We start from the raw sequence: 144,179 nt of genomic DNA on the forward strand, positions 1-144,179 counted from the left end.
GGACTGTTTATTATTCACCTTTCTTTTTATTCCCATACCTCATAGTACACAGTAGGCACTTAGTAAATTCTAGTTGACTGATTTTTCCATGAACAAAAATTCATAATGTTCTTATGCTCATATTGATGAATTACTATTGCATTTTTACCACAAAATATCTACTTGCATGTATTATATGTCCCCTTCTACTTTATGAATTCAAGGGCATGCAGGAGACATGATTTATCTTTGTATTTTTCCTGAAGTATCAGTACCCAACTGATACTTCGCAATAGCTGCAGAATTAATGAAAATAATACGCTCAAATTTGCAGATACTAATATCCCTGAGAAATGTTTTAAGTCACCTTGAAATTTGAAAAAATGGGACAAAATTCAGGAAAAATAAAAAGATGTCAGGCACAGATATAGCAGTAAACAACATAGCAGAAAGATGATACTGACCACTCTTCTCATTTTCACAAAAGAAAAAAATTAGGAAATAAAATAAGAAGAGGGAATGATTTTGCCAGATACAAAAACCCAAACCACTGATAAACACAGGAATATGTGTGGCGCTTTCATCCTTTGAAATAAAAAGTGACATATATTTGATGTCCCTTAGATCAACATTTTACAAAGCAATATGGCTATGGAATATTTGGGGGCTAATCTTTAGGAAAGATAATTAATACTCCTAGTTTGATAAAAGTGAAGGTGGAGAAATTGTGGAACAAAACAGAATAAAATATATTTCCATATCCTAAAAATGCCATATACTGACTTAATATACCATTTTAACCCCTTCTCACTCCATATTATGCTCTGGACCTCTTAGTTTTCAAGGTTCATTTTGTGGAAGATTTTTTGTTTTTTAATCATATACTTAAAAGGAGCATCTTCTAGCAAATACTCTTCACAGAAGTTCCACAGTGGACTTGGGACAATGTTTTATAAAAGTACTTTAAGTGTATAGTCTCTGCATACCTTTCAATCCCTTGCATTCTGGTCTGCTTTCTCATAGATCCTCTTAAGATTCATAATGCTCCTATGCCTATATTGATGTATTACTATGACATTTTTACCACAAAGTATATACTTGCATGTATCACGTGCCTCCTTCTACTTTATGAGTCCGAGGGCATGGAGGAGACATGGTTTATCTTTATATTTTTCAATGTATCAGAGAATTTTCTTTTGTCCTTTCACCATTTTAGGGGAACAACTCAGTTTGTCTATCACTTAGTTGTCTTTACTCTTTTTTCCTGACCATCATATATCTTTTTCTGGTTATGCACATACTTAATATCTTTTATATAATTTTTTGGTAATGGAATTATTGGTTAACACAATGAAGCCTGTTTATGCCCATTCATTAATTTTTCTATTGCTTTGAATTGGATAATTCCATGTCTATAGTCCTTCCCAAAACACAGATATTGATGACTAATATGATGATCTGTTATCTAACTTCATGTCAATCTGAATAATATGCTTATTCGCTACCTTGTGTTCTTTACATAGATGATTAAAATTGTATCTATTTCTCCTAAAAGTATTGTAGTGTAAGTTCAATGGCATTATTCATTTATCAACAGGAACAACTAGTGACCCTCACCACTGATGGAAATGTTTTTCTTTGGACTTCCCTTTCACAGAATGTGTTCTATGATATTGGTTGTATAAGAACTTGATCGAAAAACTAAATCATTTTATCTCTTTTTAAAGGCCTTACAGACTGAGCAATACTTCTCTAATGAAACAACCATAGATTACATCATTCACAACGTATTCATTTTAAATCACAGGATAATGGAGTGAGTTGGAAGGGACCTGAAGAAGCTATTAAATCCATCCCAGCACCCCAGCAAATGGGGAAAACTAAGGTATAGAGAAATTTCAACTACTAGAGGGATTCATAGTATCTAAGGTATGATGTGAATGTAGGTTTTCTGGACTGGAAGGGACAGGCAAAACACTCAAAACATATAAGGAGAGAGGGATAGAGAGAAGGAGTTAATTTTTTTTTTAAAGACCCACTAAAGAATGTAGTGGGTATAATGAATTGGTAGAATAAAGACAGGGAAGCTAATTATAACTAGGTATGAAGTGGTAAAAACTTTGATCAGGTTGCTTGGTACTGGAAAAAGCTTTGCTGAACTGAATGTGATGCCAGTAAACAGTTAAAGATATAGGACTCAAGTTCCATAATGAGACAAAGGCTCACTTTGTAGATTTGGAAGTCTCTCATGTACAGATGTTATCTAAAGCCATAAGAATATATAAAATCTGTTGAGGGTACAAAGAACAGAAGAGAATCAAGGATCCTGCCTTGGATTATGCCTGAATATAAAGAATTGAGAGGAACTGAGGATAGAATTTAATAAAAAGAATTTAGAATCAAGACAGTGTAATGTCAAAATAACGGAGGAAAAAGGGGACTAATGTAAATGCAGTTAGATGGGCAAGCAGACAAGAATTCTGGGTTTGAAGTCAGGAAAATATGAGTTCAAAATCTGTATCAGATACTAATTAGTTCTGTGCCTCTAGAAAACCACATTACCTCTTTGAGCCTGCTTCTTCTTCTATTAAAAAAATAGGAGATTGGACTCAATGACTTTTAAGATTCCTTCTATCTCTAAACATAATTCTATGAAGTTTTAAAAAATTAGTCCAGGAATATGAAGGTAGGTCAGATCATTGAATAACTGAGAGACCACAACTGGGAGGGAGATCTTTCAGAAGAGATTTTTAGAGTGGATGATGGTATCTAAGAATAGAATTTAGATTTCTAGATGATGGCTTAAAAGCTCTCAGCTACAAGGTAGTGTGTAAAGACTGGCAGCATTTATTGTATTAAAAATTGAACAAAAAGGCTTTTAAAATAAAAAAGTAGTAAAGGATAAAATTGCCCATTTAGGTTCATAGTGAATAGCTACAATAAAAATGAATAGCAATAGATAAAATGAATTCATAAGATGAAAAAGTCCAAGAAAGGAACCAATAGTAAAACCTATTACCTCAAATGCTTGTAACAAAATCAAATTTTAGACCACAAACAAGAATCTAACACAAGGAGGCACATTTGATCACATGTAAAATTGCTGAATTGAAACCCTTATTTGGAATAAGACCCATTTCAGAAAAAAATAGGAAAGGTAAAAGTGAAAACAGGATTGGAAAATAAAAGTGAAAAGGCATACTCTTGGGAGGAAAGCCAGGAACCATACTAGGGAGGGGGGTGGAGGGGTGTGTGTGTGTACCCATGCATGAATAAAACTGGTGAGCAGAAATAAAAAGAAATGTAACTAACTTCCTTCATTTTGACCACTTGATTTAGAGTTCAAGAAATAGGTCATTTTTATGGATAGCAGTGTTTGGGTCCTGCTTTCTAGGGCCCCCAAGTTGGAGTGACAAAACATACTGTTGCTTTCTAGATCTCCCACGCTGGGGTGATTAAAATATACCATCTTAGTGATGTGGTGGGACTCCTGAGGATGGTGAAAATATGGAGTCCATTTATTCCCAATCTTTCGCCCTTGTATACCCTAATATCAAACAATACTGGGCAAAGTATGTACTGCCCATGTGGGATCACATAAACAACTTGCTGTTGCGTGTACATGACTCTTTTCTACTTGTTATCACTCTGCTTTATTCACAACACAGGTCGTCACCACCCCCTGACTTCTCAGGAAGGCCAAAAACCTTTAGGGGAGATGGGGAGCTGAACCAGACATTGTTAGCAGGTTCCCTCTGAACTGAAAGGTCTTATACCTCACCCAGAGTTCCCCCACTATCTGTGGCCCTCTACATAGTCGCATAATACAGTATTTACTAAGGTTAAATGGTACCAGACCTGGGAAATTAATACAGGGAATTTCCAATTGAGAAATTTCCTCTTCTTCAATTTAAGGAATTGCCTAGAGTACTGAGATTATGTGACTTAGTTGGTGTAAAATAGCTATTATGTGAAAAGACCCACTTCTTGGCTTTAAGGCCATTTAGTTCTCCTTCATACCAAGCTAACTTTCAGATTGTAGTAGTAATAAGAGACTTAAGTTCTCCAGAAATAAAGCTTTCTGTTAGAAGTGCAGCCAATGATTTCTCTATTTGTCCTAATGTTAATTTTATCCATCAAAAAGTACAGGCACTGCTAAAAGAGAAATCTAATCTGGACCTGTCCTCTATGAACTCAAATGACATTGATGAACTATATCTTCAAGTACTGAGAAAAGTGAGAATCATACTTGGTGATACTTAAAAAGGTCACTGAAAATGAAAATTGCTACCAGGCTGAAAAAGAGCAAATGTTTAGATTTTTTAAAAGCGGGGAAGAGAACAGAGTCTGAGCTTCATAGGCCAATAAGCTTATTCTAACTTGGATAAATTCTAGGATGACTAAAGGTGACTACAAAATAACTAGAAAAGGACACTGCCAACTACAAACATCTAGTGCGGCTTTATTAGAGGTCAAACTTGAGTAACCTTTTTTTTTTTTTTTTTTTGGGCCATTATTAAGCAGAACATTGTACATATATTTTAGCAAAACACTTAATAAATTCATACTATCGTTGTCTAAAAGGTAAAAAAGATATAGCATTGGTGATAATTGGACTAACTGAAAAGATTTAAAGAAGTCATCAATGGTTCAAAGATAACTTGGTTCCCTGATAGAGTTTAAAAAAACCTTAAAAGCAGCAATTTTCACTTTTTTTTTTCCCTTGGGAAGAGTTCTCAATGCCTAGACATATTTCATGTTTAACAAATTATTGAATTCTTTCAAGGATTTGCACTTAATTCTGTGACTTATTTTCATTTAGTGACTTGGATAAAGTTTGGATGAACTGTTGAACAAATTTGCAGATAATAGAAAATTGACAACAAAAAAATACCATGGATGAGTTAGAAGAGCCAAAGATCTTCTCAGGCCATCCATCTATATCTATATCTATATCTATATATGCACTGTATTGACACTTAAGACAAAGTGGCTGCTAAATTATAAGGATTCCTATGGGTTGCATACTGATATAATATTGTGGTTTTTTATGCTTTTATTTTATTAAAGTATAAACAATTATATTTTAATCTGGTTCATCACTGGAGTGTTACAGGACTCATGGAATGCTGGACACCTCTAATTGAAGAGGATGAAAATTAAATCATCATATGTTGGACTTTAAAAAATTAAAAGTACATGAAGGGGAGGTATACTTAGATATTTTTCTCTGAATAAAACTCAGGCATTGTAGTGTTTTGCCAGATATATATGAATTAGTGATGTAACATGGCAGTGGGGAAAGAAACCCCCAACACACTAATGTGACTTGGACGTCATAATCTGTGCTGTGTCTTAATCAGACCATGTCTAGATTATGATATTTAGTTCTGGGTGCCAATTAAGGAAAGATAATATGGTGGAAGATATATTTAAGGTTGGCAACTAGGATAGTGAAGGGTTTTGGATCCATGCAGTTAAAACTGATTGAAGCAAGTAAGAGATGTCTGGCCTACTCAGAGAAAAATGAGCTATATTTAAATATCTGAAAGGCAAAAGCACAGTTCTGATTAGTTCCAGAGGGCTGAAACTAGGAGTAAAAGGAGAGTTACAAAAAAATTAAATGTAGACTTAAAGCCAGGAAAGACATCCTGAGGAATCCAAGAGAATGAGTTGCCTTAAAATGCAGTCAGTCCTCCTTCATAAGAAATCTTTAAGCAGAAACCAGACAACTTACTGTTTAATATATCATAGTGGAAATCCTTTTTTGAGACAGGCAGGATTAGACAGTCATCAAATTCCTTTCTAACACATTAGTTTGTATCTTCTAATTTTGCTGGAGAAATCAAGGAATTTAAAATTCTAATACTTAAATGAACCTCTGTGTGTGGACTAGATTTTCTCTAAGGGGTATATGGTTTTGTAGTTCAGAATATTGCAAATAATTTAACAAATAGGAAGAGTAATTAAACAGTGGCTCAAAGGAAGGATTAGATGGTTTGTGTATCTACAAATTTTTCAGGTGATGTATGTTTGCTGACTGTACCATGGAGATATGTGTAAAACCTTTTTGGACTGCATGTTATAACAGTTTTGTTGCATAGATGATGTGGGAAAGCAATACTCTCTCAGAAGGAAAATGAGAATGTATAAAAAGGTGTGAATTTTTGAAGGCCAACAGACTAAAGTTTATCTGCTGGGTCAGTTTTAAGTATGAGACAAATATGCAGAGCTGACAAACACTGAAGCAATTCCTTTGAAGAAAGTATTTATTTTCCTGGAGAAGGTGTAATTTGCCTGTTATGCTTCACCATAAAATACATTTTTTTCCTTAAGATAGCTGGACATTTAACAAAAACATAAAAACACTTTCATCCTTTGTTAACCTTCAATAACTTTATAATCTTTTCCATTAGCAACTAACCTTGGAATTAAATGGGGGAAAAGGACTAAATTACAGAAACTGCAAACCTGATCCTACTAAAGAGATGCCCCATAGATTAACTTCAGAGATAAATGGCATAAAACTTACCTTTGTAATTAGTACCGTTAATTAAGAATTTTAAGGTTTTTTTTTTTAAAGTTCACCAAATGGCAAAGCCCCACACAAAATTCATGAATTCACTGTTTGAAAATAGTACTTTTCTTTTTCTTCTGAGAACTTTAGAAATCCCATTCATCTCTACAACCTCTCTGTGAGCTGGGTAGAATACTAGGATGTTTATTTCTACTTTAAAAGACAAGAATTTGAAGTCTACAAAAAAAAGACAAAGTAACTTTTCTATGGTTACACAGTATAAATAAAGTTACAATTTTTCTGGCTCTCAGAGTCCAGTAGTATGTAGACTAAGCTGCCTTTAATGTTTATTTACGTACATTTATATCTATAAAAAATAGCAGTTTTAAGGGAATTGTTACTAGTCTTATGATTTGTCTAAATAGTTACATTCCTTCTATGTAATAGCAATTCATTCCTTCTATGTAACTATTACTCTGATTATAAGCCAGAAAGCTTATACTAAAATGAAATATTATTTGACATTGAATATAATTGTAACCATTTAAAATTGTCCTTTAATGTCAGATTCCTAAAGATATTACACAGATAAAAAAAAACCACAATTTAACAAATACAAAGCTGTTAAATTGTAGTCCCTCAGAAGAGGTATTTCATTTTCTCCAGGTAGCCCAATTACATTTACCCATGTATAAGTAACTTGACTTAATAGGTAGTCTTGAGCCATTTAATCTTCAAGTAAAATGGATATTAATAATGTAATTTTATATCTTTAAATTAAAAATTTTCTGATTCCATTTGATATATAAAGAGATGATTTAGAAGAATTGTTATTCTAGAGTAGTAGAAATATGAGATCATGAAAAATGAATTAACATATCAATCAACTGTTTAACTGTTTAACTCTTAAATTACTGGTTTAATACAATTGAGACAAATAGCAAAATCCAATTTAATTGAGGTATGAATAGGTTCTCTAGTTTACTTTTTAGCTGTTAGTATTTCTGTTGCTAACAGGGATGGGAAAAAGGGACGAATTCACTGTCAATTTTCCCACTTTTTTTAGTGCAGCATTGTTCTTTTAAAAAAAAAAGCAGGTTAAAACAAGTTCCTTTTTGGTCGATGTGTTTTGTGAAACTGCTCAATTCCTACTTTCCAATATTAAAATAACCAAGAGTAGGATATAGCTCAGATTGGTCATTCATGTAATAAAAGCAATTGGAATTTCCAAGGAAATGTATAATCAATTCTCTCAAAATTGGGAAAAAAAAAACACCATAGATATTGACACAGAAACATGAAATGCAACTTAGTAATACGTGCTAGCTGTTGGTAAATAAGAGCAAAACTGACAAATCTCACAGACATATTTCCCTGAGTTTAAACAGTTTACACCAACTGCCTAGAAATACATTTTTAAATGCAAAGAACACCAAAACCAAGGAATAATTAGTGATCAGAAACAAAAAGGCTCCAATCTTTCCATCTCAGGTTTAGACTATTACATTCCACTTCAATAATTTGCAAGTACTCTAAAGACTGTAACATGTGCTGGCATCACCTTCTCTCAGGGCAGGACGTGTTTCTTTCCTTTGTATTGCATTTCAAGACAGATTTACCCGTGTTTTTTCTAGTCCCTTTTAATATCATGCCTTACTTTTATCACCATCTTAAGAGAAATGCTTATTTTGTTTCTGTTCTCAAGGTCAAAGTCTAAATTTGAAAGTTATCTGAAACCACTAAGTGGATTTTAAGATTTTATTAGTGGCTTATCCTAATCCCTCCTTTCTAAGAAAACAAAGACCCAGAGGGGCAAAGTAATTTTCCTAGGGTCACAAAAAGACAGAAACAACTGTCTAAGTCAGGCTGTGAGTCTAAGCCTCCTTCGGCTGCCACACCTAATTGCTCCTTCTACTATACCACACTGTTTTTTTCACTTACTTTCATCACAGGGGTGAGTCTCTAAAATGGGGGACAAATACAAGGAAAAGTTGTATAAATTAAGACTCCCACCATAAACCATTAAAAAAGGACTTACTGTTTACTGTCCTGGCTCATTTGAAAGATAAACAACAGATAATTTTACAGCCTTTTTTTTTTTTTAAACCTATTGTGGAGAAAACTGGGCAATGGTCTTATGAGAAACAATCTAAGAGAACCAGTCTAAAACCATAATATGTAATTTGTGCATTTTAACTTCTTTTCCTGGTTCAAATGGTTATTTAATGTTCCATTGGAGTACACTTACCCACTGTTCTACAAGGTTAAAAACAAGTCACAAAATTCAACATTAGAATATAACTTTTTTTAATTTTTATAAATAACTTATCTGTTACAAAGACAGTTTGCCCATCTAAATCACAACCATCAACTCAAGATATCCAAATTAGGTTTTATTAATAAAACAGGTAAAAACTGATTTATCAATCTTCACATAGAACTGCAGATGAAGCTGAAAAAACAAGGCCCCATTTTAGAAACAAAATGCATCAAATGCAAGTGCTTTGGTTCTTCTGCCTAATTACTTGGGATTGTCATATTTCTTCCCATTTACAAAATGCAAAACCCTCAAAGCCAAGGCTTTTGCATTCACTTAGACTGCTTGTAATTATCCTGTTCCATTTTAAAATGTCCACTTGCAAATGTTTACTGTGGATGACAGTCTACTTTGTCTCTTGCCTTTTGCTACATTTTTGTACTTCCTTTAGCCTCATCCTAAGTGCTGCTACAGAAATCCTTTCATGTTGTCCTTTATAAATGCATACTGTCATTCCTTTTGCTTGATTTCATTCAATTACATACATTCCTGATCATCTGAGTAGTTTTCCTTATTAAAAAAAATAATCAAAATAAAGAGATGCTTGAGGTTTGCTTCAGTGTTCAAGTCTGCTTGTTGGCTTTTCCTTTTCCAGCTTTTCTTCTGTTTTTCCTAAATATGGCTAGCCTCATTTTATAAATATGTGACACTGCCACCAAGTCAGGTTTAGAAACTGATTGCCCAAATGGTAAAGTATTTAAAGTTCTCTCAAAAAAGGAGGTGGGGAAGGGAAGAGGGGAGTTTATGTGATTCAGTTGCTGGTTTTGATATTGTGTGTACTTCACTTCCTCAATAAATATCTCTTGAAAGTTCTGCAACACCCCAGGCGGATGAAGCAAGCTTATTCTCGTTGTTCTCTTGGTAGGTTGAAGATAATCTGTTGTTTTAAGTTGCCTTGTGAAGGACAGAACACTGTTGAGTCACCCACCATAAAATTCATTATTCAGAGTGAACTAAATGCATAAATCTTCCCATATTTCCTGCATTTTTAACCATGCTGAATCTGCAGGTCTTCACAGTACAGCATTTGCAAGGGCAAGGCACAGAATGAGTAAAGTTATTTTGTGCATAGTTTCATTTCATTAATGCTCTTTTTTATTTTTAGGCATTGCTTCTCTCAGATAAAAGCTTTTAAAAAAGGACATGATCGTGCTTAATCACTAAAGGGGAAAAAAAAGAAAGTTAACAAAAGACTATTACACTATACATAGAGAAATACGAGAAAATAATAAAGAAAAGAAGTCACTTAGAGCAGGCTCCAGAGCTATGTACAGTAAGAAAAGCAAGGGTATTTCACCATTTGTCCTCTACAGACAATGCACACCGTTTCCCTTCTCATCTTTAGACATGACTGGACTGATGCTAACTTCACAGAGTAGAGATGTTTTCAGGGAAGACAAAGACAAGGCCAAAAGTACCACAGAATCGTCAAGTTCTTCCCCTATCCATTGGCACTAAGTGGCAGCAAACAGTTTAAATAGTTAAATCTTGTTCCTTTTAAATTTTTACCACCTATGTAGTGTTTCACTGAAAGCTTTAAAAAAACAACAAAAAAGCTACCATTCTATTCCTTTCCCCTGTCAAAATTCAGTAGTGACAAAGGGGAAAACGTTGTTTTGGGAACACCCACGTATTGAACACCAAGAATTATCCTTAATGGGATATCGGTAATACTGTCCATGGTTTAGGCAGCCGGCTACCAAGTCTTTCAGTAGATTACCTTTCATCTGATGAATTTCAACTGCCTGCAATGCAACACTGAGGTATTATTATCTCTGTGGGCTGCCATTTAACATAAGCAAAACACCATCTTGTCACACCTTCAATTTTGCAAAATCCTATGTAATAATGAAACATTTATTCCCCAATGACAAAATAGTTCCTTGAAAATCTGTTATGGTTTTCTAGAGAAGATTTTGGGCCTTGTGGCTCAGAAATGCCTTGGCATCTCACACTGTTCACAACGGATTAAGGCTGGATGATTCAAAAAGGTACAGGCAGTACAATTCCACTGAGCTCCCTCATCTTCTTCTGTGTCTTGAGATTTTGGTGTTTTGGCAGTGGGCCTTTGATCTGCAAGCAACCAAAACATTTTTAATTAGAAATCAAAGCTGGGGGGGGAAATTAAAAGGTCTGTTAAAATATCAGATAATTTGCGTATAATGTTGGTATTGTTATATAGCATCAAGTAATAGCTTAACCATCATATCACATTATGATATCTCCCCTCCCTTTTTCTTCCCCTTGCTTTTTTTCCTGGGGAACATTACCACTTATATATGTTATTTAAATGTCACAATATTCCCATGTGTGTATGGGGGTTGAGCACCATCTTTCCTTCCCCCCCTCCAATTTATAATAGGAGAAAAGAGATATAGATACAGAGAAGCTAATTTGATCTGAAGCAACCCTGTGCTTTAAGCTTTAGTTTTATTTTGCTTATATTAAGTGGTAGTGAAAAAAATTCTTAAATGTGCCACAATAGCTTCTGAAGTGGTATTCTGGAAATACCAAGTAAAAATACCAAGTATGAATGTCACTGAAGTCCAGTTTTATTTCCTACTAGAGTAGCATAAAAGCTTTTTCTTCTTATATCATCTGTTTCTATATTGTGAACATTTTGTTTCCTCTCTATATTATCTTAAAAATGTGACTCAATCCACTGCCTCTGAGAGAAGTGGGAAACTTAAGGGGAAGACTGAGGCACACACAGTCCAACATGGTTAATGAATTGATTTATTTTGCTTGGTTATACTTATTTGTTACAAAATAAGTATTTTTTACATTAGAGAAAAAAGACTAGAAATAATTATACCAAAAGAAAGAAAAGATCATTAAAACTTTTTTTTTTTTAAGCAGAACAATAAGGTTCAAAAAGAGAAAGCCAAAGAAACTGGTATATTAGATTTATCTTCTTTTAAAAATACAAGCTATACATAATAGAGATATGTAATTTCACATATGGGCCTCTTCAGTCATCTTTTGCCTTAGTTTGTTGTTGATTGTCAGGTTCAAAATAAAAAATAAAATGTAAACCTTAAGTGATACATTTTCTACCAGTTTTCTTTGAAAACAAATGAGTCAATTTTGAAATGGTTTTAAATTGAATGAAATGCAAAAATTATATCTGGAACAAATTAAGTGGTACAAAAATTCTTTTGATTATTTTGTTTTGTTTCATTCAAAGATCCATTTGGGACTGCTGTGCATTGGGAAGAGCCACTACCACAAGAGGTGCCTCATTCCACTTTCCTTCCCCCACCATGTGGTAGGTCAGACATATCACAAGACCTGAAGTAGATAGAAATCAACAACTCTATTCCATCTATTGAGATGGAAAACTACCAGTCATTACCACCTGCCTTACAGCTGAACTATCCTTTATAGGTTTTCTCTTTCAATTAGAATGAGCTTCCGGAGAGCCAGACAGTCTTTTGTGTCATTCCCCTCTCCCACCCTCCCCGGCCAAAATTCAGTGACAGGTTAGTGAAAATAAAGATGTAATTTTTTCCCTCTGTGTAGGTTCATGGACTCTTGAAATTTATACACTTTGGGGGTTGAAAGGACTTCTTATGAGCCCCAAGTATGAGCCCCTGATATCAAGAGTTGGTAATCTGTATTGGTGGATTACATTAAAATGTAAATAAAAGGGCAATTATAGAATGATGCTTTCAAGTATGCTCAATATATAGAAAATAAAGAATTTTCTTCTATCAGGTGAATATAGACTTTTTTCAGCACATTGGAAGATGATAGGATAATGAGAAATACATTGATTCCTGGAATAACTCTGAGGTTGGTAAAGGAAAAAGGTAACCTATTTTTAAAAATCCTCCAGTGGTAATTCTATCTTGCATTATTATCAACATATATGTAATTGATTTAGCTGATATTTCATTTCAGAATAAAAGGGAAAATGCAAGGTAGATTTCAGATTAGGTTGCTCTGTAAAATCTAAGCTGATAACCAATTTTAATAAACAGATTTAAGAAGCAAAACCAATTTCATGAGTTAAAATAAAACCAACTTTTTACAAAAACAAACAAAAACCCCAACTAATATTGCCTTCTGAGAGCAATGATACTTATAAATGTATCTGAGGGCAAAGGCTTCATTTTTATTTTTAATTTTTATTCAAGAAAATAAATTATTCAATTTCTAATGAAAATATATGATAATGTTTATTTTTGTAATAGAGTTTTATGTAGTAAAGATCTTTCTACAGTGAAGAATTATGTCATGTTCAAGAACAGAAAATACTTATTAGGATAGGCATGATTACTTAAAAAAAAATTCTACCAAAAGGGGCAGCTAGATTGCAAAGTGAATAGAGCATTGGCCCTAGCATCAGGAAAGCTAGCGTTCAAATCCAGCCTCAGACACTAGGTGTGCTGATTCTGGGCAACATCGACTGTCTCACTAAAAAAAAAAAAAAAAACTAAGGAATTTAAATTTTATTCATAAACAAACAACAAATACTTTAATCATAATAATAATCAATACCCATATTCAGTCTTGTATTGCCAACATAACAAGATTTTGATGATACCTAAGATAATTTCCTAAAGTTGCTTCTCTTCATATTTCAGCTCTATTGAACAATGAAAAAGATTAGGTGTGTTTGCATTCTTGGTTATTCACCAATGTACATTTGAACCAAACATCTCCTCTATGGTTCTAAGGTGGTTATGTGTATGAAAATTTACAAATTCTCAATGTCCTTAGTCTCAACTACACTGGACTATTGGGGGTTATATTGAAGCATTCTAAAAAGCATTCAAATACTATTAAAATTGGCCTAGGAAGATAGCTTAAAAACTATAAATTTTGTTGCTATGCTAAGTAGGTAATGAATAATGAAAAGTTGACTAAAGTTTGTATAGATGATCATATGCTACAATAAGAAATTTGTTAAATGAGATATAATTTTCTCTTATCAAGTAGGCTATTCTATCAATGAAGATGTTCTATTTCTTAAGGTTTAAATTTAAGGAACAAAAGACATGAAAATAAAAAACAGTATTTAGGGTAAAGCTCTCTGGGACAAAAAAGATATTTATCTTATTTTATTAAATACCCACAAGGCTCAGTTTAATAATCAGGAAGCTCTCATAGATGGTTTATTTGTGCATAGGACAATCAAGAATTTTTTTCATTAAGAGGAAACTATCAATACTTTGCTCAAATACAAACATCAATTTTCAATATGGTAACAATCAAAAGCTATATTTGTGTTGCATTACTCTGAAAGCAAAAAATATATTTTTCTAGAATATGAACCCTAATGACTTATGCTAGGCAGTCTAAGGTATCTTGACAAAGAAATAATGGTATTATTTATAGAATGTAACAGAAAACGTGTAAAGAAAAATTAATTTTAGAAATGTACTAGCCAAAAGGAGTATATATTAAGAAAAACTTACAGTGTAATTAAAAATGTAGTAAAATGCAAACTTCTGAATTCTCATTAACATAATACAAAAAATTAAAATTTCAGAAAATGAGCTGTCTCTCTCCTGACTCCCCTCCCTGCTCCCCCAACTCCCAGTACTTGTAAAAAGCACTTTGTATTCTCTTTCACAATACAAAATCTTCCACTTAAGGCAGAACAGATGATGCTATGTTAATTCATAGATGAACCAATATAGGCAGAAATAATTTAGTATATTTCAGTACTTCTGATTCACTATTAGAAACTCACAAGGTTTTTAGTTTCTGTGCATGACACTTAATAGGTTTTAGCTTCGGTGGAATAAAATACTTAAAAGATGATTCTAAAACCATTATAACACAGCCTCCTTCCCTCTAGGATAAGTTTTGAAGCCAATTTTGCTGCCTCAATTTCACCTGCATATAAAAGCAAGGACATGTTTTTTAATGGATGAGTTCAAGTAAAGAAGTTTACTGTCCCAACTAGTCATATTTTCAGACTGAATTTGGAAAATGTCAATCTACTTCTAATTGCTACTGAATTTGTTTCTACTATTTCCATTCTTTATTACTTTTATTCTCCTTGATGGGAAAATAAGATTTATTTTGGCCACTCTCATACTTGTTTCTTTTCCTTTGTTCTCCTTTTCCTTTCATTTTATTATCACTGGAATTAGTATCATGTCACTACTCTTATCTAAACTACATGAATTCTTTCAGGATACATATATAATTGAGCTTTTAAAAAATACCTTTTCTGGCTTTAACCATTTATTGTTTTTTTTTTCCTGTAATTCAAACTAAAACTTTTCACTCATTTACGTTTATAATCCCTGCTATATAAAAAAAACCACAAATTCTTAACATTCCTATTGTTTTTAGAGAAAATTTTCACTGCAGATTATTACTTTTTTGTGTGCATACATATGCCCTGAATTTTCAGAACCGACTATTAATTGTGGCAACCAGTATTTATAAAGCATTAATATGGTATCACAGGATTTATAGCTGTAAGATCATTTAGAAATCAACCAACTTCCTCATTTTATGGCTAAGAAATACTGAAGATGATTGGACAAAAGGAACTTTCTTGACCATCATCACATAAATAGCAAGAAGTTGAGCCAGAATTTAAACTTGGGGCCCCTGATTCTAGATTCAGGATTCCTGCTGCTAGATCACAGATTAACTAAATGTTTTTTTTTTCATTTGAAATTTTCCTAAAAAGGCTGATCTATTTTTCATGTCAATAAAATCCCAATATTACAACTTTTTGATACTAATGAATACACCAATAGCCTGCTTCACTTTATTCAATATTTATATTCCTTGAAAAAAGTGTGTATAAGTCAAGTCACACTGTAAATATATTTCAGGTGCTCAATTAATCCTTTAAAACACAAATAAGGCATCCCTAGTAATTTAAAATAATCTCATTTTCATATATGAAATCTTCTAAATGCAAAAAATTCTTGTATCTTCCCTCTTGAAAAAGAATTTCTCTAGGATGTAGTCTCCCTTATCAAGAATCTAAAAACTCACCCAAAATTGATAGATGAGGGCAGTCATAATATGACATTTCAGAACCCAAAATTTTGCATTTGGTGAATATCTTGTAAGACTCAATATTTGGGTAACAGATAATAAAAACTAATGCATGCAAAAATTAAAAAAAAAAAAAGGATAATTGTATTAACACAACTATGAAAATTTTTCCCTCAAATCCAAAGTAGGAAAAAATTATTTTTATGAATTCACTAGTAATGGAAATAGATTAAATTATATGGTGCTCAAATGATGTGATCCTAAAGTAGAAGTTGTTAAAAATAACATGGGATTTAAAAATTGTTGTTTTTCAAGATGATATTTTTTCACATACCTTTGGGCTTTGGTGGCATGGGACCTACAAATCCAATATTGTCATAAAAGTTATGAATTGCGCTGGGATTAAAATGTGGTCCTAAAACAAAAGATAGTTTTTTTTTTAATCTCAAAAAATATTCTTTTTGTAATAATCATCAACAACATATGAATATCAGAAATTTTTTTTCACTGATTTCAAATTATAGTTAATTCTCAGGGAAGTGTGAGTTTACTCTTAATTTTGAATCAAGGGTATATTAGGAAAGACATTCTAAGAAATGAGGTAAGAGTAGCACAATTGAAAGTAATTTGGAGATCAATCTCTAGAATTCTCTTTAAAGAATACATTTTAACCTACAATTGTGTTGACTTCCCTCATCTCCCTGAGCTTTTTCTACTTCTCTAACTCTTAAGTTTAAGTTTACATATGGCTAAATGAAATTATAAACAAAGTTATTATACATAATATCTGTTGGTTATTTCTACTGTGTGTAGAAAACACAAAGTAAATAGAGGGAAAAGTATGCACCATAGAAACTTATAAATTTACAAGTTACTTTATCTTCCCTCTTTTAATGTCAAAGAAAATTTTGACTACTTTTTTACTGAAATAGAGACCTTTTTCTTTGTGTTCAATAGCAAGGGCTTTGAATGGTAAATGAAAAAAAAGAGAGGAGAGGCAAAAAATAAATCAATGATTCACTATTTAGTAAAAAAATCTACTTGAAAATATATTTCTTTTTACTAATTCTTCAAATACTAAAAAATGATGTACCAGAATAATCCTTCCTCTTTATATAAGAAAAATAAAAAGCTAGCTTAGACTAACCAGAGATATTTTCTAGCAAATTGAGAATACAGTGGAAATCTTAATTTTCTTAATGAAGTATGCTAGTAGATAATCAAATATTCAAATAGGATTATTAATTGTAAATGATTATTTCTAAGTAACAGAAAAAGTAAATTAATTGAGAAATATTTTCAGATGATTACACACTGAGTCAATACTTTACCTCTGGCTTGAAAAAGATCAATTTCTTTGGTTAGACAGTCAATGTCAATCTGCAGCTGTCTATTACAACTTCTTAATTGCTGCATTTCTTCAAGCTGAAAAATAATTCCAATTAAGATGGATCTCTGTTTAACCCTCAAATATTATTCAAGTTAAGTTAGTCTGGGGAAAGGAAGTCTAATACAGGGAAAGAAACAGGAAAAAAAAGGTTTTAATTGCAATTTTGTAGAAATAAGTTAGATTTTTAATGAAAGGGCACCCTGGCTTTATGATAAGAAATATAGTAACAATAGCAGCTTTTATTTAAACTTACTGAAGGAATTTGGGATATAGAATTCGATCTTTTTAGACGCCTCCGAGTTAAATTATTCTCCATTTCATTGACCTCAGATTTTAGTTTATCCAGCTTTTTCTTTTGAATCTCAAGTTCTCGTTGAAGCCGGTCCATTCTGGCCTTCTGATGTACCAGTAAAGCTGCAATACATTATTAGTAAACATAAGATCCTATCCAGATCATTTAAGTATTCATTAAAGCAATACTTAAAATTTCCTTAATGATTCCAAATCTTTTTTTTTTTTTTATTCCAACAGGGACATTTTAAATGCTAACAATATTTTAGTAATCTAAAGTAAAAAGTGTTTCAATTTATTAAAACAAAACAAATATTGATCACTTTTACCAACAGTTTTATTACCTGCATGTTACAATACCAATTCCTGTTCTTCAAACCTAAGGATGAATATGATCATTTAGATAAGTCAAGTATTCCCAATGGACTTCTAAAAGACAGACTTATGTAAATTTTCCACATTCAAATAAATTTAATTGGCATTTAAATAAGCACCTATACTATGTGTCAAGTGCTAAAGACAAATAATTTGCCTTTAACGCTTGATTCTACAACAAATTATTAGGTCAGGTCTGTTTTTTAAAGGTTCTGAGACACCAACACTTCCTGACTAAGTCACTTATCTATGTACTTAAATTTTTTCTTTCTTAAAGGGGGTGAGTACAGGAGGAAGATTTTGATTAAGTTTTACAGCTCTCTTTTGCCCTACAATTTAGTGATTCAATGAATAATTGAATAATTATTATTCAATAATGAATAATTGAATAATTTCTTTTTGGGAATATTTTTCCAATTACATGTGCAAACAATTTTTAAGATGTATTTTTAAAAATTTTGAATTTCAGATTCTCTTTCCTTTCAGTTTCATGTATAGTCATGCAAAACTTTTTTCCATAAAATTAATAATGTCTTAAGATAATGACTAACTATGATGCTGGTCATACCAAAAATTACCATAGTATAGATTATTAAGTGGGATTTGACTTAGAATGGTACAAAGGCAACTAAAAAAAAGGCTCAATGGACCCCAAAACTCAGCTAGGTGAGTTTAGGTAGAGAAGTAGTCCAGGGACTATAATGATGGGCTTGGAATCACTAAAACTTAAGTTCAAATACAGCCTTAGATACTTACTACCTGGGTGACTCAGGATAAGTTATTTAATGTTTATTTACCCCAGTTTTCTCAATTATAAATGGGGACAATAACAGTACTTATGCTGCAGGGTTGTTATGGGGATCAAATAAGATGATATTTGCACAGGCCCTGGCACATAGTAGGAACATACATACCCTTCCCTCTCCCCCTTATTGACCAAAAGACCAGACACTTAACTATAAAATTTACAGGTTTAAATTCCCTTTGGCTTTTTCTTTTCTTATTCCAAGGAAGAACTGACCACATTAAGACTATTTGTTTATTACCTTAAAACAAAAGTGTGGATTCTATTACCTATTAGATTATTAATGAAGGAAAAAGACAGGAAATAGAGCAAGAAAGAATACATAGAAGAAATACTCACCTTTCATTCTCACCTCCAAATTCTTCATCCTCAAAATACAAACTTAGCTAGGTATGCTATCCCTTTTTAAGTTATAAAGACCATTTAAATCAAATTATGTCTATTAAATATCATGCACAGAACAAGTGAATAAGGTATTATCTTTGATTATGGTGGGACTGATCTTCCAAACAGATTTTTAAACTTTCCACCTCAGATATCCTTGATGGAGAGGGAATGTGGCAAAAAGATATTAAAAATTAATGTTTGGGCATTATTCTAGTTAAAAGGCAGTGGTTCTTGAGCCCCTTAGTCAAATACTTTAAAAACTGTCTTTTGGAGTATGGTAGCTGGGAGAAACACAAACTGCTTATATGTAGGAGGGAGAGTAATATTCCAGATGGGCATGTTTGATTCCGAGAATCTCGGAAAAGCTGTGGAACCAAAGTTGCAAAAGGCACATTTTTTGGTTGGAATTAATGTGGAAGGACTAGAAAGAACACTTCAAAACATCTTTAAAGTTAAAACTTTAGAATAAGCACTTATACAGAAGCATTTCTCAAAATGGGTTTTACAAAGATTAGCTATATAAACCTTCTAAGAGTTATTTGGAGGTGAAAAATGCTCAGAGGACTCTCATGCTATTATCATTCCTTCATCACCATTTTTTCTTCACTTTGGAACAAAAATGTTAACCTTTCATTACTAGCCAGTGAATTAGCAAATAAATAAGCGGGGGAAAATTCTCTGAACATGGGTAGAAACATATTTAATGAGGTGGAAATGTAAAGGCTAATAAAGGGAAGTAAAAAAGATAGGGAGAAGGGTAAGATGGAGTAGGGAAAAAAGAAGTAAATTGTAAGGATATAGACTCTAACTTCTCTCTATTCTACTACTTCCAAAGTAGAGTAGTATGTGTTTGGTTAAGTATAGGCATTCTTGGGACATTGCACTTTTTAAGAACTGATGTAAGAAGAGGAAGAACACATATCAGGCTAGACTATGGAGTGGTAAAAAATTATCATTTTTTTGCTTGAGAAAGGATATATAATTTGAAAGTGAAGTAACAAACAGTGCTATTTTTTCTAGAAATAACATTAATATATAGAAAAAAATTCTTACTGTAGCCACTATTTAGACATAGCAATAGAGTACAACCTTACTAAAAAAAGCAAAATATTGATATTCTTTTCCATGGAGAAAGTTGAGAGTAGAAGGATAACTGATAAAGATAATTATGAAAAGTTTGCTACAGCATAACATCATCATCTAACAAACAGATGCAGTGGTTTAAGAACAATATAGTAGTTAGGAGGTGGATAAATAAGATAATTGGGCTGGTATAAATACAACTTTGGTAGAATAGTATTTTGTCCACATGGTAAAATCTCATAAATCTGGCATCAATTAATCTAGACTTCATGATGGTCAGCAGATAATATATTTTCTATAAAAAAGTGCATGTGATGCAAATTAACAGTTTAAAGAGAGATCTTCTGAGGACTATCAAGTCAGACAGAGGAATCATTATAATGAAAATTAAGGACTTAAAGTCTTGGCATTGAATAATGGTATTGAGGAAACGGTGCTGGATTTGGAGTAAGAAGATCTAGATTCCAAAAGGCTTTGATACTACCTTGTAACCCTGGGGTAATCAATCGAGCATTTAAATATCTTTTATTTCCCGAGTAATAACACAAAATATATATAGGGAAAGAGAAAATTATTTGGCAATTGATTGGATGTGGAGGTGGACAACTCTTCAGTTTTGTCAAAACTGAAGAATTAAGGCTCTAAAGTAGTGATCCTGAGTGACTAAAAGGATGGTATATCCTTGACTGAAATGGGGAAGTTGGGAAAAGGGGGCAAGTTGTTTCATGGGGGGAAATTTTGTAATTTGTAATATACCATTTTGTAATGCATATAGGACTATCCAATGGATGGTTGGTAATATGGGGTTTGGAGGTCAAAAGAAACACTAGGGCTCAATATATAGATTCCAAAATCATCTGCATAGAGATGATAACCTTGGAATTGATGAGATTAGGAAGAAATGGGATGAGACCCCTAGGTACCAGAGTACACAGGAGTAGTCAGGGAGGTTGAAAGAAATAAAAGTAATGTCACTAAAACTCAGAGTGGCCACTGGATTTGGTGTGATCAGAGTTGAGAAGTAAGAGGAGAGTTAAGTGGAGTCAAGAAATAGACAGTTTTAGGAGCTGCTAGATGGTGCAGTGGACAGAGCACCTGTCCTGGAATCAGGAGTTATTGAGTTCAAATCTGGCCTCAGACATTTAACACTTCCCTTGGGCAAGTCACTTAATTCCAATTGCCTTACAACAAATAAATAAATAATAGGCAGTTCCCTTCTCCTTCAATGCCCCATCCCATCTAGGATTATAGGTGTAAAAGGAAGAAAAGTTAGGGAATGATAGCTTACAGGCTTTTGTAGGGTCATATGAAAGGGTTAGAAGAGATGTTGGAGAGAGAAAAAAGATTTAAGAAAGAGGGGAGAAGTCAATCTAGGTCTTAGATGCACCTGTAAAACCAGAGGGTTAGTCCAGATGAGAGATATCAAATAAATGAACTTTACCAAACAAAAGAATCCCAATAGGTTATATACTGACTTAGAAAACTTCATTTTGTTAAACATTCCCCAATTACATTTGGGAGTAAGCCTGCAATTTTCACTGGCAGCATGCTCAGCCTGTGTATGACACCTCTGATCCAAATGCTCTCAAGTCACTTCCAATGCTAAATCCATGTTCTTAACTTTTCACTCAATAAGAATTAAGATTTTACTAAGCTTTCATTTCTCTCAATAGCACTGGAACTCTGTATCATTTTCTTGGCTGATTCTGGGGAACGAAAGTTGTTATAAAAAATTTTATGGACTATAAGCTACTTTTTAAAAGGCATTGAGACTGTCATTAAATTTCATACAGCACCTACGTTGCTCAAGGTACTTGGTCAATACTTACTGAATAAAGATGAATAAAAATAAGAATTTTTAATCCCCTTTATGTTATAAAAATGCTGATTTAAAAAGCACCTAAGTATTGGTCATTTGTTGAACATTAATATATTTTATAACATAATTTATGGGGGTATTTACATGTATTTTAAAATGTGATAAGGTCACAAGTCATCCTGTGACTTGTCATCTGATAAGATTTTTAAGTCATTTGTACCACAAAAATACCCCAAGATGCATATTAACATTCATACAACATAATAAAATCTTTTAGCCAAGAAAGCTTGGATTACACTAAGTGGGATAACAAAAAGAAAAATAATTCGATTATGACATTTATAATATGTATCCCAAATTGAATTTTAGTATGATTTACTGATAAATCCATTTTCTGGCTATTAAAGTTACCCACCTTTTGATCAATTTAAACAGTTTTAAAAGGCATTAGTAGAAACAATTATAAATGTTTCCTAAAGAGAACACTTTTCTGAGCAATTTAGAAAACATTTTAGTCATCTAAATCATGGATCTAAGGACTTAAGAGAATACAGGATTCATCAAGTCCAATCCCCTCATTTTACAACTGAGGAAACCTAAGGACCTTACATGATGCATCCAATATTGACCCATTTCCATCCTCTGTTTCCCTCATACTCCCTTAATCATCAGAGGTGAGATTTGTAGTTAGAGCCTCTGATTCCAAAGTCAATGTCGTTCATTCTACTCTATCTATTCAGGCAGGTTTTCTAATTTACCTTTATTTAGACATGGAGAAGCTTAATTAAAATGTCAATAATGCAAGAGAAATACTAGAGAAAGACGGTATAAAAACATCCTAGAAATATTTTGAAGTACATTGCAAGGAGGGAGGGAATGTTGTGTTCAATAGAGGTGAATTTTCTATTACAACTGCTTGAGAGGGATATGAAGCTTAGAAGTCAACAATGATATTTTTTTTTCCTAAAGGAAATCAGTAAATTCTTCTTTCCCATCTAAAACTGGTAATCAGTTTCAAACAACAAAAGAATAACCCCAAACAGAAAAAAAAAATCAAAACAAAAAAACCTTGTCATAATTTCCTGCATTTTCTTATAAAGTGACAACTTTGGGCACTGGTGATACCGATGAATAAAGTTTATGATTTGGATAGTAGATGGAGTGCTTATTTTATGTTAAGTACATAGTAAGCACTTAAAACATTTGTTGACCTTAACGGAATTGTTTATATATAATGTTACCAATGGATGTCTATTTTTACTGAACAGTACAAACAGAACCTCAGGTCAGAATTTATAATGTATAATGTACTACAAAATATTTATAACATACTGCATATGTATACTATATATGTCTATTATAATATACAACATGTATTTAAAGAGTTAAAAACTGAATTTCTCTAAAACAAATGAACACTGTCTGGGGCAGCTAGATGGCGCAATGGATAGCTCTGAGTCAAGAGGACTGGAGTTCAAATTTGGCCTCAGACACTTAACACTTCATAGCTGTGACCCTGGGCAAGTCATTTAACCCCAATTGCCTTTTTTTTTTGGGGGGGGGAGAGAAATGAACACTATCATTCACAATAGTGACCTGCAATTATACTTTACTATATGGATTTAATTCTTCAAAAATGTATGATTTCAACTGTATTTTAATGGCAACATACCAAGGTAAGAATCTATAAAAGATACTTTTAATAAATTAATGCATAAAACAATATGGCAATGAAGACATGTTTCAAAGAACAGATAGAAAATGTAATTTGGGGATTTCATTTTATATCTTTTTGGAAAAGGTTTTTTTTTTTTTTTTTTTTTTTTTTTTTTTTTTTTTTTTTTTTTTTTTTTTTGTATTTTGTTATTGCTAATACTTTTAGCCAAGTTAAGTAGAAAATAAGAATTGGGATTTTTCATAGATAAGTTAATGACGACAAAGGATCAAACTTATTAACCAAAGTTTGTGGGTCACTTCTTTCATAAGTCATAAACATTATACTGTGGTAGTTCAAAGATATAGCAATTTCCTGCTAAACTAACCATCAATTTTTACTTGAATACCACAAGGAAAGTGTTTTTTGCACCAAAAAGGTCAAAGGGTTACAGGCCATGAGACATTCCAAATCTAGTTGTCTCTTAAAAGTGATTTTTTTTCCTTATTCCCACAGAAAAGAATTGCATTGATACCTGAATTTGGTCAGCAGTGACAAAGCAGCAGAGTCAGGAGATAAGATGAGTTTATATCCGAAATACTAATACACCTCTAGAACCACAGTAGGAACAGCTGGCAAGGATTACATCACCTGTCAGCTCTCTTCTCTTTTTCCCATTAGAGATGGACAAACACACTCTTTCCTTCCCTCCCCACTGCTTATGGCCTGAAACTTGAAATTCTTAGAAAGTACTAAATATTAGTAAATATTGCCTCAATTATTTTGCTCTCCTCTTCGTGCCCATCTCTTAAGTACATTTTGGTATGTGTGGACATGTACACATATCTTTACTAATAAATTCAATTAATTAAATCAATTTTATTTTAAAGAGTACTTTTCAACCAAGAAAGAACTGCTTGACTTGATAGAAAAAAAAGTCTGAAGAATTGTTATATCTAGATTCTAATTAAAATGGTCACTAATTGATGTATAATTACTGATTAGGTCATAATTCTTTTGTAAATGAGTTAGCAAAGAAAAGTAGAAATAGCTCCAGAAATTTGGTTTTTGTACTAATAATAACTAAACAACTAAGTGACTAAGTAACTCAAACAATCTGGGTATCAGTTTCCATGTCTATACATGGGGGTTGGCTTGAGTGATTTAATAACTTTCCCCCATTCTAAAATTCTATTTCTATGACAACAAAAGTGTTAAAAGAACAACAAAAGTTGAGAATAATAGTCAAATAAGACCAAGATAATCAATCATGTTGTTATTGTCCAGCTGTTTTCAGTCATATGCAACTTCTTAATCTCATTTGGAGTTTTCTTGGCACAGATACTGGAAATGGTTTGCTATTTCAAAATCTTTTCCACTTTATTTCACAGATGAAGAAACTGAGGCAAACAGGGTTTAAGTGACTTGTCCAAGGTCATAAAAATAAGTGTCTGAGGCCAGATTTGAACTTCGGAAGACTCCATGCCTAGCTGTCCCAACATAATCATGTAGTTTCCCTAATTCATATGTTTTGGAGTTTATTAAAACACACACACGCACACACACACGCACACACACACACACATACAATAGCTAGCATTTATAGCATTTCAAGGTTTGCAAAGTATATTACAAATTTCTTATTTGAATCCTCTTAGCAACCTTGGGAGGTAGGTGCTATTATCACCCCCACTGAAGAATTGAGGAAACCGAGGCAGGGAGAGGTTAAATGACTGGCCTAGGGGTTCCTAGCCAGTAAAAATGTGAGAACAGACTTGAGCTCAAAATCTCTGATATTAGATCCAGCACTCTGTCCATTCATTACTACCTCTTGCCTCTAAATAATATGGCATGTCTAACAACAATGTAATTTCAAATTTTGTTTATAATTTAACTATGTACACACACACCCCTACCTCTCCCCCCCCCACATTAGTGTCTATTTAGAAATCTTTTGCCAAAACAAACAAAAAATCTGACACACATATGGGGTAAAGCAGAGATAAAGAGTATTTCTGATGTGACTATCAGTTATAAAGTACATGGGGAATGAGTAATTAGGTCTTACTCAGCACAATCCCTACTATAAAACTCACAAAATGTAATCATAATCAGACTTTCCAACAAATTTACCAGAGAATCACAACTTACAAAGCAAGTCAAGTTATGAATCAGGATAATCAGATAATTCTCCAACTACAATTTGCCTTTATGGAAATGAAAATTTTTATTGCATTGTGCTGCCAAATTTGTACCTTTCATGAAATGAAAGCAAACATACTTTTCTTCTTTCTTCATCTCTTAAAGTGATAGTTTCTAATTCCTACAGCTTTAATTTCTTAAACACCCTAGTTGAGGAAAAAACTCTATGATAAAATATAAATACACCCATTCCTTGGTAACTTCTCTAAACATACTGGTAATAGAAATTAAGATAAAACTAGTTTCCTTCCATTTCTAAGTTTTAGTCACAAATAAAGAATTTTGAATTTCACAACAATTTACACAAAAGGTTGAAACTACAGGTAATCAAGAAACAGTAAAACTTCTCTTGGAAAAAGTTTAACTGAACATATGTCAAGTTATGAACAGAATTTAAAAAAAAACATTTTTTCCTCATCATATGCTGTTGTAATATCTGATCTTCATGATAGAGCTTGTTATATAAAAATTCAAATGACTGGTCTCATAGGTCAAGGGGTAGGACATGTTTGTTGCTTTACCATTACTATAGAAAAACAACATCATTGACAAGTTTTTAAAAGAAAATTCAGGTCCATTGGAAAATAATTTGCTTTCAGTATTAGTATTACCTTGTGTGTAGGCAGCATCATCAGATCCCATACTCAGTTTCCGGGCCTCACTGATCCTATCCACATGTGCTAAAACAGGGTCAGTGAGGTGCTGAATACCCTCTGTTTCTACATAATGATCAGGGTGGTTTAGAAGATTTGTAAGTTCAAAGGTTGGGGACACCACCCCTGGTGAAACGGCAGGGGGCTTATTTGGAGAAACTGTTATTTTAAAAGTATATTTTGTATTAGGTTGAGTGACTACCACTCGAGGAGAAGTTGCAGTGGTGTTGTTGCCTACTGCCCGACTCTTGGGTGGGTGATGATGAATAAAGGTAGGGCCCATGCTTACTTGCCCAGACATATTCCTGGAAGCAGCAGATGCTCCAGAATTCGTTGATATGAAGAGTGTGGGCTGATTCCGTATAACCTGTTCATCTCCTGTGGTGGCATTAGCAGAAATATAGACCTTGGGCTGACTGCGGGATATCACCTCATCTGTACTTGGGGGGCTGGCAGCTATGTAAACAGTGGGTTGACTTCGAGTTAATGTATGGCTATTGACAGAGGAGGGATTATTAGAGTTTCGAGGTCCAGAGGAACGCAGTTTTGAAGAATTGTTTCTTTGTGGGGGTTCAAGTTTGATTTCAATTTGGTTTTTGCGAGGTCCTGTTGAAATATTCTGAATGTTAAATTGGCTATGGGCAGAAGACTGTGAGCTACCAGATGAATGAATTGTTGGTGGTTGAGGCGTAGTAGGTGAACTGATAGGCATATAGACATGAGAGGTCTGATGGCCTTGCTGGTTTGTCTGTTGGTTTGAGGTATGTGACACTGGATTAGATGCAGGATAAGTAGTCCAGGGACTAGGTTGTGAAGGCTGGTAGACTTGTTGAGGGTGCATAGGATTAAACTGAGACACCCATCCAGGATGCTGAGGTGTCTGCCGAGTTGTACCACTAGGAGTTGTGATGTAAGGCCTAATATAGATAGAATTTCCCTGTGAACTGTTAAGTCCAGGTGGAGGTACACCATGTATGTGCAAAGATGTAGGAGTATTACGACCAGTCTGAATATTTGGGGCTAAAGTTACCATTATGGGATTGAATCTGGGAGTTTGTTGAGAAAGGTTAGATACTCCTTTGCTGCCTAAGTGAAATCCAAGGTGTGGTGTTGAATTTGAAGCACTAGAAATGTTGGGCACTCCAAAAACATTAAAGCCCTGTGGAACTTGAGCTGGTGCTGTTTGTGGCTCCTGTTGAAATAATTCACTGTTGGACTGACCACCTTGGAGGTGTCCATCACTGATACTATGAGTCAAAGTCCTACTTCCATTCATTCTATTTCCTTCCCTTCCATGATGATATACATGTTGTGACTGCAAGTCCAGGTTGAGAGAAGTCATGTGATTTCGTAGACCAGCAATCCCAGAATCATCCGAAAAATTCAAATCTCCTTCACCATAAAGATACTTTGTACTCTCTTGTGAAAGAACAGCGCAGCAGGCATCCAGGTTATTATTATTCTAGAAAACAAACAAAATAGTTTGATATCAGCAACCCAAAACTTATAAACCTTATCATCATTACTAAAATATTAATAGAATGAAAAAAGTTTGAGATGAACTCTAAGGTCTCATTCTTCTCTAAAACTATAAACTACTATGTGGTTGTTAAGCATAGTTATCTTATGAGCCTGAAAGGTTTCCAAGTTTGTCTCTATATCCAAAAGCTTGGCAAATAATGTGTCCTTAAAAATATCTGCCTATTGATTAAATACAGCAATATAATAACTGTCATAAAGAGCCAAGTTCTCCATTAAGTAAGAAAGCCTTCAGACTGACAAAGTGACAATCTAATTCTAAATACAGTATCTTCAACACTGGTCAAAAGAAAAAGGGAGTAAAATAGCTGGTATCATAAATTTATGCAAACTATTAATAACTAAAAGAAACTTTTTCTTATATTTTTTAGGAGAAACAATATAAATGAAATAAAAAGTGAATCTGGAGTATATGGAAACACAAGTTAACATGACTGAATTCACTCAATATGTATTTAGTCATCATCTACTTGCTAAAAAGCACAGTGCTTACATCAATGAGCAAACATTTATTTATTTATTTTTTTAATATACATTTTTAAAAAATTATTATTATAGTAACTTTTTATTGACAGAATCCATGCCAGGGTAAATTTTTTTTTACAACATTATCCCTTGCACTCACTTCTGTTCCGATTTTTCCCTCCCACCCTCCACCCCCTCCCCTAGATGGCAAGCAGTCCTATATATGTTGAATATGTCCTAGTATATCCTAGATACAATGTATGTGTGCAGATCCAAACAGTTTTCTTGTTGCACAGGGAGAATTGGATTCAGAAGGTAGAAATAACCCGGGAAGAAAAACAAAAATGCAAACAGTTTTGAGTAAACATTTATTAAGGGCTTATTCTATGGCAATATAAAAACAAGCTCTTGCTCTCAAGGAGCTTACAGTCTACGAGGATAGACAACACATACATATAATGGTAGATTCAAAATGTATATAAAATAGGTAAAAGGTAACTTGGGAGGGAGAAACACTAGCAGCTGGAAAGACTGGTAAAGATTCATTATGGAAGGGAAGAATGAGTTGACCATCAAAGTAAATTATGGATATTAAAGGGGTAAAAAGAGGGAGTATAACCTGTCAGATTGGCTAAGATGACAGGAAAAAATAATGATGATTGTTGGGGGATGTGGGAAAACTGGGACACTGATTCATTGGTTGGTGGAGTTGTGAACGAATCCAACCATTTTGGAGAAGTAGTTTGGAACTATGCTCAAAAAGTTATCAAACTGTGCAACCCTTTGATCCACAGTGTTACTACTGGGATTATATCCCAAAGAGATTATAAAGAAGGGAAAGGGACCTGTATGTGCACGAATGTTTGTGGCAGCCCTTTTGTAGTGGTTAGAAACTGAAACTGAATGGATGTCCATCAGTTGGAGAATGGCTGAATAAATTGTGGTATATGAAAATTATAAATATTACCTGTTCTGTAAGAAATGACCAACAGGATGATTTCAGAAAGGCCTGGAGAGAACTTACATCAACTGATGCTAAGTGAAATGAGCAGGACCAGGAGATCATTATATACTTCAACAACAATACTAGATGATGACCAGTCCTGATGGATCAGGCCATCCTCAGCAAACAGATCAACCAAATCATTTCTAATGGAGCAGTAATGAACTGAACTAGCTATACCCAGAAAAGAACTCTGGGAGATGACTAAAAACCATTACATTGAATTCAGTCCCTATATTTATGCACACCTGCATCTTTGATTTCCTTCACAAGCTAATTGTACAATAATTCAGAGTCTGATTTTTTTGTACAGCAAAATAATGTTTTGGTCATGATACTTATTGTGTATCTAAGTTATATTTAATATATTTAACATCTACTGGTCATCCTGCCATTTAGGGAGGGGGTGGGGTGGGGGTAAGAGGTGAAAAATTGAACAAGAGGTTTGGCAATTTTAATGCTGTAAAGTTACCCATGTTATATATCCTGTAAATTAAAGGCTATTAAATAAAAAAAAAGAGGGAGTATATTTTATACATGGGAGAACAGACACAGGACACAGAGAAAAGGACACAGCATGTTTCGTCTGACAGCAAAAAGGCCAATTTGCTTGGAGTTTGGAATGTGTAAAAGTGGGTAAAGAATTCTAAGTCTAGGAAAAGTAGTTTAGAGCCAAGTTGTGAAGTACTCTTCATGTCTAACAGACGAATTTGCATTTGATACTAAAAGTTACAGGGAATGACTGCAGTATATTGAGCAAAGGAATGACATTGTAAGACCTATGTTTTGGAGATTTATTTTAGCATTAAAGCCATTTTGAAAACTGTTATTATCTTTTCCAATTAAATATTTGTGGAACAAGAGTTTACTTGCTTTTTGATGTAAAACATAAAAAAGTATATGTTTAAGTGGTAATAGCTATTTATTAGAATAAGAGCAAAAATAGCTCCACAAAATTCAGTGAGAAAGGAAAAGAAAAAAAAAGTTTATGAAAAGCACCCACCTATGAAGGATGTTGTGAGGATTATATGAAATGATATATGTAAAAAGTGCTTAATATAATGCTTGGCATATAGAAGGTGCTACATAAATGCTTATTCTCTTCTCTTAAATACAAAAAAAAGTTTAAAAAATTTAAAACATTCAAAATTCAATGTACAATTTACATAGTATTAATAGCTACGGAGGTACTTCAAAATCTGCCACATAATTCTATGGCTATGTCAAAGGGCTTTGTTTTCCAGATTCTTTTAAATTTTTGATAGTTTATTTCAAGTATCTCTGAAGTAAGTCTTTATAGGGCAACTATATCAATATATTCATTCACATTAAAGTATAAACTCAAGTTAAATATGAATTATTTTACTTTTAATTAATTTTTATCTTTTATCCTCTATAAAAGTTATATGCAAACCAAATTTCAACACAAATAATTTCCCCACTAATTCAAAATTTTGCTATTATAATATAATAAAAGTTGCATTTTAATAAAATTTTTTTATCAATTTAAAGGAAAAATGACTTGCAAACAAGTAATAAAAATGAATAAAAATGATCAAAATTTAAAGTTAAAACGCAAATTCCAATATCCTTGAAGAAAGGGGTATAAATACAAAATAGCTATATCATTTCTGCTCTGTATTTATCCCAAGCATTTTCTTTTCAAAATTCTAAATTTACAAATAAGTACAGGGACCTTAACCCTAACAAAAAGTATTGAAGCATATGTTCTTGGCTTAGCTTTTCATACTCCACTAGGTCTGATGTCAAAAATACATGTATTTGCAATGTGCTATTTGGGATAAAAACAAGCATTTTGAGAAGTCGGGTTTATAAGAATCATTCATATAGTTTATTATTTTTAAAACTCTTGATTTCTTTCATAGTAAGTTTTCTTTAAATATGGGCATTAATTCATTATAACAATAAATGGTAAAAAATTAATTTAATTATTTGGTAATTAAGTTAAGTATGAGTAAATGTATTATAGAGGTCATCCATTTTGTAAAAAAAAAAAAATGCCTAAGTTCTTACAAGATTGGGAAAAAATGGTTTGAATATGCTTTGAAGCATGGTGATAATCAGAAATTAACTTATATATGATATGCCTATTAACTTTAAATAGTTTGAAAATGCAAAGAAATTTTTTAGGATTACAAGTAATTGATAACTAAAAGACAATTTATTTTTTAGGAATTTTATTCAAAATTTGAATCTCCCAATAACAAGGTCTGGATACTTAACTGCCTGGACACTTTTAAATCCAAATACAGGTCCCAGTATTGACATGCCCAATGTGGATTTCTCAGAATTATCTTACACTGGCTCATCCCAGGCCACACACAAACTTAAGGATCCCTCAGCCAATAGCAGCTAATGTTCACATTGGACATTCACCGTAGTATCTCTCCCAAACTTTTTTATCCTTCCTCAAATCTCCCATGACTCCTCCCTTCCATTCTCAGTGGAGAACTTTGCCCCATATTTTACTGAAAAAATTGAGACCAGCTTCCAAAAATTCCCTTTTCTCCCCTGCTCCTCATCTCCCATGACCCAGATGCCTTCAGATATTATCTCTTCTTTCACCTGTCTCATGTAATGAGGTATCACTTCTCCTTGCCAATTCCGAAGGAATTTCATTCCATGCATCTTTTCTAGCAGGCTGCTCTATCATCCTCATTCTCATTTATCTTTAAATCTTTCTGTTCACTGGCTGTTTCCCTAGGACATACAAGAATGACTATGTTTTCCTATCCTCAAACTGAAACTGCTCTCTTTACAATTAATAATGATCTTTTAACTGTTAAAGATTTACTCATTCCTACGGACCTCTTTGTATTCTTTGAAACTAATGATCACCCTCTTCTCTTTTGAATTCTCTTGTATGTTTTCATGATCTAGACAAATCCAATAAAATCCAATGATTCCCTATGATCTCTGGAATCAAATACAAAATCCTCTGGTGTTCAAAGCCATTCATAACTGAGTACCCCATCTCTCCCAACTCTTCTAGTCTTCTTATACTCTCTCCCTCAAAGCTAACTGGACAAATATTCTGATTCAGTGACATTAATCTTCTTGCTGTTCTTTGAACAAGGTACTCAATCCATTTGTTGATTCTGGGCATTTTCACTGGCTGTCCTCTAACTTGGAATGCTATCTGTTATTTGGCTTCCTTCAAGTTCCAGTTCCTTTTAGTTCTAATGCTTTCCTTCAAAACATTGTGATGAAACTTTTTTTTTTTTTTTTTAAAAGAATAGATCTCTGTTTCCATAGAGGAAGAAATGAGTGAGGAAAGTCTCTCCTTCAAAAAACATTGTATCCTTCTCCACAATTTATACTATTTGAGTTTTACCTGTGGCACTGAGAAACTGTTCTAGATTGCAAAAAGAACAAGAATCAGAATGGAACTTCTAGATCTTCTTGACTTAAGGCCAACTCTCTCTCTATAAAGTTCAAATATGTCTAGGTATTAAAGAAGCTGAGATATTTTTTTTTGACATATTGGCAACAAAACTGAATATGTACAAGTAATTAAATGATATATATATATATATATATATATATATATATATATATATATATATATATATATATATATATATATGTATATGCCATCAAAGGAAACACAAACAATAATATAGATTGTGATCCATTTTGGATCACATTTTGTTTTGTCCATGTTTTCCTTGACACCACTGGGGCATGTAGGCTGGCTACAAGTTAATTAACCCTCTGCTCAGACAATCATACCTGAAGATTTGAGAGTAGGGAAACAACTATGAAATCAGCTGGAAAAGATGGGGGGAGGGGGAGCTTTAATTGGGTGAGCCTCGGCAAAGAAACACCTTTTTGTCAAAGCCTGGGGGAAAGGACAATAAAATTAGAGAATGTGTCAAAGAATTTGGAGGTGAAAAGAAAAGGACAAGAAGGAGCTCATGTAGAATGGCCTCAAATAGGGTTCAGTTTAGAGAAGAAGAGTGGGAAGTTTAAGAAGGCCTGTGGAAGAATAAAGGTTAGAACAGCTTCAGTGGGAAGGGAATCAATTAAGGATAAATAAAAAGCCTGTCTGGATATAGTGAAAGCTCAGTTCAAGTTATATAACTTGTAAGACTTCCTTCAGCAGTATTCAAGAGTACTTGACTAGTGAAAATGGTATGGGGATAAAAGGTTATGGTCAGATGGAGGGAAAGTCACAGATTCTAATTAAGGAAGTAGAACTCTTATGAACAATAATGAGAACAAATGGGTAACCACCCTTAAGAGTGGCTAAAATAGAGTGGAAAAATAGTAAATAGTATTTTAGGAGGCTAAGGAATTGGGAGATTTGGGGAATAACAAAGTGGATATTGATGTCCTCAGTATAGGAGTTAAGGAGGATAAGAGAGAGAAGGACCCAGGGACCAATAAATAAATAATTACCAATACTATTTGGATTCGGTAGAAAATTTTGATTTTGTGAACTTTAAAAGTAAAGAAAGGTTGCTGAATACTGCTTGACGTGGCAGTGGGAAGCAAAAAATATTCTGACTCCACATCTAGGGACCAAGTGTTTGGGAGTGTGAGACAGTATAGATAAGAATATTACAGATAAGAGAGACAAAGCTGTAATTAATCGAAATTTTTAATTTTTCTAAATTATTTTATATGTGTGTATATGTGGAAACAGAAGTGGGAAGGGCTGGTAAATGAGTGTGAGTCCATATTGAAGTAAAGTTTGATCATTAGAAAATGGGAGTTCCAGAAGACATAGTGGAAGGGATATGGAAGGATGGAGTGTGAGGTAAATAGTGGGTTGAGGGAAAGGGAATGAGACAACAAGAGGTAGAAATTAGAGAAAATGTTTTCACTTGGTTGGTAATCAATACAAGGAAAGAAGAAGGAGGACAAGCCACAGGGACAGAAGTAGGTGGCAGATGAACACCGAAACTTGTAGAAAAAGACAAGTAGGTACAAGACTATGTACCACTCATTGCCTTTGTTTGTATTCCCTGGCCTTAACACAAGAGAGACAGTATGCAAACAAATATACATAGAATAAATAGAAAACAATTAAGAAAAGTAAAGCACTAGAATTGAGAAAGGCTGGGAAAAGCTGCCAGGAAAAGAGATTTTAGTTGGGATTAAAAGGAAGTCAGTAGGCCAACTTGTGGAAGGAGAACATTCTAAGCATGGGAGAAAACCAGAAAAAACTGCTCAGAACCAAAAGAGTGTGTGTCTCCATCACTTAGGGTTGTGGCAAAGGATATTAAGTCAGGCCTAAGTCTATGCCTTCTATTGGCAGTGAGATGCTGTCTTGCTACATAACTGACATACTTTTTCCCAGTAAAAGATTTATCTAATGACAACCTTATCTACACACACTGATAAGATCACAGATCCAATAAATTATTAAAGTTAATGAGTTTATGGTTGGGAAATAGGAAAAATGGAAGTAGATTCTTTCCCCCTGGTTAATAATTAATGACTACTACTGATTTTCTGGAGGTGGAAGAAACCTCAAAAATCTAAGTCCACAATAATTTTAAAAGCTGAGGAAAAAATGCAAATAAAATCTAGGTACCTAGTTTATGATCAATTAATTGGAGACAGATTCAGGATAGGTACATGCGCAATACTATGAATCTGAATTATGAAATAACAGAATGAAAATGTGGTGATTTCTTTCAGTGCTTAAAATCAACTTAAGATTTATATCTACAGCTATAGAAACAAATCAACACTGACCTGTAACATGCACCTGGACACAACAACTTCAGGTACCTCAGGAAATTTTTGTCGCAGGTCATGTAAAACCTGAAAATCAATTTGGTGGCTTCCTTGGGCCATTCGTGTACTGCCTAATCAGGACTGTTGTTCAATAGGCAGTTCTAGGCCTTAGTGAAAACAGTATTCATCTCTTCTGTCCAAGCATTTTCTGTAGAGAAAAGAAAAAAAATTCTTTTAATGAATTCCTAAGTTTGAGAATAAACCATAGTTCTGGAGCAACTGCTTCAATACTACAGGGTAGGTATAAGTAATTATGAAGTTATTTTAACTTAAAATGCTGTCCACTTCCAAAGTAATTTTCTTTGTTCAATCTGAATGATACTTTGTATTCCTGATGATAGTTTCTATTAATAAAAAATTCCTGGGTGTTAGGTGAACCAAGGAGAAATTCAAAATAAGAAACTGTTGTCTAAATTATTTTTCCTTATCTTTCCAAAGGACATCAAATTACTTTGCCAAATTATTTTGCTGACCAGTAAGAAGTTCTTATGGCTCCACTTAATTCTCTGCTTAGTTCCTGGAAAAAAAATTCTGTCTCTGTACATTTATGTGCTTTATTTTGTCAGAAAATGCAATTTTAGTTCTAAGTATTTTCATTTTTTTTTTTTAATAGATGTCAGAAAACTAAAGAAGCAAATGCAGCATTCAACCGTGGTGATAATTAGGTTAGTTAAAAGTTCTAATATCCCATTTCCTTTTGGTGTTCTCTGTCATTTCTTTTTTAAGTGTACACTAAAAATACATAACTTTTATAAAAACATAGTTTTTGTCTTTAAATATAAAGTAAATTTATTATCACCAAAATATTGGTTTTGTCATTTAAAATATGAACCACCATTCTTATCAATTGAAATTAAGTCATAATTGTAAACACCTTTCATCATATAATTCACTTACACTGAACATGAATTAATAATTGTCTCCCAGAGCATTAGCCAAATTTTTTTTTTGTTTTTTTTACAAATAAGTCACGTAGCATAAAAGATACACTGGGGAGATATATCAATTTAGACTTTAGGGGGAAAAAAAAGGGTGCTAGTATTGGGAGATCAAATAAAATGAGAAAAGGCAGATATAATCTATTATCTTTATATTTTAATGATTTTTTTGAAGTAGTAGTAGTAGGATTCATCATTTCTAAATTCTGACTGACTATAGGTGATATCATAACTCTAAATTTATCAGGCTGGCATAATTCCAGAATCTTCCTACAGCTTTGGATCTGCCATGTCCTCAGCACTGTAGATATAAAGACAAATTTAAAACAATTCTTGTCTTCAAGAAATTTATATTATACCACAAGTTCATAATTTCACTTTTTAAAAGACATCATTTCATCAAAAACCATTTTCTTAACACTTATACGAACTGATACTGATGAACTGAGCAGAACCAGGACAGAAAAGCTCCTTTCAGCAATGTAATGATCCAAAGGGAGAACTATGGAGATTTAATGCAGAACATAGCATACTATTTTCATCTTTTTTTTTTTTTTTGGTTGTTTGCTTTTTCTTTCTTGTAGTTTTTCCCCTTTTGCTCTGATTATTTTACAACACGACCAATATGGATGTGTTTAAAATGACTGTACACCAAACAAAACTAATGCAAACAAGATTAGAAGGGAAGCAACAAACTGGGAAAACATCTTCACAGTTAAAGGTTCTGATAAAGGCCCCATTTCCAAAATATATAGAGAATTGACTATAATTTATAAGAAATCAAGCCATTCTCCAACTGATAAATGGTCAAAGGATATGAACAGACAATTTTCAGATGATGAAATTGAAACTATTACCACTCATATGAAAGTGTTCCAAATCACTATTAATCAGAGAAATGCAAATTAAGACAACTCTGAGATACCACTACACACCTGTCAGATTGGCTAAAATGATAGGAAAAAACAATGATGAATATTGGAGGGGATGCAGGAAAACTGGGACACTGATGCATTGTTCGTGGAGTTGTGAACGACTCCAAATATTCTGGAGAGCAATCTGGAATTATGCCCCAAAAGTTATCAAACTGTGCATACCCTTTGACCCAGTGGCTTATACCCCAAAGAGATACTAAAGAAGGGAAAGGGCCCTGTATGTGCCAAAATGTTTGTGGCAGTCCTGTTTGTAGTGGCTAGAAACTGGAAAACGAATGGATGCCCATCAATTGGAGAATGGTTGGGTAAATTGTGGTATATGAATGTTATGGAATATTATTGTTCTGTAAAAAATGACCAGCAGGATGAATACAGAGAGGCTTGGAGAGACTTACATGAACTGATGCTAAGTGAAATGAGCAGAACCAGGAGATCACTATGTACTTCAACAACGATACTGTATGAAGATGTATTCTGATGGAAGTGGATTTCTTTGACAAAGAGACCTAACTCAGTTTCAATTGATCAATGATGGACAGAAGCAGCTACACCAAAGAAAGAACACTGGGAAATGAATGTAAACTGTTTGCATTTTTGTTTTTCTTCCCAGGTTATTTTTACCTTCTGAATCCAATTCACCCTGTGCAACAAGAGAACTGTTTGGTTCTGCACATATATATTGTATCTAGCATATACTGCAACATATTTAACATATATAGGACTGCTTGCCATCTAGGGGAAGGGGTGGAGGGAGAGAGGGGAAAAATCGGAACAGAAGTGAATGCAAGGGATAATGTTGTAAAAAAAATTGCCCTGGCATAGGTTCTGTCAATAAAAAGTTATTATAATTTTTAAAAAAAATGACTGTACATGTATAACCTATATCAGACTATTTGCTGCCTTGGGGAGAGGGGAGGATTAATGAAAGGAGAAAAAATTTAGAACTCAAAATCTTAACAAAAATGAATGCTGAAAACTATCTTCACATGTAATTGGAAAAATAGAATGCTATTGAGGCAAAAAAAAAAAAAAAGAGAACTGTTTCTTTTATTTGAATTCAATATAGTACAAAAGTACTAAACACTTCCAGTTGTGATTATATTTAGTCAAATCAAGAGTTCCCTCTTTCCATTAGTATACAGGATTTTCTTTGTTTTGTATTAGAAGATTTATTTTTCAGTTGATTTTTTTATTCCTATTTCCATGAGTCATTTTGGGAGAGAAAAATAAAACAAAAGGGAAAAATCATGAAAAGGGAAGAAAAAGGCAAAAGCAGTATGCTTCAATCTCTATTCAGTCTCCATAATGTTCTCTCTGGATGTGGGTGGCATTTTCTATTTAATGTTTATTGGAATTGCCTTGGATCACTGAATTGCTAATAAGAGCTAAATCTGTCATAATTGATCATCACTCAATCTTGCTATTGTTATATACAAGTTTTCCTGGTTCTGCTTGCTTTACTCAATATCAGTTCATTTAAATCTTTTTTTTTTTTTGAAACCATCCTGCTCATCATTTCTTATAGAATAATAATACCACCACTTATTCAATCATTCCCCAAATGATGGGCATCCACTCAATTTTCAATTTCTTGTTACTACAAAAAAAGCTCCCACAGACATTTTTTGCATATGTGGGTCCTTTTTCGTCTTTTATGATCTCTTTGAGATACAGACTCAATAGTGACATTGCTGGATCAAAGGGTATGAAATTTTATAGCCCTTTGGGCATAATTTCCAATTGCTTTCCAGAATGGCTAGATCACAACTCCATCAACAATGCATTAGTGTTCCCCCACTCTCTCCCCCCACCAACACTTATCATTTTTTTCCTGTCACCTTAGCCAATCTGAAAGATATGATGTGGTACCTCAGAGTTGTTTTAATCTGCTTCTCTAATTAATAGTGATTTAGAGCATTTTTCATAATTATAATGACTTTAATTTCTTCATCTGTAAACTGTTCATATTCTTTGATCATTTAACAATTGAGGAATGACTTGTATTTTTATAAATCTGAATTAGTTTTCTATATATTTTAGAAATGAAGCCTTTACCAGAAACATTGGCTGTAAAAATTGTTTCCTAGCTTTCTGCTTCTCTTCTAATCTTGGCTGCATTGGTTTTGTTTGGGTAAAACTTTTTAATTTAATGTAATCAAACTTATCCATTTTACATTTTATAATGTTCTCTAGTTCTTGTTTGGTCATAAATCCTTTCTTTCTCCAAAAATCTGACAGGTAAACTATTCCTTGCTCTCATCATTTGTTTAAAGTATAATCCTTTATGCCTAAATCATTTCAACCTTATCTTGGTATAGAATGCGAGATGTTGATCAATACCGAGTTTCTAGTGTTCCCAGCAATTTTTGTCAGTGTGTTATCCCTGAAGCTGAAGTCTTTTTTATCAAACCATAGATTCCTAGTCATTGATTATTGTCGTAAGTACTACTCCCCCCATTTCATTCTATTTCTTATTTAGTACCAAATGGTTTTGATAACTGCTCCTTTATAATATAGTTTTAAGTCTGGTACTGCTGGCCACCTTCCTTTGCTTTCCCCTCCCACTGACACGAATTCCCTTGATATTACTTGACTTTTTCCAGATGAATTCTGTTATTTTTTTTGGTAGTTTGATTGATTTACTAAGTAAACCAATTTGGGCAGAATTGTCATTTTTATTATATTAGCTCCATCTACCAATTGGCAATTGATATTTTCCCAATTCTTTAGATCTGACATTTTTTGACTTTGTCTTATGAAGTAGATTCCCAAATATTTTATACTGTCCACAGTTATTTTAAATGGAATTTCTCTATCTCTTGCTGATGGGCTTTGTTGGCAACATAAAAAAAAAAAAATGCCAATGATTTATATGGGCTTCTTTCATATCTTGCAACTTTGCTAAAGTTGTTAATTCTTTCAAGTGGTTTTTGGTTGATTTTCTAGGATCTCTTAAGTATATTATCATCTTATTTGCAAAGAGGGATAGTTTTATTTCTTCATTGCCTACTCTAATTCCTTCATTTTCTTTTTTTTAATTGCTAAAACTAACATTTCTAGTACAATATTTAATAATAGTGCATCCTTGTTTCATCCCTGATCTTTCCAGCTTTTTCCCATTACATATAATGCTTACTGATGATTTTATATAGATGCTGCTTATCGTTGTAAGGAAAACCCCATTTATTCCTCCGTTCTCCAGCGTTTTTAATAGGAATGAATGCTGTCTTTTGTCAAAAATCTTTTCTGCATCAATTGACATAACCACATGATTTTTGTTAGTTTTGTTATTGATAGAGTCAATTATTTCAGGAGTTTTCCTGATACAGAATCAGCCCTGCATTTCTGGTATAAATCCCACTTGGTGATAGTATATTATCCTGTTGATAAGTTGTTGTTATCTCTGCTAATACTTTACTTAAAATTTTTTTCATCAATATTCATTAGAGAGATTGGTCTATAATTTTCTTTCTCTATTTTAGTTCTTTAGTTTAGGTATCAGCACTACATTTGTGTCACAAAAAGAATTTGGCAGGACAACTTCTTTGCCTATAGTTTATATAGCACTAGAATTGTTTTTAAAATATTTGATAGATTAATTCTCATTAGAATTGGCTCAAAGAGGAAATAACATATATCTCAATAAGAGTATAGAAATCTACCTTACCCTGTGGGAAAATAAAAGGGCAAATGGGACCTGGGAAGGGGGGAGTGATAAGAGAAGGTATATTGGGGGAGGAAGTGATCAATACCAAAACACTTTTGAGGAGAAAATAAATGGGGGTGGGGTGGAGTGGGGAGGAATACAGTTAGCAACAGTAATTGTAAAATGAATTCTGAAGCAAGTTTCTCTGATAAGGCCTCATTTCTCAAAATAGAGGGAACTGAGTCAAATTCATTAAAAAAAAAAAAAAAGCCATGCACCAATAGATAAGTGATCAAATGATATGATCTGCCCAAAGGGTTATAAATTCATGCATATCCTTTGACCTAACACCACTACTTGGCATGAATACCAAAAGAGATTTGGGGGAAAAAAGATTGAAAATGACCTAGGTTCTCTAGGGTTTGTATATTTACAGCAAAAGTTATTTACAGCAGCTCTCTTCTCAGGGCAAAAATAAAAATTGGAAATTGAGGGGATGCCCATTAATTGGGAAATAGTTCAATAATGTGGTTAAGATGGAATATAATTGTTCTATGAGAAATGATGAGCAGGATGCTTTTAGGAAGAAAACAAATCTAGAAAGTCTTTTATGAACTCAAGCAAAATGAAATTTATTGTATATAAAGTAACAGCAATGCTTGGGGATGTCCAGCTATATATGACTTTGCTATTCTTAGTGATACAATCATTCATGACTACTCTGAGGGACTTATAAGATTTTTCATGTTATTCATACCCAGAGAAGGAACTGATTATGTCTGAATGTAGATTGAAGTATTCTCTCTCTCTTTTTAAAATTTTTCTTGAGGGTTTTAATTTTCATTAGAGTGGGAGATTATGTTTTTGACTTTTATGGATATGTTTTACATAACTTCATAAGTGGTCTCTTAATTGTGGGTGGGGATAAGGAAGAGAACCTAGAACTCAAAAATTTTGGAAACAAATGTTAATTTTTTTGGTTGTTTTGAATGTAGCTGGGGAAAAATATTAAATAAAACCAGAAAAAAAAATACTTGGCAAAATTCATTTGTAAATCCATCTGGCCCCACAAATTTTTTCTTAGAGAGTTCTTAGGCTTGCTTAATTTCTTTTTCTAAAATGAGGTATTTTATTTCTTCTTTTATTAATCTGGGTAATTTATATTTTCCTAAATATTCATCCATTTTACTTAGATTGTCAGATTTGGTGGCATACAATTGGGCAAAATAGCTCCTAATTATTGTTTTAATTTCTTTTTCATTGGTGCTAAGTTTATCCTTTCATTTTTGATACTAGTTATTTCTCACTTCACTTTGCATCAATTCATATAAATCATAATTTCTTATAGCACAACAGTACTCTTTCACAATAATATGCCATAACTTGTTCCACCATTTCCTAACTGATTAGCAATCTTCCATTCTTTGCCATCACAAAAAGAGGTGTTGTAAGTATTTTTGCCATATACAGGTCCTTTTCCTTTATTATCTCTCTGGGGTACAGGCCTAGAAAGAGTATTACTTGGATAAAAGGATATGCACAGTTTTATAACCCTTTGGGCACAATTCCAAATTATTCTTCACATCATAAAAGGTACTAGGTCTCCTCTATCACCTTATTAATCTTGTATATCAACTCCTTATAAGTCATTGTTGTTTTATTCTTTCCAATCCAAAAATTATTCTCATTGGCAGAGAAAAGAGAAAACTGAAAATTGGGTAATTGCCTTCAATCCAATTGTCAGTTTCATTGTTCCATCCACTCTAAATATTGGTATTATTCATTTGATCTTCTTTCCTTCAATATATTTTTAAATCTACCATTTTTAGGTTTCATTATTAGCCTCAATTCATTGCTTCAATACTCCTGGCATTATTCTTAAAATACTCTGCCATTCCCCATTCCCTTCCCCCACCTGTGCTGCTTCTACTTTAGTACACACAAAATCTAATTCTGTTGGTAAATTCTTTAGACATCAACATCTGTTCTTTTGGACAGCTTCTGTTTTTCCTCTTCATCAAAAATGGTTTTCTTTACTGTCTTTAGAAATTCTTCAGAGATGTTCTCTTTAAAATTTACTGATGTTTTGGGGACAGTAGTTGTCTTTTGTTTTCTATATCTAATACATTTTGAATCTTTTCTTGAGGAAACTATGATATATACTAGTGAAGTGTCTTGAATAGTCCATAAAGTGTAGTCCTTTTAATTTTGAAACATTTAAAAACCCTATTTCCCAACACAGTTTCCACATTTTTCTCCTATGCCCATTTCCCTAATGTACCAAGTACTGAGGGATATATTGATTTAGTTGGGAAGAGTTTATTGAACTCTTTACATAATTTCTGTTATTTCTTCTTCCACAATGGATACTGAAACAAGAGCTAGAATTCTCTCTTCAAGGTGTTATATTGTTTATAATCATCATGAAAACTGAAAATGATCAACTGACCTATGAAATTTCTTTTTGCCTTTTGCAGCACAATGAAACCAACTCTGTCAACAGTAGCACTTATTGTAAATCTTTTCTTTTCCTCCAGTTTCCTTTGATGCTCCCTCACTGCTTCTCTCCCAAAGACCTTACTTCCTTAATTTTTGAGAAAATAGAGGTATTCTCTTTTCATTTTAAAATAACATAGCTAGTGCCCTGAATTTCTTTTTATTTTGTTCTTTCTCAATCCATCCTCCACACAGCTGACAGTCATCCTTCTAATGGCCCACTTCTGATCATGCTATTTCTCTGTTCAGGAATCTTCAGGAGTTCCCCATTTCATCTCTAGGATGAAATAAAACTCTTCAGTTTGTCCTCTAAGTCCTTTCCAATCTACTCCCAGATTACCTTTTCAAATTTACTTCAAATTGACTCATTTTACATTTAGGCAAAGTGGTGCATTTGCCATATCCCAAATTCAGGCATTTGCACAGGTAACATCCCCAAATGATTTATATATATATATATATATATATATATATATATATATATATATATAGTATATGTATGTATGTATATATATGTATGTATGTAAGTATAAGTATGTATGCATGTGTGTATATATATACATATATATATATATACACACATACATACACACACATATATATATATATATATACACACATACATACATATACTTTCTTTGAAGCTCTATCCATCGACAATATCTTAGAATTCTTTCTTCCTCTCCAGATTATCTTATGTTTAACTTGTAGTATCTCCCTTCACCCAAGAGAATAAGCTCCTTGAGGGCAGCATTTTTCCTTTTGCTTAATTTATATTTAGTGCCTTGCATATAGCATTTAATAAATGCTTAATTGAATCAAATTTCTTTACTCCCTGAAAAGAACTTGTGAACTCTTATTTCCCTTTAGGAATTCTTTTTTATTTACAGCAATAATTTCAGTTCCATTAGTAGTATGTCCATTTCTAGGTATTTGGATAAAGATTTAATCATTAAATTAATGTTTGTAGACAGCCTAAGAACTATAAAGCCTAAGTATAAAGTGAAGTAAAGTAGTGAAGTAAGTGAAGTAAGTGTGAAGTGTGAAGTGAAGTAAGTAGTGAAGTAAGTAAAGTAAAGTATAAAGTATAAAGCCTAAGTATAAAGTGAATTTGCCAAACTTTCACTTATTAATATAAAAGCCAAGACAAGGTTTTTCTGTCTCCAAATTCATATACTATTTCTTTTGCTATACCATGCTGCCAGGGTCATTCTGCATTTTTGTCCATTTCATGGATCAAATAATTTCTCATTTGGTGGTCCAACTTTTTGGTGAAAAGCTTATGTACCATTAGCTAGACTGTTTTCATATTGCAGATACATTGTCTCTTATTAGAATGTTAACTAAAATCTTTTTTCTTGTTTGACAGAACCTATCAACAATTAATTTCACAGAAATAGCCTTGAGAATTCAATGTCACTTATAGACATCAGACAGAATTCTGGCATCTACATGCTCCTTCAACAACATACTCAATATCTGCTCCAAAATTACTCTCTTCAGTGCTAAATGATTTTAAATGAAGAAACACTATTCTATTTCATGTTCAGTTAGAAAATTTACAATAGTATTTAAATAGCTAAGATAGAAACATCTCATATTAACATCAAAGATCACTTCTGGTTGAAATCTTTCTTTTTATCTGGCTACACACAATACATTCCAAGTTAACTAGAGGAACATATTCTACTGGATGAAAACATTACCTGGGGCTGTTATCTTTTCTTAAGAGAGATACGTCAAGATTTCTTTCAGTTACTGTAGATCACAAACCATGTAAAATCTGCAATTATCTGTCTGAACACTAAGTATACTTTGCAGATCCTCCTTTGGAAGCTAATTTGTTGCTTCAGGAGGTAACAATGTTGTGCTGTTCTGCCTGAAACAGGATTTTTATTATTAATTACTTTGCCAAATGGACAATGGAAGGGGGGATAACGAGGAAGTTTTGACAGTCAGCTAGGTAATGCAATGGATAGGGTAATATGATGAAGTTGAAATAAAAAAGACCTGAGTTCCAACCCTGACTCAGACACTTTAGAGTGGCATGAATCTGAGTAAGGTACTAAACTTTTTAAAGCTTGTTTTCTCATATGTAAAAGGAGGGGTTGCAAAGATCCTAACTTTTGGGATAAGAATTCATTATTTGACAAAAACTGCTGGGATAACTGGAAATTAGTATGGCAGAAATTAGGCATGGACCCACACCTAATACCGTATACCAAGATAAGATCAAAATGGGTCCATGATTTAGGCATAAAGAACGAGATTATAAATAAATTAGAAGAATATAGGATAGTTTCTCTCTCAGACTTGTGGAGGAGGAAGAAATTTGCGACCAAAGAGACCATTACTGATCACAAAATAGAAAATTTTGATTATATCAAATTAAAAAGTCTTTGTAGAAACAAAACCAATGCAAACAAGATTAGAAGGGAAGCAACAAACTGGGAAAACATCTTCACAATTAAAGGTTCTGATAAAGGCCTCATTTCCAAAATATATAGAGAATTGACTATAATTTATAAGAAATCAAGCCATTCTCCAATTGATAAATGGTCAAAGGATATGAACAGACAATTCTCAGACGAAGAAAGAGAAATGCAAATTAAGACAACTCTGAGATATCACTACACACCTGTCAGATTGACTAAGATGACAGGAAAAAATAATGATGAATGTTGGAGGGGATGCGGGAAAACTGGGACACTGATGCATTGTTGGTGGAGTTGTGAATGAATCTAACCATTCTGGAGAGCAATCTGGAATTATGCCCCAAAAGTTATCAAACTGTGCATACCCTTTGATCCAGCAGTGCTATTACTGGGCTTATATCCCAAAGAGATACTAAAGAAGGGAAAGTGACCTTTATGTGCCAAAATGTTTGTGGCAGCCCTGTTTGTAGTGGCTAGAAACTGGAAAACGAATGGATGCCCATCAATTGGAGAATGGTTGGGTAAATTGTGGTATATGAATGTTATGGAATATTATTGTTCTGTAAGAAACGACCAGCAGGATGAATACAGAGAGGCTTGGAGAGACTTACATGAACTGATGCTAAGTGAAATGAGCAGAACCAGGAGATCACTATGTACTTCAACAACGATACTGTATGAAGATGTATTCTGATGGAAGTGGATTTCTTTGACAAAGAGACCTAACTCAGTTTCAATTGATCAATGATGGACAGAAGCAGCTACACCCAAAGAAAGCACACTGGGAAATGAATGTAAACTGTTTGCATTTTTGCTTTTCTTCCTGGGTTATTTCTACCTTCTGAATCCAATTCTTCCTGTGCAACAAGAGAACTGTTTGGTTCTGCACACATATATTGTATCTAGGATATACTGCGACATATTTAACATATATAGGACTGCTTGCCATCTGGGGGAGGGGATGAAGGAAGAGAGGGGAAAAGTCCGAACAGAAGTGAGTGCAAGGGATAACGTTGTTAAAAAAAAAAAAAAAAAAATTGCCCTGGCATAGGTTCTGTCAATAAAAAGTTATTATAATAATAATAAAAGGAGGGATTGGATATGACTATCTTTCAAGTTCTTTCCAGCTCTATATCTATGATCTTTTGATAGCCAAAGCCAAATTCTTCATAAACTCCAGGGGCTCCCTATTGTTTTCAGGATCTAACAGAGAATTCAAGTTGGCATTTATAATCTCTTAAAAACTTTGCTTTTCTTCCCAATCTCCCTTACATATGTATGACTGTCTTCTGACTATGGACTTATTTAATGGCTGTCCTCCATGTCTCAAGTATTCTTTCCTAAAAATTTGTTCGTTAGTTTTCTTCAAGATTCAGTTCACTTTTCTAGTCTCTCTAAACCTCCCAATGTCTACCCTGTGAGAAATTTTTACATTTTACTTATTCTGAATATATTTTGCATATACAGTTATTTGAATGTTGTATGCCTTACTAGTATATGAGCAAATTGAGGGCTCATGTTTTTACCTCTCCATGAAACCCTAGCACTGAGCACAGTTGCCTAGAAAAAAAGAAATTTAACTGCTTGCTGACTGGTTAACTGTGCTTTATAGTACCTAACATTTAAGTTAAAAGAGGCAAATACGAGGTCAAATTCAGTTTCATCTTCATAGAATTAACAATTAATTGAAATACAGAAAAATATATTGTAAACATTTCTATTTGGAGAAGAGATTTATATTTTGTTATGTTTGCCCAGATTTAGGCAAATACCTACTTTTCCTATGAAAAACATAATTATTTTTGATAACCTCTCAAAAGTTCATAAAATTCCAACATGAAACCATTTTTCAAGTCTTACACAGGACTCATCCTGAATTTCAAAAGGCTTATCTTCAGAATTTGTTTTAAGAGCAATTATTTTGCACTGGAGTAGAACTGAAATATTATATTGTCAGGAGGAAAGAGGGAAAAATGCTTGTTTAACTATCACAGGACATAGATTTTTGATTTTATAAAGGCTTTAGAAAACCCCAATTCAGAATGATAAAAGTATAACACAGTGAAATTAATGTTAAAATAATTGAAATTTCATTTTAATGAAGCTATTTTGCTAAAATTGAGTACAATCTTATGAAGTTTATAGAAAAAGACTCATAAAGATCTCCAGGGAATTCATTAGATTCTTGATGGAAGATTATGGATTATGAACAAAATTATCATATGGGAGAAGAGCATATTAAAGTGCTGCAATCCCCATCAGCAAGTAATTAGATCACACATCCATCAAACTATTTCTCTGAATCTTTCAAACAGTAGTAATAACAAAGGATTGTGAACATCCTTCCTGCCCTAATGTTTCTTACATTGAAAAAGCAAGTCTCCCACCAAAGGAAAAAAAAACAACCCACAAACCTTCCCATGACACTACAAGTAAGTGAAAAATAAAAATTTGCTGATTGCAATAAACTGTGATAGTAGGATATGTATGTATGATGGGAATGGAATGACTAAAAAAGATTTCCTTAAAAAGAAACAATCCAATGATATTTATAACTAAGAACCTGACAGCCTGCCCTCTTCAATTTATGGTCTGCCCAACCATTTTGTAAAAATACAGTCTGAGACAGAGGACCTGAATGGACCCTAAACAGAAGGGTTTCTGGTACCGATCAGTTCTACAAAGCTAAAATTCCACTGCCCTTTTCCAAGAGATGAAGGAACTCCTTCAAAGGATCATGATAACAACAATTCACATTTATATAAATTTTATGGTTTACAAAGTTTTTCTTTGTAACAGTCCTGTCAAGCAGGAATTGCCAGTAATATCATTTCCATTTTAGACGAGGAAAAACAAAGAGAGGGGTTACATATATGATTTGCTTCATGGCCTCTTAATATCCAGTATTAACTAAACTAAAAATAATGCTTCTGCTCTGATTTGTCACTGGGTCAAAGCTGTTACATGATCAGTGGTCTCTGCTACTGGCTCTTACTGCTTAAGGGGGAACACTGATTGCTCTTCCAAATAAAACTCACAAAATCATAACTTTACTGTAGAGTCTTTGAGCACTCATTTACCCAAGATCAGGAAAGAATGAACACAAAACAGACAATAGAAACAGGTATAATGTGTTCACAAGTCGATCAGTATCCTCCTATTTTTTCAAAGGACTATTTTTTGAAGTTTTTGGTATATAGAGGGGGAGCATAGCTTGAATGAGTAGAAAAATCAATAAGAGTGAGAAATATATTATGCAACAGCTATCTCTTCCCGTGATGACTCAATACATATTAATGACTTCTGGATAATTTCCCATTACCATGTTCAAATTGCCTTTAAACTTTACTTTTCCCCCAAAGCTTTCCTCCATAGAGCTGCTTGACCATACATTTGAAATCTTGTTATGACTGTATTAATGATAGATTTTGGAATCTATATTTATGAAAGGCAATCCCAAGTATCCCACTACTATCTCCTAACCAGCTAAACTGTATTAACCAACTTAGAATCAAGAAAAGCATTTATACTAAGTGCGAAGTACTCTGTTAAGAAATGGGAATACAAATATAAAATACAATCTCTACTTTCAAGGAATCTATGTTCTGATGGAGAAATATAAAGAAGCCTCATGGCTAGAAAATGATAGCTTAGTCTGACAGTCATAGGGATAGTGAGCAAAGCTTTGCGATTTGAATGACAAGCTCTTTCCAGAAGTAATGGTAATATTGATTTTATTATAGTTCCCAAGGGAAGAGGTAGAAAAGTGAGCAGTGTTGTAAGGATAGACATAAGACGCCTCAGGTGAATGGCAGGAAGGGATGTGAAGCATTCTCTGGTCTGAGATGGGCATATATTAGTAGGCTCTATCTATGATTCTGCACTCAGGATACTTTGTTTCAAGAGAGGAGTTTCAAAGTTGAGTAGATTTAACTTCCCAGGGCATGTGAAGTCTATTGATGAAGTGAATAGGTTAGATGATTAGAAGATGGCTGGAATAGATGCCTGAATGGGATGTGACATATACCTTCTTGCTTTAAAGTATGCAATAAGATTATTATCTATTCCTTTTAATTTTTTGATCTTTTTCTTACTTAAATCTATGAGTAAGGGTCAAGGACATTCGATAACAACTTTCTTTTCCCATCTATATCAAGGTTCACAGGTACAGAGACAGAAGGGGCAATTAATCCTTTTACTTCAAGGCTTTCTGGTCCAACTCCAAAAGTTGAGGAAACAGGCTCAAAAAGGTTAAATAATATTCCCAAGTCATACTGGTAGTCAGTGGCAGAATTGCAATTTGAATCTGTCATAGGAGCTAGAGTTGGAAGGGATTTCAGAAACCATCTAATCCAAAATCCTCATTTAACAAATAGAGGCTGAGAAATTCCCAGGTTCACAGGTGATCACTAGCAATATTTGAATCAAAACCCAAAACTCTTTTCAAAGCATGGTGAGATTATTTAAAGATATGATGCTATCTTATCTCAGCTTTGCAGTAAAGAAATAAAAGTCATAGGCTGAATGCAGTACACGCATATATAACATTAAGAGGCATAACCTATGTGAGAAGGCCCCCAAACATACTAGGCTCAATAGATGGTGGACTATCCTGGAGGGTTGACCTCAAAAAAGTCCCTTTTTTCTTCCTTTGGCTTACTGCTTCCAAATTGATCCCCCCCCCCCACCTGCGGCAATTGGGGCTAAGTGACTTGCCCAGAGTCACAAAGCTAGGAAGTGTTAAGTGTCTGAGACCAGATTTGAACTTGGGTCCTCCTGACACAGGGCTCTATCTACTGTGCCACCTAGCTGCCCCAAAATTGACTTTTAAGAAAAATCTCTAAGATAAAATTTAGATAGAGTTCATTATAAGTATCTGCAAAAAGACCCCCCAAAAGAACCCTAAATCAATTATATTTTAATAGGGGAAAAAAAAAACATTAAAAAAAAAATCGATAGGGAGTTCTCCCTGAGTTACCTGTGCAATCTGGTCAATTGCCTATAGATTTGGACTTTCCAGGCCTGCTAAAAACCTCATTTCTCTTTGAGGACTTTCTGCATGTTGGAAGGCATTAAGCATTAAGGTGATATTGAGGATTAAAGAAGAGCTCTTTCCAGACCTTGACCAGAAAGTATCAGAAAGCATGGGGCATTAAGTTCAGAATCAGGTCAGCAATTTCCGTTAGGTGAATGACAGCACAGAAATAAGTTGAGTTCTACTAGACTGAGAATAGTTGAGATCTAGGTTTGTCCATACATACCAGGGAAAGGAGGACAAAGGAATTACTTGGAAAGATCCCAACAAGCACAAGGTCCCCTCCAAATTCTCCACTATTTAAGGGTAGAACCTAGGAAATTCTCATCATTTCCCCCCAGGCTACTTTCCTGTCCTTTATCATTTCTAGGAATCTTCAATTCTTCGAGATGAAAACTTCAAAACTCATACGTCCTAAGATCATTTCCCACCCCAAGTGCATGATGACTTCATTATACACCCTGACCCCCGCCCCAAGTTTTTCAGTTTAAGTTTTGTAAGGAACCACGAATGGATCCCCGGAGACCTGGCTCCTAGTTTTGGTAACAACAAATCACATTCTTTCTCCTAGCAGGTCTCTCTCTCTCTGTTAAGTGGGGAGTTTGTTGTGAAAATTCTGGTGATCCAGGTACTGAGGATGCCAAACTCTATAAAGCTTATTAATGTTACTAGTCAGACAAACAAACTTTTATTATACACTTAATAAGTCCCAGGCTGTCTTAAGTATTGAAGATAAAGGCCTAGGATGCCATTAACATACCTCATGAATCTCTTCACAATTTTTTAAGTCTAATTCAAATCCTGTTGACAGTAAGTGGTACAAGTAGTACTAGGGACAGTAAGTGGAAGACCCAAGTTTAAATCCAGCCTCAGACATTTATTAACTGTGTAACTTTGGACAAGTCATTTAACTTCTGTCTGCCTTGATTTCCTTGATTCAATAATAGCAGTTACCTTCTAAGGTTGTTGTGAGGATCAAATAAGAAAATTGGAAAATTCTTAGGACAATGCCTGACACACAATAGGTGCTTTCCTGACATATAGAATCTTCCTGGATCACTCGTGCTTACTGTGATCTCTCCTTTAAGAGCCACTATTGTAGAGAAATAGTAGAGTCCAGACACCTGAATTTTAGTTTCTGTTCAGAAACTCATGTTATATATATGACCTTGGGAAAAGTAATTATCTCTCAGCCAAACTAAATAATCCTTTCCAGCTTTGTATTGAGTAAAAACTTCTTGAAAGCAGTGCCTGAGTTTAATATTTCTATATTCCTCACAGGATTTAATACAATGCTAGGCACAAAAGAAATGTTCTCTAAATACTTTTTGATGAATTAAACTAAATGAATGTTCATTTTCTTCCATGCCTTCAGCAGAACTGGGTACCTAAGAGCTATAGCTGAAATGTCTTATGGTTCTGTTGGTGAGAGATCTTTGGGAAGAATGTAGAACTGAGAATATGGAAGGTATATGAAGAGCACTTTTACTGACTCACTCCCTACTCATCCCATCCCCCAGTTACTGCCTACAACCCAGGGTCCTATAAAATTAAGAGACTCTGGGAAATATAAGAACTTTCCTTGTCACTCTTTATCATTGAATTCCTTTCCTAGCTCAAAAGCCAGGAACCCACCAAGGGTTAAGATAGACAAAGTATTCCTACTATACCTCTCACTGCTCTACTTCTTGAGAAGTCAGTCCTTGGACACAATGTTGAAAATCTTGCAAAGTTCAGTTCTAAACAGAGTAGAGGTGATTAAAGAAACAAAAACCAGTACCTCCTTTCCTTATTTATGGAATCCCTAGGTTATTTCTTAGATCTCTCATAATATCTAGCTCCTGGGGCACAGTGGATAGAGCACCAGCCCTAAAATCAAGAGGACTTGAGTTCAAATCCAGTCTCAGACACTTGACATTTACTGGCTGTGATACACTGGACAAGTCACTTAACTCTGATTGCCTTGCAAAACAAAAAACCAAAACTCATTATCTAGCTCCTTTTAAGAGTCTGGAACAGCAAGTGAGGGGAGGAAGGAAAGATAATAGGAATTAGGAATCTAAGGACAGTATCATGTAATATCATTTGTGTTACCTGTGTTCCAAGATAAGAAAGAATAGATAGGAGTTCTTCAGGTGAAGAGATGGGCCACTTCTAATTTACAATGAGTTTAATATATACCTGCTCTATAGAGAGTGAGAGCATACTATATGCTACAAGGGAAAATAGTAGGATGTAGAACAGGTTCACCACAACACAGTGGAACAGAGTAAGGAAACCATTGTACCAGCTTGAGCTGTATCTGACTTAACTTATATAAGGCCCAGAGTATGTGTCTGTGTGTAGGGGGGAGGGAGATGAAGAGTATTTGGGAAGTATACAGGAGGAGAGAGGGGTGATTATGTCTTAAATAAGTTCCCTTGAGGTGGGGACAATAATAATAATAGTTCTACTTCAATTTTCATTGAAAATTCTACCTAGGAAGGAAAGTTATACAGGTTTCCTTATTTTTCATTTTACAGATGAAAAAACAGAACCCAGCAAGATTCATATAATTTTTCTGAGGTCATATAGCTAATTTATTACAGAGCAGGGACTTAAACTTAGTTATTCTGACTCTAGGTTTACCTTTATTTCCAGTATACCATGCTAAGAGGAATGACAGGTTCTTTTCCTACTCTAGCCAATACAAACTTGGGGGGGGGGGGGAAGGGACAAGAGATCTGCACAGGGAATGTTTTTCAAATTCCAAATTGCAAGGGGTAACGGATTTGGTTTGAATTCTCCTCTCCATGTTAGGGGCTGACTCTGGGGAAGCTTGTTCAAAGATGATCCTTTCAGAGTGGTACACTATTTTCATATTTCAATGGATTGTGCTAAGAACTGCCACCAATCTTACAACAAATGTTGTAACATGACAAGATATCATTTTTGTTTTGCTGTATTTCTAACAAATGTAATTAATCTTATCACCCAAAGGTAAAATTTTAAAAAGGCTCTGCTCTCTTTGTCCTCTCACCACTCTAATTCAGAGGCTTTCCTAGAGGCTCCAAGTCTTACTTGGACTCCCCTTTAACTGATTGGTTCTGGCAGGGAGATGAGACAAAGTGGAATGGAAGAGCACCTATCTGCACATTTATATATCATCTGAAGTTTTTGTACTTTACTTAATGTTAACTTTGTCCCCTAATTTCCAAATAAAGTTTTTATTTTTCTTTAACTCGACCATGTATTTTCATTTATGACTAAATCAGGAGAGCTCTGGATTACTTTCATACCTCAAAGATCAGAGTGGCAGCCACACACAAAAAGGTGGCCAAACAGATGTGAGGTAAGGGGTATTAGAAAAAAGAGGATACTTCAAATGGGGCCGAGTCTAGTGTTGTTAGTATCAGTCCTTCTATTTTTAGGCTTTTAGGTGACTAAAGGACAGACAGCAGATGGGATCTTGAGAAGCCCTAAAAAATATGGATTCTAGAGAGATGAATAGATAATAGGAGATAGATATATTCTTTGTCATTGTTAGTACCAAGTCCTATGTGGGATATATAAAAGATGCCAAGTAGTACCTCTTCCTATACCACCCTCACCACCACTTATTGGGGTTAAGCCCATAGAGTGATATATGAAGGTTTGGGATAGGAATGGCACATTGGGAGATGATATCTTCAGGTATGAGTAATGAACTGTTCCTTCTAAAACTCCAAATGTTACCCATCTGGTGGTCAGTGAGGTAGATAGCACAGACTGGGGCACTGTGCAATCCCACAGAACAATAGAAGATGCATTTTCCGGTAATTCTATCCTCATTAGTTGTAAACTAATTCAAGGTTTGTTATCAGGAATGGGGCTCCTGACGATGTTGAAGCTCTCTCTGTAATAGAAGAGCACTGATTTCAGGAGTTTTGTACTTGACAGTGAGGGAGAACAGGCTTTTATAACATTATTTCAATGAAATCCTGGTGGTCTTGAGAAATCAAGGTTCTTTCCTTCTGGAGAATTTTTTAATGCCTCTGTTTGGAAGTTGGCTGTGATTACATTCATATCAGGAAAATAGTATGGAAGCTCAGGGCATCAATATTAAAAAGGGAATTTACCCATGGACAGACTCATTTTTTCCTGTCCATTTGGATCCAGAACATCTCATTCCTCTTGGTGATAAGGAGATTAGAGTACTTTAAACCCTGACAACAAAAGCCTGGGGAAAGATAAGTCTCCAGAGATCTTGACCCTGTCCCTAGCAGGGCTTCTCAGGAAGGCCCTTAGACTCCCGGTCCTGCCATTTGCTACATCCTTTCATCACACCAAATCATCCCATTACCAATATTTTTTTATCCTTCTAGAAAGCTCTCATGGCTTTTTATCCTCAACTGAAAATTTTACAACATATTTCACTAAAATAATTGAAGTCATTTATTAAGAATTATCTGTTCTCCCCTCAATCACATCTCCTATCCATTCAGATACTTCTAAGAAATTAGAACAGGGGTCCTCAAATTACGGCCCGCGGGCCAGATGCGGCAGCTGAGGATGTTTATCCCCCTCACCCAGGGCTATGAAGTTACTTTATTTAAAGACCCATAAAACAAAATTTTGTTTTTACTATAGTCTGGCCTTCCAACAGCCTGAGGGACAGTGAACTGGCCCCCTATTTAAAAAGTTTGAGGACCCCTGCATTAGAATCGAGCATTAATTTCTACTGACTCCAGAGCTGGTATTCTCTATCCACTGTACCATCCATAGTTAACCCCAATGATTTCTTAATCATGAAATTTAGTAGACTTTTCTTAATTCTTTTTTCTTGACTATTCTGTGGCTTTTGACTCTGTTAATCACTCTCTTCTTAATATTCTTTTTTCATTAAGTTTTCCTGACACTGCTCTTTTCTTGTTCTCTTACTGTCTGATCACCATGATTCAGTTTTCTTTGTTGGATCTTAATACAGGTTGCATCTACTCACCATGAGTGTGTCTCCTCTTCCACTCCATTTCAGTTCTGATTTAGGTCCCTTCTCTCCTCCCTCTAAACTATTTCACTTAGTGATCTCATTAGCTCCTCAAGTTCCTTCTCAGATTTATTTATCCAACTCTAATCTCTCTCCTGACCTTTAATCTTGCATCTCAAAACTGTCTGTTGGACTTCTCTAATTAGAGGTCCCATAGACAACTATTTATAAGTCAATATATCCAAAACTGACTTCGTTATCTTTCCCTCCCAATTCCACTCTCTTCTTCCCTATTACTGTTGAAAGTATTAACCTCAAGTGTCCAGACTCACAACCTATTTGTCATCCTCAATTCCTCCTACTCTTTTACCCTATCCCTATATACAATCTATTATAAAGTCTTACTAATTATGTTTGTAAAATCTCTTGTATATGGCCCCTTCTTTCCTTCAACACTGTCATCACTCTTGTGAAAGTCCTCATGCTTGGATTGTTGAAAAAGACTGCTGTTTAGTTTCTCTGTCTCAGGTCTTTCTCACTCCAGTCAATTCTCTAATAAGCAATCAAATTAATCTTTCTGAAGAAAACAGGTAGTAGCATGTGCCAGGGAAATCAAATCACTACCATCAACACTAAATATACTGATCCCAATGTACACAACCCAGGACCTTGAACTTACAAGCTTCAAGGATTGCAATGCTTCCAATGCAATGCCCAAAGTCATCATTCTGGAAAGTAAGCTTTGTGAAGATGCAGTCTGGCAATTACTTCTACAGGTCCTATGATTGTAAGTACCAAAGACCCCCGGGGGAAAAAAGTTCTTACCACCAAAGTCCTTGGATAGACTCAAATAGTTCACATCAGAAGCAAATGTGATTTTTGTCAATGGAAATAACATTTAAGAGGTATAACCTTCTGTTTTACTGCTGCACATGAAGAATCAGACAATAAGTGAACTAGCATTTATTAAGTACTTACTATGTGCTAGGCACTGTGTTAAGAGCTGAGGGTACAAGGAAAAGCAAAACTCAAACCATACCAATTTCTTCTCTCAAGAGCTCAAAATCAAATGGAGGAACTTAAGTCTAATGAACCAGTAATGTCAAACTCAAATAGAAATGTGCCTGTATAATGACTTAGAAAATCATAAGTTAACATTATCTATGCTTTACTGCATTTTGCATTTTACTTTATTTTGTTAAACATTTTCCAATCACATTTTAATCTAGTTCAAGTTTCACTCTGGAATTTTGTGAGTCTCAGGTGAAGGGCCACATCTGACAACTCTGACAACATGGGATCTTTTTATTTGATTTACAGCTGAAACCTTTCATATAAGTTGTCTCCTTCATTAGAATCCAAGTTCCTTGAGAACAAGTATTTTTCTGCATTACTACTTGTATCTCCAGATTAGCATGGTGTTTTGTACAGATTAAGTGCCTAATATGTTTCTTCTTTTATATATTCATTTATTTCTTAAGCACAAGTTTGATCATGACATATTCCTATCTAATAAATTTCAACTGCTCCCCATTACCGCTAAGATCAAATAAAAAAAATTTTGTTTAGCTGTTCAAAAATCTTTCTATCCTAATAGTATTCATATATCTTATCTCTCCTTCGTGTATACTATAATCCAATGACTCTAGCCTCTCTGCTCTCCCTCATACAAGGACATTCTACCTTTCCAATCTGTGTAATATATCTCTGGCTGTCTCCCATAACTGGAGTTCTCTCCTTCCTCTCTTCTACCTCCCATCTTCCCTCAAATCCTAGCCAAAAGTCTACCTTCTCCAAAAGACCTCCTGTCTTTCTTAATATTAGAGCTTTCCCATTGAGATTACCTCCCCTCAATATAGGTGCAAGTTTGTTAAAAACAGAGATAATTTTAGCCCCTTTTTTGATATCTCTCTGTACACCTTATTGCACTGTACTATTTTTTCCCACTCCATCATATTGCTTTCTGTAGCTTCCTCTGGATTGAAAGCCTGACCAAATAATCAATAAGTATTTAGTAAGTTACTGCTATGAGTCAGGCTCTGTGTTAGGTGCTAAGGACACAAGGGCAAAACATGCAACACTTTTTATTCTCAAGAAGCTTATGTTTTATCACTTACATGTATCTATGTCACTATAAAAAAATTACAAATTGCTGCCTTTCATTAATATCATTCTTACATAAGACAAAAAAAAATTATTTCTTTTCAAAACATCAAGAGAAATTTTTTTTTGAAATTTCCATTTAGTTTTCAATTTTTGTCAGAGCAAGACTTTTTGAGTCTGGCTAAATTTACCAAATGTATCCTGTTAGATCTCTCTAACAAGTGACAGTGCTTCCCATGAAATATTTGATATTTTACTTAAATGCAGAAGCTATTTGTGACCAGTTGGTAAAACATAGACCAAGTGAATCTCCATGAATTCAAATTTACCTGACCTAGATGAATTGCTTACCAGAGGATAGAAGGGATTCTCAGATATGATTGCAGAGCTACTGACAGAGATATTTAAGGAACTATAGAGAAATATAAGCAAAAATCAGCAAGGGAATGAGGTAGAGTCTTCAATATAAAAATCAAATAAAAAGCATAATAAGCTTGACATAAATTCCTAGAAAATTTAAAAGTATTTTATTAAAGGAATGGTTTGTGAACACTTGACAAAGGGGAAATGATCACTACAAGCCAGGGTAAGAGTGAATCAGAGGGGTAGTTAGATGGTACAGTGGGTAGAATACAAGCCCTGAAGCCAGGAGGACCTGAGTTCAAATCTGGTCTTACATAGAACACTAGCTGTGTGACCCTGGGCAAGTCACTTAACCCCAAATGCCTCAGCAAAAAAAAAAAAAAAAAAGGGAAAAAGGGAAAAAAAAAAAGAGTGAATCAGGCTCATCAGTTGGAGAATGGCTGAACAAATTATGGTATATGAATGTTATGGAATATTGTTGCTCTATAAGAAATGATTATGAGGATAATTTTAGAAAGGCCTGGAGAGACTTACATGAACCAATGCTAAGTGAAATGAACAGAACAGGAGATCATTGTAAATGACAATATCAATACTATATGATGATCAATTCTGATAAACATGACTCTTTGATAAACATGATAAACATGAGATAATTGAGGTCATTTCCAATGATTTTGTGATAGAGCCATCTTACACCCAGAGAAAGGACTGTAGGAACTGAATGTGCATCACAACATAACATTCTCACTCTTTTTGTTGTTTGCTTGCATTTTGTTGTCTTACTCATTTACTTTCTTTTTTTGTCTGATTTCTCTTGTGCAGCAAGAGAATTGTATAAATATGTTCATACATATTAGATTTAACATATTTTAACATGTTTAACATATATTGAATTGCTTGCCATCAAGGGGAGGGAGTGGGGGGAAAGAAGAGAAAATCTGAAACACAGGGCTATGCAAGGGTCAATGTTGTCAAATTATCCATGCATATGTTTTGAAAATAAAAAGCTTTATTAAGAGGAAAAAAAAAGGGTGAATCAGGTCAGTCTATTATTAGTTCCTATTCCCCTCTTCAATGATTTTAATTAATATACCACCAGGCAAATGCTAATAAATCTTGGCCTCAGAAAGGCAATGGCTAAATATGTAAAAATATTCTTATGAGCAAAATAGAGAGATTATGTAGAGAACAGGATTGGAATTGGTTGAATGAACCCAAAGAATGTTCATTCCTAAATTAATGTCTCTAGTAAAGTCTCACAGGGTTTTGTCCTTGGCTTTGCTTCATTCCATGTTGTCCTTAATGATTGGGTTAAAGGCATGAATAGCATATCTATAACATTTATAGATGATCTAATACTTGGAGGATACACACAAACATATGTATATAAATATGTATACTTAAATAAGCAAGAGATGGTTTGAAACTAGCAAAATGAAATATAGTAATTCCCAGACCTCACTTTAAATCTATTGGAAGTTAAGGGGAATGACTGGCACAGAGATCTCTACAGCAGTTGCTAAGTGACATTCCCTGACTCTTTCTTTTTGTATTTCCCCCCTTATTACTCCCAGGAAAATTTCCTTTGTATGACTATGCCCCTGGTGAGAGACCATCTCAGTCTTAAACGTTATTCTCTTCTATGTCATCTCCAGCAACTTGTAGCTCTGTTGCCTATTCATACCAGCAAATAACAAAGTCCATAAGATAGTTTAGGAATCAACTTGCACAAATAAAAGATGGCAAAGATAAGCGTAGAAATCATTTCAAATGATAAAGATCTGAGGTTTTCAGTGTAGCAGACTGAGCTCAAAGTAACTTAGAAACAATTGTTAAATTATAGAAAGTATGTACATTTCTGAAATTGGCAAATAATACAAATCAGCGCTTATTGTTTTGTTGGCTGTCTAGACTCAAGAGTGATGGAGAAAATGTTAAATATGCAGATTTTAAAAAAAGGATTATTTGGTTGAAACAGAAAATAGAAAGGCATATTTTGGATAAACAAACAAAAGGATAAACTTCAAATAGAAAATTCCAAAAAAAAAAAAAATAGAATAGTCTTACTTTTGAGATAATGAAATCTCCCACTTCTGTAATCTTTCAAATGGAAGCTGGATATAATTTGTTGAGTAAATTAAATCAATCAATAAGCATTAAGTGCCTAATGTGTACTAGGCACTATAGACATAATTTTTCTTTGGGTAAGAGTTGTATTACTGAGAGAGCCTTTCCAAGATGATACTTCTGTGATTCTATAATTTATGGCAAAGTAGAAATTCATATAGCTAATTTGATCATAACATTCCCATTAATCTTTAAGCTTAAACAAATAAAAAAAGCTTAAAAGTTTTAAACTTAAAAAAAAAAATACCCTATACTTCAATGAATTGTAATTGCATTAATGTACTACCTCCTGGGAAAAGTAAATGGGGATCCAAAAAGAAAAAGCTAAGGATTGTCATTTGGCAACTGTTATTGATGACCTTGTCAATCATCCCCCATGCTCTCTTCCCTCTCCTAGATTGGTTCTTTCCCTCCTTTCCCTGCAGATTTACAGTGAGGTCTGGGAATTACTATAGTTCACCTTGCTAATTTTAGACCATCACTCTTGCCTATTAAATATACAATTGATCCATACCTTCCTATCTTTTGCAACTGTTGTATATATTCTTCCCTGAATCTTTCATTGCATCCTTTTTTCTTCATCTTCTAATATTCCATATATGAAACATATCTGTAAAGCACTTTCACAATACCTGGCACAAAGTAGACATTTAATAAATATTCATTCCCTTCCCCTAAACCCTTTTCCTAAGTAATAGTGCAACATTTGAACTGTTTATTATCATTTACTTTTCCCACATGGCATCAACTTTTCTGGTTATGAATTTCTCAGGCAGCATCCTTTATTATTCTCCAGTAATACCTTTTTATAGATCATCATGTTGTTATCCGAAGAGTGGCAAAGCTATATTTTTACAGCCTTACAAATAACTTGGATGTATAATTACTAGTGTTTTTGGCCACAGCAACTCTCCAAAACAACTGATTAAGTTAGAAAAAAGGTATTGACTGAATTGATGCAGAAGTTTTCTTCTAACTGATTTTCAGATTCTTCAAATACTGTCTTAGGCCATTTCTTGCATACAAATAATAAATTTCTGCTTACTTACATGGGTTTATCCACTAGGTTATCTACATTAAGTCCTTTAACATTTGAAGATAACACTTTGCTAAGGATATAAAGTTGTACAAAATTACAGGGGCTAGTCAATATGACTTAATATTTATCATAATCTGATATTTATTTATTTATCATAAGTATTCAACACAATATTTATCATAAAATGATACCTTGGGGGTGGATGGCAATTTTGAAAAATAAAGAAGAGGGGAATATTTGATTTTTTGCTATGGTTTTCCATACTAATGAAATAAAAAACTACCATCACAATAATCTCTCTGAGAAAGGCCCACAAGGACTACATGTTTGGCTTCTGCAACAAAAGAATGGGGAAATGTATGGCCCTAAGCAACAGGTGTTAAGAATAAAAAGAGAAGCAAGTATGTCAATTGTCAAAAAGGGAGTGACCAAAGAACATACTCCAAATCAAGAAGTGTTTTCCCCCCTTTTCTTTGTGTGTGTGAAACTGGAGGTGGAGGATGGGGAAGATAGGAAAGAACAATCACACAGGAAATAGAATCTTCATTATTCATTTTAGAGCTCCAACTTGGTCCTTCACTCTCTAAAAAATTCTGATTTGTTCTCTACCAAGCTAAAGGAGATACCACCATATCTGAAAAGATAAAAGTACTGAAAGTGCACTGTAACAGATTCCAAGAATAAGCTTGAAGTAAATTGTTCACAGAAGCATTGTTCCACATGGTAGTTAAATTCTATAGTACTATTATCATGATAGTTTGTATAGTTACATGGATCTACAAACTCAATATGGGTATTCTCTCCAGTAATACCCATACATATCATCTTATCCTGTGCTATCATAGTCTATGTCCTCCTGTAAATGTTGTGGATATACCCAATAAGCTGAGGACATAGTAAAAAGGTAAACCATATTCTCCTTCTTTTCCCCCTCATTCAGATTCTGCTCTTCACCCCAGCATTCCCCATCATAAGCAGTTGCATTTCAGTGACAAATGGTGGAGCACATAAAATTTCAAAGTAATCTAAACTTCAAAGAAAAGTTTAGTTATCTTTTGGAGTGAAAAGTTGGAGAGATTGGTGGGAATGGAGATTAATTCACGATTGTATAGGAGTAGGTTAGAGTTTACATCGTTACCACTGGCATTCTTGCTTCTTTTTATTCTTACCACCTGTTGCTTAGTACTATCGTTTTCTCTCTATTTTGCTGCAGAAGCCAAATATACAAATCTCTTGAGGCTTTCTGAGGAGTAGTTGTTGTGGTAGTTGTTTTTATACTAACATTTACATTTCAGGGAAACCAGCATGATGTGAGGGTGTCCAATGGGCCTTTATATAATAAAATACTCTTGCCATTTAAAGCACTTCACACAAGCTGACCTTCCCCTAGCTTTCCAGTTTCCTAAGCAGTGGCTGAAATATCTAGGAAAAGCAAATCAGCATTAGAATTGGGTTGTGAATGACCACTCTATTTCCAGCACAAGCAAAATAAGGAGACTCAGTCTAAAAAAAAAGAAAAAAGGAAAAAGAAAGGAGAAATGACTAGATCACCGTTTGTCTTTAACTCTAGTGTCTAATAATGTTCTACATACAAACAGCATTTAATAAGCATTTAGTCATTCTGTATTTAAAGCATCCTTACCCTTTCTCTACCTATAACCTTTCTAAACTATTAAACTGGATTCCCTAAATAATTCTTAATCATTCCTATGGCCAATTATGTCTTCTCAGTACTGTCCCCTCCACCCAAACCACACGTATTTAAATTGGTCCACGAATAACAAAGTAGACAGAGCCTTTTCAGAATGGTAGGACGACTTGAAATGGTAGGTTGACTTGAAATAGAAGAAAGCAAAAGTGGTTAAAAACTGATGACCAGGGAAAAAAATTCTTGAAAGGGTTTCATATCTGTGCTTAGAGAGTGATCATATCATATAACTTTCTTTTTTCCTCTTTATCAGGAGGTAAGAAAGGACACATGGAAGTTGAAGAAAACACAGTAAGAAACTTCCAATTTACAAGGAATGCTATAATGGTCAACTAAAATGATTCTCATCAGTTATATCAGCCTAAGGAAAATGAATAAGAACCAAGAGCATGCTAAAGAGATCTTAGAATGACTTAGGATGGTAGAATATTTTCACTATGAGAGAAAGGTACCAAGGGGAACTACTGATGAATTCCAGGCTTAGTTCTCTCCTCTGAGTCACTCTCATTACTGGTATAGATTATTAAATGGAAAGGCCCACAGTGCTTGTTTTTTCTTGTTCCTTCTTTTTGTTTTGCTCACCATGCATAAGTGAATTCAATGATCAAACTAAACTGTATTCAGCAAAATGCCTCCATCCCTCTCCTATTGTTTTCCATAAGCCAATGTGCAATATAATCCAACAGATAGTTAGTGAGCAAACCTATTCTAAAATAAAAAACCACCGGTCCTGGGGACAGACTACTTCGTTCAAAGTAGTCTGATAGTAAATGTAGGTGAGGTTAGCTCTAGAAGCCCTCTTCATTTCTTTGTTATGTAAAACTGGGGTAATATTTGCTATTGAGAGGAAAAGTTAATTGCAAGATGCTTTATAAATTCAAACTATTTTTAAAGGTAAGGGTCTCTATGGTTCTATAGCAGAACTGGATTTAACCATACTATAAAGAAAGCAATCAGAAACCGGCTATGATAACATAAAGTAGTACAACAATGTTTAGGCTTAAATAAGAAAAGTTACTTATTATGAGGGCAAGAAGGAGAGATAGACAGTAACCTTGGAATATTTTGAGGATAAGAAAAATGGGCTGCAGGGCACGAGAAGAGGAAAAAATTAATGTATAAAAATGAAGAATGGTTCATGAAATGTAGTTAATTGCCAAAAGATCATTGGCAGAAATAATCCAGACTCTTTTGAATAATTTGATGCCAAGAGAAAGAATTGGTGACTGAAGAGGAAAACATTTCTGTACTTTCAAAAGAAAATAAAATGTATCCAATAAAGGTTTTTCAGGTTTCAACAACTCTAACGGAAAGTTAAGGGTAAATGGATTTTCATCCTCTTCCAAGTTTTAAAGTGCAATAAATAATTTTAAGTATACAATGGTTTTTAGCTAGATCTACTTCTAAGGAGATTTTGGAAAAGGTAAATATTAAGATTATGATTAAATACCTAATGTTACTAAGTTTTTTAACAAATGAAAGGACCCATTTATTTTGTAACAATTTAAAGAGTTCCAAAATCAGTCATAAAATATAGATATTTGCTATTCTTAAATAGGATTCAACTTTTATGTCAATAAAATTTAGATTAGGGGCAGCTAGGTGGCACAGTGAATAGAGCACCAGCCTTGAACTCAGCAGAAACTGAGTTCAAATCTGGTCTCAGACACTTAACACTACCTAGCTGTGTGACCCTGGGCAAGTCACTTAACCCCAATTGCCTCAGCAGCAAATAAATTAAATCTAGATTAAATTTCAGTTCCAATTAAGTAATAATTCAAGGTTTATTTAATAAATTCAAGTGCTATCTCCCTTTTCCTTGATTCTCTATATAAATGAAATTGTTTTTCCTTCTTAAATAGCACTAGCAGTTTTCTTCCTCAAACAGTATTAGCAGTTCTCCTCTCTCACTCCTTTATTCCCATTACTCTCTACTTCAGAGTTCTAATAAAATTTTATTGCCCTTACAATAAATTTTATGGGTCTTCTATTCTTATCCTTTTCCATGCTCACTACAGCATGGTTTTCAGAACACTGAACATTTTGTGAGTTATGTAATTGATAAGAAAGAAAAAATAAAAAACATGTATTCTCTATCTTAAGTTTTACTGGTACTGCCTAATATATTATAGAAGAGTATCTAGGAGAGACTTCTATAGATTACTGAATCTGTCTATAAGTTTCTTTGGCTGATCAACAGAAAAAGAAGGCTTCATAGCATCATTCTTTTCTTAGAAAGTAGCCCTTAAATTTTTTTTTTTTTTCCACCATTCCAACAATCAATAATTCAAAAAGTTCTGTCTGGTCTATAAAAAATTTTTCCCATATTCCTTTAAGATATTTCTCATCTGTTAAGATGCAGGATACTTTATGTAAACTTTGTGTTATGTAACAAATATATTTCCTAAAGCAAAATGCATATGATATTTTAACATTGGCTTATAATGATTTCAGGGCAGCTAGATGGCACAGTGGATAGAGCACCAGTCCTGAAGTTAGGAAGACCTGAGTTCAAATTTGATCTCAGACACTTAACACTTCTTAGCTGTGTGACCCTAGGCAATTCGCTTCACTGCAATTGCCAATGGCTCCTAACATCTTTTCTTTTTTTTTCCCCCCCTATTAGTAGTAGTCTATACTATGAAACCTCTCAGTATCACAAACATTTAAGATCAGGTATGCCTTCCAAGATAGGTATTAAGGTCAATTACTCTTATCTATGACAATACACATGAAGATCATATAAACATTTCTCTCAAATGGTCATCCAATCTTTTGAAGCCTTAGATATTTCTTTCATGAAACATCTCATTCAATGATCAGAAAGCCATATATAAAGTACCAGTTATTTTCAAAGCGTTGTTCAAGGCAGTAGTCAAAGACAAAATTAAAAAGAGTGTTCCCTTGAGGAATGTACATTTTATTCTACTTAGCTGGAGTTTGGGGCTGGGAGACACTACATAAATAAGTGTAATTTGAGAAAAGAAAGCTTAACACCCAAGTGCATCAGTAAAGACTTATCATAGAAGATGATACTTGAATATCTTAAAAGGAAATTAGGAATTCGGAAAGCGAAGAGGATTCTGGAAATATGGCAGAGTAGGTCAGAAAATACAAGTTCCCCAGGTTTCCCTCACAAACAAACAAATTTGAGCCTCAGGGAAAATTTAGACCAGTGAAAAACAAAGCTTAGGGCAGAAGAGGTCCTACAGGGACAACTGGAGGAGCCTGGAAGAAAAACCCCAAGACTGAGATTTGTTTGGCCTGTGTGAAATATAAAATACCTTCAGGCTAGCTCCAATGTAACAGCAAATTGGGAACCCTGGGGCTAGTTAGGCTTAAGATAGATTCAGTTTCAACTACAGGAACTTTCAACTCCTGAACAGAATGGGGAACTGAGGGTCTGAATCCAGGAAGATGGAGGGAACTTTTGCTGATAAAGAACTCCAGTTCCAGTTGTGCTGATGACACTAGCCCTGGGCAAGAAGGAACAGCATACACCTGGCCTGGCAAGTACAGAAGCAATAGGGTAGGGAAGCTGTGGCTGTGAGCACTTACAAAGGAGTGGAGTTCTTGATTTGGGGTTCCAGGCTGGAAAGAAATCTTGAAGCCAGAGACAACCACCCCATCATAGATTTAGAGGTAATTACACTATCAAACTCTGATTAAAAATAAAGGCCAAGAAGGAAAAAAAATCAACCAAAGTTGGTACTAGGGAAGATTAGGGTTATCTTCAGAGGAGAACAGTGAAGTAAAAAAAGCTTTTTCTACCCAAAGAATAACGTTAAATGGTTATCTGCCTAAAAAGATTTTATATAAATTTTACATAAGAACTTAAAAAAGATTTTAAAAATCAAATGAGAGGGGCAGCGAGGTGGTGCAGTGGATAGAGCACTAGCCTTGAAGTCAGGAGGATCTGAGTTCAAATCTGCCCTCAGACACTTAACACTGCCTAACTGTGTGACCCAGGGCAAGTCACTTAACCTCCATTGCCTCAGGGGGGAAAAATCAATTGAGAGAGACTGAGGAAAAATTAAAAGCAAAAACCCAAACAAACCAAAAAAAAAAAAAAAAAAAAAAACACTAAGAAAAACAAGATTGCTACTAATAAAGTCAACCAACTAGAAAAGTTAATGTGGAGTCTAAGGAGAAAGTGACTCTTTGAAAATTAGAACTGGATGAAATTGAATGGATGCCCATCAGTTAGACAATGGCTAAATAAGTTATGTATATGAATGTAATAGGATATTATTGTTTTACAAGAATTGATTTCAGAAAAGCCTGCGAAGATTTACATGAATTGATGCTAAGTGAAGTGAGTAGAACCAAGAGAACATTGCACACAACAACAAGAAGATCATGTGATGATCAACTGTGATGGACTTGGCTCTTTTCAACAATGAGCAATTTCAATAGATTTAGAATGGGAAATTGCTATTTACATCTAGAGAGAGAACTAAGAAGACTGAATGTATTATTAGTATAACTACTAGTCCCTTCCCCAGTAATCTCACTCCACAAATTACAAATCCTCAAAAGAATATGGAAGGCAAGGGGAACTGTTTTCAATGTATGGGGATATTTAGGTGACATCAAAACAACAGATGACAATTTTTGTTTTTAAAAGAAAGCATGTGAGATCAAATCAACATGTTTATCTAACAGTAACATGGCCAATACCATGCCAGTCTAAGATTATGGATAAAAACTTATTAGGATTAAGTGAGTTGCCCAAGATCACATAATAAATGTCAAATGTGTAAGGCTGGATTTGAACTCAGGTTGTCAGGACTCAAGGGACATTGGTCTATCTACTCTTACTGGTCATTTTTGTCCATTTAACCCAGAATAGTTGATCTGAGTAGTTAGTAAGATAGTCATAGGTACTTTTAGCTGCCCCAGTCAGGGATTTTCCTTCTCTTTCTCAACCTTTTATGTACCTAGGATTACCTTTCCCCTTTTATTTTCCACAGATTTACCCCATCTGATAAAAACACACCGCTCAATTTATCTACTTTCTCTATCATGTCCCAGATAACTCTTTATCATGTAAGTTCATTCTGGCCTTGGAATTCACATACTGGAAGTATCCTTTGCACCTTTGGTGTTCTCCCTCTGTTTGGATGGCTTCTCCCTCATCTTATATTTAAGGAGGGTGACCAAACAGTCAGTTACATTTCATTTTGCCCTCTGCAGGTTATACTCCAGACTTCATCTTCTATCTCTACCCTCTCCATTATGTCTTTCCCTACTGAATATAATGTATTAGTATTTCCAGCACTTAGTACAACTCCTGGCACATAATAAACACTTATTAAATGTGCACTGATTAGACTACTAGTAGGAAGAGTACAAGGTTAAAACAAGGTTAAAAGAGGTATGGCAAACTTCTTCTACACCACACTATTAATAACACAAGTTTGTAAGTTATTTGTCCATAGCTGACTCATTGTCCTGAACATTAACCACCTTGAGGACAGGGACTATTTCATTTTTGTAAGTACTCAGCAAGGTACTTTGCTCATAGTATTTAATAAATGTTTGTTGAACTAAAGTGTTCAAAAATTTGACTGAAATCAGATTATAACTATCATCCTACCAAAAACCACAGGAAATTAAATTGGTCTTACATAATTTTTCTCTTCATGAAGCTATTTCCCTTCCCAAGATTATAGTCTTTTAATGAAGGGCTTTAGAAAAGAGCAAAAGAAACAGTGTACTATAAAACCTATACCAAAAATGAGCAAATGATGACATCCCTTTCTAGCTTTGGAAAATAAGCTAAGGTTCACCTTGACTGTCGCTTAAGAGGCTGTAAATACCTATAAGTAATAGTTTTTTATTTCTTGTGATGTATTCTTCCCTTTGGCAATTTCTCTGTTCTGGTTCTTCTTGTCAAATTTATCAATACCATCTCTACTCACCCTATCTCATTCCCTCTTATATACCAATTCACAAATAAACTCTCCAGAAACGTCTCCTTCCCCCCCCCCCCCAATCCAAAGTCATGTAAAACCAATCAATGGAGATTACTTTTGAAAAAAGAATGCAGCATTTCACAATCAGGGTATTTTACGAGGAGATATGTTTCATTACCTGTTCTCCATTAAAATTTATCAAATATCTCTGTCTTTTAGGATTATTTTCATTTATACCGTTGCAGTCATAATAATGATAAAATAAGCTAAATTAAAATATAGACCAGTAGGTCTCACTGTTTTTGTAAACAGCTGCAAAGAGGCAAACTAAATTAGGTTCCTCAAACTTTACCTTTTTACTGAATACAGAAAAGTTAAGCACTCAAAACCTATTAAGAAAAATTTTACCTGTCTTAACACTGTACATATAACATTTTAAGCAAGGTCCAATAAGGTGGTATATAACAATGATAATAAATTAATAATCAAATCAAAGGGGTCTTTTTTCAATCCTTATTCTTCTTGATCTCTCTAAAGTCATTGACAATGTTACTCTTTTCTTGATACTTCCTTTTAACTAAGTTTTAGTAACACAGTTTTCTTCTAGTTTCCTCCTACTTGTCAAGACTGCTCCTCAGTTGCCTTTGCTGGAATCTCATCTTGGTAATGTATTTGCTAATGGAAGGCATATGGCAAGGCTCTACTACGGGGCCTTGTCTCTTCTCCCCATTTTGCTTAGTGATGTTCTTCCTCTCCCATGGATTCAATCATTTTAATAGATTTGATTCTCAGATCTATTTATCCAATCCTAACCTCTCTCCTGACTTCAGTGTCATATAGGCAACTGCCTCCTAGACATCTTGAACTAAGTATTCCATAGACATCTTAAAATCAATGTATCTAAAACATCATCTTTCCCCCTACTCAAAATCTTTCCCTCGTCCAAACTTTCCTGTTACTATTGAGGAAGCCTAGTCATTCTGGCTCATGCTAATGTTATCCTCAACATATTCAATTTACTGCCAAGGTTTGTTGAATTTACTTAGTAATTTCTCACACATACTCTCACCTCCCACTTTCCCTCCTCTGACATTGCCATTATCCTGCTAAAGGCCCAAATCACCTGAAAAATGGACTACTGCAATAGCTTGATGGCTCGTCTCCCTGCTACAGGTCTCTCCCTGTTCCAGTAAATCCTCCATTCAATTATCAAAATGTTAAACTAAAGCACAACCAAATTTATTATTCAATAAACTCCAGTGGCTACCAATTATCTTTAGGATTAAATATAAAATCTTCTGTTTGGCTTTTAAAGTCTTTCATAATTGATCTCTAACTCTCAGTCCTCTTGCATTTTTCTTTCTTCTATTGGACCTTGCTTAAAATGTTATATGTACAGTGTTAAGACAGGTAAAATTTTTCTTACTAGGATCAGTATAATAGTCTTCTTCCTCATTGGCACTATTTGGGGGATTAAAGGTAATAAAAGAAAGATGTTAACAATCCTTCTTCAATATTTAACATGTAATAATAACAAATTCCTGAAACTTCAATTCCCCAAAAGCACTTCCCCAGTGATAAATCTAAAAAACCAATACTACATTTAAACCTGTAGATTTCTCAAGTTACTAATTTTCTATAATTCTAAAAATGTGGCCAAATGCTGTTTCAAATAGGCACTCATCAGACTCTGACCCTTACAAATGTTCAATCCCATCACAGAAGTGCCCTCAAAGATAATCTAGTGTAACCTGTACTTGAACAAAACGATCTTTATAGCACAACCAACAAATGAAATGAAGAGGAATTCGCTATTTCATGCAGGCAGGTTTTCAACCGTGGCTAGTACTAATTGTTATCAAGTTTTTCTTTATTGTCTAAAATTCAGGGGTCCTCAAACTTTTTAAATAGGGAGCCAGTTCACTGTCCCTTAGACTGTTGGAGGGCCGGACTATAGTAAAAACAAAAACTTTGTGTTGTGGGCCTTTAAATAAAGAAACTTCATAGCCCTGGGTGAGGGAGATAAACGTCCTCAGATGCTGCATCTGGCCCGCAGGCTGTAGTTTGAGGACCCCTGGAATTGTCTCATTGAAACTTCCACTCATTGCTTCTGGTTTTGTCATCTGGAGCTAAAAAAGAAAAAGTCTCTTGGGATTTGTCTTTAACCTTTTATTTTTACAACTTTACAATCGTGGTTGTCTTTCCTATATCTAATCTGTCTCTTTCTAGTCCATGCTATATAGTGCTTACAAAAGAAATATTCCTGAACCAACTTTTTTTTACACCAATTTACTGATCTAGAATCTAAAACTGCCTCAACCAAATGACTAAGCAATGAATATGCTTGATTGGTTTAAGTAAATATAATGCTGATAGTTCTTGAAATTGAGGTTTGAATCTGTCTGTCATTACATGTTTGCTGATAATGCATATAGTTTTCTATATTCTGTATTTGAAAACTAGTAAGTGACAAGACCAGCTAAAATAAAGATATAGATTGTTTATCACTGTTTTTGAAATCTCCTAAGAAACGCATATGAGATGCCTGAACTTCACATTCCCAATGATGATGGGAAAGTTAAGGATTCAGAAATTTATTAAGAAAAATTTACCTTACTAATAAATACATATGACATTTTAAATGTCGTTCCCTGGCAAGGCTTGTTAAACTTTTTCTACTCACGACCCTTTTTCTCCTAAGAAATTTTTATCGGACCCAGTCTTGATTTTGAGCTGTGGTGTTTCTAGTGGTGTTTGTGCATATGCGTTATGTATGTGCAATGTAAAGTGTGCATACTGTATGTTCAGAACCAAGGCTGCAGTGAAACTCAATCTAGTCAAGCAGTGCCAGAAAACACCTCTGATTCAGTATGTGTTTGATTTTGAAGTAATTTTTGGTTGCGTTCAAAAACCTTTTAATATTGACAGATTTTTTTGATGCCTCACATTTAACTTACGCGATTGTGATTTGCAGTTTAAGAAGCTTTGTTTTATGATAATATACCTACAATGAATTAAATCCTTTTAAAAAACATAATTATGTACTTTTAAAAATATTTCTAGTGATCCTCAGTGAACTTTACCTCAAAATATCTTTAATCAACCACATTATGTCAATAAAATTGATAAAAAACAAATTTCCAAGTTACATTTCTGGACATTTGCTATAAATAGGCTTGAAATTAGGGAAAATGCATTTCAAAACATAAATAATCTCACAACTCTGTCAACCAATCATAAACAAATAATATATCCAGTTACGGTCATCCATGTAGTATCCATGCTTCTGTTAAAACTTGAATAAATTGGCTAAAATAAACTTTTAGAATAAGAAGCATTTTTAGATGCTACCATATTATATGGCTTAATTAGCTAGGAGGGGAAAAAAAAGTCATATCTATTATATTAATGACCCCAATACTATCAACAACTAGTTATAATCACTTTATTTTGTTAAAAATCTGAAAAAGAAAATGCATTTTACATTACTAATAAACTTTTAAAAAAAGCCAAGGGAGACACCAATATTTGTTATTGGAATATGAATTTTATTTTATGAAGAGATATTCTGACCTTTTGTTTTCTAGTTGTTTCCCCCTATAGTCTGCTAAGAGTCAAATGATTTACAGAAACTATTAGGAACCAAATATTCTCTAAAATCTACTAATAAGTTATAAAACTAGAATTTTAAAAATCATGTCTGTCCATACTTATTGAAAGAATTAGCATTTTTCTCCATACCACTTTTCTCATATTAACAAAAGCTTATATAAATGCTCAATTCCTACTAGCTAATAGCAGCTGTATATAGCTTTCTTCTAGAAGGAATGTGCAAGTCAGCCAAACTCGGCAATTATGTATGGTGGTTTTGTGGTAAATGCTACCATTTATAAGGGATCAAGAAAAATATAATAAATCTAAGACTGAATGGTCACATATTATCAAAATATAACATTATGTAACTGTTTACCTTCTGTATGTTTTGAATTCTTAATTTAATATTATCTCCTTTTATACTTGAGCTCTAACATGTAAAAGAAGGTACTTAGACTATGGTTCACTGGACACCCAGACCTAGTCTTTTAAAGGAAGAATTCAGTACAACAATAGGTTTTCAATAGTTTTTGCATAGAAGAATTTGTATCTTCTAAAAGAAGAGGGAAACAGAAAATAGAAGTGATTGTAAAAGTCAGATTTTCCCCCAACCCCCAATTTTAAAACATTTATTGCATACTCTACAAAGCAAACAATAGGCATGAATTTCTTCGGTAGACAGAAGGCTTGGTACACTGAAAAGACCAGTAGCTTTGGAAGCAATGAACCAGAGTTCATATACTGCCAGTGTGATCTTGAACATTTCCTGTCTTCCTTGGACTTTGTTTCCTCATCTGCAAATGATGGGTGTAGTCTAGATGACTCCTGAGATCCACTCCAGCTCTGGCTTTATAATTAATTTCTTGAAAATGTGAGGAACCTTAAACTTAGGAACTTAGTTCAATGACCTTCTATGATTCCAGAAGACTAATGATGAAGCTCACTACTCACCTTATATGAGAGAAGTGAATTTTAATCTGGCTAATTGGGAATTTGTTTTATTCAACTATGGTTATTTGTTACAAATGTTTTTAAATGAGGAAGAGGAGATTTGAAGAAGAGAATTTATCTTTTTGTTAACTAAAAAAGAAATGATTATAGTCTTTAGTCTTCTCCCCTCCAAAAACAAGATACCAAATTCATGCATGCAGGCCAACTGCTCTATATGGGGATGTCTGAGTATTTGCTATAAGAACACAGTGGCATGGAAGAGAATGCAGAAATCCACACTTAGACTTTGCTATAATAAGGAGATCTCATATGTTATCCCATTACAATGACCAGTTAACACCAGCAATTTTTAAATGAGATCCACACATTTAGTTTATTGGTAACATTGGTAATTGAGAGGTAAGGGTGTGTGTGTATATATATATATATATATATATATATATATATATATATATATAAAAATAAAACCTTACAAATATTTAAAATAATGTTTTTAGAAGAGATAAGATTTTTAAAACTTGATAATGTATTTAATGTATTAATTATGTATTATAATATAATGTATTAAATTTAAAATTTTAATTTAATTTAATTATTTAAAATTTAAAATTAAATTTAAAATTTTCATTTTGGGGGATGGAATTCCAAATGTTAAAATTTAAGAGTACCTAACAGTATCATAAAATCATCATTTAGAACAGACAAGAAATGAAAGCTCAAAATTTGTTAGCCTTTCAATTCTCTCGAGTAATATTACTGCACAATCTTTTGTGTGTAGCAGACTAACACTGAAAATGATACAACTGGTTACAAGGCCTGCCATATTAACTTGTGGGGCTGAATAAATTTTATGTTTCTTATTTAACAGGGAAAAAAAAATTGTGCAAGAAAAAATTTGACAAAAAATATTTTAATAGTTTTTATTTTAGTAATAATATAAGCCCCAAACCTATTATACTTAATTGATTAATGATACCCTTTAGAGTACTAAACTTACTGGTTTTTTTTTTTAAACAAAATGATCAAAGGAACTGAAATTTTGGAATAATCTGTTATCTAAGAGCACTAATTATAGATATCAAACAATGCTTTGCATTAGTTTTTCTCCCAGTAAGGAAAGACTTTACTGGAAAAACAGAGAGTATTATGGAACTATTAGTAAAAATATATTTGTTAATGTGGTATTTTCACATATATATTCTGTAAGCCTGAAAAGAGTGAGAAAAAAATTAGTATATATCTGATTTACTATTATTCATAGGATCCCTAAATTTCAGAACAATAAGATGATGGTAAATCAAAGTCCATACATCTTTCTCCTGTCTATTATACTAAAATAGTACTTAGCACAAAGAGCAATTAAAGGTTGAGTGTCATATTATATACATTTTCCCTCCATTCCCCATAATGAAAAGTAAGGAACATAGTGCAATTGAAGACATACTAGTTATTCAGCATAAATGAACACTGTGAAAACTCTTACTTCTTTTCCTATACCCTAAGTTGCTTTAAGGATCATTAGAAAACGATTTCTATTTTAGAAAATTCACTATCATTTATGAATCTTTCAAAAGTATTTCACAGCAGAGCTAGATGACTTAAGAGGTAATGTGGTGTGCAGTAAAAAGAGAATTGATTTTGGAATTAAGATACTTAGGTTAGGGTAGTTAGTGGATATAGCATCAGCTTTGGAGTCAGGTAGACATGAGCTCACATCTGGCCTCAGACATGTACTAGCTGTGTAAACCTTGGGAAGTCACATAATTCCAACTGCCTCTGCTTCCCTCTGTTCCTCCAAAAGATACCTAACGTTGGAATCCTGCCTCAAGTATTTATAGGATCTTAAGCAAGTCACTTAACTACCCCTCAGTTGCTTCATCTGTTATTGAAAAAGAACTCCATCACTTATTTACAGTGCTTTAATGTTTATAAAACACTTTTTCAAAACAACTCTTCATTTTACATATCCAGAAACTAATGCCTGAAATCATCTAAGATATAAGAGCAGAGCAGAGATATGAACTCGGATTCTGTGATTCCAGGACTCTTCCTACTCTGCTTTGCTGCTATGCTATGTTTCTGAATATCTCTGTGAGTGGTATGGAAGGAAGAAAAGGAGAGGGAGAAAGGAGAGAAAGAGAAAGAGAAAGAGAAAGAGAAAGAGAGAGAGAGAGAGAGAGAGAGAGAGAGAGAGAGAGAGAGAGAGAGAGAGAGAGAATGAATGTGTGTGTTTCCCAAATATATACTTCAGTAATAATTTCACTCTTTTCCCCAGGAAACTAGGTTTTGGTCTTTAATCACCAATGCTGTGAATTAGGAAAAGACTAGCTACCTTGCTGACAATAAAGGGGAACAAATGTCAAAGGAAAGGGGACAGCTTCTTCTAGTTACCTCTTGGGTTGCCAACCAATAGTAAGCCATTTTTTCAGCATAAATCACAAATTTAGTGAAAACGTTAACCCAAATAATTATCTGTAAATGATGGGACATTATGTGTCATAGATACTGTGTAGTCCTAGTAGTGTGTAGTCAAAGGAGTCTGGAAGTCTCCCATACCTCTTACCATGCCAGATTATTCATTTGGAAAATGAGGAAGTGATCCCTGAGTTCCCTTCCAATTCAAAATCCAATTCTAGAACTTTTAAGAACTTACCGATATAATGACCAACCAAATCTCCAGAAGACTTTTGTGTGTTTGGACAAATAAGAAGTGAAGGTGGGGGTGGAGGAAAGGAGAAAGAATGAGAGAGACTGAGACAAGACAGACACTTGGGTTAAAATATTATTTATAAGTGACTATCAGTTTACCCTTGAGATAACTTTGGTTGGACCCATTTTAAAGCTGGAAGCTTTATAAATAAAACTCTAAGGTACTAAAAGGCTCACTTGTAGGGCAGTTCTGGTTCTCAATCACCAATCCACTTTTGCTTTCAGGAACTTACGCTTTGTGTGTGTGTGTGTGTGTGTGTGAAGGAACAAAACAGCTACTAACAATCAATTCAGGATACAGGTAAGAAAATGATGGGGGAAGTGGTGTGCAATATAAGTGGCCTTCAGCATTTCAATCTCAATAACATCCAGACGTACTCCTTCCCCTTCCATGTAAACACCATCTATATCGCCAGCATTTCTTAATATCTAAAAGCTGCATTTGGTTTTGATGACATGTCAGGAGGAAATCATGTCTGCTTCAACAGCCAATTAACTAAATGGGGTTCCCATTTTACAATAATCATCACAAACTACAATATTTACAAAGCAATCTTTCCATTCCTCATTTGATAGCTTTAAAAGATCAGAACAGTGACACCATTAATTGCCTTATTAGATTACTTTTCACCCATAACAAATAACCCTAATTCACATTTTTGAGGAACAAGCAAGAAGACATGTAATTTGCTTCTATAACTTTACCCTTTTATATTCCACCTACTAATACTTTTTGGCTCAGAATCACCAAGTAAATGATTCTGCCAATAGTATTTTCCCTCCCTATGCCCAGTCCAAAACTCAACTTGAAATGATGTTTTCAACACTCCACTCTACTTTATTCAACTTAAATCCAAACTGACAATCAAGGAATAAATATGGTCACCTAAATGGCCACAAGTTTGGCTAGCAATGAAATTCTAATTACATAGCAAATAACATGGATAACTATGTGATGGGATGAGGAGAGGAAGAAAGATGGATGGCATGGGCACAAGGGAATGATGGAGAAAGGAATGAGCAATAAAATAGGTACAAACCAAAACTTTAAAGAACCACTGTTCTTTAGTCAGATTTCTAGATTTCTATAGCTAATCTGGAGTAGTAGGTTTTCTATCTTAACTGGCATAAATGTATTAAGAAAATCCTAGATGTTCTCTATTTAGTTCTTAGCTAAGAGAATTCATTCATTGGTCAAAAGTGAGTGATGTTTTAAGTCTGTTTCTGGAACTCTCAAGGCCAGAATTGTCCTCAGAACTCTGATTTATATATTTACCAGTCAATGAAGCAGTATTATAATCTCAGTCAAAAGACCAAGGCATCAAAATAAGCAGTATAATGCAGTACAATGATTCTTAAACCTTTGGAAACAAAAGCTCTTATTTTAAATTAGATTTAACAGAAGTCTTCTATAAAGTGATTCAATAACACCAATCAGATGATAAGGAAGGCAACCTGACAAAAGAAAACATGGTATTGGGCAAAAAAAGATCAAAGGGTCAGATATTGAAAGGGACTTAAGAAAAGAGGATGGTAGAAAAGTATGACTATATAACCTAGAAAAAAAAAAGAAAGCTTTTCAAAAAATTAAGTTAATCCAAATCCTCTCAAGGTCATATAAATATGAAACTTAAAGATGACAAATACACAAAAATGGAAAAGAACTATCATGATTTCCACAACAAATTACTTTCCCGTCAGTAACAGTGGAGCAACAACATTTGGATGCTAACTTTGGTTCCCAAAGCATTGTATGAAAAAACAAAAATGTCACAAAAGAAAACAAGAGCAAGAATAGTTGGCTAAACCAAGTGGAGGACAATATAAGAAGCAACATTGAAGACATTGACAGAATGAACATTAAACACTTGGAGGGGGAAAATGGGGAATGATAGCCTAAGCTACCCCAAATCCCTCAAAACTGATAGAGCATACATACCTTTCCATTAAAATGTTAATTACCAAAGTAAAAAGGGACATGTACTATCAGTCCAATAATTCAGATGATAATTTTTGCCTGAACTATTTACAGGGAACATGATTTGAAGGACTTGTGTGTATGCTTATAGGAAAGCATTTGCTATGCCAAGATAAACTTTTTTCTGGTACAGAACTATCAGTCAATAAACATGTGCTTAATATATACCAGGCACTGTGCTGAACACTAGGAATATAACGAAAGGAAAAAGACAGTTCCTGCTGTCAAGAAGCTCATTGTAATGGAGGAAATAACATACAAACTATGTACAAAAAAGATATGCCCCCCAAATTGGAAATAATCAACAGAGAGGAAAGCACTAGAATTACAGAGGATAGAAAACTTTATTGCAGAAGGTAGACTTTTTGTTGGCAATAAAAGGAAGCCAGGAAGCAGAGATGAGGGAGAGAATTCCAGGTATGGGATGTGTGTGAGAGTGTGTGTGTGTGTGTGTGTGTGTGTGTGCACGCGTGCGCAGAGGAGTTAAGAAGGATTTTGAATGCCAGAAGATTTTATATTTGATTATGGAGATAACAGGTAGTTACTGGAGTTTATTATGGTGAACATGTCAGACCTGCTTTAGGAAAATCACTTTGGCAGCCAAGTAGAAAATGTATTAGAAAGGATAGCAGGGAGACCAATCAACAGGCTCCTGTGACAACACATGTGGGAGGTAAGTTGGGCTTGCATTAAAGTGGCAGCAGTGTCAGAACAGAGAAGGGGGAGGTGGGTGTGGATAGGAAGGAAGTGGGTGAGAGAATCAACAGATTGTATATGGGTGGTGAGAGTGAGAATTGAATATGATACCTAAAAGTTGCAAGTGAGTGACTAGGAGATGGAGATACCCTTAACAAAAAATGAGAAATTTAGATAGTGGTGGGGGAAGGGGGGAATTCTTCAGGGGGGAGGGGAGAGAATGAACTCAGTTTTAGACACAATGAGTTTGAGAAGTCTGAGGTTGAACAGTGAGCCTGGTGGTAAATGAATCTGTGGGAGTTGATGAGATTGTCACCAAATCACTTCACATATGGGACTACTGCAAGAACCTGCTGGCTGTTTCCCTGCCATAAGCCTCTCCTGTCTATTGTATGTTTTCTACTTGGCTGCCAAAGTCATTTTCCTAAAACAGTTCTGACCATGTTATTTTTCTCCCTCTCTTCTCCAATAAACTCCAATGGCTCCCTGCAAGGTAAAATGGATTTATCACACTTCAAAATATTATTTGTTGACTACCTTCAGAATAAAATATAAAATCCTCTGTTTGACATTTAAAATCTTTCTATTAGAGCAGTAATGAACTGAACCAGCTACACCCAGCGAAAGAACTCTGGGAGATGACTATGAACCATTACATAGAATTCCCAGTCCCTATATTTTTGTTCGCCTGCAATTTTGATTTCCTTCACAGGCTAATAGTACAGTATTTTGAAGTACTAATACTGTACTAATAGTACAGTATTTCGAAGTACTAATAGTACAGTATTTTGTACAGCAAAGTAACTGTTAGGACATGTATACTTATATTGTATTTAATTTATACTTTAATATATTTAACATGTATTGGTCCACCTACCATGGCGGGGAGGGGATGGGAGGAAGGAGGGGAAAAATTGGAATAAAAGGTTTGGCAATTGTCAATGCTGTAAAATTCTCATGCATATCTTGTAAATAAAAAGCTATAAAAAAAAATCTTTATATTACCCCCACCCCTACTCCCACACTCTAGTAAAGAGAAAGTAGAAATGAGAATCCAAGACAAGAGTTTTGTGGGACATTCATGCTCAACAAAGTGTGATCTGGATGAAGATCCAGCAAAAGAGGTAAAGTAACCAAAGTGATAACATAGAGAACCAGGAGAAGAGAGTAGTGTCATGAAAACCTGGAGAGATGAGTGTATCAAAGAAAAAAAGATTAACAGAGAATCAAAAGCTGTAGGAAAGTCAAGAGGAAGGAGGACTGAGAAAAAGCCATTAAGTTTGGCAATTAAGAGACTGTTAGTAATTTTGGAGACAGAAGTTTCAGCTGAATGGTAAGGCCATTAGCCAAGTTGCCAAGAACTAAAAGGAGGGTGAAAGGAGTTGAGCCACAAAAGGGAAGAGAACCTTAGAATGATTTTTAGAAGGAATACATGGAACAAGTGTGAATTTTGAGGATGGGGAAAGTTTTGAACATGTTTATAAAGGAGTGAGGAAGCACCCAGTGATTCAGTTGGCATAGTGAATTTCTGGTGTCAATAAGCAACTTATTCTGTAGTTTAAAAGGGTCTAGGAATGTGCTTTGGACAGTGACATTTGCCCAGAATTATACCATTAGTAGAGATCAGTTAGCACTTGAACAAAGGTCTTCCTGACTCTAATGCCAATTCTCTATCCCACACTGCCTCACACAATTTTTTTAATGAAAAAAAAAAAAAAAAGCACTTGAGAAAATATTAATTCCTAATTCCTATCCCACTTATATACATATTTCTAGAAAGTTTTTATGAGGATACTTGGTACATATATTGAGTATACATATTTAAAGGAGGAAAAGATGGAGGTGATAATTCAGTTTCTATATAGCAGACTCCATCTTCAGTCACAGAATTGACTGAAAGCTCAAGGATATAATATCCCACTTCAAAATATTATTTGTTGACCATAAAAAAAACATGACAGAGCAAAATGTCTTAATACCCACATATGTCTTACAAGATTCTTCAATATATATAAATACAACTATTCAATAACCTCATTAATATCAAGTAAGACATGACACAGGGAAAGGTTTATAATACTTTCATGAATGATGTCTAGCGTTGAGTTCTACAGAAATTTCCCTATTTGTGGATTCCACTGGTCTTATTTCATCAAATCCTAGAACATGGTAGAACCTCTTAAGTGATCCATAAGCACTCAAGAATGATTTTCATACAAGTAGATAAAAGTGCCTTTGAATCTAGTATCTACAGTTCCTCAAATAAGACACTTCATCTCTCAATTCAGTATATTTTCACTGGCTATTGCACATTGTCTGTCCTCTCATTCCCACCTTTGTTATACAAGACTCATTTCTTAATCTTCCTTGAACATTGTCTTCTGTTAATTATCTCTTATTTATTCTGTATATATCTCGTTTGCATATAGTTGAGATCAGTGTCTATTTTTTGCCTTTCTTCATAAAGGGAGTAAACTGGTTCCAGAACTGAATAATAATTGAAATGTGCTGTATGTACTGACTTTGGGGAACTAAAGTAATTGACTCACAAATTTCTACCAAAAACAAAAATCTATTTTTTTTTTTGCAAACAATATTTTGATAGTAATATGTGGTTTCAAAGAGCAGAATGCCATTTTCTCCAAAGAATTAAAACCCTCCTTATTCCACAGGATAACAGAAGCATGTGGTTATGAAATATAACCAACAAAGAAGTATTATAAACAATGGCATAACAATTTCAAAAGACTAAAAAAAGGAGGTGGTTTGGACCTGTGGTAATAGGGGCAACAAATATACACAGCCTGTGTACTATATTAATACCTATGTGATGTCAAGAGATCTAAAGGATTATACTCCTAGAACATTAAGTATTCCTACCATGAAAGATTTCCAGGAGGACACAGATATGAATTGCATACGATTAGAAGACATGGATAAATTGTAATCTATACCACAGGAATGACTACAAGTCATGAGTTCAAATCCAGCTCCAGACATTTTCTTACTATGTCACACTAGGCAACTAACTCATTTAAGTCTGTCTGCTTCAGTTTCTTCAATTATAAAGTGGGGATAATAATAACACCTACCTCACAGGGTTGTTGTAAGGATTGAATGAGATCCTATTTGTAAAGCGCTTAGCACGGTGCCCGGCATGTAGTAAGTGCTTTATAAATGCTTATTCCTTTCCCAATCTTCCTACCACTTTTAACTATGCTAGAGTCATGGAAATTGTTTTTTAACCAAGAGAACACTGTACACAGTAACAAGACAATGTAATGATCAAATGTGATAGAGTTGGCTCTTTCCAACAATGTGGTGATTTAAGGCAATTCTAATAGATTTAGGATGGAAAATGTCATCTACATCCAGAGAGAGAACTATGGGGCATAGTATTTTCACTTTTTGTTTGTTTGTTTCTAATGGCTTTTTCTGATTCTTTAAGGAACCTAATTGAAAAAATAACTGAAAAGTGTACTGGTATGAAATTTTTAGCAGAATTAGGTATTCTTCAGCCCTGGAATCAAGCTAATAAAACTGGAATAGGCATTCTCCTACCCTACACATATGAATGTTATTAACTGTAGCTATCCTCAAAGGCAATTGACAGTGAGATGGAAAGAGTATTGGACCTAGAGACAGAAAGACCTTTGTTCAAATCTGGCCTCAGGCACTAGCTGTGTGACCTTGGACAAGTCACTTAACCTCTTTTTGCCTCAATTTATGAAATGGGAATAACAGCACTTACCTCACAGGGTTATTATGTGAAACAAATGAGATAATATTTTGCAAGGTATTTGGCAGAGCATCTGACACATCGTGGGCATTATACAAATACTTGTTTACAACAAGATGGTGAATTCATATCCTTCCATGTCAATTTAGGATACAATTTTTTTTCTAGTTCTACAAACATGGATAGATATGGGATCTAATGTGATTTTGATTAATCTAAATTCAGTATATGTGTGTATACACACACACATACACATACACACACACACACACACACACAATTGAGTCGGGGGTGGGAGTAAGGGAATGTGAAGGGAGGAGTGTAATCTTATGTTTTGGCAACAACTTTCTTCTTACTGATAGAACAGCATGTACCACAAAATTAGTATTTACCAAATATGGTTCAAAGATCAAATTACACCTTCCTTGGCATTACCAAATAGCAGTGCATGTGTCACAAGCCACAAAGAATCAAAAAAATGCTTTCCTTATAGTCACTCCAAATGTATTCATTGCCACAAGTTTCTTCAAAATAGTTCAAAATTTTAACGGGCTAAAATGCTTCCTAAGTGTAAATGCTCAAAATATATATATATATATATATATATTTTTTATAAAACAGAGAAAGTGACAAATCAAACTTTATGACTAGTTACTAATAGATAGATAGGCTTTTAGTTTAAGACTAGTCTAACAGGAAAAACAAGTTATCAAACAAGGAAGAAGCTTTTGAAGTTCATTTCCTCTCCTTTAACTATTACTTTCAATTCTTTCAACAAGCTCTCTTCTCGTTACATCAAGAATACCAGCTATTAAACAGTGAATGGGCATGTCAAGATTACATTGTATGTGTATTCTATAAATATATTTTAATCTATTCTTTGCAAAGAACTTACAGAAAACTTTGCCAGTTGATCTATCTTATTTGGAAACCTAAAATATAATCAAACAGAACTCAATATATGAAGATGATGTGGTTTTGGATAAGCCACAGCACATGAATCCAAGTTCACACACAGCTTTCACCTTGGTCTTTGCACAAATGTTCGGCTCTAATGTGGACAGCAATTTTCTTTTTTGGGATTCACATATTAGACAAAATGGTTCTGAGAATTTTAATTGGAAACTTGAAATGTTAATATAGTTTATCAAACCAGGAAAGAGTTTACCTTCATTTTATGGTTCCTTTTAGATTAAGCTCTCTGAAGGGAAAATTTACAGTTTGGAAGTGGTTTTCTCACAACTTCTAGAATGGCATCTTATATACAAGAGTACATTAATACTAGTTGTAATCTCATTATAGAATGTATTGTTCATAAGTAGCTATTTATTTAGTTACCCCTAAGCTAGTCAAAATATTTATATAACCACAGTGGTACATAATAGATATATACAGATAGTTTCAGGATCAGGAAAGCCTGGGTTCAAATCTTAACTCTGATATATACTAGCTCTGTATGCTACTTAAATTTTTCTGGGATCTAAACAAACTCTTCAAGGTTAACAGTGGCAGAAAAACTGCCAAGCTATATTAATATTGAAAATTGTTTGCTGAGATATTTCAAACAAAAAAAATGAAATCACAAGTTTATTCTTGATTGGCCATGCTATAATAGCCTCAGGATCAAAAGTGAATAAGATATTAGAATTATAGATCAAGACAAACTGCTTGAGCTTTAGCTACACAGTGAAGTTAAAAATCTTTTCTTATTAATAAAAAAATCTCATTTGAGATGGAGAAAATAGGATAAATACAGGAAAAAGAAGGAATAGTGTAGAAAGTTCCTAAGGTTCCTTTGCAAAAAAACATCAGCCTGAATTTTAATTTTATGTTTTCAAGTGTTTATGCTTCTTTTGTGTGGTAATGCATAAGTAAGTACCTCAGGCAAAAGCAAGTCAATTTTAGAGGAAACTGGATTCACAAGGGGCTTTGGTGGTTCCTTTCCTTTCCAGAATAGATGTTAAAGCTTAAAAATTATGGACTTCAAAACCTCTTCCCCTCCACTTAACAGATTTGGAGAACAAAGCCCAGACAGGCAAAATGACTTACAATCTAACCTTTTCCATATTAATTAATAAAAATGCTAACTCCCAAAGAATTGCCTTCCTACCTGTATAGTATTTTTTTTAAAAAGTGAAACTTGCCATATAAAAATATCAGAAATAAAGTGGTAATGTTGATATAAGATTCCATTCACGACCCCACCAAAATTTCCCAAGCTTTCAAAGCAGCTTCAAAGGCCTATTAGATTTTATACACAAGCTTAATGGGGGGGAGGGGAGAGTAATGTTTACAACTACCATACTAAAAACTAATTTTGAGAACTCGGAAAGTTCTCAAAAAGAAAATTCTCAGAAAGAACTAACTAGATGTAAACTATTAATAGTACTCTAAATTTGTAGAAGGAAAGACATTAGTTTAATTAGTTTAAATTAACTAATCTCCAAAGACATCACAAACAGGGAATTGGTTTTTTTTAACACTATGGGTTTTGAAAAATATTTAAAAATTAAATACTGAATTATAAGTACATCATATTATTCACTATTAGGATTCTTACAAGGTGCTAAGGCAGTGAATTGATAAAAGATAATAATTATCTAATTTAGCATGGTTCAGTATGATTGATCTGATCCTACAAGGAAGGAGAAGTTATGGGTCAAAACGAAACAAGGTACTAAGTGGAATTGAGGAGACAGTGATTAAATCTAGTTTAGGACTGATTTAATCTTACAACAAATAATGGTTTCCTAGTGATATAATGATTGGGTATACTCAGTGTACAGCATATAAGCAAGAAACTCTCAGGGCCAGACACAGAAGACCACTAGGAGCTCTGAGCCTCACCCAGGATTCAGTCGAGGAGATTCACAAGGCATAGAAGACAGCTTAAGCTCTCGGAACCAAGGAGAGAGATAGGCCTCTATTAAAGCTAACCAGGCCCCAGGAAAAGAGACAAGACTTTGAAGTAGAAAATAAAGGATTTATTTGGACTTTAATTCCTGGCTGCATTAGGGGTGACTACACTGAACTGAAACTAAGGCTGCCTCCAGAAGCCCCCCAAGAAACCTGCTCCCAGAGAACAATATTTTAGAGAACAACATTACAATTCACCATGTGAAAGCTTACTACATTTTTAAAGTAAAAAATTAAATTTAGTGCCAATTCCTAAAGGGTTTATTTTAATGTAGCTGAGGGCAGAGGAGAGAGAAATATATCCAAAATGTACATACCCTAATAGCTTTCAGTCCTTTGAAGGCGCTATAATATACAAAAGTTAGTGTTTCTATTATATAATCTTTTTTCTGTGCTATGATAAAAGGAAAAAAAGGATAATAGTAGAAGAATAGGGACCTGACCACCAAGAAATAAAATTCCTTAATGCTCTTTATCTTCCGTATGGTGTAAAATCCAAGAGACCCAAAGGGCTATCTTATTTATCTACCATGAAAAATGAATTGAGGCCCCAAAATACTTCTGATCAGCAGGTAACTAATAATCAACAGCTTAAAACTAAATGCCCACTTAATACAGAAACACATACTAGATTCTGTGAAATTCTGAAGAATTATATACTTCAGCTCTCAGGGAACTCTCAAAACTGAATACATATCTCTCGACCTCTCCTTCCATTAGGAAGATGGCTTTGAGAGTTAGGCCAGTTGAAAAATCAAGCATTTGGTGACTATAGACAAGTTCCATGACTTATCCACCATTGATATACTAGTAAGAAGTCTGAATGAAGATTTTCTCACTACAAGTCCCCTGATCTGTCAAGGTTACTTCACAATTATTAGTCTATTTGAAATGACTAATAAGTAAAAATACATTAATTATTTTAGGAAAATTCGGATATCTCTCTGTAAAGATTCAGAAATCTCACTACACTCTGTGGAGTGAGTATACAAGTTTATAAAGTATCTTGGATATCAAAACTCATGAAACCTAGGAATAAAAATGGCCCTCAGTCCTATTTCCATTTTTATGTCTGTTTCCAATCCTTCAATAATATTGACAATAGTTATTCAGTAAGAAATGGCTAGCAGGATGATTTCAGAAAGGCTGGAGAGACTTACATGAACTGATAATGAATGAAATGAACAGGACCAGGAGATCATTATATACTTCAACAACTATACTATATGATGATCAATTCTGATGGACGTGGCCATCTACAGTAATGAGATGCACCAAATCAGTTCCAATAGAGCAGTAATGACCTGAACCAGCTACACCCAGCGAAAGAACTCTGGGAGATGACCATGAACTATTACATAGAATTCCCAATCCCTATATTTTTGTCCACCTGTATTTTTGATTTCCTTCACAGGCTAATAGTACACTATTTCAAAGTCTGATTCTTTCTGTGCAGCAAAATAACTGTTAAGACATGTAGACTTATATTGTATTTAATTTAGACTTTAACATATTTAACATGTATTAGTCAACCTGCCATGGGGGAGGGGGGGAAGGGAATGGGGGAACAAGGGAAAAAAGTGGACAAAAGGTTTGGCAATTGTCAATGCTGTAAAATTAACCATCATATAACTTGTAAATAAAAAGCTATTAAAAAATATTGACAATAGTACAAAGGTTACTATAGATAAGATAATTTAAGACCATTAAATTTTAATTTGATTGTTGGTACTCTGAGCTTGTCTGATGACTAGAGTAGTCATCAGTAGAAGAGCTAAATCATATCAAATGACATTCTTGCTATAAATTAAACAGTAAAAGTACCTGTAAAACAGAAGGGTAGGTCATAGATGTTCCCTGAAGAAACAAAGACAAGGATTCAGGGAATGGATTTAACTTTATACCCTAAAGTTACAAAAACAGTATTTCATGGGACGTTTGGTCATCACATATTGCACTACTATTAGGTATTTGTAAAAAAAAAAAAGTTGACTATGAAAATAATTGCAGCTTAGGCATCAACATCAATTTCCAAAGACAAAGTGGTACAGTTATTCTATGAAGATTAACCTCTAACCCCTCCAAACCAAATCAAAAGACACTTCTTTTTTTGACTTTAACTCAGGTGAGGAGAAATATAAGGGAAAGTATGGTTCAGGAAAGAAACAAGAGAAGCTCCAAACTCCTATTACTATGCCATCATCATACATTTAGAAGCCAAGCGAATTGACTTTTTAAGATGATATAGAGGGGGGTAGATGGGAATGAAAGGAGGAAAAAAGAATAAAGTAAAAAAGGTACAGAAGCAAAAAATAAAAGAACGATTTATAAGGAAGTAAAATGGACGCATGAATATAATTTATTTTACTAATATATCTACTTTCTTGAACTGGCAATTTGTTGGTATATATTTTGAATACTCCCTGATGTTCTGCAGGGCATATGACAGTGTTCTCTTTTCTTTTGTTTTCTTTTGCTTTGTGTTTCTTTTATGTTTTTTCTTATTCCATATTTTTAAATAAAATAAATGTTTAAAAAAAAAGATATCAAAATTTCATGGCTCTATGTCATTAACATTTTCTTTAAAAGAATATTTAGATGTAGACATGTTAAGTATCAAAAGCAGCAGCATAAAGGAGACTGTATTTTAACAAATAAGAAAAGATTTATTATCCATATGAATTATCCCATTCCTGAGTCGACTGTCCGGGTATAATAAGACAGAGCTAAGTGCGGAATTTATAATAAACAATAAGAAAGAAAACAATGGGAAAATATATATGTAAATGTGTATATAACTGACCACATCAATAACAAAATAAAAAAAAATTCATATGATCACTATCAATAGATGCAGAAAAAGCTTCGACAAAATACCATAGCTGTTCCTAGTTTTAAAAAAAACACAACAACTAGAAAATATAGGAATAAGTGAAGTTATATTTAAAATAAGCATTATCTAAGTAAAGCAAGAGCAATTATTAATAATTGGGGATAAACTAGAAGGCTTTCCAATAAGCAGATGGATAAAGTAAGGATATCCATTATCATCATTAGCAATTCCAATATGATATTGAATAGTTAGTGCAATAATACAAGAAAAAGAAATGGAATGTATAAGTATAGGCAGTGAGGAAACAAAACTAACATTTTTACTTACTACCCAATTCCTCCTTGCTATCCCCTTCAAACCATACTTCTCCAAAACTCAATCCTAACTTTATTCAGACCTTCTACTATGCCCTTTGGAATAGCCATTTCAGACAACAAAATTCCCTTCACGTTAAGTCTTCTCCATTCCTTTAATTTATTAGTTCTTACTGAAACTTGGATTTTCTCTGATGACACAGCCTCTTTATTTACCATTTCCAATACTGGAAGCACCTTCACTCATTCTCCATGACTCAACTAAAGAAAATCAATTAATAAACTAATAGAAACAATGAACAATTTTAGCGAAATTGCTGGATACAAAACAAAACCACATAAATCATCAGCAGTTCTATATATTGCCAATAAAACCCAGCAGAAAGAGATAGAAAGAAAAATTGCATTTAAAATAACTATAGAGAGTATAAAATGAAGAAAACATTAATTGCTTATGTGTGGGCCAAAACAATTTATTAATTCAGTGCCATAGCAAACTATCAAAGAATAAGGATAAACCAACATCTCATACTGTGTGTCAAGATTAGCTCAAAATGTGTACATGTTTTAAAATAAAAAGTGCTATCATAATTAGTGGAGCATAGAAAAATTGCTTCTTAGTTCTAATTGTGATCGTGGAAGAATTTGTGACCAAATCAGAGACAGAGATGATTCAAAGGAGGTAAACATTAAATTATAAAGTTTTTGCACAAACAAAATTAATGCAGCCAAAATGAGAAAAAAAAAAAGGAAATAGGGAATTTTTTTCCCTAATAAAGGTCTCAATTCTCAAATATAGACAATTGATCCAAATTCATAAAAATATGAGCCATTTCCAAATGATAAATGCTCAAAACCAAACAATTTTCAGAAGATGAAATCAAAGATATCAGTAATTTTAGGGGGGAAAATATCTATATCAATATATATCTATACAAAAAAAATGCAAGTAAAAAGGTACCACCTCACACCCATCTGGCTAAGACAACAGAATATGAAAATGACAAATGGTATGTGCAAAGCATAGCAGATACAAAGTGAAAAACTAATCAGTGGGGATCAGGAAAGCTGCTTGTGGAAGACACCATGTAGGAAAGAACTTTAAGCTAGAGATTATAAGAAGCAGAAGTGATGAGAAAGTTCATTTGAGAATAGTAGTGTCTGAATATGCAAAAACTGGAAGACAAAGCTAAATTGGTAAATAGCAAATAGGCCAGTTTGGATAAAATGTAGCATGTGAAGGGGATTTAAAACAAACCACACTGTGACAAGCTTAAATGTCAAAGTGAAGAGATATTTTACCCCAGAGGCAACAAACCTATCAGTGTAGTAGTGTCCTTAAAGTCTTCCATTTCCTGCTGGACACAGAATGTCCCCTGAGGAAAGCTGCTAGGGGTCAGACAAGGCATTTCCATCCGCATAGAGAATCTACCATTTTTTGCTGTCTCATAGGTAGTCTCAGATGAGAAAACTTCAGATCGCAGGTGGGTTAATACCATGAACCTTCCATTTCCCAGAGAAAAGGCTGCTGGGAATTGGGCCAGACATTTTCTTTCCATCTGCCCCAAAGCAACCATTTCCATCTGTACTGGAACATAGCATCTTCATCCCACTTTTGCTATAGAAAATCTCTAGAACAAAGAACAACAACCCTCCCTTCTACTTCAGGCATCCCATCTTCTGCTGTGCCTTTTCTTTGATGGAAGAGTGATTCCCTCCACTCAAAAATGAATATTCTCACCCTTGGTTATATTCTTCATATCCCAATGACTGAACTTCTGTAGATCATCTTCAAAATCTCATTCTACATCCCCTATCATCCAATTCCTTATTTTCTTCCTCCTCAACTCTACTACCCCAAAGCTTCATTCATCCCAATTCTACATGTGCCCTCTGGAATGTCTATTTCAGACAAAAGCCTTTCCTTCATTTTAACTTTTCTTCTCCAGTTCCTTCTATCTGCTAGTTCTTCCTGAAACCTGGCTTCCCTCTGGTAGCATACCCTTCCTGACCACCCTTTCCAGTATTGGTTGCATCTTCACTCATTTTCCATGGTTCTCCGGGGGAGGTGGAGGAAAGACCACCAAGCTACTTTTCCAACCCATCTTAGCTACACCCACCGATAGTCATACCCTAGATCTTTTTTATCAAATACAAATAAACCCTCTCTATGTGAGCAAAAATTCTGAAAACCTCTTATCCAACTCTCCTTCTACCTCCCTTTATATAACCCTACTCTTCTCCCCATCTTGACTCCTTGATGAACCAATTCTACCCTGTCTTCTGCTCTTGAATTCCTAGTACCCCTATCATAAAGCTGATTATATCCAGTCAAGTACTCAGCTTTGGATCACTCCCCCACCATTTGCTACCTTTGCTTCCTATATACATGCTGCTGAACAAAGTTGGAGAAAAAAAAAAATCACAGAACTCTGTGTTCACTACAAATTTATGATGTATAACTTCAGCTGGGCCCTCATTGCTGCTAGGCAATTCTACTCTATCTCTCTTATCGATTCACTATCCACAGAAGCTCTTCTAGCCCTTCGCACTTGACTCCAACTTATCTTCCAGCCTTATTGTATATAATATATGCCATTTACTCTATATTTCAACAACACTAGGCCTTTTGTTATTCCTCATAGACTTCATTTCCTGTCTGTCTTTGAATTTTATATCCTTTTTATCTGGAAAACATTTCCTGTCCACCTATACCTCTTAGAATTCCTAGTTTTCTCAAAACCTTCACTCAAGTTTCATATTCTTCATGATGCTTTTCCTTATCCCTCCCAAAAGCTAATACCTTCCCTCCAATATTCTTTGTACATATTTAGATATGCACATATTGTATCCTCTGATAAAATGTAAGCTTTCTGAAGGTAAGACACTTTTCACTTTCGTATTTGTAACCACACTGCTTGGTATTTTGTAGGAAATTAATAAATACCTACTCATTTACACAATGAATCTGTGCAGATGTATATAACAATATACTAATTAATCCCTGAAGTAAGTCATTCTTTCTTATGAGTGAATTATTTTAAAGCAGAAAAAAATTACTTGACGTGGCAGCTAAGTGGTGCAGTGGATAGAGCATCAGCCCTGAAATCAGGAGAACCTGAGTTCAAATCTGATCTCAGACACTTAACACTTACATGTGACTCTGGGCAAATCACTTAACCCCAATTATCTCATCCAAAAAAAAAATTACTTGACATTCTTTAAATTCTGTAAAATTTTTAAATATAAAAATCATACTCTGGGGTCATGAAAATTTATTTCAAAAGGTAAGCAGTTTACTCCTTGGAAGTAGTTTAAACAATCCAAGACAATCCCCAGGGACTAATAATGATGAAGCATACTATTTACCTCTGGAAAAAGAACTAATTTTGTTTGAATATAGACAAAAGCATACATACTATTTCTTAATTTCTTTCATTTTTAAAAATTTGAGTCTTCCACCTATATATCAATATATGTTGTAAAGTTGTGAACTGATCCAACCATTCTGGAGAGTAATTTGAAACTATGCCCAAAGGGCTACCAACTGTGTATACCCTTTGATCCAGCAGTGTCTCTACTGGGTCTGTACCCCAAAGAGATCATAAAAACAGGAAAGGAACCACATATGCAAAAATATTTGTAGCAACCCTTTTGGTAGTGGAAAGGAACTGGAAACTGAGTGGATGCCACCAGCTGGGGAATGGATGAATAAGTTATGGTATAGTAATGCAATGAAATACTATTGTTCTATAAGAAATGATCAGCAGGATGATTTCAGAAAGCCCTGGAGAGGCTTAGATGAACTGATGCTAAATCAAGTGACAAGAACCAAGAAAACATTTTACACAGCAACAACAAGACTATGTGATGACCAACTGTGATGGAATTGGTTCTTTTCAACAATGAGGTGATTCAGGCCAGTTCCAATAGACTTATGATGGAAAGAGCCACCTGCATTCAGATAAAGGACTATGGGGACTGCATATATATCACAACATAGTATTTTCAGTTATTCTATTATTATATGCTTGCTTGTTTTTTTTCTTTCTCATTTTTTCCCCTTTTTGATCTGATTTTTCTTGTGCAGCATGATAAATGTGGAAATATATTTAGAAGAATTGTATAACCTATACTGGATTACTTGGCTGTCTAGGGAAGGTCGGGAGGTTGAGAAAGGAGGGAGAAAAATCTGGAACACCAGGTTTTGCAAGGGTGAATGTTGAACATTATCTTTGCATGTATTTTGAAAACAAAATGCCATGCAGCAAGATAATTGTATAAATGTTTACACATATTGGATTTAACATATATTTTAACATGTATAACATATATTAGATCGCTTGCCATCTGGGGGGGGGGGGTGGTGGTGTGTGGAATCTGAAACAAGGCTATGCAAGGGTCAATGCTGAAAAATTATCCATGCATATGTTTTGAAAATAAGTTTTAAAAAAAGAAAAAGCTATTATAAAAAAAAAGTCTTCTTATACAAAATAACAGAGAAATGGTATAAATAATTTCACATGTATGACCTATATCTGATAAGCTTACTTCTCAAGGAGGAGTAGGAAAGGATGGGAGGATAGAATTTGGAACTATAATAAGTCTGGAAATCTGATGAGTTCTCAAATTTAATGTAAGCAAATCTATCAACTGTGTATACATATAATCATTCACACTCAAAGATAACACTGATAACAATATCTTATGCCATGTGAAAAAGCAACTTGAAAAAAATCCAATATACAATTTGTAATCCTTTTTAGATAGTCACTAGATATTCAATCACTTAAATAACATTTATCAAATACCTGCTACGTACCAGGTACTGGGAATACAAAGATGGGAACAGGGAAAGGATCTGTGATTTTCACTGGTATGAGGGATTCCCAGATGAGGAAATTCCTTTTACCAATGCAGATCAGAATCTTTCCTGCAATTTATATCTTAAGAGAGTTAGTTGTCTAGGGCAATGAGAAGTTTAGTGATTTGCTTAGGGAACCAGAGTACATGTAAATCAGCATCCAGTTTTGGAAACAATGAGTTTCCAATGCAGGTGGACATCCAAGTAAAAATACTGGGTGAGCAATTAGGGATGTAGTTCAGGAACAGGTGTTTTATGGTGTCAAATATTATACAAAATGGACAAATCACAGAAAATAAGGACTAAAACAAGAAAAAGCCAAAAGATTTGGTTAACAAAAGATCCAGTAAATGGATGATGAGAAATTTGAAGCAATGAACATTCTTTTCAGGCAGTCAATAACTATTTATTAGGTGCTCACTATATATACCAGACCAATACTAAATGTTGAGGATACAGAAAAAAAAAGTCTCCGCCTTCAAGTTTATATTCTAATAAATGAGATGACAAACAAACAACAATAAACAGACAAGATATGTATACAAAGTAGATGGAAGGTAATTTCTGATGAAAGAGGGGATTTGAGTTGATTTTTGAAGGAAGCCAGGGAAGCCAGAAAATGTAGTAGAGGAAGGAGAGTATTAAAGGTGGAGACTGACAGTCATTGTAAGGGCACTCAGAAGATGAAATGGCACATGCAAGGGGGCAAAAAAATAAAATAATGTTACATTATAAAATACATGAAGAATAATATGTTAAAAACTTAGAGTGGAAACATAGTAAGGGACAAGGTTTTGATAAACTTTAAATGTCAAGCAGAGGATTTTGTATTTGATCCTGGAGGCAGCAAGCAGTTACTGGAGTTGATTAATGTCAGACCTTGCTCAGATATATACTTTGGGAAGATTACTTTGGCATCTAAGTGGAGAATGGATTGAGAGAGGGAGATCATTCAAAAGGCTATTGCAATAATCCAGGAATAAGGTGATAAAAGAGCACATCAAGGTTGGTAGCTGTATGAGTAGATGGGAGGGGATATGAAAGAGACTGAGAGAGTAAGAATGACAAGACTTATCAACAGATTGGGTATTGGCAATAAATTGAGACTGACATTGAGATGAGAGTGCATGGTGTTGCTTTTGACAATTATAGGGAAGAGCCTAGAGGATGGAGGGTGGAGTTCATTTCTCTCTAGGCTACACTCTCAACTTTCTCTTCTACTCCCCTAGAAACCTCACATCCTGGAAGCTCACTCCAGTCCTGGAACTTGTTTATTGAAAGTGCTATTCTTATTTATGCCTTACCCTTTGATTGGATGTTTTCTCCTAGAATATCCATTTAAGAATGCCTAGTCATTCTTCAGGTTGCATTTCAGACTTTCTCCACTGTGCCCTCCACTGGGTAGCTCTATGTCTTTCCTTCTCTTACCCTTTCAGTTTCCTTTTACATGTGATCTTTCCCATTAGAAAATAAGCTCCAGGACTTACATGAAGTGATGTTAAGTGAAATGAGCAGAACCAGGAGATCATTATACATGGCAACAACAAGATTATACACAATCAATTCTGATGGAAATGGCTCTCTTCAACAATGAGATGATTCAAACCAGTTCCAAGTGTTCAATGATAAAGAGAGCCATCTATACCCAGAGAGAGAACTATGGGAACTAAGTGTGATTCACAACATATCATTTTCACTTTTTGTTATTGATTGTTTGCATTTTATTTTCTTTTTTTCCTTGTGTAGCATGGGTAACTGTATAAATATATATACATATATTGGATTTAACATATATTTCTACCGTGTTTAACATATATCGGACTACTTGCTATCTAGGGGACGTTGTGATGGAAGGGGGGAAAATTGGAGGAACACAGGGTTTTGCAAGGGCTAATGGTGAAGAATTGTCCACTATTTTGAAAAATAAAAAGCAAATAAGAAGGAGGTAGAATGAAGAAGAAGGAAGAGAAGGAAGAGGAAGAGGAGGAGGACAAGAAAAAATGCAAGCAACATGTACTATTTAGTCTTAGAGGATAGTTGATGGGATAAAGATATAATCTCTCTCAATTCCCAGCTATTTTCCTAATCAGGATCCTAGCCCCTTGAGAATTCTCAGCAAATAATAAACTTTTTTTTTTTTTTTGGACAACTCAACTTGGGATACTGCGAATTCTTTTGTAAAACCTGCAACACCAACCTGAGGACCCCCAAATGCTGTTAAGGTATCTTATCCCTCAACAAAAGAACAGATAGAAATAAATATGGTACTTCACTTTGAAAACAGCCTGAGGTTTGCTTGTAGAAGTGGGCATCAGAAATATTGTAACTTGTGAGTTATTTTGAAGTGGTGCAGTTTTCTATATTCTTGCTGTTTCTCTTGGAAGAAATTATATAGAAGCAAACCTGAAACTAAAAATTCAAGCTGTGCTCAAAATGTTCCCTAATATAGCAATTTCAACAAATCTGCATTTTCAAAATGCACATTAGAGCAGAACTGACTATATTATCAATTGAGGAACCATCTTCATAGAAATGAAAATTTAACACATGGAGTGAATGGAATAAGAGAAAGCCCAAGTCAGAATCTGGGAAGACTGAAAGAAAGTAAGTCAGCTAGGAAGAGAAACAGAAGACATAGTGTCTTGAAAAACCTAGAGAAAAGAGAGCATCCAGGAGAAAATAATCAACTGTTTCAAAGCCTTTAAAAATGGTCAAGAAGAATGATTTTGGGGGAAGGGCCATTAGATTTGGCACTGTATGGGATGGATGCTAGACCTCTTCACCCAAAATAATCAGAAACATCTTCAGATACAAAGAGAAAGCATTTATTCAGTTCCTGCAGGGAGAGGCCCAAGTACATCTGGAAGGCCTCTCAACTCCCAACATGGCAAGCTGGAAATAGTAAAGCTGATTAAATAGCAAAAGGCCCAAGTCTTTTCATTGGATGGAATAAAAAAGAAGTAACCATTATTGACCAGTGGTCATCAATGTCTACTTCTTGTGGGTCAAGTCACTTCCTGAAGCTCAGACCTAGGTTCTGACATTTCTTACCCTAGAACTCTAGGCCTAGAGAGCATTTGATTTAGGCCTAAGGTTTAATCCACTCCGTGTCATAGATTTTTTGAGAAAACTTCACCTGGTCTCATTCAGCACTTGAAAGATCATTGATAATTTTGGAGAGCAATTTCCATTGAATTATGTGGTTCAAAATAAGAATCAAAGAAAGAGTAGGGAATAAGCATTTATACCACATCTACTATAAGCTAATCACTGTGTTAAACACTTTACAAATGTCATCTCATTTGATCCTCACAAGAATCTTGCAAGGTAGCTGCTCTTATTACCTTCATTTTACACTTGAGGAAACTAAGGCAAGCAAAGGTTAAATGACATGCTCAGATCACACAACTAATAAGTAAAGGAGGCTGGATTTGAACTTAGGAATTCCTAAATCCAGGTCTAACACATTGTCCACTGCGTTACCTTGCTGCTCTAAAAAACCCATAAGGTTTAGAACCAATGAAGTGGAAGTACCAATTATAGATGGCTTTCTCAAGGAATTTAGTTAAAAAGAGGAGACAAGGTATAGAATGTTAATTAGCAGGGATGACAAATTAAAAATGAGGGTTTTTTAAAAAGGTGAATCCAGCAATGTTTTTATATGCAGCAAAGAAGAAAATGACATCAGGGAAGAGAATGAAAATTGAAGATAAGTGAAAAAAGTGGGATGACTGAAGAAGTGATCTACTGGAAAAAGGATGGGATTTGATGAAGGTTGAATATAGAGTGGTTTGCCTCAGCAAGGGAAAAGACTACAGGAGTAAAGAAGGACATAGTGGGCAAAGATATCTAAATGATGTGAGATACCAGAGGAAGCAAAAGCTTTCCGTAAATGGCCTAAATGTTTTCAGTAAGCATGAGGTGAGGGCCTCAGCTGAAAGGATATAGGGCAGGATTGTTATGGGGAAACTTGAGGAAGGATGGAAATATTTGTGTAATGTTCTCTGTGGAGATTTTCCTGGGGTCTCTGGGAGCAGCCTTCATTTCAGTTCAGTAATCACCATAAGTGCAGCCAGGTGTCAAAATTCCAAATCCTTTATTATCTCTTTCAAAGTCCTATCTCCTTCACTTGGGGCTCAGCTAGTTTTCTGGAGGCCTTCCGGAGTCATGGATTCAGTGGGAAAGCAAAGGAGAACAACTTACCACCAAGGTGGTGTGAGATGGGATGAATCTGTCTAAAACCAAGGGCTTGTGCTCCAGCCTTGTCTCTGAATGTCCCTGGCTGAGGCTTTTAGCTTATAAGCTCCACACTGAGTACAAAGCAATCATTATATCACTAGGAAACCATTATTTGTTGTAGGATTAAATCAATGCTAAACTAGATTTAACCATTGTCTCCACCATTCCACTTAGTACCTTGTTTCAAGTTCTGGCCCATAACATCTCCTTGTAGGATTAAATCAATCATACTGAGCCATGCTAAATTAGTTAACTATTGTCTCTATCAATTCCACTAACTTAGAACCTTGTAAGAATCCTTTCTTTCAAGTTCAGAGTTCTGGCCCATAACATATTTGGAACTGTTTCAGTGGTTAATGAGAAATAGAATTGATTTAGGGAAATATAATCTAGGGATAGAAGGTGAGGACTAAGAATGGGATTAGGGTTCTTAAGGCAGAGGGAAACATGGAATGATGTAAGGAAATAGCACTATAAATCCTGAGACATTATCTATAAAGTAAGTGATTATTAATCGTGGCCATGAAAAAGAGGAAAATGTGGAAATAACTGAGTCAGAAAAGGCTTTTTCTGTGAGGAATCACAGCTTTTAGAAATGGAAAGAGAAACCCCAAAGTAATTTAGGCCTTCTCCCTTATTTAAAAAGGAAGAAACTTATGCTTAGAGAAATAAGAAAATGTACCCGAATTCAATTTATATCTACAATGCAGGAAAAAATAGCAAAAAATTTTGGAAGTTGGTACTGGTAGGGCTTCAGGAAAATGGAAGCTCTAACATGCTGTAGGTGAAAAGACATAGGTACTGTGGAAAGTAAAATGATTACACATTAAAAATCTCAAAAATGACTAAGTATTATGTCTGTCCCTAAAATATCCTAAAATAGGAAAAAGTTTCTGTATAAAAATATTCATAGCTGCTCTCTTTGAAATAGCAAAAAATCACAAACAACTTATGTGCCTAATAACTTGATAACGGTCAAGTATGCCATGGTATTTTAGTAAAATGGAATATTACAGTGCCATAAAATCATAAAAATGGAGCATGTATTAAAATATGGAAAGACCTACACTAAAGGATGAAAAATTGGATGTACATAACTAGGATAATTAGCACACGTATGTCAACTATTTTAAAATGAAAAAATCCAGAGGCAATGCAAAGTTCACACAAATCTAGAAGAAAGCAATTTTTATTCATTTGTGTATGTTTTTAAAGATTTGCAGAAGTATTTTATAATCTATATCATATTTGATTCTTATATGACTACACTGTTAGTCAAGTATTACAGGCAACTTATCCACATTTAAAAGATGAGAAAACAGAGATTAAACAGCTTGCCAGAGTAATGCAAAAGACATTCAGGACTACAGGCAGTATTTGAACCCATTCACTCAACAGTCATTAAGACTAGTACTTTCTTTATATCATACTGTTTCCTATATTAAGTCCTTCTACTAGCTAAAGTGAAGATAATTTTAAGAGTTTTCTTATTTATTTTAAAAAATATTTTATAAATTTACCTGACTTTTCCTTACTACTTAAAAACCCTTCTAATTCCATACTACTAAATTTCCTCTTCCATGTTACACAGTGATTTATCTATATATTTTCCTTCCCGCAAATATTCAAGTGAACTTCCCAGATAGTTTCCTATCTATATTGATGATACTTCTGTCCACACAAATTCTTACAACACTAAATAGCAATTTTTTTTGTCTCAAAGAAAGATCAAATCATTTCTTCTTAAGTGCAGAAATTGTTTTTATCTACACTATTAGATGTTTTAAACTTATGATATTCATTTATTTTTTAAATGCGTGAAAATATTGGCTAATATTAATTTATATCATAAAGTATGTCTAGCACCTCAATTATCAACACATGATATTATTACTAATATATTAGCACCTTACTGTATAGTATCTGAGTAGAATTCTATACCTGTGATCTTGGTAATGTCAAATTTCTCATTGCCTTTAGGCAGCTTTATTCACTTGCTGATTTGGTTTGTTAAGGAGAACTTCCTTATTGGCAGTTCATGATCATTTTTATACATAAACCCCTCCAATTTTTTTAATACTTTCTCTGTAAAAATACCAATCTGTGGATTATTGGTTAATTTAAAATTAACAATTTAGACTTTTACAAAGGAATGAGCAAGAAAAATAGAAACAATTAATATTGTGATTTTTAAAAATACCCTGTAGAGTTACAGCAAATCAAACACAAACTGTTTTCTTTTAGATTTGTTGTTTTTACCAAAACAAATTAGATTGGTAGACAGGATCAAATGAGATAATTTTTGTAAAGCACTTAGAACACCAGGCACATAGGAGCCACTTAATAAATACTTATTGCACTCTTGGTTAAGTTAGTAAAATTCCAACTATTAGTTCAATTCCTTCTTTACTGTACATATATATATATATATATACACCTATATAAGGATTCATTTTATATTCTTGGAAAGATTTAGTATCTCATATCAGAAGTTGGAAGGAATCTAGGGCATCATGTAATCCAGAGATATCAAACTTCTGCCCATAATACTCTGGAGTCATGTTTTAACAAAATAAATAAAAACATAGTATAACATGGATAATGTTAATTGCGGTTTTCTAAGATCTCTTTCTGAGTCTGACACCAATGATATAGTCCAACTCCTTCACACACCTTCCTTTTTTCTTTTTACAAATGATAGAATCAGATGACCTGCATTCAAATTTTACCTCTGATTTCATACCACTAATGTGACCTCAGCAGTCATTCCATCTTTGTAGGGTTTCATTTTCCTTATGTGTAAAATGAGGAAGATTGGACTAGATAGCTAGGTCCATAGATGAATGCTCCAATAATGCTTTATACAGAGGTACTCACTAGAAATTGGTTAAAAAAAAAATAAAATTAATGTGCAGAAACTGTAATTACTTGTATATAAACTAACTTTTTTTTTTTTTTTAAGAAAAGCATGATATAAATCAAAGCTATGAAGGAAGATTTCCACTGATTACCTAAAGGCCTCTACTTGCCTTTACCTGCTATTCTTGGTATCTTTGGTTTGACAGTTCTGAGTGGTTTCTGTCAGGTAATTCTTCTTGGAGGAAAAGAGGATAGCTAGCTCCCTGTACAAGTAGTACTACATGGAACTTTGCTAGAATCTTAAACTACTTAGAAAAAACCTTCAGCATCTCAGTAAGTGACCTAACCTGCACTTGGAGGCTTCCAAAGGTGGAGAACTCATTCCACTTTTGGATGGCTATGATTATTGAAGTTTTTCCTTCTGCTGAAGGCAAATTTGCCTTCTGGCAACTTCTACCTCTTATTATCATGGTTCTACAACATGGCTCTTCTGATATTGGCCTCCTAATGAGACAAGGATCAAAAGGATGGGATATGTTCAAAGTGGGAGAAATCTTTTCACTCTGACTACTAGGGAAGAAGAAAGTCAGTGAAGAGATATGCAATTCCATTTAAATATTTTTGAGGAAAGCACTACCATCTTTCCAGTCATTAAGTTTCCAACTTGGAGTTAAGACTCAACTCCTCTCTATTCCTTATCATAAAAAGCTGCCAAATCTTATATCTATTTTACTTTCACAACCTCTCTCACATTTTCTCCCTTCTCTCCACTAACAGAAGCATCACCTTATGTAAGATCCTCAGTACTTCTTGCTTGGACTGTAACAAGAGACTAACTGGTCTCTCTTTTGTTAGACTCTTTTTTCTAATCCAACTCTACCCAGCTGCCAAAACCATCTTTCTAAGAGACAGACTTAGCCATGCCATTCCTCTACTCAAAACTATTCAGCCCTCTTCTAGGGAAAAAAATACAAAAATCTTCAACCTCAGACTTAAAGCACTCCACAATCTAACTCCAACAGTTCTAACCTTTTCTGTATTATCCTCAATACATTCTCTAATCAAATGGATCTACTTACAAGAATGAACTCATTTCTCTGTCTTCACCCACGTTGCACCCCAAGCCAAATTATGTATCCCACTCCACAAAGACTTTCTCAACTAATGCTTTATCCTTTCCCAAATTATTTTGTTTTTATCTATCAGTCTATGCATCTCTTAGTTGAATGTAAACTCCTTAAGAATAAGATCTATTTTCATTTAGTCTTTATATTTCCAGCCCTAATAGTGTTTTACATAAAGTAGGTACCTAATAAATCTTTGCTGAATATGGTGGAATAATTTTTATTCTTTTGAACATATGTGATAGGACCAACACTTTCTTGACCAGTGTCCCCGAGTTCCCCGACTTCCTCCTCCCAAGCAATCTGACTGGCTGAAGCTTCCAGGCCCCAGCTACATATAGTCAGTGCCTCTCAGACTTGGTGAAAACCATGTGAATCATTATACCCTGATAAAATACTGACCAGACAAGTTTCCAGATCCAGCTAGAATGGAGAAGAGGCCTACAACTTTCCTCCATTATTCAGAGAAGCTAAACGCCTCTGTATCCCTGTTGTGCATAAAATAAAGTAAATCTTCTGACTCCAGTCTAAGCTATATGATACTGACTTCTGCTTGCCTCAGTTTCCTCAACTGTAAAATAAGAATAATAACAGCAGAGTTGTTGTTAAGACTAAATACAGTATTTGTAAAGCACTCAGTACAGTGCCTGGCAAAAGCCCTATATAAATGCTTATTCCTTTCCATTCCCCCTCCTTTGTTCAATGACTCATAAGTGCTTCATTTCATCCCAACAGCAAACCTGAACTAACAGGGTACAGGGGTTAGAACACCTAAAACAACATGCAACCAGTTATTTAAAGTGATTCTTTGTTAAATAAAAAAGGAACAGTAAAGACAATGGTAAATTAACTTCTAGTTTCAAAGAATAAACAAGAGGTAATAAGCATTTCAATATATTTTTCCCTAAAAAAATTCCATGCCAGCATTACTGCTTTTGACCACTTTTCTGAATAAACAAAAACTTTTTTTGAGTGAGAACTATATTCTACAAAACTGAGCTGCTGATTTCAGTATCCCATTTACATTGGCAAACCTTTCTCCACTCATTGATGGGGAATGGAAAAACATTCCTTTTTTTTTTTTTTTTTTTTGCCATTATCCCTGTATTGCTGAAGCACAAGCTATATAGTTTAGACCAATCCTCTGGCCAGTTTCAATGCTTAGCACAGGGCCTGGCACATAATAAGCACTTAATAAATGATTAATTGTTGCTCCATCAACTCTGCTAATGCTATTTGAGGTAAACATCAAGATTTTTTGGGTGAAAGGAATTAACATGAAACCAAATATCAAAAATAAAGTTTAAACCTACCAGGGGGAAAAAAAAACAGGTTCTTAAAAGAAAACAACTAAAGTTTAAACTATTAGAAAAAAAATTAAAACTATATTAGGAACAACTACACATGACTCCAAACTTAAGCACAATATTGAAAAATAAAATATACATTAAAATTAAGAAGTACAATCAACATCTATAAGGCAGAGGATGATGGAAAGGACTATTATTAAGCCATAACTAGGAATCTATAACTACAACTAATAATCTAAATAGTCAACATCTCACTGGATATTTTTTTTTTTTTAAGCATCACAGTGCTTGGGACTAGGTGCCTCAAGTGGATAGAACACCAGTCCTGAAGTCAGGAGGACCTGAGTTCAAATCTGGCCTCAGACACTCTTTTAACACTTCCCAGTTGTGTGATCCTAGGCAAGTCACTTAATCCCAAATGCCTCAGCAAAGAAAAAAAAAAAAAAAAAAGAAAGAAAGAAAAAAAAAAAAGAACCACAGTGCTCAGCCACAGGTATACAATAAATGCTTCCTGATTGTTTCAGTTGCAAATTACACACACACACACACACACCCCTCCCCAAAGGGTATTACAATTTATCTCCACTAAAAACAGCATTATATATGTATTTCAATTTAATTGTCATGATTACTCCTTCCAAGTTAAGTTGATGGCCATTCATTCTTGAATGCCCAATTCTAATTCATACTGTCCTATAAATTGGACCCCAAACACAATTTCCTTGATGATGGCCTTTCAGCTACTGCTCCTGAATATAATTTTTAAGTCAACAGGTATTTATTAAGTGCCAACTCTTACTCTGAAATAGATCTAAAACAATGATTTCATTAATGCCATCTATGTAGAACAAACAGGATTCTCCATTAAGAGATTATTCCTTTATTATTACCCATTTCATTTAAGGACAAACAGCATTCTACTGTAACTATAAAAATGTATGTATTTTTTCCTTATCAGGAATCATTCTTACTGTACTACGTCCTATACTTCTATTAACTATTTCCCAAAGATACTGTAGGATCCTCTCAAATACTGCTTCATTATTTGGCTTCTATACCACTATTTTGAAGCACTGCCAAAAAGTCTGTTTTGTCTTTCCTTCTTTAATTGAAAACAAGAATGCTAGTTTCTTTAACAAGGCAATTAAAATACTACAAATTCTTAAGACTCCCTTTACCCATGTTCTACCTGTCTGTAGCTAAATTGGACTTCCTGAGTTCACTCAAGTAAGCACCTTTCATAATATACTAAGGGTTTTTAAATCATAAAATAAAAGCATTAAAAGTCTTAATAGTTTTTTATTTACAAACTATGTTTAAAAAATTATCTTATGACATAAAAATCATGATAGAAACTTCTCATGGAGAAACTTAAAAACATCAATGAATGTTGAAAAGTATATTTTAAGTAAATTGCTAAGGCCTAATAGAATCTCAAGCTATTAGGCTAAAGCCTAATAGAAGTTCAAGAAGACTTTAATTTTTATTCATTACAAAGACCCCAGAAACTTATCAAAGAATAAGAAAAAGCTGAACTAAGCTATTCCACATTTTGAAAAAGATTATTTTTAAAGAATGAATAGGAATTCTCTTTTCCTTAAAATTATTTCCTTCCCCAAAATACTAATGTTCCTTAGAAATCAAGGCAATCTGAAAAGACTTACATGAACTGATAGCTGAGTGAAGTGAGCAGAACCAAGAGAACATTGTACATAGTGACAATATTATGTGATCAACATGATGAACTTGGCTCTTTTCAGCAATGAGGTGATTCAAGACAATTCCAATAGACTTGGGATAGAAAGTGTCATGTTCATCCAGAGAGAAAACTATGGAGACTAAATGTAGATCAAAGTATAGTATTTTCACTTTTGTTCTTGTTTACTTGTTTTTTTCTTTCTTTCTTATGGTCTTTTCCTTTATGAGCCAATTTTTCTTGCACCATGACAACTATGGGAAATATGTTTAAACTGCACATGTTTAACCTATGTTGGATTACTTATTGTCTTGAGAGAGGAGAGAGGAAAGAGGAAGAAAATTTTGGAACACAAGGTTTTGCAAAGGTTAAAGTTGAAAACTATCTTTGCTTGTTATTTGGAAAAATAAAATATTATCAAAATTTTAAAAATATCAAGGCAATATAAGGATATGCTATTACATGGTCACAGATGGAAAGCTAATATAAATATATTTATATTCAATAATGCCAGGATAAACCTTGAGTTCAAATGAAATTCCCATCAGAGATAGTAATGTGTATTAAAATACACAGTTCACCTTTGAGAATTACGCCACACGCATTATTCTTTTATTTTGGCCTATTTTTGCTTCTAAAAGCTCTAGACTATTTATTTATCACTACCTCAGAATGGTCTACTGCACAGTAATTCAGGCACAAGGGAATGACCTCCTCATCTCCACCTAGGATATTTTTCAAAGCAAAAAATTTTGGGGAGAAAATGTGCTAATAAAGCTTTCCATGATTTCATAAATATATTTATAATATTAGTAAAGGATGTAGACAGACATAAAACAGGTTTAAATAGATACAAACAGATTTCAAAGTGATAATACATTTCATGACATCTTAATCTAGCTTTAAAATTCAAGTGATTCTTGAGAGCTTAAAAAAAAAAAAAAGGCCTTTGTAAATGCTCCTCTGAATCAAGGGGTAGAAAAACCACCGAAATTGACTCAAGAAAACCAGCTAGCACAAAATAAATAAATAAATGAAAAACAGTGTATTAAAGGGTAAACCCAAAATTTATTGTGTGAAAGGCAGACACAAATTTTTAATCCCACCAGCACCCTCACTATGGGAATGCTACTTATTCCTAAATAATTCTACAAAGAGGCTGATATAAACTACTTAATAAGTGTAAACTCCTTAAAATAACTAGTGTTATAATTAGTCTTATTCTAATCTTCCCCTTTCCTTTAAATTGTATGCTCTGAAGACACCACCCTTTAATTGAAAATTAACTTTATTATTGTTAGTTTTTATTTCATACTAGAATTATAAAAGCATCTTCAGAGAAGTCACTAAATTCCAAAAATCAAGTTACAATGAAAACTGCTTGGTCCAATTTGCCAAGCAGAAATCTCTACTATTTCACATTGTCTAGCTTTCATTGTAAAATAATATGCAGCCACAGTCACATTCATAAAGACTGTGAAGTGTTCTTAAACTTAGGAAAAACTGTATTATGTATAAAAATATTGGTAATTCATATTCAGTATCTACAGATTGGAATATGTGATTAATTCTCACAACACATTCCCTGATGGTGTCAGATATAAGAGTATCCCTGAACATCGCATTTATGAAAGATAAAAGCATTTAACTGTAATTTTTTCATATTAAAGTTTAAATTGAGTATGACAAGGCTGCTTAAAATATAGCAATACTTTAGTATCATTGGGAATAATATTTTTAACATAAGTGAATTTTAAAAAAATTTGAAATGCTATCCCCTCAAGTGTGAAAACTTTGGTCACTTTTTCATGAAAATATCTCTAAAAGATATTACTAATATATTTCCTATGTTCTGAAATAGAAGATCATATATTTTGTGGTTGATTCATGGTCAGTGGCTTGAATATCCATTATTATATTACATATGATACCATTACGGGTTTGCATTTTAGTTTTCTATATCTTCTGTGGGTGTCAGACTATCAGCTATCCCTTCTACTGTTTCTGTGCCTGATTCATAGGCCTTCTATCTTCTTTCTAGGTCACTATTTCTAATTTGCTATTATCTGGCTAAAGAATCAGAAAACCAAATTTGTTAAGAACTATTAGATAAAAATAAATAAGGCCTCTGTTAGAAATCCAAGGCAAATAATACTGGCATTAGAACAAAGGGGTTTGTGACAATTATTTCAAAACTTTCTTGTTGGAGGTTGAAATTAATTGGGTATATTACTGTACTTGCTATTTTAGGGGAAAAGATCGTGAAATTTTAAAAAATGATTTCTAAATTTTTAGTGTTTGCTGTCCTAACATTCAACTATTTACTGAAGTAGAGCAGGACTTTCCAAACATTTTTGGTATACAAATCAAACATTTACTGATAATAAATCATAATTTCATAATTCCCCATTCAGTCACAAGACTGTCCCACAGTTTAAGAAGCTCTTAAGTAGAAGAAGGTCAAAAGGAAAAAGCATCTGGGTGATTAAAATCTCGAGTTGTGTGGCCTTGTCTAAGTCACTTAATTTAATGTGCTTTTCTCATATGTAAAATAGAAGATAATCCATTTGTTATCTTGTTGCTGTGATGCCAACGTCATAGGGCTACAGGTAAGATTAAATGAGATACTGATTGTAACACTTTAATGTAATATATAAATGCCAGCTATTATCACACTCATCATTTTCATCATAAATAATACCAGAAAGATTCCAGAGTGCTCAAGTTTTGATTTTAGCTACCTAAATATTCTTAAAATACAACCATAAATGTAAAATGAATGCAAAAATAATTTGCTAATATGACTCACAAAGGCAATGAAATCAAGACAAAGATAATAGTATTGAATAAACATATATTACACAACTCCAGCATCTTTCTGAATTCTTATCAATGAACTGTTCTTCAACTAGAAGTTATATCCCATAGGGAAACTTGAGAAACCATATAAAGAGTTCTAGAGAAAGCTAAGTGGAGTCATGGCTAGAATAACAGCCCTGGAGTCAGGAGGATCCATCCTCAGACATTTGACACTTACTTGCGATGTGACCCTGGGCAAGTCACTTAACCCCTCTCCACCCTTGCCTCAACTCAGTTTCCTTTGTATATACTTTTCAATAAGATCAGAAATCCTCTTTCCTTTTTAACTGCTATACCCTATAATTACCCACCTTACAACCCATCCTCTCAAATTAGATGGATAACAATTCTGATAATGATCTATTAATTTCAGAAAAATGAAACAAATTAAAAGTATTTTGTTCTGCCCTCTTCAGAAATCTGCAAGGGAGGGCAAAGAGAAGATAAAAGAGAGTGGTCTGGAGAGTCATGGTAACCAGAGCCAGGAAGAGATGTATTAGAATGAAAAAGAACACGGGTTTAATATGCCCAAATTCGCACTCTCTAGACAACTTTAAAACATATAATCATGGAAAATTTCTTTTAGACTTTTATAACAAAGCAAAATTTCTAAATTACCAGGTTTTGTTTTTCTAAGTTATGATCCTGGACACTAAAGAATGCTAAATCTTTGGCAAACATCTTAATTCATAATCAAAAATGCTATCCTCTTTCCTTATTACTTCAATCATTCCCTGGATATATATATATATATATATAAATATAAAAAATAAAGAATACCACATCCTGCATAAAGACTATTTTACCAAAATGATGTTATATAAGTAGGTATCTTCCCATTCTAAACATTCTTGTTAGAAAAAAACAGAGGTAATTTTGCTATTTCTACAACTCTTCCTCAAGATTCCAAAGAAATCATTTATTTAAATATGACATGCCTCTACAAAAGAATACCTTAAAACAAAACAATTAGGTAAGAAATACTAGAGATGTCAGTAAACATCTACATTTTCCCTGATAAATCAATTTGCCTACTCAGTTTGATGTAGTTTAAAAGTTTCATTTCACCAGATGTAATCATTGTAAGAAAACCCTACAAAAACTTGTTTAAGATATTACTAACAGTAGTGTAGACTAGTTTCCTTAAAGTGAGGATCAAAAATAAGCATCATTTCAATGGAACACCTCTGATTATAATTGACATTTAGTCTTTAGACAAGCCAGTATCATAAAAAAAAAAAAAAAAAAATCAAGACTTGTAGCCACACAGGAACTACAAGCTGGCTCAGAAGAGTTACAAAATACTATTCATGGCTGTTCTGGTAGATGTTCATCAAAGTTACTTTTGGAAGATACTTTTTAACCTTAAGTTATTCCAAAACACTTGAGAAAAAATGAAATAAAGATACAAATAAAGGTTAAATGACTAATGTGACCAACACGCCTGATTCTCATTTTGATCTCTTAAATATTTTAAACAAAGTATAGCATAACCTGTAAAAACTGATTAGATTAAAAGAAAAAAAAAATACCTCAATCAAGTTCTGAATCACTGGAATTTTTGCTCTATTTCCTGTTAAAACACTGATAGCATCAGCATTCAACACATTCTGTCTGTACAAGTTTAAAAAGAACTTTTTTCTAGGATCCCATAAGACTAAATTTATAGTTAATCCATTCTGCAGTTCATTTACCTGACATTGCTCTCATTATTTTTGACTATCAAAATGCTCAGCAAAAACTTTATAAAATGAAAAGAAAATGAGTTCAAAACTAGCAAGTGATTTAAAAAAGCTTACTATAAAAAAGCCTGTATGTCAAGTGCTAATTAGAACTGAATTTTAAAAATTCAAGTTTACGATTCAAATCTTACTTTTCAAATGTAAAATGTGTGTGTGTGTGTGTGTGTGTGTGTGTATCGACAATTCCTAGACAGTGTAAAACACACGTTAAACAAAAGTAATAACTGAGAATAGAATAAAAAAAGCCTTACTCCGGTCTGCTGCATATGGAGTTTGAATAAAATTGATCAATATTTTTATGTGAACTTGTTAAAATGAACTTCCTTTATTTAAAAAATGAATGAATCTGACCTTAGTATAAAGTATTTACTTTAAAAAGACAAAATGGATGCAAAATGAGTTACTTGGTGTTAAGGTCACTTACCCATTTGGGACCAAATTCTTTGCAAAGAATAAAGAGTACGGAAAACCCAATTAAGAGTCCGGACTTCGTGAATACAGGGGAGTGGGGGTGGGGGTAGGGAGGGGGGGAATGACTGAGGAAGCTGCAAATTCCCACTACTAGAAACCTCTCTTATCAGAAGCATTTGAAGAATTTCTCCACAACAATTAAGTTGACTTGAAGAATGGAAACCCTAACATCTCAAATATACTATATATGGAATCGAACACGACCAAACATATAAACACACAAAGTCACAGTTTCCGACACTTCGGTATACAAATCAGTCGGACGAACCCCACAGCACCGACAACACTGCCACGCACCTGTCACCTGTAAGGACATTTACTCCTCTCCCTTTCCCCCCAAATAAATACACATCCCATCTGCCTTAGCCAGGAGCTGAAGCTAGTGGGACGGAGGTAAAGAAAGGAGATTAGAGAAAAAAACCTCTCCTCCGGGAAGGCACGGAGACCCCTTAAAGGGCATCGTTAAAATGGATGGAGAGGGAGAAAGGAAGAACCACTATCTCCCACTCCTCTTAAACCCCGCAACCTCCTGCTCCCACCCCAGGCCAAAGGCTTCCTTCCCCACCCCCATCCCCATTTCAGACACTAGCACACACAGAGACACTTTTACACACAGCGAAGGGGCGGATCGAGGGCAATGGGGCAGAAGCGGCGGCGGCGGCGGCAGCAGCAGCAGAGCAGCAGCGGCGGCGGCGGCGGCGGCAGCAGCAGCAAGAGCCCTCCCCCACCTTGGGGTTCTCCCCGGTGCCGAGATCCGAGGAAGCCCCCGGGCGGGTTCTGCACTCCCTCGCTCGCTCCCTCCCCCGCCGGCGGTCCTCCGGCTCCCGAGGACGCTACCTCCCCCTTGTCACAGTGGGGGGAAGGGGAGAAGGGAAAGGGGGTGTGGAAGGGGAAAACGAGAGGAAGCGGCAGGCGCCCCAGGCGCACAGGCCTGCAGAGCCCGGAGAAGATCCTGCCAGCCGGGGCCCGAGGGAGGTGCGGGCAGCCGAGGGGAGAAGGGGGAGGAATCCGGGGAGCCCCGCAAAGGCCCGGCAGCGCGCTCCGCTCACCCTTCACCGTCGTCGCCGCGGCCGCTGCCGCCGCCGCCGCCTCTCCCACTAGGGCAGCCGTCTCCGTCTCCGTCTCAGTCTCCGCCGCCGCCGCCGCCGCCTCCGCCACGGCCGCCGCCAGCGCCGCCGCCGCCGCCGCCTCCTATTCCACCCGGCAGGGGGGACACCTCAGCGCTCCCTCCCTGCTCAGCCCCCTCCGATCTGCCGCCGCCGCCGCCGCCGCCGCTTCTCGTGGCCGAGGGGGAGGGGAGAAGAGGAGAGGGGGTCGGGCTGGGTCGCTCCGCCGGCGGCAGCAGCAGCAGCAGGTCGAAGGCGATGGGGTGGGTGGGTGGCGGCGCCGCTCCCCGATCCTCTCTGCTCGGCTCGGACTTGCTCGGCCTCCCTCCCTCTTCCCCCACCCCCCCCCCCCCCCCCCCAGCCCTCCCCCCCCCCCCCCAGCGCTCTCGCTCGCTCTCGTTCTCTTCGCCAGCAGAGTCCAAACCAAAATACTGTCACACAATATGGCGGCCCGAGCAGCGGGCAAACACCGCGAGATTTCGGCTCCCCGCCCCCTCCTACACACTCACACACACATATACACATACACCCCTCCACACTCCTTGCTCCTCCCTCCCGCCGCCGGGAAGGCGGGGGCTGACCCGACGGCGGAGAGATGCTCTTGCCCTGCCACCTTCTCTCTCTCTCATCTACTTTCTTTCTCTCTTCTCTCTCTCTCTCTTCTCTCTCCTCTCTTTCCTCTGTCTCTCTCTCTGTCTCTCTCTCTCTCTCCTCTTTCTCTTTTCCCTCTCTCCTCTCCTCTAATTTCTACTTTCTCTCTCTCTTTTCTCTTTCTCTTCTCTCTTTTATCTCTCTCCTCTCTCTCTTCTCTCTCTCTCTTTTCTCTCTTTTTTATCTCTCTCCTCTCTCTCTTCTCTCTCTCTCTCTTCTCTCTCTTTCTTTCTCTGTCTCTCTCTGTCTCTCTGTCTCTCTCTCTCCCTCTCTCTCCATCTACTTTTTCTCTTCCCTCTAGTTCTCTCTCCTCTATTATTCTCATTTTCTATTTCCCCCCCCCCATCAATCTCTCTCTCTCACCACTTCCCTCTCTCTTTCTCGCTCTCTTGTTCCCTCTTCGCCATCAATCTCTGTCCCACCACTTGCCCTTTCCCATCACTTGTCCCTTTCTCGCTTTTTTTCCATCTCCCCTGTGTCATTCTCTCTTCCATCATTCTCTCTTGTCTCCTGCTCTTCCTCTTTTGTTCTTTCTTTCTCCCTGTCTGTTTCTCTCCATCTCTCTACCACCACTTTGTCCTCTCTCCCTCTTGTTCTCTCTCCTATCCACTTTCATTCTTTCTCTCTATCAATCTCTCTCCCTCATTTTCCCTTTCCCTCCTCTCCCTTTCTCCCAAACTCTTTCTCTTTCCTCTCCTCTTCATTGTCTCTTTTTCCCTCTCCTTCTCTCTTACCTTCCATGTCTCTCGCTCTCTGTTTTTTCCCTCCTCCTCCTCTTCCTCCTTTTTTTTTTTCTGCTTCTTCTTCTTCCTCCTTCCCCTCCTCCTCCTCCTCCTTCTCACATACATCTCTCTGCTGGTTTAAAGAGAGAAAGTGACTCCAGAACAAGCCTCTAATCTGCAACTAACAGCACACAGCTAGAGTTTGAGTTAAACTGAAGAGTTAAATAGACCTTCTCCTCTTTCCATCTCCATTTCCCCACCCTACAGAGGAGCTTCCCTTGTTCCTAAGAATGAAGTGATTGTAGAGACTGGGTGAGGATTAGAGAGCTGAGTACCAAGGATGTGCTCTTGAGTTAGTTCTCTCGTCTTTCTCAGGTTTACACACACACACACACACACACACACACACACACCCCTTCATCTCTATGACAGATGGCCAAGCAAGGAAGGATGGGGGAAGGGAGATAGGGAGATAGGAAGCCCTAGTAGTGGGAGATACTGTTGCTACTTTTCTGTGCTTTTCCTTACTCACAGAAAAGAGGAGGAGGGGTATGCATTGAGGGGAAGATGGAGGAAAGAACATGGTGGAAAGGAATAAAAGATACTGGATATTGCAGCTTCTGCTCTTCCTTCCTTCCAACTTTGGTTGCTGTCTGGGAGCAAGGGATGACCAACTATGTATAGGAGAAATGATTCCTTATGGTTGCCTGAGATGCAAGACATCCCAATTAAATGGTAGGATAGAGGACCCAACTGCCTCAGATCATAAAGGGGGAGATGAAGCTCTACTGGTTGTGAAAGAACGAGGCATAACAGGGGCATGTTACAGCAAGTGAGTATTTATTTTTTGGCAGTCTAGGAAATTATAAGTGAGAGAACCTAGTTTACTGACCTTGGATCTACCCCAAAGTCACAGCTTTTAAGAATTTCAAAAAAGAGTTGAATATTTAGTGTTTTCAAGCCTTTAAAAAATTAATCTTAGTGTTGTTTATATTGTAGGGGTTTTTATTTTACTTTAATTGTCCATTCCTAGAAGTCCTAGGAGTAAAGCCAGAAACATTTTAATGTTGTGAGGTGGGAGTGGGGCATAATTCAAGTCTTTCCTATTTACCCAAAAGGGGGAACATCTGTTAAATTTCCCTCAATAAATGGACTATCACCCAATTTGGAGTAATTATTTGAAATTTTTTTCAAATTAAAAAAAATTGTAGTTGTCTGATGAAATTCCAAAACAGTATTGCAGTATTGTGTCCTTATCAAAAATGTCCACGTCCACAAATTCTTCTTTCAAAAACTTCTTAATGTTTATTCCTCTGACAGTTCCGAAAAATAAGGTATTTTCTTCCTTCTAATTACAGTAAAATCACTGTAGATCCAATAAGATTTTTAATATTTGATGCTCTTTAAAATTGTGGTGGTTTCCCTACTCAACTTAAAAAGATAATAAAAAATCATCAAGTCAAACCAACAAGCTCTTATTAAGTGTCTACTATGTGCCAGATACTGTATTAAGCACTGCTCTGAAATCCTATGTAATGTCACCCAATTTAGGTCCTTAACATAATTGAAATAACAGTTATGCATTAATTTTTTTTCAGAATCTATCTTCTTAGAGTTGAAATTTTTGATATGTATTCCCACTGAGAAACGGCATATGATAGTGGTAGAGATCAAAGAATCAGGTAGACTCTTGAAATCCTGCCTCTGACCTACAATGGCCTAATAATATTCGGGGAGTCACATATCAGTGCCCCAGGCAACTGTAGGTGTAGGTCTGTATAGATAGAGATGTTTCCTACCAAGGAAATCACAAATTCAATATAAATTCTCATTCTACTGATAATATTGAGAATAAAGAAAATTGGGAATTCTTTAAAAATAAGTATTTTATATTTTTGTTTCATCTACTGGTGACTGGAAAACTGATGAAAATGTAAATTTCTCAAATCTCTGGAAAAACTATGAGTAATTTGAAAGAAATTGACTGATTAGGTAATTTAAAATTAAATTGACCACATGTTTGAAATCTGTGAAGTCCTCTTCCTTCTATAGAAGATTATATATATATATATATATATATATATATATATATGTACAAAAATTACAGGGAAGATGAATTAGTAACAGAATGGTAAAGGGTCAAATTCATTGAATGTGGAAAGGACCTAGGTTTGAATACAGATCTATGACCTTGGGCAAGAACTTCCCTTCTTAAGACCTGGATTTCCTCATTCATAAAATGAGGAAGTTGGACTAGGTGACTGCTAAGGACCAGTGTAATTCTAAGTCAATCTCATGATACTCTTGTGAAGATAGAGTCCTGGTGACTCCACCTTCATGGGCTCAGACACTCCTTCTTTTCTATTCTCATTACCACTGTCATCTCAGTATGTGATTACTAATACATAGAACTATCCTCATAATTGAATAGATTACCATTCATTAAAAATTCCCTCTTCAAATTTTCTATAGAATGTTATTGAGGTCTTTCTTTTGCATTTATCACATTCTACTTTGAACTTGGTTGTGTACTGTTTTGTCTCTTCCATTAGACTATAAAGTTTATTGAGAATAGGAATTGTGTTAAGATAAGCTTGAGTAGTAGAAGGCTCTCTTTTTTACTATTTTTGTTATTCCCCAGACTTGCTAAGTTTGTTGTTGAATCGAACTTATTTAATCAATTTAATATTTTAATGCACCTACAAGGGGCTTCAGAGTATATTGGTAAGAATACACTCCTGCATCTAAATGGAAAGCCTTACATTTCAGAGTTCCCCCACTCTCCTAACATAGACATATTAGAACAAATATCTATTTATCCACTAACTACAGAGCTCAACAATGAACTTGAGATTCAATAAGAGAAGCTATAGAGGAGTTTTAGGAAGTCAGGGTTTCCTTTGCCACAGATTTCTAAGTGACCTTAGCAAGTGACTTTACTTAAACTCAAATTTGTTTATTTCTTCATTTGCAATTCAATTCAATTCAACTAGCTTTTTTTTTTTAAATAAGCATTTTCTAAGTTCTAGGATTGTACTAAGAACTAAGTGTATACAAAGAAAAAACACAATCTTTGATTTCACAGATTTTACATTCTAATAAGGGAAAGAACATAGAAATATTTAGGTACATTTTCTCTTTCTCTCTATGTATATGTATATATATATATATGTATATATATATAAATTTGTATTTGTCTGGATTCTGTCTTTGGGGAAGACAGAGACAGAAAGTATATGAAGATAATCTGAAAAGGTAAGACATTAGCAGCTGAAGGGACCAAGAAAATATTAGCTTTAAAATGTAAACAACTATGAACACAAAAGATATATACAGAATATATTATAGTAGTAATTTTAGAGGGGAAGGGGAAGGATAATGGGAGGGAAAAGACAAAAACACTAGGAAAGGTTTCCCATAGAAAGTAGGATTTGATGAGTTTTGAAAGAAGCCAAAAGAAAAGAGAAGTACAAAATATATTATAGTAGTAATTGTAGAGAGGAAGGGAAAGGGGAGGGAAGAGACAAAAACACTAGGAAAATTTTCCCATAGAGTGTTCAAAGATGAGTGTTCAAAGAAGTCAAGAGGAAACAAAAATACAGAGGTAAGAAAGCAGAACAGACAGCCAATACAAAAACACCAAGAAGGAAGATGAATTATCATGTTTGAAGAACTGCAAGTAGAGCAGTATGTTAAATCTGGAGTAGAGAGTGAGAAGAGGCTGGTAAGATATAAGAAGCTTGAAGGTGGATTGCAGTGGAGAGAAATTTGAGATAAGGTCAGTTACAAGACTATTTCAGTGGTCCAGATGAATTGTGGAGAGGAGGTGATATATTCAAAAGATGTCGTAAAAGCAGAAACAGCATTGTTATAGTGTTTTAGGGCACTTTTGCTCAAATACTTAGTAAACATTACTTCCTACTGAGCTAAAAAATAAACAAACCAACCACATATTCAATTGTCTATACTACTTATGTTTCTTTTTAGAATAGAGAAAATAGTTCTTATCATGTAATCATAATCAGTAATCATTTTTTAAAGAACCTATTATGTGCCAGACCAAGGTGTTAAGCACAGGCAATACAAATATGAAAAAGAAATATAGTCCCTGCCCAAAAGGACCTAAAATTTAATGAGACAATACTCAAAAGGAAGCATAAAAGTTGGAGGGACCAGAGGATATGTTTATGGAGTCAAAATTAAGCAAAGCAGCTGATAGAAAATGAATAATTTAATTGGAAAATTCTGAGCCTTCTATAAAAGAAGACTTGGGAAAGAATTTGCTTCACTTTCCAGCCCTCCAACCAGGGTAAAGAGGAAGCAAAGTGTGCTGAGAAGGTTTTCGGTATCAAAGCTGGATTAGTCTCCAAGTTGATGAGATTTCAGGTGGTGAGATTTTCAGGCGATTCTGGGAAGCCATGATACTCGTGGAGTAAGAAACATAGAAGCTGATGAAAGATGTAGTTTTTTTGTAGTTTTGAGTACACTTTCCCATTTGTCTACTAATTTCCACCTTATCCAATTTATAAAATCTAATTTAAATACCACCTCTTCCATGGAGCCTTTTCTGACGACCCCTCTTCATAATGATGCTCTTTCTACTGCCTTGTACCTCATATTTATTTAGACCTTTCTTATGCATTACCATTTATTAGTTATTATTATAATAATGTGTGTATCTCACTCATTTCTCCTACTAGACTATGAGACCAGAATGCCCCTATTTCTGCCTCCTAGTTTCCCTGATTTCCTTTAAGTCCTAGCTAAAATCTCATCTTCTAAAGATTTTTCCTTGACCCCTTTTAATTCTAGTAACTCTATACTCCAGATTTAATATACTGGTCTACTTGCAGTTCTTCAAACATGATAATTCATCTTCCTTCTTGGTATTTTTGTATTGGCTCTCTGCTCTGCTTTCTTACCTCTGTATTTTTGTTTCCTCTTGGTTTCTTTGAACACTCTATGGGAAAATTTCCCTAGTGTTTTTGTCTCTTCCCTCCCCTTTCCCTAGTAATAGGCATTAATTCTAGTAATTCTTTTGTTGATTATTACTCATTTATCCTGCGTATAACTTGTTTGTGTATAGCTGTTTGCATGTTGTCTCTCCCTTTACACTCAGAATAATGCGCACTTAGTATAATGCCTGGTATTAGGTGACCTTTAATAAATGTTAACTGACTAACTGACAAACTCCAAGAAAGCCAGAAACTGTAGCTTATTTAAATTTTTTCTTTGCCCAAAGCTAGCTCAGTTGCAAATGCTTTTCTGCACATGATGCTTAATAAATGTTGAATTAAATTGAATTGAGTCATATGTGTTAGGCTGGGAAGTTGGATAGTTATTCAGGTCTACTTGAATGATTTTCTTTCAGGGAAATCATAGTTACAATGTGACAGACAGGGATCTATATATATCCTCCATCCACTCTTTAATTCTCTTTAAGTGGGAAAAAGGGAACTTGCCTTCTCAAACCTTGCTCACACCTTCCTCTTTCAGTCTCACTATCTCATCACAGATATACTACCACCTTCAGCAAAGTGGGACTTTGAAATTTCTGGGTTACTAAGAAGGAAATGAAGATTTAGAGGAGATACATGAAAAACTTCTAGTTGTTTTCCTTAATACATGTTCTATTTCCACTACCCTGTCCAAACTATCTTTTATGTATTTTATTTTTCAAGAATCTAGGTCTTTATGATTTAGAAATGTGCCAATCTCTAGTTCGGGACTGGGGCTTGCTAGTTACAACTGAGATGAACAGTGTTCTAGTATCTCTAAATAGAACCTTCTGAGCATTTAAGCTTGCTACTGAGTCATTTCTTTCCCTTATCCCTCCAGAAGCTCTTATCATTTTAGTCTGGATGACACACTTAAAAAGAAAGGTTTTTTCTCTGAAGATACTTGTAAATAGGCATTTTCTTGGAGACATTTATAGTTATTTAAATTTTTTTGTTTGTTTTTACATCAACTAAATTTCTCTCTATATCCATCCACTTTTTCCCCTCCCAGAGAGACAACCCACATGGCAAAGATAATTATTTTTAAGGAAAAGGGGAAGAAGGAAAAAAAAACCGTAGTAAACTGTTAAATATATATATATGCATATAATATATCTGGCAGTATATGTAATGTCCCAACCAATGGATCTCTTATCACTGTGAGGAACTCAGGAGGGCAGGGTTGCAGTGGAAATGTCTTCTCATATAACTTTTTTAAGATTCAAGCTTATTTTTTGTAATTTTGCATCATTAATTTTCAATTAGGAAATATTTACTCTTAACCAAAAATGATTTGACATGATCAGGCCAGTATCAAAGTTTTTGGTTTAGTTAATAAATTAAACCATTCTTTTGGCTTCCAGAGGTACCACATCAACTGTACATGAAAACTTCTGTGTACAAGGAAGCTCTGTATTTAAATTCTAAGTTTCAATTAAGCTTTTCATAAAAGGTTCTCATCCTTTATTAACTGAAAAAAACAAATAGCTTTTAATAAGAGAGGAGCATCTTCCTATCAGGAATAACTGGGGCACTGAACATATTATATGTTTTTTCTGCTTCAGATAAAAAATATAGTAGCTCGATGTTTGAGCACTTGGGACATGATGAAACCTCTGACTACTTCTAATGATTATATGTGTTTTGGTGTAGCCAAATAACAAACAAACAAACAAAAACCCTAGCCACTAAGCAGGAAGAGCCAATGACTTAGTTGGCATAGATACTCAGCCTTGGGGTCTCTTCTGCAGTCAAGTAGCTCTCCTTTGAGTGGTCACTGAAAGTGTTGACTTCCTCCCCATCCTGTAGCAATAGCCCCCAAGAGAGGTTAGCTAAAATCCATATCCTGTTTACATGAGCCTGATCTCAGGATCACAGGGCAATGAGTATCAATTTTGAGATGGCTAAGTGCAGGCTGGGAGATGAACCTCTTTATGTTGAGAGATTTGTCTGTCCTTGGTCCTTTGATCCAAGCTGATAGTTGACAAGGAGAAGAGTTCCCTGTGATTATTTTAGTGATCTTGAACCAGATGACCAAGAGAGAAGAGGATGTTGCAGAATCAAGGTGAAGTGTAAAAATGCTTATTCAGCAGTCCCCACAACTATTTAAGGTTTAGATGAGCTCAACTTCTTGGAAAGTATAACTGTAACTATTATGTCTGCGCTGTCTTTTTGCTGGTGCATATCTGAGTGATTCTCTGACTCCTACTGCCTGAAGATTTGTGTGTTACATTTCAGTCTTCTCCCATTGTTCTCTAGGATTTTCGAGAGATTGGGAGTGTGGGAGTGAGAGATTGGCTCAAGCCTCCATCGAATGTATTCCCTTAAATTTAGGAGATTCAAGCACTATCATTTGACCACTTAATAGCTAGATTACAAAGAAATACATACTTACTTAAAAGGTATAACAAAAGCAAACATAAATATTTCTCTTTCAATATCTTGAGGGTGAGCTTTTCCCTAAACTCCACCCCTCCCAGGGTAGAAAAGGGGAATTAAATTCACAATTTAACTCAATTCTTTCATAGCTTTAGTTCTTCCAAATTCCAATTCCAATCTCCTCACCCCACCCCCTATGGGTTTACATCATGGACCTTGGCTTTTCAAGGCTTTCTTGCTGAGCTGGTTACAAAACCCAGCCTGAAATCTTGGGCTTTAAGGTCCTTATGCCTCAGATTCCCTTGTTAGAAATTCTGTCCCTTTACTTAGAATTGAAAAGCACAAACAAAAAAGTTTTAAATTCCAAGTCTGTTCTTAAGGGCCACAGGACTTAAGGGGGAAGGATATGATATTCTTTTCTGCCTAGTCCTCTGCAAGGTATCTTTACAAAATAGGCTTTCATTACAGGATGCACCTTCAGGTAAAGTTAAAGACACAAACAGTCCTAACTATATAGCTAATGGACAGAGGCTATTCCTACTCATGTGACAGGTGAATATAGAATATCTATACCTGTATTAATCCTCCAAGAAGTAGATCTCTAATATCTCCTACATGGGTGCCTCCACCTGAAGTGACCTAAACATGTCCCCAAACTCCCATTACACATGTTTATAAGTGTTTTTTGATTAGCATTTCTTTTGAGTTTAATTACCTGTCCCATATCTGATTCACATTATGTATTGGATACCTTTCTACTACCCTTCCCTGATTTCTTTTGACAGCCACTAGATATGAAATAAAAGTTAAGGCTTGTGCAATTTTTTCCTAAGCATCAGGGCAAGATAAGTAATGATCCAAAATGTGAGAAAAGGGAGCCTAAACTATCTCATTAGAGCTCAATCTATTCAGAATGAACCTATTTGGATTATTTGTCTATGTCCAGAATAGAAAGCCCTTCAATGGAGATCAAGAAGGCAATGATCCCAACTTCCCTGTACCAAAAAGTAGCTTTTCATTTCTAGATATGGCCAGTCCTCTATATTGTTGAGTGTTACCTTATGTCTGTCAACCATTAAAATAGAAGCTATAAAATTATTTCTAAGACTTTGAAGCTATAGCATTCTATTGGCCTAATTACAATTAATTCATTATGAGGATTTATTCTGCTTTCTTAGGCTATGTCCCTATAATCATTTCTCTATAAAAATACATCTGATTATATTGTAGGGGACGTGGAAAAAACATTGCAATTTTTGCTTTTCCATCCAGCAACTGTTACCCTTTGAGTTTCTTCATTCCTCTGTACCTCAAACATCCTGATTCATACCCCTACCCAAAAAAGAAAAACTCACTGGAATTCCAAAACCACCTATCAAAACAACATAATATGTAAAAGCTTAAGAAGGAAAGGAATGAGAATGAAGGCATTTGTAGCATGACACCTTGCTCTTTTTTTCTTGCTGCTTTTCACTTGTTGATTTCTTACAGAAAGACTAGGGGACAGTTTTGTTTGAATTTTAATTTCTGCTGCCTACCGAGGTAAGTCTAGTATTCACTCTTCCAAAATTATACTACAATAAAATAAATAGGTGGGGATTTGGATTTGCTACAATGGGGTTTTACTCCATCTATCCATGCAATAAGGACTTGTTGAGTGCCTTCTATATGCAAGGCATTGTGTTTGGCTGTCATTTAGCTGCAGAGATAAATATGATATATTCCTTGATCCCCAAGAATTTGTGGTTTATGTTGTAGACACCTGAATGCTCCTCAGTTCTGCTTGTATTGAGCTGCAGGAACTTTTAATTATTTCATGTCAGCATATTCTATAATTATTTCCCATTTATGTATCCATTATTCTATCTGACTTTAGACAGGACTCAGCTCTATATTTAGGAAATACTCACAAATATACCTTCTTAGATACCTCCTGCTTAGAAAGTATCTAATATTTAGAGATACTTCTTCTGAGGAACTTTCCAATCACCATATAGCAGACATTCATTATGAATATAGAGTTATGACTTCAGCTTCAGACTGAAGTTTGGCATCTTGTTAGAACTTAATTTTGATGGTATTTGTTTGCTGTATTAAAGTGGTATCAGTAGTTAGAGTATATATTTAAAAAGAATGAAATATAAATAGCTTTCAAAAAACTTTTAGTCTGACAAAAATTTTTTCAATGAAGAAAAATCCTTTTTCTTTTCATCTTGACCTCCTTAAAAAATAATAAAACTCTTGTTAAAAATATATATGCATATATATATATATATATATATATAACCAGTAAATAAACATTTGTTAGGTACCACTTATGTGCCAGCTATTTGCCAGAAACTAGGAATACAGATTCAAAAAAGCATAGTCTCTTTCTCTCCAAAGTTTATAATCTGAAGGGAGAAGATAATACACAAAAGGAAGCTGAAAAAGAATTAAGGTGGGGAGAGCATGATAGAGAAACCAAAGAATGTTAAAAAAAAAAAAGAAAGAAAGAAAGAAAGAAAGAAAGAAAGAAAGAAAGAAAAAAAGAAAGAAAGCAAGCTTTTAGGTCAGAAATGAGATGTTTGAGATAGTCTGTGTGGTCAAATCAATAGACTTAATTGTTGATGCTACAAATTTCTCTAGTAGAATTTACCCTTGCAATTATCATTTATAGGCATTTTAGGATCTTCTGATGTTCACAAGGTCATTTACAAAAAGAAAGAAAACATACACAGATTGCCAGGACCCCCCTAATAAAAGCTAGGTTAGTTGGATCTACATTTCATGTGAGAAGCTGTGGTCCTAGTCACTATTATATTGGTGTAGAGAAAAGCTCCATCTCTTATTAGACTAAATTCTGACACCTGGAATTGTGCATCTTATGACAGGCAAAAATCTGCCTCTTTGTCTACCAGGTATAGTATCCTGTGTTATCAGCTCTTTTAGGTCACATCCAATTAGTAGATTTTTTGAATGAATCATACATGGTGAGAAGTCAAGTATCAAAGTTTTCTTGTGATCAACTACAAATGATGGTTATAAATGTTTGGGGTTATAGAAAGTAATGGGAAGAGAAGAGTCCTATTGAAGAAGGGACTGAAAATCTCCTTCAACTCTGCCTCAGTGAGGGACCCCATCCAAGGGAAACAAGACAAGCAGTTTCATTCTGTTATCTAGATGGGGTTGGTTTGAATTCCAACCCTATTGAATTAAAGAAACTCATTGAATTCTCTTCAAATTCTAGCTCAAGCTGAAACCCAGTTTGTAGATGAGCCAACTTGGAACTCCACCCACTAGCCCTCTTCAGCTTGTAGCCAAAACTCCTCTTATAAAATTGTCAATCTAAAATCTTTTCTTTGCAGAGGTTCTAAACATGCCATGCTATGTCATGCTATGCCAAGGAAACCTCTATTGTTGGAATAATATTCTTTTCCAGTGCTACCCTCTCTTTACCCTTACTTATTTCTCTAACCAGACTTTATGCCTCTCTGTCAGGATTTCTAACCTTACTTCCCAATCCCTATAATAAATCTCTTTTTATCAATCTAGGTTTTCAGGTTTGTAAATACCTTTACAGACAATCTCTGCACCCCCAGAAGGGAGTTCCCCAAAACTCCCTACCCTTGTGCTGAATCCCAAGGGAGTGCAGAGGAGCCAAACCTCTCCATTTGGTTCCCTGAACTCCGAACTTGCCACTAGACTTTATCATTTAACTCCCTGACCACCAGAAACCCTAATCTCATTTTGGTTCCCTAAATCTAGACCTTATCATTTGGTTCCCTACAAAAGGGAAGCCTAAAAACTTAAACCTCATCACTATTATAAGTGTAAAGTAAAAAAGTAAAACTTTTATCTCTCCTAAAAATATAATACTTGCCTTTGCTTCTAATATTGTGGAATTTGGTGAACAAATCCATATTCAATCCATCATAGACTTAGTGGTTTTATAGCTCCTTTCCAGGTCTCAACTTTCAAAATTGGAGCCACAATCTCTTAAATTCATTTTACATCTCCTGATTATTTTAATTGTCCCTATCTGAAATTTGACCAACATCTAATTCTGAAGGATAAAGATCAGAACCTGGGGCAAAAATTCCCTCCTCCAAAACCATCTGTGACTCCATGGAATCTAAATGTTGTGTCTTGTGTTGAATCTTTAGTTCCTAGATTACTTTGTGATGCAGTAAAAAGAATAGTAGCTTTGTATTTGCTTTTAAGTCTTAATTCTGTTGCTACTTATCTGTATGATTTTGAACAAGTCACCTATCCTCCCTGACACTCAGTTTCCTCATCTGTAAAATGAAGGGTTTGGACTAGATAACCTCTAAAATCCTCTCCAGCTTTATTAATGACAATATTTACTAATTAGTTAATTAGATTGAATTTGGGAATATGGCAGGACCTATAGCCTGAATCCATTGTAACAAAAATAATCAGCATCTATCTTTGGTAGAGTGATTAAAGTGCAATTGAATTACAGAGGACATTGTTATATAAATGATCCATTCTCTCCTCCTACCTTTCTCCTTTCTTCCTTCCCTCCCTCTTCCTTTTCCTTTTCCTCTCTGTCTTCTCTCACCCTCTGTCTCTCTGTCTCTGTCTCTGTCTTTCTGTCTCTCTGCCTATGTCTGTGTCTTTTTTCTTGTCACTCTCCTCTCTCTACTTTCTCTTCCCCTCCCTCTCTCCATGCATATATACATACATATATATATCTATCTATGTATATAGATATGTATGTTCATATAAATATATTTATATTTTAAAAAAACTGGAAAGGACTGGGTTTTGGGGGAAAAGGTAAGTTCTATTTTAGATATGTTGATTTAGAAATAGCTATGGGACATCTTGTTAGAAATATCCATTAGGCAGTTCATGAGAGATTGCTGGAGCTCAGGGGAGTATAGAATAGGGCTAGTATAAATAACACAATATATCACATATACATATACAAAAATATGTGTGTATATACATAAATGTTCATGTGTGTGTATATATATATATATATATATATATATACATAAGTATGTACGTACATATACTCCCTAATGGACAGAAGCAGTCTGGCTGGTACATTGTATTTCATAAATTGTTGTTAATTTGATACGCTAATGTTTTATGACAATAGTTTACTCAGAATGATCAGAGACCTAAAAATAAGATAGACTTTGAACTTTTGACATTGGTAAAATTGAAGAAAGAACAGAATTCTAAAGAACCTTGGAACTTTTAGAAACAGGTAGAATTCAGAAAACACAAGAAATCAAGTCATGTTGCTACATGAAGGAATTGGATGAAAAAGTATAAAATAATGATAACTTTTGGGCTATGACTCTCCATCTGAATGTAGTTTTTCCATGTATAATTTACTGTCTTTAAAACCACTAGTTTCTCAATTAGAATATTATAGTACTCATCTACAAAAATGAAGATTTGTTCTACTTTGTGCAAAACAGAAGAAATAGGAATAATGTATATATGAAATAGGAATATATATACACCTATATATATTCTATACTATATATATTTTTATATATATTCTCTGCAAATTATATCTATGTTCTGTGCAAAACAGAAGAATTAAGAGTAGAGGTTATAGAAAGTCATCCTTTAGCTCAATAAAAGGGGAAATATTCCTAATATAGCTTTCCAAAAGTAAAATGGGCTTTCAGGAAACAATGATATTCCCATCACTGAAGGTCATCTTTTCCAAGGGGTGTCATAGAAGTTATTCCTATACAGGTAGGACTAAAGAGGGAAGTTGTATCATACAATGGAATAAACATTGGATTTGGATTCAAAGGATCTGAGACCAAATCTTGGGCTGTTCTGCTTATTTTTCTGGGTGACCTTAGGCACATTTAAAGTCATTTAACCTTCGTGCATCTTCCATTTCCTCATCTATAAGAGGAGAGAGTTGTACTAAATGGCTTTTGAGGGCCCCTTTAACTCTGAAATCCTATGTCTCTTACTCATTGAGGTATAAATTAGTCATATGTCTCTTTTAGTCATATGGCAAATGGTGATTCAAACATGGCTCCAGAATCATAGAGCTATGAATATTGCTTCTTTAATAGTAGTAACATTCAAGAATTCCAATCCCTCTGGAAGGGAATGGAGTTCAAGTTATTCTGATGGCAAAATCTAGGGGACTTACAGAGTTGGAATTCAGGCAGATGCAATGTAAGAAAAATTATGTTCTGGGACCTAAACAGAAAGAATCTTACTTTCCCAGTGATCAAGGATTTAAGGATAAAAAAGAACTTTGGCTTTGGATTAGTGATAACAGTGAGGGGAACTAGGAAAGTGGAACTGGAAAGAGTGGTAAAATTATGAATTGCCTGTGCCTAAATTCTCAGATAGTTTTTCTCAGTAAAATAAAATATTTCTTGTATTTTAAACACATGAGCATGTTGTTACTCGTGCCAAAGCTCATCAGTCCTGAATAGCCCAGGTGAGCTTGAAAAACAGTCTTTGAGCAAACAAAACAGTGTTGTTTACATGCTCCAGGGAATCTATCCCAGCCCCATTGACCTGTGTTTTCTTATATCCTTCTTGGTTAGTTGGTTGACCCAGGTGGTCTAATCTTTTCTTGGCATTTTCACTCATGTTGCCTTCTCCCACACTGTCTAGACTGACTCTAAGATGCAGAGTAATGCACTTGGTGAATACTCCTGCTCTCTTCCTTCTTCAGTATTTACCATTTATGACCCTTCCTCTGACATTTTGGATGGGTTCCCTGGCCAAGATGAGCAGCAACAATTCATAGGATCATAGGATTATAGGATTTGGAGCTTAAAGATACCTTGGAGATAATAGAAATCAACTCCTTTGATTTATGGAAGACTAAACTGAGACTTAAAGAGAGGAAGTGACTTGTATAAAGTCAGAAAACTAGTAAGCAGCAGAGCCAGGACTGTGTTGGGGTAACTGTATGTTGACAGATACCATAGGGGAAGAAGGGGAGGGGCCAGGAGACTTTTCTGATTCATTGAATAATGAATGCACAACATTGTTTTGCTGTTATCTGAGACAAGACTGAGGAAGGAGCCATTAGAAGGTGCCCTTGCATCATATATTCCCACCAAATTGTGCAGCATACCACATATACTTGCCAAAGTTTTTTTCAAAGATAGATTTGTTTCATTTATAATACCTTATTTGATGCCTTCTTCTAAAATTTTTTAAAACTTTAACCAAATTAATACTTGTGACATTGTGCCATATCTTAGGAAACAGTCTATAGTTCTAATCTTGCTTTTTTTTTTTTTTTTTTTGGTGATCAAATTCATTCTTTAGCACTCTAAATCATTTGGATTACTTATTCAGTCTCTAGCACCTTAAATCATTTGGATTCCTTATTCCTATTACTTTGTACCTGCTTACATTTTACCTTTATTGCCCAATTTCTCCCAGTTTCTTCAGCCTTGAGATATATTTATGAATCCTCATGATGTTTCCCTTCCCTAGAAGAGTTTTAATGTTAGCTGCTAATTCTAAGCATGGTATATATAAACCATGACTTTTAGAATTGACTTCACTGAAAAGTTAATAAAGAAATAAAACTTTTGTAGAAAGATAGCATTTCTTTAGTATAGATGGAAGTAATCTGTTCACAGAGAGGCTATTAACAGCAGTTCTCCCTCTGTCCTCAAGGAAAAACACAATTTTTTTTTCCCCTTTTAGCAGATGGCCTCTGTGAAGAATAGGTTTACATTTTTGATATCCACAAAGGAGAATATGAGAATCCTCTGCTATCTGGCTACTGAATTTAAAAGTAACTACTACTAGTTTGCCTCCCCTTATAGCTATCTCACTCAACTCTCCATCATAAGAGAAACCAGTATTCTGAACATGAACACAGTTCAGTGAATCTTCTTTATTCTGGATACAATATTTAACATTCACAACAACTCTACTTTGAAATGTGATTATATATATATATATATATATATATATATATATATATATTTCATAAATTCCACAGAATTGGAAGGAACTTTAGAGTTTATTTAGTACAGAATATACCTGTGAGCATCCTGCAATCATTTGAAACCCTCCAGTGATGAGAACTTACTAGTTCCTGAAGTGTACATTCCTTTTTTTGGACAATAATTGTAGAAAAGTGTTCCTTGTACTGACTTGAAATCTAACTCTATAACTTCTATCTATTACTCTTAGGTCTGCCTTCTGGGGCCAAACAGAATAAGTCTAATTCATCTTCCATGGTGATGTCCTTTAAAATACTGGAAAATAACCATCACATTCCAGTAGAACATAAGCTCCTTAAAAACAAGGACTCTTCCTTTTTTTGCTACTTTCTTTTTCTTCCACTTCCCTTCCTTCCTTTCTCCCTTCCTCCTTCCCTCCCTCCTTCCCTCCCTTCCTTTCTTGCTTCCATTCTTCTTTCCTTCCTTTCATTTTTCCTTTTTTTCTTCTTTCCTTCCTTCTTTTCTCTTTGTATCCTCAGGATCTAGCATAGTTCACTCAATAAATATATATTAAATTGATTTTTTTGTCCTAAATTTTCTTTTCTCTCAATTAAATATTACCATTTCACTTCAATATTACTAGTCTTTACATGATCTTTAGGTTCATCAGTATCTTGGTTTCCTTCCCTTTGATATAGTCCAATTTGTCAATATTATTGCTAAAAATGTAATACTTGCTTTTTTAAAAAGAGGCAATAAAGGTTAACTCACTTACCCAAGGGTCATATAGGTAATAAATGTCTGAGGCTGGATTTGAACTCACATCCTCCTGACTTCAGAGCTAGTGCTTTATCCACTATGCCATCTACTTGTCCCAGTCCTTGCCTTTTTTTTTTCAAGATAGAAAAACCAAAAAACAAGTGAAGCTAAAGTGGAGGTAACCATCAATTGGAGAATGGCCATAAAATAATATAGAGATGTAATGGAACACAACTCTGTTATAAGAAACAAAGAAAATAAGGAATTTGGAGGAATATGGATAATCTTATAAGAACTAATGCAGAGTAAAGCAAAGAAGAGCCAGCAGGACAATGCATGCAGTGACTACAATAATTTAAAAGAAAATTATACTAAAAGGCAGCTGAACCCAAGATTAATTGCAATGGACAATGTTAGTTCTGGAGAACAGTTGATGAAACAGCTTCTCTCCTCTCTACTGAGAGAGTAGTGTAGGACCACAAATGTGACATATTGCATAAGCTGCCATATGCTGTTGTTTTAGTCACATTTGCTTCTTTGTGAAGGTTCAACGTTTGGGAGGAGAGGAAGTATTATAATGTCAAAGAAATGCATCAATAAAGCTTTAAAAAATTTTTAAAAGGAAAATACAAAATTTGATGCTCACAGCTAAACATAATATCATGAACAGGCAGGGAAAAGTGGGCTTATTATCTGCTTCATTATTTATATTTTAGCATAACCTTATGCTAGCTTTTAATTTTTTTGATGCTGTGTCACCTGGTAGACTTCTAAGAATCAGTAGTTCACTAATCTTTTCCATTCAACTTGAAGTGGTCATAGCTCCCAATTTTGCCCTTGTGAAGTTTTTTTTTTTTTTTTTTTTTTTTAATATTTGTGTAACAAATAATTTTTAGTCCTTTAGGAAGCACACTTCAGGTGTTGTCATCTACTTATTTAACACAAGCTTATCCACTTTGGAGATACCTCATTTTTTTTTATGGGACTATATTAATTTATTATTAAAGCAGCTCCCCTGAGGAAAGACTATAGGACATAGTAATAATATTTTTTAATTTTTTTTATTAAATAACTTTTTATTGACAGAACCCATGCCAGGGTAATTTTTTACAACATTATCCCTTGCAACTTCTGTTCCAATTTTTCCCCTCCCTCCCTCCACCCTCTCCCCAAGAAGGCAAGCAGTCCTATACATGTTAAATAGATTACAGTAGATCTTGGATACAATATATGTGTGTAGAACCGAACAGTTTTCTTGTTGCTCAGGGACAATTGGATTTAGAAGGTATAAATAACTTGGGAAGAAGAACAAAAATGCAAGCAGTTTACATTCATTTCCTAGTGTTCTTTCTTTGGGTGTAGCTGCTTCTGTCCATCCTTGATCAATTGAAACTAAGTTAGATCTTGTCTTTGTTGAAGAAATCCACTTCCATCAGAATACATCCTCATACAGTATTGTTGTTGAGGTATATTATGATTTCCTGGTTCTGCTCATTTCGCTCAGCATCAGTTCATGTAGGTCTCGCCAATCCTCTCTGTATTCGTCCTGTTGGATACCTCATTTTTGATGATACCTTGTTTTTGATAATATTCTCAGAATTGGTGAGATTACCATATTTCCCTTGCTCATTTCAGTCCTTTCTCAATTCGCTTTCTAGAATTCACCTTCTCACCAGTAGCCTTGCCCCTTCAATGATATGCTTTCATCCTCCTCACTCCAGGTTTTCCACTCTCCTGATTGTTTTTCCCATTAGAATATGAAGTCCTTGTGGCTAGACAGTCTAGTTCTCTTATATTTGTAACCTCACCACTTAGCATACTGCTTGACATGTAGTAATATGTGTTTAATCTCTCTTTACTGTAATGATGACTTGTAATGAAGAAAAAATAATGTAAAATCATTATGGACACATATGAACAAAATTTGAGTTAAATTAGGAATATAGTAAAAATGAGAAAGGCATAGTCTGAATGCTATATTTATCCCACTGAGCTATTTAAAAAAACTAAGGGAAGCCCTCCAGCTTATCAGGTAGGCTTTCTATGGAGGATTTATAATATATATATATACACACACACACACACACACACACACACACATACATACATTGTATGTATAAGAATCTAAAAAGATGAAGAGGTTATAATCTGCATTAATGGAGAAAATGCCGTCATAGATGAAACCATAATACTGACAAAGCTGCAAAGTAAGCTATGTAAGTTAACTTGATTCCAAACATTACTTTTGAATAATTTTAAAAAGATTACTTTCCATTTCAAAGTAGTTTTTTCAAATTTGCTGATTAAACTCATGTTCTCATGACATATAATGCTTTAGTGTTAATAATTATTTGAAGATTTAAGATTAGAGAACAAATTTTCAAAATTAATGCAATTTTTAACTCTCCAAGTTACTCAGGTAAGGCCTGAGCTAATTTAAATAATTTATGTGTAAATCTGGGGGAGGACTTATGTTACTCAAATAATAAAGTCAAGCTGCAACTTCATGTAGTCTGTGGAAACTATTTTTAGGGTCTATGACAAGTCACATTAAATTTTTTTTTTTTTTTTTTTTTTTTTTTTTTACTGAGTCCTAACTATAAGCAGCTTCTTTCAGTTTTGTAACAATAACATTATTGATTTCCTTTGAAGATCATTTAAACATTTCATGCACTGAAAAAATACCCAAGAAAAATCCTATTTTTATTATAACCTAAAATGTGAGGGACTCGAATTAAGACTGATCTTGCTGTCTGAAATGCTAATAGAATATGATCAAGCTATGAAAAATAATTTCCCAAGAATCATCTGTTATGCATTCCCTCTAGTATATTAGAAGAAAAAATTTTCTTTTCCTTAATTTTAACCAGAAAATAGTTCTTTTGCTCATGTTTTCCTTTAAGTACTTAGCTTCTGCCTGAAAAATTTACAATGTGGTTTTTAGATGAATGAAGCATAATTCTGCAAAATTCTACTTACTATATCAAGATAGATGTGTCTTTTATGAGCATTTTTGGCAAGTTCTAGCTAATAAGAATGGTAGGATTTAGGGATTTGGGGGGTAAGTGTGGGTCCATATTTTAAGTTCAACTCCCAAAGGTATCTTTAGTTATTTAACAAAGCACTAACCACTAACTGGTGATACTCATTTCTTATTAGCTCATAATTATTGGTTAAGAAATAGACTTTTATTAAAATTTTAAAAATACTATCCTAGTTAACATTTCTGAGTTTTATGTAAATAGCTTATAGTTAAATCAAGTTAACAAATATTTATTAAGTATCTACTATGTGCCAGTCACTATGCTAAGTGTTGGGGGTACAAATAAAGGCAAAAAAGTCTGTGCCCATATTTAAAATAAAAAATGCATATAAAAATATGTAAATATAATATAATAATATTTAATAATAAATATAATATAAAGGATAATAATATGGTTAGGTATATAATTATATTCATATAATTATTTAATATATTTAAATTACAATATATATTCCTTTGTTTCCCATTTGGGTCCAATGGGACTCAGCCATTAAAGGAATTCTTTGGTTAATACTTTTTTGATAAATAATAATTTTTATAGAGCCTCAGCTCCCATTCTTGTCTTTCATCACTGCCCTTATTGCTAGTACATCTCACTGTCATTCACCTCTCATTTTTTTGTGTCCAAAAATCCAGGCTTAGCCAATGGAACCCACAGGTACTAGGATTAGTAGTAGGAGGCAATGCAGCTGCTCTCTGAGTGAGAAGATTTAATCTATACACAAACAACGTATTTTTGAGTTGACATCCACCTAGTGAATGGATTTGAAATGGTTTTGAAAGGAGTTAATGAGGGTGGCAGTAAAGGTGGGAGTTCTACAACTAAAGGAAATTTGGGCAAAACTAAAGGGTGGGGCCTAGCTGTGCATGGTTGAGCTTAAGGCTGGAATGCATTCTTGAGGCCAGCAAGTGCAGCAAATTGGATCCTTCTGTATCTAACTTAACACCCTATTGCTCACCCAGGACCAAAACTACTTTCTGAGCTTCAGTCTTCCACCTCCTCTTAGATATCTTGGATCTGATTGTGTTTTTGATTTTGATTTGGCCCTCCCTTGGTAGACCATTACTACTTCAAGTCTCTTCACTTTTGTGATCAGCAATTCTGGTTGCCAATTGGCTCCTATTTCCGGCAATCCTACAACTTAGTTCTTTCTATTTTAAGGTCACTAGCTGATGATCTCTATTCGATTATACCACAAATTCTGACTCTACCCAAGTCTCCTTAGCATTCATGGGAATAGACTCACTGAAATCTTTTCTCTGATCCTCAATATAGGAAGGTCTTGGGAACACTATGCAATCTGCCAATCCTAACCCCAACCTTGTTCTTAGAAAAGGCCACGGGAAAAAGACACTTGTAAAAGCAGAGTAGGACATTGCACTATTTGGTGATGTCTAGCTGGAAATGCTGGAAATGTTTTGCTCCATTTCAACATTTTACAACAGAACAGGAGTTAAGTAACAACTTTATGTATCATTCACTCATAGGGTCAAGTATATGTGCAAGATTAGATATAATGAAATATTAGAAAAACTTAAAACAAATGATTGCTGTGTAGCATGCTGTTGTGGTGACCACAAAGGCTAAAGAACTCAAGAGGAAGTAGCTGCAGAGATGGCTGGGCAGCAGGCAGAGTTTGGTCATCAGCACCTCAAACAGGGCAAGAGGGCAGGAGGGGTAGGAAATAGGAAAAGATGATCTTCCTTGGATTTCTAACCCAGCAATATCCTTTTGAAAATCATAGGACACTTAGTGTGGATCTGAGGGCATAATAACTATGGAATTTAGAAAGCAAGAGGTTTGACCTCCATGATTTCATTTCTTTTATCCTACCTGTTAAAGTATTTATCTTTGATACCACTACACACCTGTCAGATTGGCTAAGATGACAGGAAAACATAATGAAGAATGTGGAAGGGGATGTGGGAAAACTGGGACACTGATACATTGTTGGTGAAATTGTGAAAAGATCTAGCCATTCTGGAGAGCAATTTGGAACTATGCTCAAAAAGTTAGCAAACTGTGCATACCCTTTGACCCAGTGGTGTTTCTACTGGGCTTATATCCCAAAGAGATCTTAAAGGAGGGAAAGGGACCTGTATGTGCAAAAATGTTTGTGGCAGCCCTCTTTGTAGTGGCCAGAAACTGGAAACTGAGTGGCCCATCAGTTGGAGAATGGCTGAATAAATTATGGTATATAAATGTTATGGAATATTATTGTTCTGTAAGAAATGACCAACAGGATGATTTCAGAAAGGCCTGGAGAGACTTATATGAACTGATGCTGAGTGAAATGAGCAGAACCAGGAGATCATTATACGCAGCAACAAGAAGACAATACAATGATCAGTTCTGATGGACATGGCTCTTTTCAACAATGTGATGATTCAAAGCAGTTCCAATTGTTCAGTGATGAAGAGAGCCATCTACAACCAGAAAGAGGTCTGTGGGAATTGAATGTGGTTCACAAAATAGAATTTTCACTCTTTTTGTTGTTGCTTACTTGCATTTTCTTCTTCTTCTTCATGTTCTTATTGTTGTTCTTTTTACAGGTTTGATTTGATTTTTCTTATGTAGCATAATAATTGTATAAATATGTAAGCATATATTGGATTTAACATATATTTCTACCATGTTTAACATATATTGGATTACTTGCCATCTAGGAGAGGGCATGGGGGAAAGGAGGGAAAATTGGAACACAAGGTTTTGCAAGGGCTAATGTTAAAGAATTGTCCATGTATATGTTTTGAAAAATGAAAAGCTTTAATAAAAAATTATTTATCTTTGTTTCATTTATTATCTGATGAAGAGATGGTTCTTTTAGCTAATTTCAGCTCTTTTATTTGTGCCCTGGATTATATTCCTTCTAGTCTTATCTAAGAGTGGCACAGCATATCAGAATGCTGAGCCTGGAATCAAGAAGACCTAAGTTCAAATCCATACTTAGACACTTAATAGCTATATGATACTGGGCAAGTCACTTAACTTTATTTGCCTCAGTTTCCTCAACTGTAAAATAGGCATAACAATATCACTTACCTCCCAGGTTTATTGTGAGATCAAATGAAATAGCATTTATAAAGTGCTTAGAAAAGTCCCTGGCACATACTAGATACTTTGAAAATACTTGTTGCCTTCCTTCTTATAGGCTAACTTCTTTGCTGCCAACAGATCTGTCTAAATCTACTCTATCCTTTAAAAATTTTTACTTGACCCAGCCATTCCCTCAAGCTATGATCTCATATTTCTCTTCCTAGTCACAGCCAAATGTCTAGAAAAAGATGTTAATACCTGTTGCCTCCATTTCCTCTCCTCCTACTCACTTCTCAACCTCTTGTAATATGGTTTAAAATCTTGTTGAGCAACTTAAACTAATTTTTCAAGATTACCAATAATTTCTTCATTGCTAGGTTCAATAGTCTTTTCTCAGTCCTTATTTTTCACTTCTCCACAGCATTTGACATTGTTGACTAGTATCTCATCCTCAATTCTCTCTCTTTCTTGAATTTCTTATGATTCTTCTTATTTCTATTTCCTTTGCTAGATCATTAAAAAATGTTTTTCTGAAAATAGGAAAAGAAGGAGTCCTACCAAATTCTTTTTATGACACATATATGGTGCTAATATCTAAACCAGCTAGAATGAAAACAGAGAAAGAAAATTATAGACCAATTTTCCTAATGAATATTGATGCAAAAATCTTAAATAAAACATTAGCAAAGATATTACAAAAAGTCATCCTCAGGATAATACACCTTGACAAAGTAGGATTTATACCAGGAATGCAGGGCTGGTTCAATATTAGGAAAACTATGAGCATAATTGACTACATCAATAACCAACTAACAAAAATCATGATTATCTCAATAGATACAGAGAAAGCATTTGATATAATCCAACACCCATTCCTATTAAAACACTAGAGAATATAGAAATAAATGGATTTTTTTCTTGAAATGATCAGTAGCATCTATTTAAACTCATCAGCAAGCATCATATGTAATGGGGACAAATTATAACCATTTCCGATAAGATCAGGGGTAAAACAAGGTCTATCACCTTTACTATCACCATTATCACCATTACTATTCAATATTGTATTAGAAATGTTAGCTTTGGCAATAAGAGAAGAAAAAGGGATTAAAGGAATTAAAGTAGATAATGAGGAAACCAAATTATCACTCTTTGCAGATGATATAAAGGTATTCTTTTAGAGAATCCTAGAGAATTAACTAAAAAACTACTAGAAACAATTCACAACTTTAGCAAAGTTGCAGGTTACAAAATAAATTCACATAAATCATCAGCATTTTTATATATTACCAACAAAGTCCAGCAGAAAGAGATACAAAGAGAAATTCCATTTAAAATAATTGTCCATAATATAAAATAATTGGGAATCTATCTGTCAAGGCAAAGTTAGGAATTATATGAATACAACTACAAAATACTCTCCACACAAACGAAGTCAGATCTAATCAGCTGGAATAATATCAAGTGCTCATGGATAAGCTGAACGAATATAATAAAAATGACAATACTACCAAAATTAATTTACTTATTTAGTGCCATACCAATCAAACTCCCAAGAAATTATTTTATAGATTTAGAAAAAAATAATAACAAAGTTCATCTGGAAGAACAAAAGGTCAAGAATTTCAAGGGAATTAATGAAACAAAATGCCAATGAAGATGGCCAGCTCTACCAGACCTAAAATCATATTATAAAGCAGCGGTCATCAAAACCATTTGGTACTGGCTAAGAAATAGAGTAGTCAATCAGTGGAATAGGCTAGGTTCACTGGACAAAATAGTCAATGACTATAGTAATCTAGTTTGACAAACCCAAAGACCCCAGTTTTTGGGATAAAAACTCACTATTTTGACAAAAACTGCTGGGAAAATTGGAAACTACTATGGCAGAAAACTAGGCATTGACCCGCACTTAATACTGTATACCAAGATAAAGTCAAAGTGGGTTCATGATTTAGACATAAAAAGTAATATTATAAGTAAATTAGAAGAACATAGAATAGTTTACCTCTCAGATCTGTGGAGAAGGAAGGAATTTGTGACTAAAGAGGGACCTGAGATCATTATTGAACACAAAATAGATAACTTTGATTAATTAAATAAAAAAAGGTTTTGTATAAACAAAACAAATGCAGACAAAATTAGAAGGGAAGCAATAAATTAGGAAAACATTTTTTACATTCAAGGATTCTTATTAAAGCCTCATTTCTAAAATATATAGAAAACAGACTCAAATTTATAAGAATTCAAGCCATTCTCCAATTGATAAATGGTCAAAGAATATGAAGAGACAATTTTCAGATGAAGAAACTGAAACCATTTCTAGTCATATGAAAAGGTGCTCTAAATCACTATTGATCAGAGAAATGCAAATTAAGACAACTCTGAGATACTACCACACACCTCTCAACAGGAATAGAAAATGACAAATGTTGGAGGGCCTGTGGGAAAAGTGGGACTAATGTCCATTGTTGATGGATTGTGAACAGATACAACCATTCTGGAGAGCAAATTAGAACTAACTATGCCTAAAGGACTATCAAACTGTGCATACCCTTTGATTCAGCAGTTTTTTCTACTGGGCATATATCCCAAAGAGATCTTAAAGGAAGGAAAGGGACCCACATGTGCAAAAATGTTTTTGGCAGTCTTTTTTGTAGTGGCAAGAAACTGGAAACTGGGTGAATGCCCATCAGTTGAGAACAGCTGAATAAATTATGGTATATGAATGGTATGGAATATTATTGTTCTATAAAAAACAATCAGCAGGATGATTTCAGAGAGACCTGGAGAGATTTACATGAACTGATGCTAAGTAAAATGAGCAGAACCAGGAGATCATTTTATAAGATTATATGATGATCAATTCTGATGTATGTAGCTCTTTTTAAAAATGAGATGATTCAGGCCAGTTGCAATGACCTTGTGATGAAGAGAGCTATCTACACCCAGAGAGAGGACTGTGGGAATTGAGTGTGGATCACAACATAGCATTTTCACTCTTTTTGTTGTTGTTGGCTTGCATTTTTACTTTGTCTTTTTTTTCTTTTTGATCTGATTTTTCTTGTGCAGCAAGATAATTGTATAAATATGTACGTATATGTTAAATATATTGTTTACTGTGTTTAACATATATTGAATTACACTCCCTAGGGAAGGGAGTGAAGAGAAGGGGGGTGGAGATTAGAACATCAGATTTTTCAAGAGTCAATGCAGAAACATTATCCTTGTATGTTTTGGAAAAAAAAAAAACTTCAATAAAAAAAAAAGTCTTTCTGGCTGCCTCTTCCTGGATATTCCTAAAGTTTGACTTTTCTGTCCTTGCCTTCCCTTCCTCTTACCTTTCTTTTCCTTTCCTTGTTTTCCCTTCCCATGAGTTTCTATGTGGTAAATTATCATGGTAGTCTAGATAACCAATGAATCCATATCTCCTGAGTTCAGTTTCCATATCATTGACTATGTGTTGGACATCTGCAATTGAATATCTTATAAAGTATCTCAAATTCAATATGTTTCTAATGTAATCTATCATTTTTTCACTAGTCAACCCACCCGTCTCCCAATTCCCCAAAATTTACAACTTTGGAGTCATCCTTGACTCTCAGCTTCTTTGCTTGCACTCACTGCCCAAATCCAATCAATTAGCTGCTTAGTCTCACTGAATCTGTCTCTATAAATTATCTCCAGTTCATACCCTTATTTCTATTAACATAGCTCTTACTTAAATTTAGGTTCTAATCAATCATTTTTCATCCATTCAAAGTAACAGTTTCCAAAGTGGATTCTCAGCTTCCATTCTCTTTCCTCTCTAATCTATCCTCCATATGCCAAACTAATCTTTCTGAAAGCATAAATCTGACCATAATAGCCACCCCCTCAAGAATCTTTGATTGGTTTCTAGATTTTATTTTTGTTTTTTGTTGTTGTTCAGTTATTTTTCAATCATGTACAATTCTGTGATCCCCATTTGGCGTTTTCATGGCAAATATTCTAGAGTGATCTGCCATTTCCTTCTCCAGATCAAGTAAACTAAGGCAAAGAGGGTTAAACGACTTGCTCAGTGTCACACAGCTAGTAAGTGTTTGAGGCCATATTTGAACTTAGCTGTTCCTGATTTCAAGCCTGACACTCTACAGACTGTACCATTTAGTTATCCCTCTGTTTCTATTGCTTCTAGGATTTCTTCTTGGCATTTAAACCCTTTTCCAATCTGGATTTTGCCTACATTTTCAGAATTATTTCATATTACTCCTCTTCATACACACTACTATCTAGCTAAATTGGCTTACTTGCTTTACCCTGAGCTCAGCATTCTATTACTGTGCATTTTATACAACTTCACTCCCAGGCCTACAATACTTCCCCTCTCCATCTCTTGAAATCCCTAGTTCTTTTTAAAGTTTCAGTTAAGGTGCTATATTTATCAGGGAATCCTTCTTGGCCCTACCCAGTAGTTAGTGTTTCCTTCATCTTCATTCGAATGATTGTGCTTGTACCCTTTTTGTTTACTTGTTTTACTCTCTCATTAGAATGTAAACTCCTTGAGGACAGGAACTGATTTTTTGTTTAGTCTTTTATCACTAACTTAATCCCATGCTTTGAATTTTTTTTTGACCTGGTATTTCATTAGTATGAAGAACACCTAGTGTAGTAACTTCTACCACCAATTTACAAATACAATTCATATACAAGATATAGTCTTAAAGTTATAAAAAAGTAATAAATATTTGGAGCAGCTAGGTGATGCAGTGGATAGAGAACCAGCCCTAAAGACAGGAGGACCTGAATTCAAATGTGGCCTCAGATACTTAACATTTCCTAGTTGTGTGACCCTAGACAAGTCATTTAGCCCCAATTGCCTCAGCAAAAGCAAGCAAGCAAACAAACAAAAAAGTAATAAGTATGAGCATCATCCATTAGCACTGGAAAGGACTTCAGATGTCATTGACTATAATACCTCCTTCTACAGATCAATAAACTGAGCCCCAGAGAATGCTTTATCAAATATCATCACAGAATTATTAAATGGATGAGACAGGATTTGAACCCTATTAAGTCTAGAGGACTCATTTTCCCCACACTATTATATGATTAATGAAAAAATGAAAACAAATGTCTTTCGTTGCTTTTGTTTTAAATTTTAAAGGATTCATAACCTAATGATATTTTTATTAGATAAGAATATTTTCTCAACTCTAATTTTTTTTTGTGTGTGTCCAAAGAAAATCATGTTAAAGGGGAAAGCATAGGAGTTGTGAACTTCATAGGAAAAATTCAGTCTATCTGAAGTGGAGGAAAATCTGATATATTCTGATACAAGAAACGTGTTTCAGGCAATATTTCTATAAATTTTAAAGGTTACATATATATATACATATATATATATATAATACATATTTATATATATTATATATATATATATACAAAATCAGATTTATAAATAACTATCTTGACTGAATTAGACAGAAGATAGTATTTCACTTCATATCATATTATATTTCACTTCAGATCATATTGTTTTCTGTGTTTACTACTTTTCTTTCAATAGAAGAATGTCAGCTTTGTTAGTTTCCAACAGCTCATCCATTTACAAGCATAGAACAGGGAGGGCATTTGAGATAAGGAAGTGATTAGGAGGCACATTTGTGCTTTTAATGGTTCCTGAGTCTGAATAGCCTGCTGAGATTTGGATAGGAGGTCTCATGGAAAAAGGAAATGTATTAAAGTGACAAGCTGTTTTCTAGTGTTTCATTTTAAAAGTACCCGTGTTATCACAGGCTAATGTATCAGAATTTAGCTTTAGAGTGTGGTATGCTTTAGGACTTAAAAATCCATGTGTCTTGATCAAAATTTCAGCAAAAGATTTAAATGGGGAGAAACCATAACCATAACAAAATAATTTTTCTGAGTAACAATTCTAAACAGAATGGCTATAACTCTGGATCCATGTTTTAAGTAAGTTATTCCAGAGAAAAAATAAAACACATTTCATGCAAAATGAAGAATAATAATAAAATCTAGAGGCACATGCTATAAAATAGTATAATCTGTATATACTATTTCTCTCTGTTATACAAGACTCTTTTTGTGTGCTTTGTAATGTGTTGTTGAATGAATGTAACCTTGGATTCTTGAAAGCTTATGCTAGCAAAGTTCCTGCAGAGTCTACCAAACCGAGAAAGTGCTTGAATGTTGTAGTTTAGAAAAAAAACACTTTTTTTTTCTTCAGGACCAGTCTTTTTCTATCAACAAGCATTTATGCCTTTTTTTCTGACTAAAAGCTCTTCTCTTCTGCACTTCGCCCATTTCTAAGGAACCCTAGCTAATTGACTACTCCTTGCAGTTTCACCTTAAAGTGAAAAACCATCAGACCTTCCTGAGCAGGACCCTCCAGTTCCCTATAAAAACAGCAGAGTTGTCCTGATTCAGGGGTTGCCTGGAGGCATATAGTAGAGATGCAAAAAGGAATCTAAGACTATTGTGGAACTTTCCTCCCCTACAGAGATCTGAAAATCATCATGCTCAAGGCTCCTTGATGGTATCCTTGGTTGCATTCTTTCCCTGCCCTTTCCCATTCTTGTTCTGGGTCAGAGAAAGGGGAAGGCAGTGGGATGTACTAGTGCCCTTCCTTGCTGTGACTTGATTCTTTGGGCATCTCCAATTAAGCTACATAGCATTTTGTTAAGTGAACAGAATAAAAAGGTTTGTTGTTTTCGGAGTTGTCTGGCCTTTCTAATTTGTCTGGGAATTCCTTTTGGCCAGAAATGGGAATGGACAAACATAGACACATCGATGGCCTGTTTTTCTGTTATCTGAGGATGGCTAAATCTGGAGAAATAACAGGTCAAATCATAAGCCACAAATTGACTGGAAGTGGCAGCAGGGGATTGAAAGACAGACTAAGGAAGCACACCCCACCATGTGAAAAGGTAAAAAAGAATTACTATTTTCACAGTATATATTCTAAGTAAAATACACAATTTCCTCTATGACTTCTATATATTTTCAGATATTTGCCAGATTGTCAAATCAGAAGAGAAGAAAATTTATGTGAGTATGTGTGTTATACCTAGAAGTTCTCTCAAATGCTAGAATTTGTTTTGATGCAAGAGAAAACTAGGATTGTAGGATTGCTGCTGGGCACAGAACATACCTTAAATACTTCTTTCTTTCTGTTTGACAAGGTAAGATGTTCAATGAGCCTATATAAAGATGACAAGGACCTTGAGTTTCTATTTGCAGAGTTGCAGAGATTAACTTTTAATTTTCTCTATGATAGAGTAATTCTTTGAATGAATGGATGGATGAATGAAGTGAATATTTTATGCACCTCTTCTTTCACCTATAGTACCCAACATCAGGTAAATAAAAGGACAAATTAAAGTAGCATATTTGAGAATACTGTTCCCATATCCTATCTTGTGAAAATATTTGTGGAACGATTAAATGAAACCATAGAAAGAACTCATGGAAAGCCGACAGAAATTTGTTAGCACATTTTATATTATTTCCCCCCCCACCCCCTACCCCCTGCAACTTCACAATTTTATTTAAGACTATTCCCTGGCTAAAGTTTGAAAATACTTAAGCAGAAAACATGTCACTAAGGTACAGAACTTTATCTTGTATCACTCAAAACAATCATGCTTAACATACTTTAATCCTACCAAATATTCTCCTATTCTCCATAATGGTGGTCATAGTTACTTTTAATTTAATCACTTGTATCTAAAAAGTCACAAAAAGCTTTTAAATGAGCAATTCCCTATATGTAATCCTTGAGCATCATCAATGATTAATACATATTATTATATTATTATAGTAATATTTATTATTATCATCCTCACATAACAGAAAAACAGGCCATCAATATGTCTATGTCAATTCCCATTTCTGGCCAAAAGGAATATGCGATATTGTACTTGGTGGCTAAAGAAAGTGTATAGAAATTCTTCAAATGAAGAAAGAGATGGTCCTTGCCTCTTTATCAACTTACAATAAGAACTAATTTTTATGTGGTTAAATGCAAAAATCAATAAATTAAAAATGTGGTGTGATAGGGAGTTATGACTTACAAACTAGAATTTCTCTTTTTAGAATTTTCTTGCTTTTTTGCTGATGAACTGTTGAGTGATGACATCATTGCACTTAAAGTTAAATGTGCTGAAAACCTATTCCCAACCTTGCTTTTGTAGCAGGCACACCTTGAGCGGATTCATGCTGAGGACCTGAGGAGTTCAATAATAATTGTACTTGGCTTTACTGATAAAGGGCTTAAGGGTACACATGAGCAGAGGTTTCTGGGGAGAAGGTGGGTATAGGAAGGCACAAGGCTTTCATCTCAGAAAAACCTGCAATAAATAGAAAGGATTGAGCTTCAAATGGAAGTGACAGATACTTGGTGAATTCTAAAAAGCTCCAGAACCAAGTCATTTCAAAAAGCCAGAAGACCAACAAATGGAGTCCTGATAAGATAAAGAGTAGCCTATTCTTCTGATAATCTGTCTGTACCCCTAGTGCTGGGTATATATAGAATAAGGTGGCACAGGAGAGAGATGTCACTATGACTGGAAGTGGCAGCAGGGGATTGAAAGACAGACTAAGGAAGCACACCCCACCATGTGAAAAAGACTTCCTTCTAGGAGGAAGCATACATTGCCAATATTCTGTCCATTTCAGGACCCTGGACCAAGGTTTCTGTTGCTTCCCTACTAGTTACAGCTCTGAAACTTGGTCTGATAAAATCTCTATGGAATATGATTATTAGTAACAATGATTTTCCAAGCCCCCACTGCCTAAAGATCAGATTCTCACAGGATTCCTTGTTATACTCAAGGAGGACTGATTTTGTCTAGCCTCTCTGCAAATGGCTCTAATCCCCTCTGATAGGAGGAGGTCCCCTGTACCCTAATTCCTCTAATCATGCAGCTTAATTTTTACATGAAAATACTTTTCTTTTGTTTTTTTAAAATGAAATAATATTTTTAAATTTTTAATAATAGCTTTAGTTTTCAAAATACATGTAAAGATAGTTTTCAATATTCACCTTGCAAAACCCTGTGTTCCAAGTTTTTTTTTTCCCTTCCTTACCTCCATTCCTCTGCCCTAAACAGCAAACAATCCAATATATGTTAAACATATGCAGCTCTTCTACATGTAGGAAATATTTATTTCAAAAAGTACAATGGCAAATATACAAAAAGCTTACTTCCCATGTAGCACAGCCCCAGTTTCAAGTGCAAAACTTGCCTTGAGCTCAAGTCTGGTTTATCTGCTGGGGGATAGTTGCAACATTTTATGTGCAAGCCTGGCTTTAACATGGTCATTGTTTGAACTCCTAGTCTGTTGGGGATCACAGCCTGAATCAACACTTAGGAAAAATGAAACTTTATAAGACAACATCCCCGGCATGAGGTAAAAAGGAGAGCAAAGGTAGACAGGAAACCCTTCTCATACCTCACTAGAATAGTTCATAGTAGCCATGGTTCCTGTACCATGCATGTTCACTTTCTGTAGGAAAGAGAAATTGCTCCAGTCTGGAAGTTTTTAAAGATGCAGTCTGTTCTAGTTAAACAGCCTGTTGAACGAGGCTACTCTGACTCATGTGGTGGGAGAATACAGGATTCAGAGTGCCTCCGTGTGAAGAAACCCATGCTTTAAGCCCCCTTACCCTAGCAACTTCTCTAGAAACTAAGAAGGGCCCATTTTTTAAAAAAAATCAACTCTGAGTTCCTAGGACAAGTGTCTTTATAGTTGGCTCAATA

The 144,179-nt window shown here is 34.6% G+C and overlaps 1 protein-coding gene across 2 annotated transcripts; it reads right to left on the bottom strand.

Annotated features, from left to right (window-relative positions):
- Positions 1–6,230: 6,230 nt before the first annotated feature.
- TAB2 (TGF-beta activated kinase 1 (MAP3K7) binding protein 2) lies at positions 6,231–110,940 on the bottom strand. Of its 2 annotated transcripts, XM_031937646.1 has the most exons (7): positions 110,858–110,940; positions 35,182–35,371; positions 26,406–27,909; positions 17,432–17,592; positions 17,120–17,213; positions 16,123–16,203; positions 6,231–10,886 (listed from the first exon to the last, which is right to left on the bottom strand). In XM_031937646.1, exons 2-7 carry the CDS (start codon positions 35,281–35,283, stop codon positions 10,744–10,746), a joined length of 2,085 nt encoding a protein of 694 aa, XP_031793506.1. In that variant the 5' UTR covers positions 35,284–35,371; positions 110,858–110,940; the 3' UTR covers positions 6,231–10,743. The 2 variants fall into 2 exon arrangements, with proteins under 2 accessions (XP_031793506.1, XP_031793507.1); XM_031937647.1 differs by lacking the exon at positions 16,123–16,203.
- Positions 110,941–144,179: the final 33,239 nt, after the last annotated feature.

Source organism: Sarcophilus harrisii, chromosome 4 (genome assembly GCF_902635505.1).
Source record: "Sarcophilus harrisii chromosome 4, mSarHar1.11, whole genome shotgun sequence".
NCBI classification, from domain to species: Eukaryota; Metazoa; Chordata; class Mammalia; order Dasyuromorphia; family Dasyuridae; genus Sarcophilus; species Sarcophilus harrisii.

What these genes read in the sequence shown, in the direction of transcription:
- TAB2 (XM_031937646.1), bottom strand. Translation starts at nt 35,283, where the DNA reads ATGGCCCAAGGAAGCCACCAAATTGATTTTCAGGTTTTACATGACCTG. An exon ending in TGTCCAGGTGCATGTTACAG is followed by an intron (nt 27,910 to 35,181) that starts GTCAGTGTTGAT and finishes TTTGTTTTCTAG; the next exon opens with AATAATAATAACCTGGATGC. An exon ending in TGATGCTGCCTACACACAAG is followed by an intron (nt 17,593 to 26,405) that starts GTAATACTAATA and finishes AATGTATTGCAG; the next exon opens with CTTTACTGGTACATCAGAAG.